At 38.7% G+C, this 144,179-nt stretch overlaps 5 protein-coding genes and 1 long non-coding RNA gene across 10 annotated transcripts in view; 2 read left to right on the top strand and 4 right to left on the bottom strand.

Moving 5' to 3' along the window:
• Positions 1 to 15,826, bottom strand: part of prkcea (protein kinase C, epsilon a) — a 47,305-nt gene extending 31,479 nt beyond the window's left edge. Inside the window, exons 1-2 of the mRNA XM_043254116.1 lie at positions 14,792 to 15,826; positions 3,828 to 3,891 (exon numbers count right to left, since the gene is read on the bottom strand). Coding sequence (XP_043110051.1) covers positions 3,828 to 3,891; positions 14,792 to 15,139 — 412 coding nt within the window. The 5' untranslated portion in view covers positions 15,140 to 15,826. The remainder of the gene's footprint in view (positions 1 to 3,827; positions 3,892 to 14,791) is intronic.
• Positions 15,827 to 26,460: 10,634 nt separating this feature from the next.
• six2b (SIX homeobox 2b) lies at positions 26,461 to 28,721 on the top strand. The gene is made up of 2 exons (XM_043253246.1): positions 26,461 to 27,404; positions 28,147 to 28,721. The coding sequence occupies exons 1-2, from the start codon at positions 26,845 to 26,847 to the stop codon at positions 28,457 to 28,459; spliced, it is 873 nt and encodes a 290-aa protein (XP_043109181.1). The 5' UTR covers positions 26,461 to 26,844; the 3' UTR covers positions 28,460 to 28,721.
• A 4,526-nt stretch (positions 28,722 to 33,247) lies between these two features.
• six3b (SIX homeobox 3b) lies at positions 33,248 to 35,762 on the bottom strand. The gene is made up of 2 exons (XM_043253278.1): positions 34,941 to 35,762; positions 33,248 to 34,111 (listed from the first exon to the last, which is right to left on the bottom strand). Exons 1-2 carry the CDS (start codon positions 35,630 to 35,632, stop codon positions 33,922 to 33,924), a joined length of 882 nt encoding a protein of 293 aa, XP_043109213.1. The 5' UTR covers positions 35,633 to 35,762; the 3' UTR covers positions 33,248 to 33,921.
• Positions 35,763 to 80,970: 45,208 nt separating this feature from the next.
• On the bottom strand, positions 80,971 to 104,389 carry ppm1bb (protein phosphatase, Mg2+/Mn2+ dependent, 1Bb). 5 transcript variants are annotated; one of them, XM_043253792.1, is made up of 7 exons: positions 104,132 to 104,210; positions 103,845 to 103,933; positions 90,289 to 91,134; positions 88,486 to 88,603; positions 87,871 to 87,982; positions 86,854 to 86,911; positions 84,003 to 86,176 (listed from the first exon to the last, which is right to left on the bottom strand). In XM_043253792.1, exons 3-7 carry the CDS (start codon positions 91,117 to 91,119, stop codon positions 85,868 to 85,870), a joined length of 1,428 nt encoding a protein of 475 aa, XP_043109727.1. In that variant the 5' UTR covers positions 91,120 to 91,134; positions 103,845 to 103,933; positions 104,132 to 104,210; the 3' UTR covers positions 84,003 to 85,867. The 5 variants fall into 5 exon arrangements, with proteins under 5 accessions (XP_043109729.1, XP_043109727.1, XP_043109726.1 ...); XM_043253794.1 differs by lacking the exon at positions 84,003 to 86,176 and adding an exon at positions 80,971 to 83,171 and having other exon boundaries at positions 103,845 to 104,380; XM_043253791.1 differs by having other exon boundaries at positions 103,845 to 104,389.
• A 10,733-nt stretch (positions 104,390 to 115,122) lies between these two features.
• LOC122355611 lies at positions 115,123 to 123,090 on the bottom strand. Its single transcript, XR_006252230.1, has 4 exons — positions 122,918 to 123,090; positions 119,968 to 121,613; positions 119,612 to 119,745; positions 115,123 to 115,491 (listed from the first exon to the last, which is right to left on the bottom strand). It is a non-coding gene; the product is annotated as an uncharacterized LOC122355611 (long non-coding RNA).
• An 84-nt stretch (positions 123,091 to 123,174) lies between these two features.
• Positions 123,175 to 126,595, top strand: zfp36l2 (zinc finger protein 36, C3H type-like 2). Its single transcript, XM_043254109.1, has 2 exons — positions 123,175 to 123,372; positions 124,131 to 126,595. The coding sequence occupies exons 1-2, from the start codon at positions 123,331 to 123,333 to the stop codon at positions 125,223 to 125,225; spliced, it is 1,137 nt and encodes a 378-aa protein (XP_043110044.1). The 5' UTR covers positions 123,175 to 123,330; the 3' UTR covers positions 125,226 to 126,595.
• The last annotated feature ends 17,584 nt before the right edge of the window (positions 126,596 to 144,179 follow it).

The following is a 144,179-nucleotide window of genomic DNA, read 5'->3' as shown; positions in this document are numbered from 1 at the left end:
GCCATCGCAGACAATGCAACAGTTTATGTTAAGGCCAATTCATACTAATTATAGGGATACAACGAATGTTTGGCAACCAGAATCATAAGGCTGAAAATAGCAAAAAAAAAGCTAAATTAGCAAAAAAAAAAAACAAACAATGACATGACGGCATCAAATAGAGGCATGCAATAAATTTAAAACAGTCTGAGAAAGACGCAAACATCTTAAACAGTTAAATAAACCGCATGCACAAACTGTGCCAGGGTTCAAAGTACAAGATCAAATTGTGATCTTTAATATTTTTTATGTTTTAAAAGAAGTCTCTTTTCAGCATGCCTGATTCAAGAAGAGTTTCACAAAAATAGCCCTAAAGATATTTTACTAATATCAAGTTAAATTTTTTGGTATAATTACTGCTAAATTAATTTAAAAAATCTGCTTTTAAATTGTTGTTTTGTAATAAATTTTTTTTTTCTTTAAAAAGCGAGTTTTAGCTATTTAATGCACGCAATAGTAAAAAAAAAAAAGTAAATGGGAAAAACGGTTCTTTATTTTGCCCAGTGTTTAATTTTGTTTGACTTGATCTTAGAATTTAATTTTATTTTGATGCATTCCTACTAATTACATTAACTATCAACACCACAACTGTAATAGCACAGAAAAAACTTTACTGACAGAATCTTAAAAAAAAAAAAGTCACCATCTGAAAAACGATAAAAACAAGAATGAATAAATTCTACTTAAAGGGCTGAAGTATTTAAAGTGGCAGATGATGTAACTGCAGTGCTAATAATAAACAGAAGGTTACAGTGCGTTACACTGGTCTCAATCGTCTCAACAACAACATAATAGCAACAATGCCTGGATCATGAAGTCAGACGTAAAAACAGTGCGACTCCGATTGGTTGAGAAATGAATTGATTCACAGGCTTTTGTGATTCCCTAAAAAAATGAACACTTGAGTAACTTCACTTGTCAAGTTGTTTGTTTTTGATACACTAAAAGAACCTGCTCGCAAGAGTCATTTGCTTGAGAGGAAAACTTCACCAGTCAAGCTGTTTGTTTTTGATTCACTAAATGTATCAGTTCACAAGAGTCATTTTCTGAAGAGTAAATCTTCACTGGCTCGAGCGGTTTGTTTATAACTGGCTCATAAGAGTCATTAGCCTTGTGTTCGGATTTCACTGGTCATGCTGTCCAAGAGTCATTCAGTCAGTGAATTAAACACAATTGGTCGTGCTGCATGTTCTATGCTGAGTGGCACAGTATTTGTAATATGCAGCGCTAGAACCATTTCCGGAAGCAAATATCACTCATCAGTACTTATATACTGACCAGATCTGTTTTTTGTTATTGTTGTTGGGATTTTCATGTGTGTGTCAAATCACGCAACCCAGGCAGGTCAGACGCAGCGGACTACTTTGGATCAATATGAAAGATCGACCAGAAACCAATAGTTGTGTGTGCATACAATCATAGCCAACAAGGCTTTGCTTAGGCCACTGGATACAAACTGGAGGGATGCTGAGCTCTCATTTATGCCCAGAGCAAAGTCGCACATTAGCACTAACTGGCTGTTTGCACGGAGACGCTAGAATTAAGTGATCTCCAGCCAAGCTCATCCTCAGTTTACTGACACCTCTGAAAAGAGGCCTGTGATTAACGCAACATCCAGACAACACAACTATTATTTAGACACAGTGCTTGTATGTCTGTTTGCGACTGTATGTGGATGTGCCTTTGTGTGGGCGCCGTGTAAGTTGTTTGTTGCCCCTTATATTTGTGTTAACGTACACATTTACAGGCCTATTATCACAGCTCATTGATGAATTAAACTAGAGTGTCAAAACACCAATAACACGTTAAATTAAAAGGAGACATGCGTTAGTGAACGCTAAAAATAACGTTGGGTCTTCATTTACTCACCCTTATGTCAATCCAAATCGTCAGGAGTTACTTTTTGTTAAAACTATTTTTCGTAAAAATAAAGCCCCAAAATGAAAAAAAAACATCTTAACAATAGCCCATATGACTCATTAGTTTTGTTCAAAGTTTTTTGAAAGCATTTGATAACTCCTACATATACAGATGCAGTCTTATAAAGGTTTCAAAAGGAGAACCTTTCAGTAAAAAGTAATCAGACTAAATAATTTATTAATCGTCTTAATAACATTTTTCCATAGATTCCATAGAAACCATAGATGAACCACAGTTAAAGTTTAAAAGTGTATAAATAGGGAAATGTTCATTATGGTGACTGTAAGCCTGATTTTTAGCTTCTGATACAAGCATTGCAATATCCAATACGCTGGCTGTAAGAACGTACATCCATCTTGCAGCTATGAGAGGCAGAAAAATTGGTCAGATTTTATTTTTGACTAGAAATAGAAGCCCAGAGGCATTATGAATATGACTTAAGCATCTTATTTGCCTTTTGATGTCACTGACGCCAAACCTTGCAACATGCGCTGATGAAATTCAATACACAGTTTTGAGTTGGTATGAGTACATTATATTTTAAGAATTTTTATTTTTGAGAGAAATGTGCCTTTAAAAAAAGAGACGGTTGTCTGAATTTTGTCTCTATTGTCTGAATTGTGATTGAATTGTTATTCAGTGAAGATTATCTGTCATGATCGTCTCTGCTAATGCATCCAGTCAGTTATAACGTGAGTGGGGAATTAAACAAAGCTGTTTCTGAATCAAATTCCAGCATTGCTGCTTTGAGTCCGCATCATTAGTTTAGCTCAGCTGAAGACAGGTATCTCCCAGCTCCAGCCTCAGGTCTGTGAGTGGGCTCTCAGAACATATGCTCGATACACACCCAGGAAAGAACAGCTTCAGCCCCCGCACGCACACACAGAAGTGTTAAGAGTGGGATTTCCCTAATGGACGCTGCTGCTTTCCACACACACACACACACACACACACACACACACACACACACACATCCTCTCACTCACAAGTATCTTGGTGCAGGCCTTTCTAATAAACTAATGATGCATCACAAAACCAAGAGGATTTCATGAATCTATCAAACGCCCACCATCAGGGCAGACAAACCAGTCCTCTGATCAGTAATATTCAGTTGTCAGGGTTTGCACATAACCACTGTTACATTTATTTATTTATTTTTTGTTTTAGTGACAGTTTTTCTATTTAGCATTTTTCTGAGATTTATACTGATTAAAATGGACAATGAAAAATGACATTTGGTTTAACATAAAATGTTTAAGATTTTGGGTTTGCATAAACATGGACATCATGTTATGATTTGTTTTGGTCAGACTTTATTTTAAGGTCCAATTTAAGATATTACAACCATTAACTGTACCTCAACAAGCTCCTAATTTGCAGTTTACTAATATTTAGTAAAATTAGATTATTAATGTAGAATATGGCCATCGTGCAGAATCTGTACTTTATAAAGAGACAATTAATAATGTTAATAATGGGCAGACAAGTTAAGATACTTATTCTAACTCTTATACCCCTATACTAAAGAGTTACCATTTATGCACCTAACACTGCATTTATTTGATCAACAGTAAAAAGATTAGGAACTAATAATAAAATTCTTAAAATATTTTTACTATATTTTAAAATGTAATCATTCCATTCTGCTGAACTGATGCTCAAGAAGTTGTATTATTTTCAAGAAAAAAAGTATTATCAATTAAAAAAAAAAAAAAAAAAGACATTTACACTACTTCACATTTTTGCAAAAAAAAAAATCATACTGACGCAGAGCTTTTGAATGTATAAAAAACATAACAGCTGACATCACACCCACTACATCTGTCTTTGCTTCTTGTGTTAATTTGCTATGGACTCAAGAGTCTCACCTTCACTGGAAGATCCTGTCAGATCGATGATGACGTACACTTTGCCCTCGGGCTCCAAGTCGATCTGTAGAGAGGAAACAGAGAGAAGCAACCAATCAGAAGAGAGCATCTCAGCACAAAAAGGGAGACAAAGTCACCCAGAAGCACATTATTCACTGACTTTGTGAAGGCGCTTCGTAAACATCTCGTTCAACATCACCTTCACTTTTATCAGCTGCTGTCAAAGTTCACGATCCCAGTAATAGATTCCCTCTGTGAATCTCCCTCTACAGGGATGGGCCCCTAACTTACTTCCTGCTCTCTGCCTCTTTTTGTTGTCTCTAAGGATGGAGGGTGGCAGAGAGTTGGCAGGGAAACTGCTTGGGTTTTATAATTCCTTTTAAAACAATTTCCTGCCAGTGCAGCACATCCCCGAGCGACCCACGCAGACCCCACGCGGGCCCGACGCCTAGCCGAGCTTCGACGCCCACTCGCCATCAGCTCGGCACCAGATCCACAATGTCAGGAAACCACTGCTTAATCTTATTATGCGGAGAGAGAGAGCGAGAACACGGGCCCCGCGGTGCATATGTGGAGGTGGATGGAGGTGTCGAAGAGAGAGATATCGAGCTGCATTCACAGAGCATCTCAAAATAGGAGGCCTGTTTTATTTTTCTCTTCACAGCGATCTAGATCATCGGGGACACGGCGGACCCGGTGCCAGATCAGCACTCCCGGTCTTAGCCTCTTCCTGAACACAGGAATTAGGACACAAGGAACGGCGCAAGCTCATCTGACCCGCTCTGCGGCAGAAACGACTTTGTTCGTCCGGGTTTCAGCCAGTTTCTGCCGCTTTGCCCTGAGTTTAACCTGCTCTCTCAGCTGGAAGGAGGGGGGGAAACAGATTTATTCCTTCCACTCCTGATGAAATCATCAAGTTTTGCTGTACTTTTGTAAATCGACCTTGCTGATTGAACATATCAGACTGGAAATTACAACCAAAAGTCGCTTCGAGATGAAAGTTGCGACTGCAGAGCTGCTGATGATGTCATCTGAAATGCTAACAGGGTGATGACATGTCTGTTATTCGGCCACGAGGCCCCTCCCCCCCACCCCCTCTCTTCCTGTGATGTCATGAGATTCCATTCAAACAGCAGCCTCCTTGAGTGTGTTTGTCTCAGAGGTGCAACGGCCACTAAATTTAGCCGAGGAAGGAAAGGCCACTGCGTGTGTATGTATGTGTGTGTGTGTGTGTGTGTGTGTGTGTGAACGTGCAAGGATGGAGCGGTGTGCTCTGGTCTCCCTGATGACACTCTCCAGGAAACCAGTATCATGCTTTGCTAAACAATGTTGGCAAGACTGCTTTGCTGCCCGTGTGTGTGAGTTCTTGAGCCTGTCCGGCCGTCGCCGGCTCGAAAGCTCTTTTTCAAAGCTGCTGTCATCATACAGGCCCAAGGACAACCTGCAGACGGCAGTCTAGTTATAGCCATTAGCACACACACACACACACACACACACACACACACAAACACACATACACTTTATTTTAAGGTGTCCTTGTTACAGTGGAATTCTATATTTAATTACTGAGTGATATTAATTAACTACATGTACTTACTATATAGTCAGGGTTAGGTTTAGGTGTTTGGGTTAGGCTTAATTGCATGTAATTATGCATATTTTGGGGGGTTTGAAATAGTAAGTTAATGTAACATGCAACAAGGACACCTTAAAATAAAGTGTATATATACACACACACACGCAGGGTGCAATTTGTGAAAAAAGCAGAGGGGGGATACCAGTACTGATGCAATGGCAAAAACTTTTATGTCTTTGGGTGCACAGATGAGCACAGAACACTAGAGTTGCAGCCTCAGAGGAGACAAGAGAACAATGGATTTATTGATTTATTTTCCGTATATTGCTGCTGCCACACATGTAACGTGATTTCTTACCGAGCTGTTTATCTTTACAGACATAACCAACTGTTTTTGTAACATGTGTTTAAAACGTAAACTTGAATGCGTATGAGAACTTAGTTTGGTACTCACATGCTGTGACAGCCGTTTTCTGTCCTTGTGATTTGGATGTATCCACTCAGAAAACCACTTATCAGAAGTTTAAACTCGTATGGTTTAAAATGCATGGTTTAAAATGATTTTGTCGCGATAAACATGATAATCAGAACCAATGTATTTTAGGTATCTCAGTATAACTGGGGCAAATAAGTCTGGATATGCAATTTTATGGCAGACTGAACTGTGAAAACTTAATGGGGCCTGAGATCTCCGATCACCGAAAATGCAGTTAGAGCATAGTACAATTCTATCCCTGTATCAGCATTATAACAAATACAAGTTTGAAATAGAACAGAATATTACGAATGTTTCTTTTTCATTTAAAGTTACTTCTGAAAAAAAATGAGCATATATAGACCTCAGACAGATGTACAGCAGCCTGTCAATCAAAGTCGATCTGTCCCTTTTGAATAATGTACAGCAACACTGCTGCAGAGTGTTAGATCATATTACTTGCAAAGAGAAACTTCCTGCATTGAACTTTTTCTGTGCTGTTTCTCTCTTCCTCATTTTGTAGCATCTCTGAGGCTTGCGCTGTTTTTTTTGCTCCCTTTTTTATAAAAAAATGAAATCTTATACGTACCACTGTAACTGACTGTACATATCTGTACATACCTAACTTTGCTTATACTTTGCTCATAAAATGTAATTTCAATTTAAACTATAATATACATATATATATATTTCATAATAATAATAATAATAATAATAATAATAATAATTAATAATTAAATAATAATAAGATGCATTTATTATGAGAACACTGCAGGATTAATTAAATATATACATTATTTTAATTAACAATATTTAAACAAAGAGGTGTAAACACATATACACACACACACATATATATTATGTGTGTAACAAAATACATTTTAATTAATACTAATAATTCATATAATAAAAATAATTACTATATATATATATATATATATATATATATATATATATATATATATATATATATATATTATATACTTAATGCAATATGAATATAAATACTTAAATACTTATAAAAACCTTACTACTTATTAATGAATATGCATTAATATTTCACAATAAAACTAAGATTTATACTTATATAATTTTGTTCTTTTTTGAGCACATCATTTGCAGTGCTTCATACCAAAAGTCTCTAACTCAAGTCAAAGCAATGACGTCAGACCTGCTTGGTTTGGTTCATGGCCTAAAATAATGAATTGAATACTTTTAAAGAATTAAATGGTAAACTACTAAGCTCTTGAAAATCCTGGGCAGCCACTGTAGCACTCCACGCACAAAAATCAATTATAACAGTGGATGCTACTGGGGTCAAACTAAAGGCATCATACGGATATCATGAGGACATAATGGGAGAGCAAAAGAGAAAAACGGAGAGAGAAGGGGAGAAAGGGAGGATAAAACCCAGAGATAAGCCATGGGACATAATCAGCTCCTCTTATGCAACACCCTGCAGCTCAACCTCGTCCACACCCACAGCTCAAGAGGCTCACTGCCTTACTGTCCCTCCCCTTAGAAAAGACATATCACATATGACATGTCTTTCTCAAAGACAGAAATGACACGACATGGAGAACAAACAGAAACTAGTAACCTTGCATTTGTCACCTCTCATATCTCAGTATATCTCAAAGCGTGCACAGATATGCCAAAGTCCTCAATAGACTGACCTCAAACATTTCTCAAATTCTAGATACAGATACTCTCACTTGTTTTCAATTTTTAGGGATCTTAGGAGCATCATCGGAGAGTATAATAAAGCACAAGCGTATTTTAAAAAAAAGATATCAATTCCAAAAAAAAACAATAATGTACTGTTTAAAGTTAAAACCGAAGTATCTGGACAGTTTCTACAACTTATCTGTGACGTAAGTGGAACATGTTGAATAGTTAATGTGATGAACTACACCTGTGGTAACTCTGCAAGGACACTTGTGAGAACTTGAGGAGAACTGACTTCATACATCCGCTAAAAATCACCTCAGATGACGCATGCGCATATGCAACTGTGGTGTGTATGCGGTAAGGCTATCGAGTACAACATGAGGAAAACAAACTCTTGCTCTGGTTACTGTCCTCCAGTGCCTGAACGTGCACCCCTCATTGGCCCTGAGTCTCTTGCTCGCCCTCTCTCTGTTCTAATCACCGCTGTGCAAACAGATACCCGCAAGCCACAGAAAACACATGCCGCTCACGCTCTCCCGAACACGCGTCTCCATGGAAAACTGCTTAGTGCTGCTCAACGGTTAAAAAAAACACCAGGATTCAGAAAATTTTGTCATCATTTAAAGTAATGGTTCAGCCTCAAATAAAAAAATATATATTTACTCACAACTCACATCGTTCCAAAACTGTATTTCTATGCTGAACACAAAGAAAACATTTTGAAGAACCGTTCAGTTGAAGAACAATTGTCGGTCCCCATTGACTTCCATAGTATGTTCAACGTAAGCAAGTTTTGAAACTGACAAGAGGTGGGTAAACGATGACAAAATGTTCATTTCTAGGTGAACTATTCCTTTAACACCCACTCATTCCAAAAACATCAACTATAGAGATTACTGTAATGATAAGCATCCTTACCAGTGCATAATAATGTTCTGTTTATAATAAGTGCATGTTGCCATTCTGTCGTCTGTGGCTTTAAATTCCTGAGCTCTTTAAAACATGATGGATGCTGATTGGCTGTAAATATTTTGAACGTTCATTAAAAAAAAATCTAAAAGCGATTCCAACAATATCATTCCTTTGTGCCATAATTTTAACCATTCTTATTCTTATTAGAAGAATGATTATTAAAACTTTACAATTAGAAGTATCATTGTAGAACATAAATGTTTTGTCCATTCAATATAAGTCACTGAAAAGTCATTAAGTGTTTTTATGGGAAAATAAACACTGTTTATTCTGTTGTGTTTCACAGAAAACATAGTCCTACAGGTTCAGAATTACATGAGGGTGCAGTAACTGATGACTGAATTTAAATTTCTTGGTAAACTATTACTTTAATATGACAAGAAGATGAATGTTATATGATGCACTGGGAAGACAGCTCATGCTAGATTTCCACCTTGTACATTCAGCACTAACGTTACAAGTGGAGGTGGTTGCGATTTATGGATCCGCGTCTCAGTACTAAATATAAAAAGTGATGCGTCAATCCCAGACCGAACAAAAAAGGCGGCCTGTTTCTTTAAAAATGAAAGAAGTGAAGCTGTGTTCAAGTAGTTCATTGCATTAAGCCGTTACTCCTATTAGGACTGTTGATTTGACAAGAGGATAGGGAACTGAGACTTCTCTGTAGGGATGCATGAAGAGAAAGAAATACTGAGATTGAAGACAGTCCTTGCTCTTGGGAAATCAAAAGTAGGTCCGGCAAGTTTTAAACACATGTGCCACTAATTTCTAAATGAATCTAAAGTCATGATTAAACACTGTGGAACACTTTCTTTTCCCTCCTCCTCAATTTCACCCTCTCCTCCTTTATACCCTCCTCATCCGTTTCTTACTCTCTCTAAGACAGTTTGAGCTCAGCAACGGTCCTCCTACGTCCATCTGTCAACAGCAGAGCCTCAGCATGGCGGCGGGGCGGCACGCACGGCTCCCATTCACACTCAAAATCACACACAAACGTGTCCATACGAGCACATTCAGCTCCATCAACGCACCGGCTCTGAGTGAAACCTTCAGAGCTCTATGAATTACTAATAAGACACCACACAGAGGCTAATTGTGCATAATTCATGATACAGACTAATAATGGGAGCCTTTGAAGGTCTGATTGGAATTCAGTTTGAATAAACACTAGGTCCTGAGAGGGCTTCACAGCTTTAATTTAGTAAATTGCGTAAAAAGAGACCAGACAAAATGAAAACAGCCGTCTGGAGATAAAACGCTCATGTAACTGTGGGCACAGGAACAGACTACAAGTATTTGTGTCTCAAACATCATGAGGTGAGAATTAGTTTGATTTAATCTCGGCATAAAGTGAGTGCACACACACATGTAAGGCAATAGCTGTGGTGCCTGGTGTGTGTGTGTGTGTGTGTGTGTGTGAGTGTGAACACACAGAGTGTGAAAAGGGTGCTGAGAGGATTCGAGTCTGTTGCCGACTCCTGCAGAGAAGATGACTGCAGATATGATGATGGTGATGATGGGAAATTCTGGCCCTACTCTGGGCCATATGAGCATTTGTTTAGGAAAAAAAAGTCATAAATCTGCACAGATTTAAACCTCCAACCCAATCCATAACACCCTTGTTCACCTTCCCTACCTTCACTAGATTACACACTTTCCAAACTCTCAGCCAAACCAGGAATGCTAAAAAGTTAGATTTTCTCAGTAGAAATGTAATATTGTGTTTCATTAGAAACATTAACTAGCATAATTTGCTGTTACAGTGTCTACGATTTATTAGAAAAATTATTAATATATATATATATATATATATATATATATATATCAGGATGATTTTTTTAAGATCTTTTGAAAGAAGCTGGAGAGTGAATTTATTTGATCAAAAGACAATGATATGTGAAATATTACTTCTCTATTTGAATATATTTTAAAATCGACCATGTGTTTCAATTAATTTCTTGATCAATTTAATGCATCCTTTCTGAATAAAAGTATTAATTTCTGCTAAAAAATAAATGAATACTGTTGACTTTTGAACAGCATTGGAGGACCATAAATGATGATGACCAAAAACTCAAAACACAATCTACGCCAGCACTGAAACCCATAAGGCTTCAAAGTTTTAAATATAAAAGAAAAATCAATCACAATCACATTTCCCACCACTTATTCCCATACTATATGAACATGCCAATGAATCTACAACAACAAGTCAGTCAAAAACCCATTAGCACTAGCTATAAAGCGAAGGTATTCACATATGTGGTGTATTATGCTGTGGAGGTGAGAGTACAAGTGTGTGTGAGTGTGTGTAACTGGGTCATGTAGATAGCAGTGCAGATCAGGCATATTTGCCAGAGTATCTCATATGTCACCTGTATTGTTCCCTTTCACTGTAAGCATGCTCGAAGTGCCCCAGGCGAGAGCTCAACGCAGCATGTGAAAGCTAGACAACTGGCGGTCACATACACAAATCTGCAAATCACACATACACACACAAAAATCTAGCTACCCAAGAGGTACAAATGAGGACAGATGCAATTAAATACAATAACAGAATGGCTCAACAAAAATATAAAGTACATTTCACCATGAAATTAATTGTACTGCTGGATGAACTTATCCTGCTTACCCACGATTCACCCTTCCCCCTCAAATCCTGAGATTTGAGAAGTGATGAAAAAGACTGTGAGCTGATGTGTGACAAACACCGGGCCAAAGGCATGACAAGAAGGTTTCTGTCTGTACAAGTCAGAACCTACATGTCACCACCTACGTCCTAAGAAATCCCTGATGGGTGAAGGAACTCAATCAACACCCAGCTTTGATGCGCTTTGGCTTGGCAAGAGGGTAAAATTGGGTTCCTGTGGCAACGGTATGCCAAAGAGGGGGGGCGGAGCTGGTCTTTCAGCCTCAGCCTGGCCTATTTGCGCAAATGGCCAAAGAGAAGTAAGGGCAGATGATGTCAATGTCCAGTAACCAGGAAGTATTGTATAGCTAGCACCAAGGTTTAAGAGGAGACAATGTAAAAGAGAGCTGCTGGGCATAAACCTGTAAAATACTGAGTGCAATCGATAACTGTAATGTAAGCTGTAATGCAGTGGAAAGACATTAAGGAAACTGCAGGCCTTTAAAGCTCATTATCTGCAACTAAAGCAACACTCCTAGTGAAATGTGTTTTAAGCATTTGGAGCTGGTTTGTAATGGACTGGATGTAATGTCAGGACCATAAATATCTGTGAATTTAACAAGGAGAGCTCGGACAACAAAATGGAAGGGAAGGAAACCCAGTAGAGAGAAGGTGAAGGAAGCAGAGGAACAGGAGGAGGACAATACGAGGAAGGAGAATGAATGAACCCAGAAAAGACAAGAGCGAGTGGCCACAAGTTCTCAGACCCCTCTTTCTCAGACTCTTTACAGATGACCCCCTCAGTAAAAGGCTGGTAATTGAAGGCAGAGATATCCCTACAGATAAGGACCACTTTCGCTGGTGATAATGGGATTGTTGCTAACTTTAGCTAAGGGTGTCGTGGATGATCTGTGCTGGGTCAGACATTCCATAAAGAGGCTGATGGAAGGCTTGTAAATTATTCAGTCCGTTCCTGCCTCACACAACAAAGACGGGTGGCAGTGTCTCAGTAGTGTCTGAGAACAAGCCAAAAGACCAGGCTCCAATTACCTCTTCCGCCAAACGCTACGCAGACAACCCCAACTAACCATTGGATTTGCATAAGGAGAAGATGCGAGTGCCCAAAAGTGGTGCAATTTCTGAAAACTTTGTTGCATCGGACCACAACATGCGGTTAGGGAACGATTACAGGCCAGAAACCCAATAGAGAAGTGGTAAAGCAACAAATATGACACAACAGCGTCTTCTTTAGGGTCTGAGGTCCTGATTGGTTACTTTTTCCACTAAACAGTGTTGTAACACTGCTGCTACTGTTTCTTTGTGGTTCTGTGTTTGTTTGTTGAAGTAGAGGAGGCTTTCTAAATTAGTAAGCAAGCTCTCCTTGTTCCAAGCAGAATAAAGCTCCACCTGTGTGGGTAACAGTGGGAGTCAATGTACGGATGAAGCTCATTGGATGTGTATTCACTCTGTGAAGAGCGTGGGTTTCTTGGGAGACGTCTGGCTCCAGCTTCTGCTTCTCAAATGACATGCCAAGAAACAACTGTCTTCCTAAAAATTAGTCTCTTTTGGTTTTTCAGGTACACTGTACCTCTATGCACCAATTTGAGATGACACTAAAAACTTTTCAGCACACATCTGACATCCCAAGGTTCATTATACCGGTTGTCTATTCTAATTACACCATGTATTCTAATAGAAACAATAATACTCCTACAAATGAAATATGACATTACAAGCCAGCAAAATTCTGAATTAAATAATTGACATCCTTTTAACTCATTAGTTGGAATTAGAACTGAATTGATCTTATTTTACAATGTTAATGCAATTCAAAGAAAGATTTTCTTACGTTCGTTTATAACGTATGATGAAAAATACATAATGAATAACTGTATTGTCTATTTATATGTCATTCCATCTATATGTTTAAAAAACCTCAAAGCAATTATTTTTTTACTTTATAAAAAAAGCAAACTGTTGATTTTATTAATTTGTGTAACAAGACATGGCAGATGAAGAGTGTACTTCTGTGCCTCTCTGGAAAATTAGACATACCAGAGCTTCCATGTCCGAAACATTGTTATCAAGCGTGTCTGTGGCAATGAAGTCTGACAAAACGCTCAGCACCAATTAAGTCAGATGCACTGGCCATGATTTACATATGGCAGAAACTGCCCTTTTTGTTGAACCGTACAAGCACTTGTGCATTCCAATGATCAAGTTAGCATGCGGAGACTAGCAATATTTGCTTAAGCAGTAAAATCAGTTTAGCAAACACCTGGGATGATCTGACCTGGGATAACTATTTACAACTTGGCAAATGCTTTCCTTTAGCCCACAGGTGGAATACAAGAGATGGCCGGAGAGACAAAGGGCTTAGGATGTGTTATGATTAGGCAGGTCGTCAAAGCCGTTATGAGGGAATGCAGAGATTAAATTGATTTCTTTCTCACTCTCTCGTCTGACACATTTACTGCGTGAGTTGCCAGTGACAGGAGGGGAAGATTGACCAATGCAGCGACATAATCGATATATGCTGACCTTTCCCTGGGTGTCTAACGACCAAACATACAAAGCACTCCCAACTGCAGCCCCTCAGCTGGGTGAAGATTATATAACAGACCAACTCATAATTCCAGGCATGATTAGAATGCTAAGTGAATCTCTGACTATTTTTCCATGACATTGAAACACATAACACAGTCCATTTTGAGACGACTGTAAAAATCATCACAAGTTTGTATGCGTGTTATATGCCCTTTAAAAACACACAATAGCATGCAATTGCTAACAATATTACAATCTATAATTTCTTTAGCAACATTCTCAAAAGAGAACAAAGAGCCGACAATATTAAAACTCTAATGTAAGCATCCCTTGTCCTTATTTGCCGTAAAAGGGCCTATTTCTACTGAGTGGACAAAAAAGTAAGGTGAGCGCAAAGGTGAAACACCTAGTTTCATATAGCTGTGCTGTTGTATACTATAATTATTAGAAAAAAAATGGTTGGATGTACGACAGGTTTTAAATTAGACATCTAACAAACTATGTGTCAAACTCGTTTTACAGCTTGCATAATTAAGCATTGATTATTTCCTTCTCTGTCATGGGAGCACTACATCTCATGAAGGCAATTTGCAAAATAGCTTGACTTGACGGAAATGGCAAATGTAAGTCTGGATTCAAGCAGCAGAACATGTTTTGTCGAGAAATGGGAAAGCCCCCAGAGCGTGAGAACCCACGAGGAAGGCTGGGAAACAAGAGGCTTTGCTGGGGAGAAGCCGAAACTGACCAGTCCTCATGTAAATTATGGCCTAGACAACAGATCAGTGGTTTTTAATTGTGCAAGACTACATTTTGGACGTCTCCACTGCAACTTGGGAGCAGCTATATGAGCTGATTATATAAATCAAGAGTAATAAATAAAGGTGGACATCCGTAATGTTACAGTGCTGGGCTACTTCAGGACCAGGACTGAGAACCACTGCACTAGATTACACCAGTATTTCTCAATTCTTTCTCAGCAGAAGTGCTCCATAACCTTGGATGGGAGAGAATAGTAAGACACCCACTTCTGAGGGGCCTCAAGGGGCCAGATTGAAGTGATTATGCAATGCCAATAAACTGTGAAATGAACATACCCAATCTTCAAAGTGCCTACTGCCATTCTGCAGCAGGTCTTCAAACTGTATAGTGCAGTTGGCCACAAAGTCATCATAGCCAATCGGTGCGTCGTGAAAGACAGACAGTTCAATTTTCTTCCCATCATAAACCTCTGTTACGAACTCATCGTTCCAAGTTGGGCTATTTGTCTTCTGCTTGGTAGAAGTTTGGCCCACACGAGAATCGTCCACGTTGAGGGCCATATATGTGTCCAAGAGGAAGGTCTGGGTCTTTGGTCCCACGGCATGCCGGAGCGACCATGCGGTAGGTTTCAGATCCAAAGCTTCGCAAACCTTGATCTTCAACACTCCATTAAAAACCACCATGGTGACGCTCAAGTGAGATGCAGCTGGCTTCTTTGCGAGAACAGACGGTTTCAAAAGCAGGTTTTGATTCAGGGAGTCGCTATACCCGTAGATGTCATCACGTCATCAGTGTACATGCACGTATAGATGGATGCTGTGATGATTTAATCCCCAAAACCGCTAGTCGGATCAACCTGATTCTTTCATTTGAGCGGAACAATCAAATAGGATGCAAAAACGCGATATGCAAAAACCAGAGGCTCCTGTTTTTGTTTACGATCCGTCTTCCCTCGTAATGGGAAGCATACGTAAACAAGCGAATTCCCTACGTCTGGAATAGCGCTGAGCAGAGGTGCGAGTCCAATAGGCAAAATATCGGCAATAACACAGAGTAAAATATCCCAAATGTGATGGTCTTCAGCGGGGCTTGTCTTGTACTATTCGTTTTCCAATAGGCGTTGAGTGGGAGAGGCGTTTGGGATTCCTCCTTCTCCCAGTCTGCTGACGAACCGCTCGGAGACTATTGCCATCCACTCGCCGAGATATTCAGCTGCTTCGCTTCTTTGTTGATCTGAGAAGGCGAAAGCGTTTGAGCTACACGCTCATGTTAGTCCTTTACGCTGCAGCCTTCCTCCCTGTTCGCCCTCTCTCTCTCTCTCTCTCTCCCTCTCTCTATCACTCACTCACTCACTCTCTCTCCCTCCCTGCGCTCGAGCGCCAGTTCAGGAAATGCGCAAAACACGTCAGATGATTTAAGCCGCGCCGCGTCCACTCTGCGCCGGATGGGGGAGCGTGTGTGTACAGACGGAGGAGCAGCAACGTGGGGAAACGGAGGGAGGCACCCGAGGGCTGGGTTACGAGAGTCTGTTGGGTTCATTAATGGACCAAATAAAGTCTACGGTGTGTCTGTAAAAGGAAGGGTTAATTTTAGTGCAAATAAAAGTAATTCAATTCTACTTTGGACGTGCTACAGAGCGTTTTTCCCATTGGACGTAATGTGCATAACTATAACGTTTCAGACACAATAGAGTTTCAGTTGTTAAATGTACAAAAATGTAAGCTAGCTACATGGGCGTTGTTCTATTGCTGCAGGCAGATTCTTACTAGAGTTATTGTAAAATTGGCCTAGGTATGACATAATATAAAATGTCAAAAAAGTCAGTTGTACCTTCTCTCTCTCACACACACACACACACACACACACACACACACACACTTCACTTGCATTCGCAAATTGTCACATGCTTCTTGACTTTGATAATAACTACATCTGGGATTTATTCCAAATCAAAACATTTCAGTTGCATATCTATCCCGGATAACGAAATTATAGGGAGGAACTGTATCACAAAGCAACAATTATTTGAAAGTACAGTTACTCATGTGGTCAGAATGTGGTTAATATAAGGCTACAAGAGAGGTTTGAAAATGGAAAATGATACTTATGTAATTTAGTGAACTCTAGCGGCGGAATACGGCGTTACACGTGTAGCGTCGCAGGAGTTATCGACGCAAGCTAAGCGGAAGCACAACGGCACGTTCAAGTTGACAAGTGGTGTGAAACTAAACAAACCAAACAATTTAAAAGGAATTTAAGGAACACTGAGGTATAATAAGAGATGGGACAGTATATCTGACTTATTTATCATCCTTGCAATGAGAACATTATTACAGTAGATGGCACTGTATGTTCAGGTTACAGTTTACCGAGCGAAACATCTTAAAGCCAAATTATAGGAAGCTTCGGTCTTCACGCGTACGTTAGGAAATGCGAAAAATGCTGGCTGAGAAAATCTATGTCTACCCATACGAAACAATGGTGCAAAATGTGTACTCTTTCAAAAGGTACGTCTTAGTACCAAGTTTTCCTTTTATGCATTATGCTTGCCAAAATTTAGTCAGAATAGCCTACTGGTAGCAAGCTACTTTTGGATGGCCTTCAACGGATAAAGCAAAAAATTGCGCACATTTACCACTTTTTAGTGTTACTTTACAACTCTTTCACAATGCCTCGCATTTATTTGAATAATTGTTTTTCGGGCCACTTATTGTGGTATAGTCATGGCACGTATCAACAAACTGTGGTTGAACTCCATCGGGTTGCGCGCTCTGCCCCAGGGGTGTCCAAGCCAGTGCCCTGCAGGTCCTCCAACTTGCATCAGAACACCTGCCTGGAAGTTTCTAGTATGCTTAGTAAGACCTTGATTAGCTAGTTCAGACGTGTTGATTGGAGCTCGAACACCTCTACTCTGCCCTATGAGGCTGCATTACCATTCCAGCCATGCAGGGGGTAGTGTTGCGTTTATTTAAGTTTACTGGGCTCCAGTCAACATTTTGACCCCAGAAAAAAAGTTTAAAAATGCCTATTTGTGTCTTATTGATTTGAACACAAATACACAGGCAAACGAATGATACCCTTCCCTGCTTGTTTACGACTTTCATGAACGTGGGAACATGCAATCATTTCCTTAAAAAAAGTTTCGATCTGCATGTTATACTTTTGATTGCTTTGATGTTTGTGCATTTCTCAAATTTTGCAGTGAATCAAACAGTCTGACAAAGCAATAGATACGATTATATATTTCAAACAATTCAAATGTTTCTGAACTATGCATTTCTACAACTTTTTTTGGAAACATACAACATATGTTTTTGGGAGCATAAAATCAGTCTAATTATTGAACCATCAAATATGAATTTATAATAACTGATTAAAAACAGGGGTGCAATTTTTTTTTACAGTACGTGAACTTACATGTACGTACTTATAGTATACCTAACTAAGAAAGTGCTAGCAATATAGGGTAACTACATAGAGAGATTTTAATATAACAAAGTCACAATACTCACTTTCTAATACGCAAATGTTCAAAGAGACAGAATCTTGCATTAATTATATTCTGCCATAATCCTACCCTGTCACACTGATTAGCACATGTTAGTGCACAATATGGAACTCCTGCTTTCTTCTGTTGTTTTGTTTTGGGTTTGTAACATATACTCCCTACGTATTCATGCAAAAGTAAAACTAATTTTATCCTGTGTTGCTGTGGGATCAATTTGTCCCAAAGTATTGAGTGTCCGATTGTAAATGAAAACACAAGGAATTAGTTTGATCAAAAGGAATTATTGTCTTTGAAAGCTTGATTAACATTTCGATCTGACAAGTTACATTACACCGGTCATGTTTAGGAGCATTAGCTCTGAAAGTTGACTGGCAAACGGGTTCTTATAATTCCAGCCGCAGACTTATTAAAAGGTGCAAGATCTTGCTCTTTAAAGCTCTCAAATAAAGTACGAGACCTCGGCTGGCATTAGTTCCTCTCTGCTTCAGGAACACAAAGGTGTATTGATTTGGTTAATTCCAACCATTGTGAGGGAAAGGTGGTCTCACTCGTGGATTCAGCTGCGCAGGGGTGTGTGGTCCTTTCACAGCGCTCTCCTTTCTCCTCCTCTCAGGTGAGCTAACCTGCTATCACAGGTGTCCGCTGTGGAAAGGTCAGGGGAACCCAAGGCAAAGAGAAAGGTCATGCACTTGGGTTACTCCACGCGTCCAATCAACTGAATGCAAATTCTTGCAATCATTATTAGATTATTGCAATTATTATCAGATTGCATTACAAAGCACTTTCTAAATCTGCATATATATAAAAAAAAGGCAGAAGCAATATTATAATATTATGTTATATATATTATGACAATATAACAATAACGTAACAATGTAATCATCAAAAAAATAAAAAAATGTGCACAAACCAGACATGTATTGTACCCTAGCAACTTTTGCCTGTTTATGGATTATGTTTTAGCCAAATCAAGTTGGTTTGAGGGGTGTGGGGCCATGTGGAGCCTGTAAGTTGATGTGCATGCCCTTAAGGGAAGTGTCATTTTCTGGATCAGAACAATGGTGGTATAACATTGCATTGTAACATTAGTGAGAGGATGTGCCTGCGGCATACACTGTAAACCTATACACCCCAAACTCTTCCAGTGAATTACTGAGGACTCATTTCAGTCCAACCGACTAAGCCAAAAATACCTTCTTTATGTGTTCATGGATGCAGGAGTGTATACTGCTATGGGCGTGTGTACCACTATACTAAATCCTGTCCTTTAAATGAATGTTTTAGTTGTGGTATTATGAGTGATATTGATAACAAATCTTTTGACTAGTTTTGCATATACTGTACAAGTCATCTCTTCTATCTAGTACAGTATATACATACACCAGTACGAAGAGTTCAGATACAAAAAGCCTATTAGTCTTAAGTTTTTGTAAATCAGCATTTCTTTCTGGTTAAGAAAGATATAATAAAACATATGTTTTTTATGTAAGTGCTGGTACTTCTCAATGGCTTGAGGCTGGGATTTAGTGCATTTGAAGTGAAAGTACTTGATGAACATATATCATGTGTGGAGAGCATTCAGTATCATTTTCGCATTTTGGTTTTTAATGCCTTTTGCATCTGTATATATATATATATATATATATATATATATATATATATATATATATATATATATATATATATATATATATATATGTATGTAGGTATACATTTAGTGAGTAATTTAGCGTAATGTTAATATGGTTATATTATTGCCTATATTATATTTATATTGTTATATTGTGAGTATCTTGTCTCACCAATGCTTGCATGTAATTAGACCTCTAAGTAAAGCAGCAGCCTCTCTGTCACAAACTAACACAACTATGAACCACGAGTTCAGCCATGCAAATGTATTTGCATTAAAAATCCCCGGCTAAGCAGGAAAATGAGAGGATGCATAGAGTGCATAATTATGCATTTTTGTAATTGTGCTAACATTCATTAAAAACATAGCTAACGAAAGTCTCGCTTTTATTTTAAAGTAGCATATGGGCAAATCTTACGGTTTACAGGGACATTGTCACGGTTGTGGTTTGGGGGAAAGAGCAAGTAAAATAAACTTAAACAGATTTAATCTCTAACAGGCAAAATAATAATATACAAACAGGCAGGCAGGCTTGCTAGTGTATGAATGAGAACTTAGTCCACTTTTATGTTCTCATGCTAATGTCGTTTGTTCATTTATAAACTAGTGATACTATTTTTAAAATAAGTTGAAATATGTAGACTATGTAGAATATGTTTTATCGAAAGCATGTACCACTAAATAACAACCTCGCAGCTCACAGCACCTTGTCTTCTGTTGCCCTATGGATGAAATTTACAGGCGAGAGTTTGATTATAGAATGCAGCTCTAAATAACCGAACTGTGTATGATTTGTTGTTATCATTCAAATACAGAAATTTTACTGCAACATTTTAAACAATGAATACCTAATTGTCAATCAGGACAGATTGACTATTTTAATTTACTCACCCTCGAACTTTCTGTTTGCTTTCCGTTCTATAGAAAGTAAATTGCTATTGTCGACATTCTTTAATATGAAAATCATACAACTCGAAGGTGAGTAACTGATGACAAACTTTTCATTTTTGGGGCGAACTATTCCAGTACGCCTTTACAGTAATTTACAACCATGTATCCAGTGACCTATAGTGACCTATTTTTAAATTAGTAAAAGTAGGAGTTTTTAAAACCCGTTTGCTCAAATAAAGGAGGGAACTGCATTCTGCTGCTGTGCAAAAGTAGCCTTGAGGAAACTCAGCGCCATTGACAATGAGCACACATATACAGAACGTATACAGAAACACACACACACACATGCGCCGCCCCAAACACAGTGTCAAATCCTGCCGTTGGTCCACTGGGAATAGCACAGGTTTAGAGTGTCAATATCAACCCAACCCTCCATTAACACTTTGTCATTAGCACACATTTAGACCTATCAGCACAGGCCTAACAACCTTGTTTAGACTTAGAAACTTCAAACATACACGCACAGCGACACGCATCGCATGCAGACCTAATCTTACACACCAAAGCTCCTTAACTGACAGACTCCAAAAACAGACCCCCGCTGCTGATTTATAAACCTTCGCGAAAAGGTTTGATGTAGCCGATTTTCGAATGCTGCTGGTATTTGAATTGGCCATTCGAGTGTCACGGCGGAAAGGTCAGACGGCACGAAAAGCGTCATGTCCAGGCTTCCTCAGAAGCCCTCTCTCTGCTTATACGTCAAATTGCTCCCATAACTTCGTGGTTAAATGTTTGACCCCCGTTTAGCACGGGGAACGGGGCTTGAGAGCAGGACAGCTGTCTTAGAACGGGTCAGATGACCCAGTCAACTGGACTGATTCCTGTCCCTGAGTCCCAAGATCTGCTTTCAGCCTCTGGCAGGCAGAAGACGAGTATGTAGTCAGAATGTTTTCCACATTGTAGAGAGTGTATGGTTTCACTGGCACGGTAGACGGTTACAAAATATTTACAGAACACTCTTCATAACACCAGAACAAGCAGAAGCTCTTTGAGAGTACGGTCACAAACAACAACAAGCATCACGGAGGAAGGCTGCGGTCACTTTAAACAGGTTATCTGTGAGCTTGACTGCTCCTTAACGGTCCAAAGAGACCGTTCCATTCCGCTTTATTCTAGTTAGTGTGCATGTTTTCTTGACAGCTGTACTGAAAGACAAAGCGTATGGTAATAATTTGTTGATTTTGGGCTCTGACTGCTCTTTTGAAATTTTAAACCGTTCATAAACAAACCTTGTATTTGTGGTCACGAAATATGTTTCCCGTAATCACTGTATGCAAAAGATCTATTGCTTGAATAATTTGACGGAATTATAGTGGGACGATGACAGTCACACAACACTGTTATACTCTATGGATTTTTGTACAACTGCACAATACCATTTATGGCTTGGAAAATTAATTATTCAGGCAAAAATTATATAATAATCATAAAATCAAAAAAATATAGTTTAAAACACATATGCCAACTTATAGAGTATACTCTTTGTGTTCATTTAATTTTTCATATGGTTTTGAAAATCTTTTATAGCCTACCACCTTCAAAAAAGGTTTAATGTTATGACTTTTTAATCACATGGATTTTTTTTTTTATTACAAAATATTGGAGTATTTATTAAAAACTCCACTTCTCTGATGACATGTACACTGGCGCTAGGGCTTGATAATAATGTTTCAGTCAAGTTTCAATTCCTCCCTTCCAGCAACTCATATAAAACAATCATAACATAAAGCAATCCAACCATCCAATCAATTCCCAAAGGATAAAATCAAGTCTACTTTTTAACTCGCTCAAGAAGCCACTTTACTCTGGTATACGTCACAATAGAGAAGAAAAGTCTATTGCAATTTCTAATTTTTAAAATAAAGATTACGCCAAGTGCTTAATATGGTTTCCTATCAAGAATTAATTTTTTTTGTGAGGCTTTTCCTTAATTATAATATCAGGGCAATTTTATCCCCTTAACAATTTTGTTGTTGTTTTTGAGCCCCATGTAAAAAAAAAAAAAGGAAATTTAAATCTAAATTAAAAGCATGCTCCTCCCGGAAGCAACCTATTCAAGGCTTTATTGAACTGTACGTATTTTTAATACATGAAATCGTAAACTGAAGTGTCAAGTCAGTGGACACTTTACAGCAATGCTTGCACAGTGCTCAATACCGCGCATATGGACGCATTCCTCAAATGTATATGAAACATTAGGGCAGCCACTTCCTGACCGGGCCACTCATCTGCTATAAGCCGACATTCCCAATAAAACACTTGGGAATGCCAAGGATCAGCTGTTAATAAGATCTGTGACAAAGTTAGATTTATATGTCACAGGTGTTTCAACACATTACACACCGTAACAGCATTACTCTAATTGCTACGGATTAGCAAATACACTTACACCAGAGATTATATCACCGAAACATATTTATACGCATTATATAATAATACACATAACAATGGGGTCGGGGCTAAATATCTTTAACGGCTTAGAAACAATAGTTTGAAAATAAGCAAGAAAACCTAAGAGCGAGTAAATGAGAGCGAGAAGTGAGAGAGAGAATGAAAGATAGTGCTTTGATTACAGTCTGAGAAGCATGTTCCTGCCCAGACACTGGTGGTGTCACTTCCCTATGCATGAACATTTAATCCCTCTGCCTGCCAGGAGGACAGAGGGCTGAAACTCGATCACCCAGGGGGCCAACACACAAGAGGACAAGAGAAGGAGAGTGAGAGAGAGAGAAAGAGAACAAGCACTGACATGATTTAGCATCTTAGATAATGGCGCAACACTCCGATTAACTGTGTTAAAGCTTGAAATGGTGCATGTGGTGGAACATCGCTATGTGCTGTCGTGTGAACGGAGTCCAATGTTACTTCTACCGAGTCGGGATCTTCTGCGAAAAAACGCTACCGGCACACCACTGTGAACTCCCTTCGCGTCAACGACCAGACGACACTGATGAAACTCGTAGCCCTACACGTCTTCTCTTTGCGCCCGCGCTCACGCAAACACACACACACAGCGCGCGCAGGCTAAAGCGCAGCCTCTCCCGGCGCTATCGGGTTTCGCGTCCCTCCTGAGAGGGAAGGTGAGCCAGCTTCATTAATCATTTAGAGTGTGCGCTGTGAGTGGAGGACAGTGTGATTGCCGGGTGTTGGGTGTCTCTGCTCATGGCCCCCTACACAACTGCCTTGATTTGAATAAAAAAGGCTTAGGCCACTGCATGGTCAGCAGCGGGCCTCCAGGAAAAAGCAACGCTGCCCAGCCGCGTGGGCAGATTAGCAAGACCTCTTTCTCGCTCATGGCCCATGAAACATTAGACAGGTGCAGGTGCGCGCAGAGAGCCGCTTGGATTGCCCGCGCTTCCTCGCTCCGTGCAGGTGGTGATGTGCATTTTCTTTGGATGCCAGATCATAGGGTGTGAAAAGTGTGCTGATTGATAAAAGATTACGGATTTATCAGTTTGGGAATGCCATAAAAATACCTTGATGGGGATGAATAAATGAGGACAAAACTTTAGTTTTTTGGCCGACACTATAGCTTTTGGAATATGACTAGGTTTAGTCCACCAAACAATTGTCAATGTACAATATGTCAACTTGTATGACTTTCTTTCTTCTGCAGAGCCCAAAAGAAGATTGCGAAAAACCTCCCCTATTCGCTTTCATTGTACTCACACAAACATTCTAAACATTCTTCATAATATCTTACTTTCTGTGTTCTGCAGAAGAAAAAAGTCATACAGGTTTGGAACGACATGATGGTGAGACCCATGACAGAAGTTTCATTTTTGACTTTTTATGATTCTATAAATTAAAAAATATCTTCATTTACTTATTTTCAAGACGTTCCAAACTTCAATGACTTCTTATTTCTATGGAACATAAAATAAATGTCTCAACCAAACCTATTTTCCATCAACATCCTTTAGCTAGGGATCCGTTCTGTCCATTGCACAGAATCTGTTATGGGGCCTCTCAAAATCCTGTTCAGTGTGGGGGACCATCATTCGGGCCCCTCTTAAACTCCGGGTCCTACGCACCTCTATTATGACAAAATTTTCATTTTTGGCTGAACTATTACTTTATGCAGGTATAGAGCACCAAACATGAAAGCATTTGTCATTATTCACTCAAAAAAGATCAGAACACACAATATAATTTTGTCCATATGCAGTCACTGTCATCCAGTTGTTTTAGACCCCATTTACTTTCATTGTCTGGACGAAATCATTACTACTTAATTCTAAATATTCTTCAGAGTATCTTATTTTGTGTTCATCAGAAGAAGTAAGCCACACAGGTATGGACAGGCATGATGGTGAGACACAAGTTTAGTATCTTTGGTGCACTATCATTTAGGAGAAACCAGCAATCATTGCGCAATAATTCATTCATTAAAGAGTAAGCCTTAAGGAACAGGCAAACATTCTCTCCATCATCTCCTCACTTCTCCATCATCAAGGTCAGAGGCTGGAGCCCCAGACAGCAGCCAAGCTCGGCTCACTGTCTCTGACGCATGGTTTAGAATGACACAGCAAAGCTAGCGCGGAGCAGCTCCCCTGAATAAAGAATGGTTTTCAAAATGGACTCGAACCGCCTCCCTCTGTCCCGCCGCGAGCTGCACATCCACCACCGGCCATCTCTGCTGCTGTGGCAGCCCTCAGGACGTCTCAGACTGGCCAACGGCTGCTCAGACACCTCCTCCCATTCGCTGGAAAATGATCCCAGCCATGTATAATCAATCAGGTCCTTTTACTGAAAACTCAACCCTTTACGTCTGCGTGCACGTGTGTGAGAATGAGCATGCGTGTCGGTCGGCTATTGAGATGGGTGTGGACTCTTTTTACAAAAAGACAAGTAAAATACGTAACACAATATCCCACAATGCAAACCTGAAACACGGCATGCAAATGTAAAGGTTCTTTGGGGGAAATACGCGACCGCTGTTTTTGAATATCATGCTTAATGATATTTCTGTTTTAAATATATAAGTAGGTTAACTTGAGCACAGCTAAGACGGTTGAATGTAACAACAACACAATGCATAAATACAGGTGAGGTGATATATGATTAGTCTTAGTTATAAGGACGCCTTTATTCTAACACTAATCTGTAGAATCTATAATGTAACATCAAAAACGTTCAAACAACTTTTTTATTTAGATGACAATTCTTTGCCGAACCTAAATAATTTTAAAGAATCAAAAAACAACATATATCTTCAAATATTCCATTTAATATTACAGTAATAGTTTGTAATGTAATAAAATATATTAGCCACCAGCGCGAAGCATGTTCAGTTTAAAGGACTAATATGTTTTGCTTTCATATGCAAACTAACATCAAAATATTTTCATGACTCGGTGAGGGCTGGCGCATACTGTATATGAGCTCACCATAAAAAAATAATTTACTAAATATCAGTGTCCCTCTGGAACCGAATGCTAGAATTACAATGTCCATATGAAAAAGTACGCTGGAGTCACGTTACATTCCAAAATAACTCGTCAGATACGCGACACCAGAGACTTCTCGTCACAAACATCAATCCAGCAAACCCCTGGTGCCCGCCATCCATCACTAACAAAACGATTCATTTAAAGCCACATTTCATTTATTTATAACGCATTTATGTTTCTCGCGCATTTAACTTCATTTAGATTCATCTGTATCAGTGCAAACGAGCGATGGTGATGTGCAACCACAGTGATCAAAAGGACATTTCCCCCCACAGAACTTTCTGTTAATGACAAACACGTTTCTCCCCCGTTTTGAGATTATAATACGGCAGTGTCTGTTTTTGGAGTGTGTTGCGCGCACTCCTTCCCCCGAGGTGTATGACATCCAAGTGCCACTATATCTCCAAGAGGCAGGGTCAGTTTCTGCGACGCAGCTTCTCTCTCCACACTTGCCCGTATGACTCCCCAGGAGGATGCGCTGGGCGTCCGTACACACCAGGCACTCTGTAAGAGATATGATAAACAGAGGGCGGGCTGATAGCTAAGGACAGTCTAGGAAAGAATCTATTGCGCGCGACGAGAGCGCGTAAGAATGAAATGATTAGCGCGTCACGATATTGCGGCTAAGTGATTGAGCGATGCAGGACACTGACTCAAACTGTTAGCTTTGCGTTTGTTTTGCTTTGGACCGTTTTTTAAAATCTTTTCATGGAAAATGCACGCCAAGAACTGAATTTGTTCAGTTGGGGGAGCCTCGTTGCTTGAGTTTCCAAAGTGGATATCGCATTAAAAACCAACGTTTAGACGCGCGCGCGCGGGAGACCGGGTGTCCTATTGCCTTGAACTATGTCTATGCCACCAACTTTTGGATTTACCCAGGAGCAGGTTGCCTGCGTCTGCGAGGTCCTTCAGCAAGGTGGGAGTATCGAACGTCTCGGGCGCTTTCTGTGGTCCTTACCTGCCTGCGAGCACCTCCACAAAAACGAGAGCGTATTGAAAGCGAAAGCCGTGGTGGCTTTCCACCGCGGCAACTTCAGGGAGCTCTACAAAGTATTAGAGAGCCACCAGTTCTCTCCGCACAACCACCCTAAACTGCAACAGCTCTGGCTCAAAGCTCACTACGTCGAAGCGGAGAAATTACGCGGTCGTCCTCTGGGCGCAGTAGGAAAGTACCGCGTACGCAGAAAGTTTCCGCTGCCTCGCACCATTTGGGATGGAGAGGAGACCAGCTACTGTTTTAAGGAGAAGAGCCGGTGTGTGCTTAAAGAGTGGTACACGCACAACCCGTACCCTTCTCCGAGGGAGAAGAGAGAACTGGCCGAGGCCACGGGCCTCACCACGACGCAGGTCAGCAACTGGTTCAAGAACAGGAGGCAGAGGGACCGCGCAGCAGAAGCAAAGGAAAGGTAGGAAGAACAGCATTACTCCCGAAACGTACTAGTTCCATCTGAAAAAAAAATACAAATAAAAAAAACATTTGCATTCGTACTTGGTAGAATAAAGACATTAATGATTTCTACGATAAATTATTATCGACTTTATTACACAAGAATCTAAGATTTAAAACAATTATGCATTATAACATAGCATATTACCGCATCGGCGCATTTAATAAATGCGTTTAATTTGAAGACGTTAGTGGCATAGAAATTGATGAGCGACGCTAAAATCACGAAATAACTAAAAGTAAAACTAAAAACAGAAGTGGTAATATTAGGCTGTTAATTGTAATACAATATGGATACATTTTGTGTAAACGTTTAATTTTAAGTGTCATCTCACTTAAACTGATCTGAGCCGAAGAAGGGTTTTACCTAAGATATGATTAATGCAAGATTGTTCCAACTGCATAAAATCAAGTTCATAATTATATATATATATATATATATATATATATATATATATATATATATATATATATATATATATATATATAGATAGATAGATAGATAGATAGATAGATAGATATAGGCCTAGCTTGAACCTTTTAAAGACCTAAAATGCCCTCCTAATGGAGAAAAATAAAAGTATCATATTTTATTTGCCTCATTTATTCATGCGCGGTCCAGGTGTTTGCATGTCCATCAGTAAGCTGCGGTTGTTGTTTTCGCTGGCCCGCTAATGAATTTGGACGATCTGCTCCAACAGGGAAAACGATGGCGCAAATCCAAACGGCCACAACCCGCTGACCTCTCACGTGAACGAAAACAAATCTCTGTGCGAGAGTTCAGAGGACGACAAATCCCCCGCGGCGACCCCGGATCACAGCTCCATGAGCCCAGCCATCCTCCTGCCCTCCAGCTCCGGCCTGCCTCCCCTGCACAGCTTCGCGCCTCCGCCCGGCCCCAGCGCCTCCATCCTCCCGGTCAGCGGCCCGGACGTTCAGAGCCACCACCACTTCTCCATGCACGACGGCCTCCTCAACTCCATGACGGCCAGCCTGGTCGAACTCGGATCATAAGAAATAAAACTCAGCATCTTTGACTCCCCCCCCACTCCCAGTTACTAGCTTCGTTATCATAGGCTACCAAACATTTTATTAGGCAAGCTTAGAGGACATTAGACAAAAAAAAAATAAAAATCCAAGAACTAGCCTACCAGATGGCGGGCCTACGTGAAAACCGTTTCCATAAGAATCCTGTAACAAATCGATGTAATCAAGGGATAGTTTTTGATATGTCTAGCTATAAAATGAACTAATAAAATATATATTTAATAACGTCGAAATGTGTGGTCTCCTTGAGCCTACGGGTCACTGCGTGCCAACTTTAATAGTTTCATCGAAAGCGACTCGGACAGAGTCTTCTGAAGAATTATTAGTGCAATCATTTCTAATACAAGTTGGCTATATTAGAAACGCGGTAGCATGAAAAAAAATTAAATAGCAGTCCTTTCGATTGCTTACTTTCTTTCATAACGCATGGAGCTTTGCCATGTCACACAAACCCTTTATTTAAAAGTCCATCTTCAGTTTATAACTGTATTATCTGGTAAAATGCAATATGCCCAAAAACATAGCACTCCGAAAATCCTTTTATGTTTATTCATAACAATATATTGTTTTTGTTTGTTTGTTTTTTATCATTTTCTAAATTCTTAATTGCTCTTTATAAATGTTGCTTCGGTAATTATTAGCCTACTCTCAGAGCGGTGGAAAAGGGTGAAAGGTGCAATTTCAGCACAAGCGCTATGAGATTACTAGCAATTCTATATATAACAAAATAGAATTCCGCTTTTTGCCTAACTTTCGTTTTGAACTTATTTTGTTCCTTTAAAAAATGGAAATTATGGTCGTATGCTGCCCTCTGTTGGTAACAGTATGTAGTTACAAGCGGTGGCCAATACCTGAACGGTTTCCCCCGATAAAGCTGAAGATCATTACTGAGATCGTTTCCAGTCGTTTTGGACCAAAAACAGTTCACAGAATCTCTTAGATTACAATTTGCATCTAGAAGGATGCATCGTTCACTCAAAAAATTAATGTAAGTGTTATATTAGACAGCAACTTCACTTTTGAAAATCATAATTCTCATGTTACAAAACCAGCATCCGTTCAAGGCTGAGCTATGAAATATGCAGTTTCTGGTGAAGAAAAGCTAGTTCTTGCATTTAAAACCTCTACACTGGACCATTGTAATGCAGTGTTGTCCGGCATCTTCAGTAAACAAGCTACAGATAATACAGCTGCTACCAGGTCAATAAAATATCATCATATTACCCCAGTTTTACAATCCCCTGGCTATTAAGTTTTGTATGAGTTACAAAATATTACTACTTACTTTTAAGGCCCTTAATGGTCTATCTGCTGCATACCTCCATCACGCGCTAAAGTAGCAAAACTCTGAACTCTAGGTAGTACCCAGGATGGCAAAGTCCACTTAAAAAAGGTAGAGCTTTTTCACATTTAGCTCTCAAATTCTGGAAAAGCTTTTGTGATAACGTTCAGGGTTCAGACGAACCCTCTCCGTTTAAATCTAGATTAAAGACACACCTCTTTAGCCAAGCATTTTCATAATAAATCCCATGACAGTGCACTTGGGTTATGCACATTATCATTTTTACTTGGTTGGAAGAGCAGTTATGTAAAATGCGTCTCCATTTGTCTCTGTTTCTGAGATAAGGAATCACAATATAAGCTTCAGTCTGGATCCAGCCCTTACAAAGATCTGAGATGACCAAACACCTAAGAAGAGACGACGCCTGAACACTGAAACAACATACAAAACTACCAAACCTTGCCATAAGTTTGAACACAGCACATAAGCATTGTTGTTAAGGGTCTGTCTGATTACATGCCACTAACTAACTGCATTTCACTGTACATTTCTGTCAAAAGGACATCAACTTGACTTAATCAACACCGGTGAGCCACTACTAGCGACTTTAAAACATAAACTTTCATTTTCCGTAAAGCCGCTTTGCAATTATATAATATACTATTATAACAAACTTTAATCGAGTTGAACACATCTGTGTTTTTATTAAATGAATTGATATGAATTTGGTAAAGATGTGCTTTTAGAAATATTAATATGAATAAATATTAAATATTAATTGGAGGCATTATTCAAACATTTTACTCGTGAAAGCAAACATGCATCATCTTTCTTGCTACTATTAGTGTCAAAGTGCCTGAGACGAAAGAGCAGAGACGAAAAGCCAACAAATCAGGGAGGATACAATATTTAAATATTTACACTATTAATATTATTAATATTTACTATTACACTATTAATATTTACACTGATATTATTTAAATACTATAATATTTTAAATGAAGCTATTTATTTTATAAAATATCTTAAAAGCAAATGAGAATAAAGCATGAGATAATATTATAATAAAGATATAATAAAAGGCCCACATCTTTCCATTACAATACATTCAATTAAATTAATAGGCTTCTCGACTTCGCTCATTTTACCCCACTATACCTGAAACTGCTTAATTAAAGTCATTTCTATGATTAAAGACCGTTATTTAAAGCGTGCATAGGCTATAACAAGTAGGTTTAAGAAATTCCACAGCGGAGATCGTTTTATCCAAAAGTCACCGCGTGATGGCGACACAAGCACACGAATAACATGTAAAATCTTCCTAATGCAAAAAGTTCATGACATTTGTCGCGCTTCCTGAAGCTTTACACTTCAGTCAGCCGGTCGCTTTCAGATTTAAACTCGAGTCAGTTGTTTTATTCGACAGCTTCGTCGCGCGTTTTAGCGTCATGGCTGCAGCGCGCGTGCATCTACGAGCGTGCGAGCGAGCAAACATTTAGGCCTTAAAAATATAAAAATATTACCACCATCCATTTTTTTTAAGTAATTCCAATGCTGTCACGAAGTAGTAACGTGAAATGTTTTATAAGAATCGGGATGCACTTTCGCCGAGCAGTAATGCGCGTCGAGGCCGCGATCCCATAAAGCGGCTCGCAGCACGTTCACTCGCATAAAAATAAAATGATAAAATATATATTTTGTTTTTTTAACCTCGATTTCTTGAGGTTCCTCAGTCGCGCGCGAAAAAAAAAATCTGTTTAAGGGCCTCGGTGCAGCGACGGGCTTTTAAGATCTTTAGGCAACACTTAAGATGAAGCTAGGTGGGTTGTGGTATGTAAATCTAGAATAAGTGATAATGACAAGGGCTACTTATGTTTTGCGGGCTTCCCGTCAGATACAGATCTAAACGGAAGTCGCTCGATCGGCGTACTGTTGCGTCCTCGGGCCAAAGAAACTTTTGTCGCAAAGCTTGTTTTGGTTGCTTGTTTAAAAACGCGTTAATTTGCACAGATTTATTATTCGAATTCGAATTGGCTATATTTTTTCCAGACTGGTTGATTTATGAACTGACTGTATTAATACGGGCCGTTTATCGCGTACCATACGCGTGTACTTAAGCTGCAGCGATCCCGTTTAGTCACACTGCATTTGCTTTACCATTAACATGTTAAGTTTAAACTTAAGTGTCGCCCTGAAATCGCAGTAAATTGAACTTCTGTTGCGCCAAAGAGGCGCGTCGCGTTTAGGTTATTTTATAGCGCGGCTCAATGCGGCACAATGAATCCAGGTCAAGGAGAACTGCCGCGTGAATAAACACGAATAAAAAGTTGTGCTCAGTTAAGCGATCAAATCAAAGGGGAGAACAGGGAACAGAAATCCTCTCACAGTAAACGACACACTCTTTTTCTTATATGGGACGCCATTAGGACACCGCAAACAAGCCGGCCTCTTGTTATTTAGCCTTATGGTGGTGGTAAGAGAGAAGACTGAAACTGAACGATGGCGTTATTAGACAGATAAATGGCGTTTTAAAAAGGAGGTGATTACAGTGAGACCTTTGAAATAACGTGGCACTGGTTTAATTCCACGTATAGGCGAGCATGTTTTTGATCACCTGCTTAACATAAGCCACTGCTGAATACTAAAAATTAAATAGAAGGATAAATTAAAATGAAATATTATTATTTTATTGCTTAGGCTATTTCAGCGCAGTAGTAGTAACAGTAATAGTAACGTGTTTCACCTGAGTTTATTTCTATACCGTAAAGACCAATTATTTAAAGGCGCGTTGACGGTCACCTAAGCTTTTACGACTCGTGAACAGTTTGCGTCTTTTGTCGTCAAACACTTAGGACCTCGATGACTTTTCTTTTCCCATTGTTTTTATTTTTATTTAATTTAGCTTTAAAAAAAAAAACTTTACAAACAATGCAATTTTAAAAAGAAAGCTACTCTAAGCTTTGTAATGTATTAATACATAATACATATTTTCTTTCGCCTGCATAATAGGTTATTACATTCGCCGGTTATTAAAAAAAAAAAAAGGATTTTTTTTTTTACTTATTTACGCATAGTCTCTATTTGTCTTTGCCAAAAGCATAAAACATTTATATCAATTATCAAAATTGTACAATATTGTAATATTTTATGTAAAAAAAAATACACATGCTATAAATGTGCACTGGCAAAAAGAAAGCCGTAATCTACTGTTCGTTTATTCAGATTTATAGGCTTATTTAATTAATTTATTTTAAACTAGTTTGCACCAATAAACACCAATAATAATTAAATAAATAAATAACGAAAGCAATAACAACTCATATTCGCCTCTCTTTTAGCTCAATTTTCAGACTAAATGCTTAAGACACTCCTAGAATAAAAATAAAAACGAAAGCAATATACAGAATAGCATTTCTATGTTTTACAAAATCCCACAACGTCGACTTATTAAATAAACAAATAATACTCTGATAGTCATTATATTAAATTATATTTATTTGCATAAAAGTGACCCATAACACTGTGTTTTCAGCGCCATTAACCCATTTACAGTATAAAAACGAGCAGAATGAATAAACACTTAAAATCTTCAAGCACTTAACAGACAGTTACTCACGCTTTATGGACACAACATAAAGAAATTTGCAGGAAAGAGAGTGGCGTAATTGCGATATCATACAAGCATATCTAGACAAGCCTAGACCTAAGGAAAACTTTTGAGTTAGACATGGACAATTCAATATAAATCTCGAGATAAAATTAGTATGAACATCTGCTGTCGAGTAAAAGACGAGGGGGGATAAAGGTGCTTTTGACTTCAACGATTGTCTGATAAACACAAAATAACAAAATCGTCTCTCCGGCTCACTCTTTTTCACCGAGCATCGAGTACTTTCTCAGACTCCACTTCATAAATGCCTTTTAGAAATGCAAAATATTCACAAATGAACATGCAAAATGGTCGCGGTAGGCCTCGGAAATGAAAGGAAAGGGCGTCAGTCCGTTGAAGCGCTGGAAAAACAGCATGCTTTTCTCCTTTTGTCGAACACAAGGTGGCAAAATGGCCGGCCCCCATGTTGCCCGCTATTTCTCGCAAGTTCATTTTCTCTGGGCAAAGAAAAATGTTCCGTATCTGTCTGACGGTGCATCATACGTCGAAATCAGAGTCACTGTCGGTAACTGAGAGGATGGTCCCGCCGTCGCCTCGTTCGTTCATACTGGAGACGCTGGTGGTGGGGCTGGCGGCCGCGCACGGGGACTCGGCCGAGCTGTGCGGCGTGCACCCGGACTCCGACATGGAGCGCAGGCCGCTCTGACCCAGGCCGTGGTGCTGAAGCCTGCAAACACATGCGTTCAGAAATCAGATTATTCATGCAATACAATACTCTGTAACTATATATGGACCGCACTGTGCGAATTCGACGGGTTACAGTGTCTCTAATAAAGTAAAATAAAATAAAAAGATCACACCAAAAAGAACAAAAGGCAATTTAGTTGATATTTATTTATATTTGTGTACAAGCTTATATTTTACACAAGCATCGTATCAAAATATAGCCTACGTTTGTTTATAATTATAAATAATGAGCTGTAGCCATATTTAATGACAAAGTTATGTGTTTGGTAAATTTATTTAGTGATTGAAGAAAACTATACGGCAATACGCTGCCGAGCATACTATTTTAATACACGGATATGTTGTTATAAATATGGGGTTATTTTTAATCGAATGATTAAAACAATTTAATTGTTTCTGGGAAAAAGTCAAATCAATTCATAACTGAACGGTAAATTGATTTGGCTGTTGTGCTGTCACGATTATTTTCCTGTTTGCGTAATTCGCTTAAAACCGCACGTTTATTCATTTTATATTCAAATCGAAAGACAAAACAGCGTGTTTTCTAAAGATTTAATCATTCGGGAAATCGCCTGCCATTTCAACGCCGCAAATGCGTAAGAAATGGTAAAACGCCTTTGTTGTTCGTGTTGCTGTTTTAAAATAATTAAAACACAATTGTTCGATTTCTTTCTATCAAGATCGAGCACATCGTGCAGACTGTGTGTCAGCATTTGCTGTTTTTCTTTTTTTTTTTTTTTTAATAAATTGACTTTTATCTACTCAATAATTTTTTCCTCTCAGTATTTAATTCAACCCATTAAACTGACCTGTTTTTGGCAGCTGCCGCTCTGTCCCTTTGCCTTCGATTTTTAAACCAATTGCCCACTTGAGTGGGAGTCAGTCCAGTGGCTTGTGCCAGTTCCCTTTTCTTGCTGGGATTGGGGTAAGGATCCTGAAGGTACCACTCCCTCAACAAGCCGCGAGTCCGTTCCTTGAAACAGTGCGTCTTCTGCTCGCCGTCCCAGATGGTCCGTGGCAAAGGGAACTTCTTGCGGACCCGGTATTTATCAACGGGTCCGAGGGGACGACCGCGCAGCTTCTCTGCCTCTTGGTAGTGCGCTTCGAGCCACATCGCTTGCAGCTTTCCGTGAGAGTCTTTGGTGAACTTGTGGTTTTCCAGGATGTGGTACAATTCACGGAAGCTTCCAGTGTGATACGCGACCACCGCTCGGGCTCGCTGGATCGACTCGTGCTTGTTGATGGCATCGCAGGCTCCCGGTGCCACGGGCAAGGACCAAAGAAAGCGTCCGAGTCTTTCGATGTCCCCGGTTTCCTCCAGCGTCTCGCACACGCTGGCCACCTGTTCCGCCGAGAAGTTCAGGGTGGGCAGCTGAAACATCGGTAAGTCCTCCGGGGATCTCGCTCGGGGAATGCTGCCCGCTAGAAGCAGAGGACGGTCCGCGAAATTGGGCAGGAAAAGATGTGAGGGATAAAGCTCTAAAGGAGACCTGAAAACCATGGAGTCGCCGGACTGAGACAAACAGACGGGAAAAGACGGCAAAACGGACGTCGTGTTTGCGCCGCTGCAGCTGCTGTGCCACCGAACGCGTAATATCTACCCTTAATCAACTTCGAGTGCAACGGTGAAACATTTTGTTTCGCTTTTCTATTGGTCTTCCTGGTGTCGTGCTGTGGTTGTCATGGCAGCCCTGCCAATCACTGTCAAGCTTGCCCGTCATTAGCCAGTGCGAGCTGCCCTTCTCCACGTTCGCTTCCAGCGCGGGGTTTTATCGGCGCTCCAATCAGAACTGGCCACTCACTGCGGGATGTTTTCAAGCAGGCGAATGGTGCGCCAGTTCACTCGACGGTAGGAGGATTAATAGGTGGAATATTGCTATATTACTGCAAGTATGCTTCCGCGCGTGGGTGTGAAAGTTTGCGAGCTAGCCAAGAGATAAATAACCAGCCGTTATTTAAACAAACATATATATATATATATATATATATATATATATATATATATATATATATATATATATATATATATATATATAATATTTTTTTTACATTAAGTTGAATGCATTTATTTTTATCAAAACGTGTTTTTATAGCATTATAAAAAGGCACGATAACATATTCGAATCGATCGCTCTTCAAAAACATCGTCACCTAGGCGGTAAAATTAAATGTTTATTTATTTTTTTATTTTACATTTGTCCGGTCTGATTCTTTAACGTTTAGACGCACGCTTTTATTAGCTCACAACATAATGCGTATTCCACGTAATTCCTATGAGTTATTTCGCCTCTTTTATCAGTTTAAAAAGCGAGATAAAATGTCAGTGGGAAACAAGATCGGCTTGTTAGGCCTGAGTCAAATAACATTCTTTCACAAGGCTTTTTGTTTGCACAAAGCGTGTAATTAATGCCACAAACAAGTTAATTCACTTGGCCTAATTGTCTGTTTATCCTGGGGCTTAGCGCTTAATGGCCTTCTCTCCAGTGGGCACACCACTACTGTCTTACATTAAAGATTAATGTGTACAGTTAAAAGGCAGCGATGTTTGCTGATTTATCATTAGCGATTAATTGGGTATTAGAATAAAAAAAAAGAAAAAGAAAGAAAACTCTTTGCTATAATAATATGCGCTAGGGGGAAAAAAAGGCATCGCTTCAAGGCAAGATTTAAACATTGTCTTTTCTAGGCTACAGGTGTTGGCATAATAATAACTGCAAACAAAAGCACTAATCTCGCGCCCCGTAGACAAGTAACGAGACGTCTTTGTTCACCAGGATTAGTTAATTGGTTGTATATCGTGATCACTGCAAATATGAACCTCTATTTACACACGAACCGAGCTCAAAAAAATCAACCAAAACGCTTTAAGAAGCACGTTTTGCAAAAAAAGAAATCTAACGTTTTAAAGCAGAAAGTGATTAAAAATACTACTACATTGCTATTACTGCTATTACGTGTTCTGTTATTATAACGTTTATACGCTTCATCGAATTATTGGGTGACATAAAGACAATTTGTAGGCTTGATCAACTGAAACGTGCATTTAATTGGTGTTATACGTCTGCTGACCGACTGCAGCTGAACTTTGAAATGACCTTGAAACGATACGGTCAAAGGGACGGCCACGTTCACCTCGCGTTAGGTCCACTTCCAGGCGCGCGCGTTAGCTCCGCAGTCAAAACCATTTATTAAAGTTACAGATAACAGGATACAAAATTAATCTGCGATTACTTTTGGATTTTCGTCGCCGGAGAAGTCTTAATAATCCACGGTAAAGCTTAAAGGCAGCTTATCAGGGCGGGATGGCTTAACAACGGTTACAAATCTGTTACGGAATAAACACGAAACGTAAATTTGCCAGATGAACTCGTTCTCGGCAAAATTGGTTTCGTTGGCGCGTAATTGTTCCCCGGGAACCGCAAGGCAAAGGCTGCCCACGGTATCCACGTGCAACAAGTCGCCCTTAACCTTCACCGACGCCGGGAGGAGTCAGATATTCTAGAAACATCTGCGGACGACGCTTTCCTTCCTGACTGGCAAACAAACAAACAAACAAACAAACATCCACAGTTTAACTAAGAACAATGCCGGCATTTAAACGCTAAAATATGTATAGCACACGCTTAATTATAATCTAGGCACCTGTTAGTTGAAATTTGTTACTTCAATAGACGCAGGGTTTTTGTGTTTTGTTTTGTTTTTTTTATCCAAAAGCCCTAATCAAATGAGCTGAGTATTCTTAATACCTCTGTCTGACAACTAACGGTCCTTGAAAGCCTCACAATTTATATATTACGCACGGACGATTAAAAATGCCGAGAAAGATCAAACATACAATTTTTGCGGGCTGTTAACACCGAGGAAGAATGTTTTAGATGGGATATCAAAATCGACAGGGATTATTTTAGATACCCCATGCATATTTAATTAAAGTCTGCAGCGTGTTAATACTCTCCCACAGAACAGATGTGGACCCATCTGAATGTTTGAATGTGACTTGCTTTGCTGGATGTGAAGACATTACCTGGGCACTGAATGAATCATTCATGTCGGACAGCTGTCTGCAGCCACCAACCATATTCATCAGTTCATATTTAAAATATTTATTGCATATAATTATAACTGCCCTGCTTGTTTTACCATCCAATCCCTTATTCTAAAGCGCACTATAGGCGCGTGCTAGACTGCTATATAAAGTCAAGACAAAAACGCCTTGAATTTATCAGAAACTACATTAGGCTGGAATTGAGCGAAGATAAAAACCCCAGTTTACAGTAAGTCTGAGATTAATCTGCCATTGTCATTGCACACTGATCCGTGTAGCATATGGCTCACACGCATGTAGTGTTTTAGCAAGAATGAGGTAAAATGATATTGAATAAATCCTCCTTGGTCAAAGCTATTCTATTAATCAAAGCTATTAATCCAAACCTCTCATCAGAAGTGACTACGATAATCTTATTTTGGTTAAAAATGCTTCCCTAGCCTGAACATGCCTGGCCGGGCCATTGCAAATGCAAATTGTGGCTGCCTACTTACAGAAACATAAGCTCATCCTGTCTGAAGTGAGATTTTCTGCAACAGTGGCCCATAAACCAGTGTTTAACAGTATTGTCATTGGGACAAGCTGCTTAATGGTACTGTGCAGTTTACCTTGATCCATGTGGCCAAGGTTCAGAGCATAATTTGTTTAATAGCGGTAATGGCCATATGACAATGGATTTCACCAGTGGTATTGTGTGTGCGTCAAGAGGTGTTTTTCCACGTTGAAATCTGTTTCTTAAATGGGAAAAAGGAAATGTCATGCAGTATTTTTTTTTATTATTATCTGCACCTGAAACTGAAGCTTCAGGCATCTTTATTGCTCATTCATGAGTAAGAGCCAAAAGCTTGCCTGTCCTTGCACTGCAGACCGTCTCTCTCTCTCTCTTTCACACTCGTTTCTGAATTCCTTCATTTCCTTAAAGTTTATCCTTAGCAGGAAGTCACAGGTCATCTACGTAAATTCGCATGCACTAAACAACACGTGCTGTTAAATTCTTCTACTTCATCCTCTTCTGTCATCAACAGCAAATTCATATTATCATATATCAAACTCCAGCAACTGCAGTATAAGCATTAACACTCTGTCTAAATTTGTATATATTAAATACATATAAATGTGTCTTTCACTCATCCTAATGTCTTTTCAAACATGTATGACTTGTTTTCTTATGTGGAACTTTTGAAAAAAGGACCAGAGCTTTTCAAGCTTCAAAAGGGCGTAAAAGCACCGTATGAGTTTTATAAAGTGTGATGTGTGAGGAGCAAATGCGAGTCTCTCAATTTTAAACCAAAATTTAAAGTCATTAGCCCCTGTAATCATAGTTTCTGAATTTTGCTGGCAAATCGGATCATTCAGTTGAATCATTCAGACAATTTTGTGAAATGAATCAACTGATTCACCGAACAGATGTGACTCAAAACGAAGATTTGTTCATGAATCGACAATCAGATTCCTACTGAGTAATGACAAGTCTGTTTGTTTCTTATTCAAAGCTAAAGTAGAAGAGCTGAAACACACAGCATGAGCAGTACTGACCACCTTTATGATGCTTGATTCTGTGTGTGTGTGTGTGTGTGTGTGTGTGTGTGTGTGTTTAAACCCATGCAAGTGCTCCCTTATTTAGATTATAATTTGAAATGTATGGCCAGAATATCATTTGTCCGTGTTACACAATAGAAAGCTACGAGGAAGAACTTGAGTAAATAATCACAACATTTTGATTTGTTATCATTTATAATTTTATATTATTATTATTATTATTATTATTATTGTATATTATGTTATTTATACTAAATATTCACCACACCGATTTTTTTAATTGTATGCATTTATTTATTTTACATAATAATATAGTTTGACTTTGTCCCATGACTTCTGATTGAGTGTTCTTTGCACGGAGAAGAAACCCGGCATGCTTCAAAAAGAAAAGGATGGAGAAAAATTGAGAGACACAAGCCTCAGATAGGGACTGAATGAATAAGAACTGAACTGGACAAGGCATTCAAGACAAAACTGGTGGATAATTGAGGTATGCAGTGGAATGCCAACATGAAGACTAATTGAGTGTGAAGAACAACCTCAGAGCTCAAGACTGATACGACAAAATATAAAATAAATTATCATAACAATAAAGAAAAACTGATAGGAGCGCATCCAACAGAGGTGGCAAATCAGCAGGGCGAGATTTAAAGGGTGTTAATGCCAATTTATGTTGGCAGCAGATGTCGTATTGCACAAAGCACTAAATCCATTCACGTCATGATTAAAGATGAGATGTTTACATGACTTCAGTAATGGACAGTATTTCAAAGAGCTTTCACAAAGCAGAGCTAATGCCATTCACTGCATCTAACTGCCTCTCTGTTAAACACAGACACTGTAGTTAAGCAAATATGTCCGCGCTTCGTTATAAGTCAATAATGTGCCTGACGTGCTGGGTCCACATATCGATGATCTCATAAACCACTCCTCAGGTGAAAAACCAGCAGGCTTGCTAATGCACAGTACACGCGTTTTCACGACGAGCGAAATTCCACAAGAGGTCAGCGTGCAGGCTTAAACCGGAAAGAGTTGAAACGCGTGTGCGGTCTGCGAGCTTCCACGTAAAGGAGTCCGAATACAGCGTCACGACGAGCTGAGAGGACACAGAGAGAGAGAGAGAGAGAGAGAGAGAGAGAGAGAGAACGAGCGCAATTAATTCTCAATTCGGCTAACACCGAGAGATCAGAGCAAGGGCTGGGCTCATTAAGCGTCACATGTGAAATTAAATGCTAAACAGTTGCTAAACGGCAAAAACATTCAATTCCACCTCGACAGGCAGTCCCCCTACGCGATTTCTTTGAAAGCGCAGCCCCCTCCTTCCACTTACCGATTCCTCCCACTTCAATTCGTGCGTCCGCTTCTCGTAATCAAATGACACGCGTGTTTTTTTATGGTGTTTAAGACAAGTGGTGCTTTACGACTCGTTCAATCTATAATCGCTTGTAATTAATCTTATGCAAGCTGATTAACATCCCCTTCAGTCTGATAAATCACGAAAGGTCAGAATTCAGTCGCAATTTTGGTCGTCAAGGAAGAGATACGGCACGTGGCTCTTTGATTCAGACTCACCGTTCAGACTCTGTTAAAATATGCATCGAAACGCCTGACAGGCCGCTCAATGTGTATTCCTGGAGAAGCCTCGAGACGGCGAGAGGACGACAGGCTCGGGTCGGGCAGGCCGGGGAAGTGCTGAGGGAAACCGCAGCCTGGATCTACATGGAAATGCACTCTTCAGACAAGCTGATTTTGGAGAGCTAAGGACAAACGCACCCCAATACCACAACCCCTGTCGCTCAGCCCCGTCCCGGGTCTCATGAAATAATGATAGGTCAAGGCCTGTCCCCATTCTACCTCAAAAGCAGACATAAAATTATGTCTTTAGTGAACATGATGCATCATGCTGCAGATGTAAAGACAGTCTCATAGTCTATTTGAGGACCTCCTCATGGAGTCTCGTCCGATTAACGGCGCATACGATAATCCTTCTGATTCCTCCTTGTGGGGTCTCTGAGGACAAGCTGAAGTGAGACTAAAGCCTGCAGAGTCAGGACAAAGGGGGTCTGCGATATACACAGCCTGGGGTGGAGATTGTGGGTTTAGCCCCTCATCTTCAGATCCAGGCATGCTGCGTAGATCAATATGGAATATGGAATGCTAACATAATCATTATGGCTTTTTACTTATGTATACTGAGGCCTCTCTGTGAAATCTTTCTCTGATCTTCTTACTCTTTCATACTCCGTCCTTTGTTGAAATGCAACGCTGAGGCCACTGAAGGTCAAGCTGTAGCCTAATGAGAGTCACACATGTGCTGACTTATTGTCACGAAAGAAGAAATGATTCATTATATTGATGATAATTATGCTGAGATAAGGGGAACCCGATGGCTTTTTTTAGTTTAGATCAGGAGTCTTCCAAATGTAGTTTTCAGACTGGCTTGTGTGCACTAAAGCCAAAAAACAATCAGTTGTATTGTAATATTACTGTAATATTATTTCCCATGTTGACAGTGTAAACTATTTTTTTTTGCTTAATGAAAAAATGAATGGTGCAGTAAATTGATCATAAAAATCTTTGTTCCTTTCAAATTTCTATTAATGAAGGAATCCTGAAATAAATGTATCAAGGTTTTTGCAAATATATGAATTATTTTCATTTGATGAATTCGTTTTTAACATTGATAATAGATTTTCAGCACCAAATCAGCATAATGATTGGATGAGTAATGGCTGCTGAAAATTCAACTTAATCGACTAAAAAACATTTTAAAATATATTCAAATAGAAAACATCATTTTAAACTGTAAAAATATTCACCATTATAAATGTTGACTGTATTGTTGCATTATTATTGTAATTTTAAAATAAATTCAGCCTTGGTGAGAATATGAGACTTTTAAAGAACGTAAACACCTAACCATAAATGTATGAATGGTGGTGTTAATATATATATAGAAACCCCACTAGCATTTGTTCTACTTAGATGTCCAATTTAGATAAATATTTTTTTCTTAATATTAAGAACCATGATTAATCTCATTATTAGTGTTCAGCAAACACAGTAAATCAGAAATTAAATAAAGCTCTCAAAATGTTACCTTTTATTGTTACCTGTTAGTCAACTTACATTGGGTTGTAACAAACAGAACATGGCATTATATGTTTGTAAAAGACGAGCAACAGGTCGGTGAGGAAAGGTTTAAAAAAGAAACATAGTCCCAAAACAGATTCAGGAGCCTGTATGATGTTGCTATAGGTGCTTGTCTAGCATCAGTAAACGGGATTGCAATGTTAATCAATTCTGACAGAGAAAACTGAACATTTTCATACCGACATAATAGTAAGATGAATCAAAATGTAATTGCAGAAGGACTATTAGTATATTTCTGAAGTATGTTGGACTGGTTGAGTAGGCAGGATTGGTATTTTATCTTTCCAAGAGTGATTTGTGATGGTCAAAGCATTCAAAACGCTTTGGGTGCTCTGTCATTTCTCTGTTTCTTCTGCTTTACCTGTGACAACTCTTTCCTTGCCACTCAGGGAGGTCAGAGGAAGCGGCACTGTCAGCGCTGCCGGCAGCCATAACGATAGGCCCGAAGAGAGAGAGAGAGGCAGAGCCATGAAAAATTCATCAGGACTCTGCATGGCGGGGGGAGGGCAGTGGCAAGACTGGTGAGGGGGTTTAATTTGCCCAGGGAAGAGCGTTGCCGTGTCCCGCGCTCCAGCGCCGCTGTAATTAAAGGGACGAGGCCTGCGGAAATTGGCTCGGACCCCGCTGTAGAGCACCGTCAACCCCGCCTGCCCGCGCTCTCGTCGGCCTATTCCAAAATCAATTATCTCCACGAAACAGCTGTAAGGCCCTCACCGCAGCCTCTTGCTCCTGAAGTGAGGAAGACATTTGAAATTCATTACCATATAAAGCAAAAGGTCCTTTACGTATTAAACAGCACTCGCCTTTTTATAAATTGTTTTCCCCCCTCAAGCCTGATGACAATTTGACCACTTTCAGCCTCCTGGTGTGAAAACCAAGCAGCGACGGTTGATTGCATCATTTATAAGGAAACAAAGAGAGGGAGGGGGCACGTCAACATTCAGATGTGAAGGCTGTCATCCGGTTTATCAGTTTCATACCACTTCTACGCTGTACAGTAGCGAAAAGTTTACTGACCTTGCTGCGCCAGAGAGCTCAACCTTCACATTGCGTTCCTCTGACAGATCCTCCGATAGCAGGAGACAGTTTTTTCATGCTGAGGAACCCGAATCCACTGCTATCCTGCCACATCTGAGTGTGAGCTTACATTGTAGAAAAACAAGTTGGAGAAATGACACAGAAGAGGCAGCAGAAGGGGAAAAGAGATGATATGAAATATTAAACTGCACAGCGAGGTTCTATCCGAAGCTAAAATAAAATAGGAAAACATCACATCGGTGTTCGCCTCTCACATTTTTATCCATCCCTCATGCAAGACACTTCAGAGTCTTTTAATTACCGCTTCTTACACCAGCTTCTAGGTCACCGTGTTCTGCTTGGCCGACGTAAATAATTCATCAGCAACCAACTGGGTACATTTCTGGACTGAAAAGAGCTGCTTGCCACACGTGTCTATTCTCCTGGATCATACCGGCACGGGCGTCTGCTCATCGCGGGCCAAACGCGGAGCAATGAACAGCCAGCAGTTTCAGTGAGAACATTGGCCATAGAGTGCAGTGTGAGGGAATTCACTGAGGGGTGTGCAATGTCAGGGAGTGACTCATCGTGTCTGACTATTCCAGGACAAAGAGACGATAACAGACGACTCACCGGGGAGCTGTCTTCTCCCACTATTCACAGTCCACCGCACTCTCTGTACTCTAAAGTTGGTCAGAGGGGGGAGAGAGTTCGAATCAGTGAATCACAATGTGTCACGGGGAAGTAGGGGAGGGGAGACGCGCAAGGGTGTGCTATATAAGTCTGTTGATGCCAAAAAGGGGCCGAGCTTGTCGGCGGTAAGCGACGTAAATACGAGGTGAGAATTCCACTATACTCCGGTGGGATGAGGATGATGCTGGTAGCGGGAATCAAGTACTTGCTCGTGTGGAAGGAAGGAGAGAGGTGTACGTGGTGCCCTTGAGACGGGGGAGATGTGCCGTGATGTCATGAGTGTCACTGTGTCAACGATCACACAACCTACCTGAATTATTCAGCTGCACCGAATGACATAAAAAAATAAATAAAAAAATAGAATACCTTACAGACATGACATAATGATAATACTCGGGATAAGAATCACAAAGAATGAAATGAGTCAGGTTCAGCTTCAGATTTGTGTTTCTATGATTCTTTTAGCACTTTTAAGAAAAAAATATATATATGACCCTGGACCACAAAACCATTTGTAATAACACAGGCATGTGTAGCAATGGCCAAAAACATTGTATGCCTCATATTATACATTTTTCTTTTATAGCAAAAAATCACAGTCCGTGAAGATATTTTGTAATGTTCTAGTTCCGTATGTTAAATCCGGATTATATTTATAAAATGTTACAGGCACAATGCGTCTTAACGCACATCGTGTAAACGGCTATCCAGTGATGTTTGTAGCTAATATGTTTTTGATTCACAAATCAGTAATTAGTTATGCTGTGCACAGATTAAAAAAAAGTGTAAAAACAAGTTTCACTCAGAAATTGTCAGCTTTGGTGGAAGAATGCAGAAGAAAGAATCACTCCTGGAATTTTTTGAAAATCTAAAATTCTGACCATATACAATACACACCGTTACTATTTGGGTTAAGTCTCTTTCAGCATGAGCCCTGTTCTTAGCCAGCTAGCGTAAACATATCAGCAGTCAACGCCCTGCAGCTGAGGCAAATAAGCCCCTGAATCAATTAGTCCTGAATGAGGCTCCTTTAGTAATGTTAATGATGCACTCATTGACCACAGTGTTATCTGTCCTGTTAGAGGGGTGGCCTGGAGCTCTTGCCTGCAGGTGCCCTCTTGCTAAAGGAGATAGAAGGGCACAGACTCAAATAAAACGCCCTAAGTGCATTATTGGCAACCCTGTGTGGCAAACTTTTCTAGAGTTATATCATTTCCTCAAGCGCCTATTCTCTGAGCATGGGAGGAAGGTGAATGAGGCAACTCACTGCCATTGTTTTGCAAGTTTGTGCATATGTTTGTTGGGCTCTTTTGTCCTGACTGAGAACCCTGAGAGCCCTTGAGAAAATCCTCCACAGATGGAGCAAGAATAACTTCCCAGACTTCGGTCCCATCATGCTTTGTGAGAGACAGCCAAAATACGTTTGTCACAGATACTTGAGACACACATCTTGTCTGCACACAAGGGCCATACAAGAACACCGGAGTCAGCAAGCCCTTTAACTAGACATCATTCATTTACCCGAGAATCCTTTATGGATTAAATGCATGTTTTGCCTTACGTTGGCACATAAACCACGAAAAGGTTATTGCAGAAACAAATCCTTTCCTTTCCAGCCCAGGATTAGTTCGTTTCTTTATTGGAACGTATTTACAAAAATACATAGTTCAGTGAATGGGTGCCAACAGAATAAGAGATCAGTGTAACATTGATGGATTTGTTTCTTACAAACATACAGCTTTTCACTTCACAAGGCATTCATTGATGCACTGAAGTTCTGTGGATTACGTTTCTTATTTAAACTCTCATTCTGACGGCACCCATTCACTGAAGAGGATCCACTGATGAACGAATGACGTAATGCTAAATTTCTCCAAACATCTAACTAGAGCCTTTGTATCTCCATGCAACGGAGACAATGTTGTCGGTGACATACTTTTCATGCTCCTGTATCTCAGGAAGGATTCAGAAAAATCTCTCCCTCGGTATCATGGTGCAGCATCTGATAACATTGCATTACAGCAGACAGCAGCCCATAAAAACACATAGATTATGTGCAATATTAATCAGATCGCATTAGCAAGTGATCTTTTGAGCTCTTGTAGTCTCTAATGGAGTTTCTATGTTCTTCAGCGACATTGATCAGGGCAAGTAGGATGAACGGTGGAGGGAAAGGTGATGAACATCCTAAATATCTTCCAGGAAGGTGCATTATTTGAAAATCTGGATAAAAGATATTTTCTTCTCATCGGTGGTGTATTTTGTCTACCAACGGCTTTAGATGTCAACAAAAGATTTCTCCAGCAACAGACTCCCTGAGGGCTGGTCTCACCTGGGTCTGCAGTGCAAGTGGAGCTGTTTATAAATAGTCAGGTATCCTGCCAGCTTTGACACATTCGCATAAAAGTTTCATTTGCAGAGAGAAGCTGAGGTGAAGGATGTTGTGGAAAGGATGATCTTCCTGGAGGCCAAGATCAAGTTTCTACGTAACACCAATTATTTATCTTGTTGTAATTTTTTTAAAAAGAAAAAAAAGAAATGATAACTCATTTCCAAATAGATGGGATCAAGGACAGCCGCCGTTCGTAAAGGCACGTTAAAGTAAAGCATTTGGAATGAAATGCAGAAAAGTAAGATTAGTATTTTTGCAAATGTACGAAGATTAAATATTCCGGGGAAAAAAATGTAATAATTATTGGATCTATAAAGCCATGTAGTCATACAGTGAAAGTTGACATTTTAAGATGCAAACATTATATAGCAAACAGTCATTTACTTGCACAATTGTTTAATGAGTTCTGAAGTAATGAATAATAATGTTCTTGAAATAATAATGATCTTCGCATCAATTTTATATTCTGCATGTGCTAATCTGCAATGTTTAATTTTTAAACATAAAAAAGTTATGACGTAATAAAACATGCAATAATGCTGTAATAAAGCTGTAAGAAGGTCTTGATAGCATGCTTTTCATAGGACTGGAAGAATAAATGTTGAAATCTAAGAATAAATAGAAGAATAAATGTTGAAATCGAGAGGTCATTTAAGGGACAAGACCTGTTTAGTGCTGTTACATTTGATATTAACTCTTTCCCCACCAAACACAGACCTTTCATGCATTCATGGGAAAACATTTATCTGCCAAACATGGAATTTTCTGTGTTTTCACTGTTATATGCTGGGGGCGCTATTATGTTTCTCCTGAATGATACTAGAAAGTGTTCAAAAATTCAATTCGGATAAAAAAACGCTGGCAGGGAAAGAGTTTAAAGAGTTTTTTTCACTCTTTACGTTCTTGTCATTGTCATCGTTCTCAATAGTAGTGTCAGTGGTTGGGTTGTGGATGCTAATCTAAACATTTGTTTATAAAAAGAAATGGACAAAAAAAAAATAGCTGAAAGATGTTTCAAAATTGACTTCTGAGCGAAAAATCGAAACTATTTTATATAGTCCCTGCAGAAAAGCTTAATGGCCTTCCTCACACAGCTGTTACGCAGAAGTGTATATCTATTATAAACAGTTAAGTGAGATGTCAATTCCAGCCGCACAAAGGTAATTCCTGCACCTCCCAATGAGAGCTGAAGAACAAGACAATAATGATATTACCAATTAGCCGCACACGTCAAATGTCAGCGTCATGTTTCGTCGCTTTGTTTGTACGGTGCTAATAATGGAAGCATCTGCTCACGGTGCATTTCAACCTAGGTCTTTATCTCCTGCCAACAGCAGACTGAGTGAACCGGCTCGGTCTACTCACTGCCTACATTCTATTGATTCTCCTAAAACCCTCAACAATGGTATTTGTATGCCGGTTTATTCTGTAGTAATGCAGATATGCCAGGCAGAATTAAAGTGGGCCAAACAAACGCGGCAGGCGCTGGCTAATTGTGCTGTGAGATTGTGTGTGTGTGTGTGTGTGTGTGTGTGAGAGAAACAAATGAGAGGTTCAATTTGATATAACCCGCAGCTTTTCCGTCAGGCATCTTGCTAAGTACTTTCAAGTCTTTGTGAGGAAATAATTGATTTGTGGATGTGCCTCCGGGTGTGTGTGAAAAACGTATTATGATATTTGTCGAATAATAGCAAATAATCACTCGCGGGGAGGGAGGGCTGGTTAATGGATTACTGACTAATGGAGAAAAAGTGATTGACAGTTGGGTCAAATTGACAAATCGTGTCCGTTTCATTACTGATTCCGCTGAGGTGTTATACGCGCTCAGTGATGCTGAATATTTATAGTCTCAGCTGCATTGAAAAATTGTGCGTGTTTACTTGAGCCTTCGAGAAATAAAATGTTTGGTCAGACTCTCTCCACACATACACACACACAAATTTTCTCCTAAGCCTTGCTTCTTCTTTTTTTCCCTCCAAACTAGCAGCAGCTCATTTCTGGAGTCATACCTACAGTAATGATGTTGAGTCTAATCTGAACAGGGAGACAGCAGAGAGGATATTGAACAGTGGAAAGGTTAATCACCACTGCCTGGTTAGCCAGGGAAGACAAGCTAATTCCTCCGAAAGGCAAATGGCACACAGCTCTATCGGAGTGCAGATAAGCAGTGTTAATACACAGGCAGAATGGGGACTCAAGGGCTGAGGCTCTGTTATCGGCCAGCCCTGAGACGGGGCGACCTGGAAACAGCCCAGCCCCTGCCCTGAGCACAAAAAAAACCCTCAGACAGCCTCTCAAGCAGAACTATCACGAAACCCTGACCCCCTAAAACCATCCCCCAGATCCGTCCGGACTCATTTAGGACACAGCTTCCACAAACCAGCGCAGAATCCGACCCCCAGTATTTCCCACCCAAGAGCAGACCCCCAAAACTAGCCTATTAGGAGACATAGCTAATTGGAAGATCAGGCAAAGGCATTAAAAGATAAGATACTCCGGCAGCTTGCCTGAAGTGTGGATCAGCACACCAATGGGAAGCCATCGGGTTTTGTGATGCAATCGGTGTGTGAATGCAGTCGGTTAACATTTATTTGAGTGTGTTTTATAAATTGATACTGTTTCAGTCTTTCCACTTCAAAATGTCCAATTTAATACAATGTGTCACATCCAGTTTCTTTGTAATTATTTGTGAAATGTATTAATAAACTATTATATATTAATAGCTTTATTATTATTAAAAAAAAAATTCTCTTGGAGATAAAATAAAATAAATTAAAAATAGGCAAAAATAAGTATATAAGCAAAAATGTATTAAAACAAATAATCATAACTGAAACTGAAATTAATAAATGATAAACATTATAAAGTTATTAGATACAAGTACATTAAATGAGATTAAAATAAGCACAAACAAACAATAAAAAATAATACATAATATAAACAAGTATAAATAATAATCACATTAAATTACATTTAAGTTATTAATAAAAATGTTTTATTACAATTAATAAACAATAAGTACCATTCCATAAAAATCTAAATTTAGTAAATTATATTTTGTTAAAAACAAACAAACTCACAGTACTGCAATTCTATAATAAGTAGGAAAACATAATAATGCAGTTCAATATTTTCCAAAAACATTTTAGAAATATTTATAATATTTTGGACAGTATAAATTCATACTTTACATCAATTCAAAAAAGCTTTTAAAAGATGCCTTTTTTGTATAAGGGATACTCTTGTATGTGGCTGATCATATTTGAAGGTTTATGGCATTTAAAAGATTCAAAACCCCTGCATTAATATGTGATTCTGCAGAATTCAAGGCTTACAATTAGCTGCAATCTCCGATTCTCCCGCTCTCCTCTTGAGGGAACACAAATACGCACATCGGAAACTCATCAGCCATTGTTTCTTAATGCGGTATGAAATCCCATTTTCTGGTAAATGCAAATTCCTAACCTGCCACAGGATAAGCCTGGTTTTACATGTAGCTCTTTCATTCAGCACGTTACGGTGTCACCGCGGAGGCAAACCCTGCACCCCTCCACCAAGTATCTGCTGAATGATGCTTTCGCCTTCCTTCGTAATAAAAAGTAGGCATATAAACATCACTTCATTATCAAGCAGCCACTTTGAGCAAAACTGAATATACTGAAGGATTATTAAATGGATTTTTCCTGTGGAACATAAGAGATGGAGAAGGTCAAATGATTGGAGGTTGGAGAGTAAAACAATAAGGAGTCAGGCGAGATTTTGAATAATGGATTAATATAAAATGAGTGGCTAATTAACATGATCTAGAAAATCTAAGTGAATGTGTTGAAGGCCAGACACTGCGTCTCAAAAGACCTCAACGTTTACTACTGATGAGAAAAATAGGTGCAGTTCACCCAAAAATGAAAGGTGTTCATGATTTAGTCACCCTACGTTTGATGCTGTTATTCTTTTCTGTATGGCACAAAAAGAAATTTAAAGAATCTTCATGCAGCTCTTTGCCAAGCCATTTCATAGCAACACGTCTTTTAGACTCAAAAAGGACCAAAAAAAGTGGTCCCTCTGACCTTTTCAGTGGACCATTATTTTGAAGCTCTGTAAACCGGATGTATCTGTCGTGAAACTTACCTATACGCCTTTCAAAGGGATCATCACGTGTCCTCTGAAGCAGATCCAAAGGTTTTTGTAACAAAAATATTTCTACTTTTCAAATTACCATTGAATAGAAAAGCTAGGAGAAATGTATAAAAAAACATTTTTATTTTTGGGTGAACTACTCCTTTAATGGGTTTCCATTTCTTTATTCATCAAAAAATCCTGAAAAACAAAACTATTTTCAATAAAAATGTAAAACAAGCACAACTGTTTTCAACATTTATAGTGAAGTAAAGTGAAGAAGTGAAGTGACTTGTGGCCAGGTATGGTGACCCATACTTTTTAATCTGTGCATTTAACCCATCCAAAGTGCACACACAAAGCAGTGTGTTTTAGAATGATTTTTGAATGATTTTACCAGAAGTAAATGTTCATGCCACACTACGTTCTCTCCTTAATTAGGGGAAGTAACTCCGGTATGTCATCGGCAGAGCTGTGCCGGGATGAGGAGGGGAGGTGTGGGATGTTTCACACAATTGCAGGGTCAATGAAGTTGTACTTCTCCCCTCTGAGCACCGCTAATTTGCTGGAGGAAGTGCTGACAGGACCTTTCTGTGCCATGTTTTCCTTTCACGGCTCCACCTCTCTTTTTCTAGCAGACCTCCCGTTACAGATCTGGAGTGGTGGGAATCCAAAGAGGCCACAGCGTAGAGAGAGAAGGCCACTGGTAATGATCCACTTCACATGGGCGTTTATGAGCTGGGCGGGGTTGGGGGGGAAAGGGAGAGAAAGGGGGAGAGCTGATTTTGGGACCCTGAGAAAGACGGGCTCGACAAAGCCTGCCGATGAAGAGCCACATTTAAGGGCATTCTCCTGCAGCGCGCCGGCCCCTCGCTGCAATGGGCCACTTAACACAAGAGCACCTCTCACCTGCCAGGCAAACACTGCAGCCTCACTGTTTACTACCAAGCCCACTCCGGACTCATCTGCCCCAATTTAGCCGCACCGAGGCGCTGCTAAATATTTGGCCCCCTCAAACAAAAGGGTAACAAATACACGGGGCACAAAGGAGGTATGAAGTAGGCATGAGTAATATGCAAACTCCACCACCGCGTGCTTGAAGCTCTGAACAATGCATGCGGTAAAAGCGAAGTCTGAAGTAAAGTGAGCAATGTGTGAATGCGTTTAAGCAAAAAGAAGCAGACAACAGGTTCATGTGTGGTCAGAGGAAGTAACTAAAACAAAGCTCGCCAGCGCTCTGATACACGCAAAATGCAAACAAAGACAAAAAGAAGCCATCTCCTTAAGATATTAAGAAATGCCTACTCCACCCTTTATCCTCGTCTCCAACCCAGCTCTTTTTACTATTTGGACAATGACTTCCTGCTTCCAAATTAACCACCATTCTGACCCAAGAGGCCCCTGTCTCTATTGAGTGGCCCTCTAAGCCCCCGAAAAGTTACCCCAATTTCCGCTTTGCTTTTGTGCTTGTGTTTGGTCAGACTGAAAAGCTCAGTTAGGCCATTGTTGCAGTGCGGGACAGAGGGAGAGAGGGACATTGTATAACATGATCTCCTTTAAGGTGGTTCTGATTGTTGGGAGCAGCATGGGTCTGAACCCCGAGGACAGAGCCCAGGATATGACCCGTAACTGTCCAAGCGGTAATGAGTACTTTCGTACAGGAAGCGGTTAAAACACACATCTCTGGCTCTCCGTTCGCCCCTTCACGTCACTGTTTAAGGAATCTGAAATCAAGTGCCTTTGTGTAAATCATAACACAATCAGTGACAATCCAATTGTGGAAGGTGTCACGCATACAATAATAAAGTTGGACTGATTGACTGATGGGGAATTTTACAGTTCATTATCCAATCAGGCGCCAGCGCCGTGATGGGTGCTTGTCACTCGGGGAACTCTCCTGGCGGGGGCAGATGTCACTCTGATGCTGTTAAGATGACAAGCGCCGGAGGACAGTGCGGAGAGACTGACATTTTCTCTTCCCTCCCTCCGATGAATGGAGCGACGAAAAGAAAAGGAAAAGCGAGCGGAACAAGAGGATGCTGCCGTGTGACAAGCTCCATTCTGGCATTTGAATTAAACCTCAGACGGAGGAAAATAAGACAAAGAAAATAACACGGTCTGACAGCGTTATCGTCGTGTTTATACTCCTCTAGTTAGATATACGCCGAGCGCTGGCAGAATGAAAGCATTACGGCTCTACATTATCCTACTACAGAAATGCTCTTATCTCTGTTCTGCCGCAGCGGAATTGAAGGGGGAAAATACGAGGATGAATCGAACGAGTAAAGGTGACAGGTGAAAGACGAGTAGGAGAACGCGTCCAATCTTTCATACCTGAACGCGTGCGAAAAAACCAAGCAGGTAAAACGAGAAAAGCAGGAAGAGAGGGAAAGCACAGAGCGATCTCTATCTACTCAGAATGAGGGCCCCATTAACTTGACCACATGCCCTTTGCAGACAAAGGCTGCAGCCCTCAACTCCTCCCATCCAATTATGTGTGATTAGGCTGAGTGTGCTGTGTCAAGATGGAGGGTAACAATAAAGACATGTCACTCTCTCTTTCGGGTCGCAATACCATTCCCGAGCTTGAAACGCTCATGTGCGCGCCACAGCGGTCCGCACACTCCGGGACGCAACGGTCATCTCCGTCACGCTTTTTGCGGTTACCATGGGTGCGCTGTTTAGCGGAGAGGGCCCTTGTGTTGATTCATTGGTGACTCAAACCGCAGAGCTGAATGATGTTTTCAGAGACGGCGAAGGAGGGGAGTGCGCTCAATTAGCAGCCTCGTTAGAGGTAGTGATTAGCGAGGTCTCGGCTCTGAGAGAGGCCCCCTGGGGCACGAGCGGGGCCACTGCCACTTCAGCGCCGTCACCGCAGGAACCCCCAGCGTGTCCCACAAACCCCAGATGATAACAGACAACTTTTGTTGTGCAACTGTTTCTGGTAATTATCAAGGCAAGGGCTGAAACGATACGCTGGCATTAGCGACAGAGAAAACAGTGCCGTCGTATCTTACTGAAGGGAAGAACGATTAGCCACCCGGGAAATTAGAGACTCGAAAATATCTATTTATCAGAAAAGAAAACACACAATGAGAGTTTAAAAGAGTTTGTGATGGCAAGAAAATGTGTGTGATTTGGAACCGCCATATAACTATGCTGGAAAAAAAAAACGGAAGAGGGGGGTTGGCAGAAAGCAGGGGGGAGGCATATTAAAATTCATGACTCTCTCCGCCAGCATTTGTATAAGAAAAAGATTAAGAGGGGCCCGGGTGGAGAAAGAAGCAGCATTATCAGCTTCTCTCCTGCACCGAGCAGCCCGTCTCTCTACACTGAGACTCGGGGGTTAAGAGGATAACTGCCCTTCTGCTGGACACCACAGCTGCTTCTGCACTCGTATCCTGCTCCACGCTCCAGACACATCACCTCTTTCCTTGAGGATATAGAGTATTCACTCAAGAATACGCATTCGCACAAAACAGACAGGAAAAACACCACCACCACTAAGTTAAAATGTCATGGATGTGACCTGCGCTCATAGTTTAAACAAAACAAAAACGAAATATTTTATTTGTGTATTTGTTTGTTTCACCATGAAGCCATTTCTTTGTTTTTAGTTGTATTTGTCTGTTTCAACGTGAACCGAGATATAAACTAAAACAAAACAAGTTTCAAACACTTCTTATTTATAATACGGAGGAATGAAATATGATTGAAAATTCATTCATTTTTGTTGCTGTTTTATGGCTAAATCAACGCAACATCAGTGTTCAGTCAATGTAGAAAATACTAATGACAGTTTATGAAGATTGATGCCCCCACAGTAAATAATTGGGGGTGTGAAATAGTGTTAATATGTGAGAATAAAATATAGTTTATGCGGAGTGAGCGGTCTTAAGGTCTGGTATTAGCGACCTCTGCAAAATGGAGCTGTTAGGCAATTCTCCAGAGACTGGTGAGAGGTGCTGCTCCATTATGTGTGCATGTATTCCCAAGGCAAACAGAATCAGCTCCCATCTTAACAGGCTCAGTATTGCTGCCTGCTCTGTCTGACAGCAGATAAGAGGAACGATTCAATCAGGGGCTAATCCTCACCTGCCCGTTCCAGACTGCATGGGTTCATCTGCATACTTCACCTCAGCATCCTGTCCGTGAGAGTCAAGTTTCCACTGTTTGAACATGAATGGGTGGAATGAATGAATAAATGAATGTATATGTGAGAACAGTGTTTAAGAAGAATCAGAAAATAAGAACACAAGTAAAAAAAAAAAAAAATATATATATATATATATATATATATATATATATATATATATATATATATAAAAGATGAAAGAAGCAAAAATGAAATATGCGTGTTTTTGTTTACGAAACATACAAACAGAAATAAACACGAAAACAAAACAAAGGTGCGACCGTATGACTAGCTGACCGTGGTATAACCTCGCCATAGCTACTCAAATCTGGAAAGACGTGAAGGTAACCTTACCAGGGTTTAATCCCAGGCTCTAATTGGAGTGAAACTCTACCTGTCTCCCTGATCCTGGGCTCAAATTGGAGGGTAACTCCACCTGACTTATTAATCCTGCATTCTAATTGGCTGGTAACCTTAGCTGGTGAACTAATGTGAATTTCTAAGTGCCACACATTGTGCCATGTGTCTCAAAAATGTCTATCAGAGCTCTGACTGACGGTATTCGATGTCACTCCATTCAAAGGTGATCATTTTCCCCACACTCTCTCACACCTTCACAAGTTCATACCTGTACTACATACTCTCTTCATTCTGTTAAGCCACTGATTTTTTTTGCCTGTGGGAGTAGATGCGTAGGTTTTTAAACGCGTTTTGTTTATGTCGTCTTTGAATATAAAAGGGTAAATAAAAGTCACCTTCAAGACAGTTTCTTTTTATTCTCTTAAGGGCAGGACTTCATTTTTGCAGCATGAGCACAAACAATTTTGACAACGGTAATTCTTTTATTGAGAATTACACACAAAAAATAAAAAATAGGCAAAAAATGTCAGTCTATAAAAGAAAATGTAAACTGTTCTGTTTTTATCTATAGCATATGTATGGCAGAAGCGATTTGGGTTCATAGATGTAAGTGTGATATTCAAGTGCTGGAGAGAGTGCTCTTGTCTCTCAGCAGAGATACAGACAGATAGAGACTGATAATTTTAAATAAAAAAACATGACATGATGACAGAGCAAAGAATTCCCACAGGCCAGTCCATCCCTGTTATAACAAATATAATAATAATAATAATAATAATAATATCAACAATAATTACCAACATCACCACTACATTTCTTTTTAAAAATTGATTTTATTAAAATTAAAAAAATTTTCTCCACAATCTATGTCCTGTTTTATTTTTGCATTTCTTTTTTTAATGGCTTTTTTCTCCGCATTGATTTTTTAAGTTGCACACTTTATTAGATTAAAAACAAAAATAAAATCCAAACCCACCCCCGAACCGATACATGCTTATTTTCTCTCTTTAAGAGGATCGGGCAAAGTGTTTAACATCTCAGGTTATGAAATTAAACGACTGTAAATTTGCCATGAAATTCGACCAACGTTATTGTGGCTGTTTTTAATTAGAGGGAGGCTTAAGGTTAACAAACAAAAATCCAAAAACAAAAACAGCTGTCTGGTGTGCCGCGCACATCTGTTTCCTGACCAAAGAGATTAGAGTCTTCACCAGGCGCTCGCATAAACAGCCGATACCTCACAGACTGTACCATAAACCCCAGCAATCGAAAAAAAACAATTCTTTTATGCCGGTCAAATTCATGCGACATGATAACAGATTGCTTCTCCATCAGACACACCCAGTGCAAATTTCCATGTGAATGTACAGTCAAAAACATAACGGATGTAATCATCGGCAGAAAAAAAACATACAGATTCAATTTGCGATCTTGATTTTCAAGTGCGAAAAATGAGAAATGAGCGAGGTAAATATGAACACGGCTTCTTCCTCTTCCTCTCTCTCTCTCTCCGGCTGCGTGTGCGCCTACCTCTAAAAAGGGTTACAAATGAGCGCCAGCCCCCAGAGAGTATTCAATTTGCTCCTTATTTTCTCAGACAAATGTGTCTCTTTATCAAAGTGAATAGTCCAACCCAGGAAAGATAAACAATAATCTCATTCAGCGCTTAATGTTTTCCCCTTGCACTGCACCCAACTCAGCCCTCTCTTATCTCACAGCCAGGGTGCCAAGGGTCCCGGCGTAGATTAGCCAAAGGCATCAGACAGATAAGGACCATAAATCCAAATTGCATATGAAAAATATTAAAGCATTATGATGTATTAATCTAGTCATTGCATTATTTATCTTAATCGTTGAGTGGCAGTGTGTGAGCCGCTCCGCGCAATGAGAGAGGACACCTCATCGTGTGATGGGTTTGAGAGGAATTACACCACCCCGTATCAAAGACCGCCGGCGGTATTCGTTCCCGGCAGCGTCCCGGGTGTTTCCAAACATATTAAACTACTGTACGTCGCATGCGAGGGGATGACAAGTTGAAGAGCACATCATTAAACGCATCTGTCCATCCGTACCCCCTCCTGACCTCGGCGGCCCCCCGTAACCAAGCGATCGGGCCCTCGTCTAAAGGGGGGATTCTCAGCAGGGCGGTGGAGGAACTGTCAGGTCATCTCTGATGTCTGCCACGCTGGCCGCACATCTCCCCATAATCTGCCCTAATCTCTCGCCCGCTCACCTAATCAGAGCAATGAAACCTGAGTGATCGGTCAGAACAATGGCCCGAGAAGAGCATTTGCTAAATTACTCAGCTAAAATCATATGGCGCAGCTTATTCAGACACTTATTCCAGTCAGTTATGTTACCAGTTGACGTTCTAAGCGATTAGGTGTTTATGGGTATGTGTGCTCTTCTGGAACTAATGGGGTTGACGGGGTTTTCTTCATTCACTTTCACTGAATGGATTCTAATCGTGCGATCTGCATTTCTGCCGCACCGTGAAGCTCTGCTTTGTTTACATCTCAACCATGACTTTGGCATTGTGTTTTAGTCCTTTCTCAAGCGTATCGGTGGACATGAATGATGCGAATGTTATATTTAATTTCAAATTGCAATCTCTTTGAAGGAATTTTCTGTGTTCGGCTCAAATCTACAGGACTTGTGGTTTAATGTTGATAAAAAATTTTTGGGATTTTTAAACTTTTTTAAGGTCATTTGACAGTTTTAGGCATTCGAGAGTGGTGAAATTGGATAAAAATGAGATAAAACTAAATATATTGGATATTGCATACAAATTGGATATTTTTACACTAAAATCAACACATACAGTTTGGTTTGTTTCGTGGATTTACTATTTAGCTTTTTGTTTTTGTGGACTGAGCATTGATTAATCCGTGTTAGGAAGGTTATTTTGAAAATGTACAAGATTGCAGATTTACCTATTTTAATAAAGTAGTGAAATTTTTATTTCTTTTACTTTCAGCACCTCTTTTACTTTAAGACCATTCTAATGTTAAATACAGATTCACGAGATATAGTTTAAAAGTCATGACAGGAAACGCTGACATTTAAAGAACAGAAAAATTAAATCTTAAAAATCTTAAATCAGAAAACTAATAAAAGATAATGCATACAAACCCATATAGGAAATAAAACCATTCTCAAATAAACATGTTGTATTCTAACTCATATTTTCGCATTGTCAATGTAATTTTGAAAAAAAAATCAATTAAATATGTGTTTGAAAATATTTAGATGTTGTACACTTTTGTTATTTGTTACCATTAACATTTCCATTAGTGACCGTAATTTAACAGATTACAGTTACCTTTATTTTGTAATTAATTTCAATTAATTTAACTAGTTACTAACTAACACTTGTTTTTAATACAAAGAATTTCGACTGAACCTGGAATATTTCTTTAAGGAATTTCCTCAACAACAACAACAAAAAAATAAACCAGCATTTTCTAGAGGCAGCTCGTGTGTCTAAAACTCGCTGGTATAGTTTTTCATTTTCACATGTTGGAGCACCACCACAACAGCAGGTTTTCACATTAAAGAAAGCAAAATGACTCGTCACGTCAGATGATCTAACCGTTGAAAAGATGGAAGGCACAAACAAGTGTGCGTGTACGAAGGGAACTATTTATTTCCTTCTGCTCGCTCCTCTTTCCTTTCGGCTCTGTGCGTAATCGTCACATTTCGCCACCGCCACCGCCGGTTCTTCCCTGACCGCTGATGCATGAAGATGTTTAAAACTATGAAATAACGCTGTCACATCAGACCAGAGGGGAATTGGCGTGATGCAATATCCTTTGTTACAGAGACCATCTGATAAGTGTCATTCTCGGGCGCTACAGGGGGGCAAAGATGCCCACCGGGCACCGACGGGGTGGCAGAAGTGCACTTCCCTAGTGGCCTTTGGCCAGCGTCACCACATGTGTCACATAATCACAGCGTCAAAACCGCGAGGCCTTTTCCTCGCAACAAACATTCCCAGGCCTCCCGTCAATCATTCCGTTTCTTATTTCAATCTGAACCTGGCTTACTCGAACCCATCGCAGTTCCTCGCTGAGTAAAGGGAATTTGAACATCACCCCTGAGCTCTCAGAGAGGAAGCTGTGATCACACTGCCGGGCTCTGATTAATAATCACTCGTTATTCACACTCACTACACTAAAATTACGCCTGGGGGAAACACTATTTCTGCCCACGGCAGGGTGCCCCGACCAGCCCCCCTTTAGCCAATCACGCTGCAAACTTACGGCCCCCTCGAACGACATGCTCCGACGGTGCTCCTAATCTGCAAAGACAACAATGGAGACTAATTACACGTTTACGTCTTCAATCTCTCCTCTGAGTGTAAATACATGACAAGGAGGGAGTGGAGGAAGAGGAGGAGCAGCGCTCAACAGTTCAAAGTCAAAAGCTCTCTGAAGGACACAATGAAACACTTAAACACAGATCCTCAAGTCCAACGTGTTTTTCCGCCTCCTCTCTCTGGCTCACTCATATTCAGCTCAGTGCAGCAGGACATATTCAGATGCTCCGATAGGATTGTTCATCTGGCTTGAACTGTATCTGTGTCGGCGAGGAAAAACCGTCACAAATCCTGACGATCTGCCGGCGCTTTTCTGTCCTTATGTTCTTTTTTTCTTACGTTCTAATCATTAAGTCACATCAGTCAATAGCTTTATTATCTGCTTGCCTGCGAGCCTCTATCTTGCTATCGCCCTGTAGAGTAATTGCATTGTGACAGGGGATGATGGGGACTGAAGAGCCTTTCATTTGCAGGTTAGCGTTTATCAGTCAGAGCCATCGCGCGGGGCTGTCACTCTGCCATCGGCTCGCTCGGCCTGTCTGATGTCCTTCACGTAACTTTGCACGACAGCAATTTTTTCATTTTGGCCTCTTTATCCTGGTGTTTGTAGAGGTGTGTGTTTGGCCACGAGACGGAATTCAAGAAGGATGGATTAACATCAGCACGATTTCTGACAGTTTTGCAGGTGCTGGTTTTTTTTATTTTTTTTTGTATGTGTCGCTAAAAAAATGTTAATTGACTATGCAAGGAGCTGAAATATAACGAATGCCAAGTCACTGATCAAATGTATCGCATTGCAAACATAGCAGAGTCTGAGAATAGAGGTGCATTTTTTCAGCAGGATACTGTTTTCTTTTTATTTTAAATGATATAAACGGCACCTCAATTTCAGCAAAAACTTGAATAAAGAAGTTTATGCAACTTAGTATTCAATCCGTGCATGAACTCCATAAGTTTGTCATAACCGATGACCTTGTTCTTCAGCAAGATTTGAGAGTATTCCAAAGAGCATCTCGTGGTTCAACAGAACGAAATCATAATGTTAACCTAGAAATAACGAAGAAGCTAAAATATTTCTCTCTAAACGAACTATGGAAGTCAATAGAGAACAGGAACTGTTTGGTTACCAACATTCTTCAGCCTTCTTTTAATAGACCTTAATAAGCCACTATAAAAACATGTATGTCATTAAAAAACAAAGTTATGGGAATTTTGATTAGTTAGTTTTTTTGCTTAATTATTGTATATAGTCTAGATATTTCCACCAGAGCACTGTAAATAAAATTTCACTTTGCACTGACATGCTTCTACGGGTCAGGCCGTCATTTATTTTCCTTGAAAAAAGAAAAATTGCCAACTGAAATCTAGAGTTTTCGCTCACTCTCATCTGGAATGGACTGAATGACCGTTACGTGTGCAGACACTCATAAAGACTGAGACATTCACTTTTTAATTCTCCAATCAATAGCTCTGACACAATCAGAGTCACAATTCTAGACGTCCCTCCTCTGCAAAATGTTGATCTGAGTGCCTCTGAATAGAAATCATTGATTTATGGTTTTCCTCTCCCATCACCGTGTCCTTCTTCCCCTAGTAAATCCTCTCCACATTCCACTCTCTCCTTTGTATTCATGCCCTTTAACTGTGTCCAGGTTCAAAAGAATTAACCTTGATTGGGATAATTGTGCCCAGGCCAAAGTGGATTGATTGTGTTTTATGAACCTGTTCTCTTCCTCTCAGTCTCCAGTCCCCCCTCCTTCCCTTCTCGTGTCTCCTTCGCTGACAATTTACCTCGCCCTTTCTAGCTGTCATCATCACAGCCAAGATTTCATCTTTGTCCTTTTCTATTCTTTTACCACGATTTGAACAATTCGGTGCCAAAGACTGTAAGACAGACATTGTGAGATTGCTATAGCGCAGGACTTTGCTTTTGTACAGGACATTCGGGACAAAGCCTGAGTGACAGCTATCTATTTGTCTTCAGCCTCTATGAAGAAATAACCATGTTACAAAAGCACAACACCACTCCAGGAGAGCTTTTCAGCAAAGGTTCATCTGAACAAACTGAATTTTTAGAGCAACAATGCTGGACTGACCTTCAGCTGGTACTATAGAAATGGGAATAGTAAAGAATTTACTGATTCTTGTTTCTCAATGGCTTAATCAAGGCTTTTTTTTAGCACTTTTAAAGCAAAAAATATTAGTGATTTAATAATAATAATAATAATAATAATAATAATAATAATAATAATAAATAAATGATCAAATGATTTCTTAAAAACATTTACAAAATGTGTCTTTTTTAGAGGCCAGAAAAAAACTAATAACTGCATTTTGTGCTATAGTAAACAACGACTAAAGAAAAAAAAGTGTTCGCCAAAATTGATAAAATACTAATGTAAAATGGATTTGTTTCTTTAAACAGATTTAAGCTGTGTGATTTACAGTAGTGTATAAAGTACCTGAAAGCCATACTCAAGTAAAAGTACAGATACCTTGCCAAAAAATTACTTTGACTTTTGAAAGAAATAAAAATGACCTTTATTCCATTAGCAACATAAGAAAACATTTCTGGAATCTGCAGATGTGTTTACACAGTTTAAGTATCTTGAGGAAACATGGGTGCGTTTAAACTACAGTTACAGATGCAGAAATAGGCCCAATGTTGTGTTTTTAACATAAAATATTGGATACTGATGTTTGAAAACATTTAAATCATGAAAAAAGTCGAAATGTGAAATTAAAACCACCATTAGGTGACAGCACGCGACTTAATGAGTCATTGAGATCTTTGTTTGGAACTATTTTTGTTGGCAAAATTGAGCAAAAACAAGCAATATTATGTCTAAAATTGCTTTACTGAACTGGTTTATAATAATTATTAAATGAGTTCATGCTAATATCTGCAGAAATATGGTACTCTTTGTGTGATATACAAAGATATAGCCTACTCATTATTACAACAACACTTATTATCGCAGACGATGCTGTATCCTACAGCTCAGAATCGACTTGAATGAGAAATCAAATCATCCGCGGTTGTGCTCGAACTTCTTTACATAAGCAAAGGTGTTTTTAGAAGGTTAACTTGCAAACGCCAGACCACTGATTCGTCAAAACCTGCTTTCTTGACGAATGTGTAACGAATGTGTTCCGAAAAAAAAAAAAAAAAAAAAAAAAAAAAAGTACGTAATTTAATTAGGAAATGTATTTAAGTAAAAGTAAAAGTTGGATGAAATATAAAAACTCAAATAAAGTACATATACTCCCAAAAATATTTAAGTATCGTTACTTCGTTACAATACACCAATGGTGATTCATTAAAAAAAGATTCATTTGTTCGGGAATCAATCGCTCTGCATGGATTCGATTCGCTAAAAAGAATCGGTTCAGAATCATTTGTCTGGGATTGGACATCGTCAGTTGGTGAATGGAAGAACATTTATTTATACAAAGTTATTATTTGATGAATTGGACTAACTAATTGCATTGTGAGTTTTGAATTTACTAAAAAAAGAATCCACACATGAGAGTCATTCGTTCAGCAATTTGACTAGGTGCACAGAAAATGTTTGATTTACTAAAAGAAATGATTCACAATAGTCAGCCATTCGGAAAATAAAATAATAATTGCTTTGTATGTTTTGAATTTACTGAAAATAAAACATTATTTGAGAACCAGACTATGCTATTTGTTTTGTATAAACTCGATTCAGTAAAAAAAACTAATTCATAAGTGTTTCTTTATGATTCGGACTTCTCTGGTTCACTAGATCTAGCTATCAATAGAATTTAAAAAGTAATTTTTTTCAGGTTTCGGGTTACACTAGTTGCATTGTATGTTTTAAAATCACAAAAAAGAGTTGACACAGAGTCATTCGGCTACTTGTTGCAACTGTTTGATTTACTAAAAGAACAGATTCATAGGAGTCAATTACTAACAAATTGGACAACATTGGAGGTGCTGCATATTTTGGATTCATTAAAGACAACAGATTCATAAGAGCAATTATTTCTCAAATCTGACTACACTAACATGTCTGAACTCACTAAAAAGAAGCAATGGTTGTGCTTGTGTTTGTATTTATAGCAGTTACAGTACTGCACAGCTGTTGAATAGACAATAAGTCATTCAGTTTCAGTGTTTATATTATTAATACTAATGTGACTTTTTTTTAAAAAAACTGAATCGATTCTGAATAAGAACAGGTTCTCGATTCCCTATCTTAATCAATACCCAATGCAGTCCACTCGACGGAGAAAGAAACATTCTCATAGCTTTCTCAACTTTCATACAGTTTGAGTCATGAGGGACAAAATAAGAATTTCCTCATGACGACACATGACAGACTGTGTGAGTGTGTGTATACCCATAAGTGGCTGGGCCACACTGAAAAGGAAAGGAAGCAGGCAGTCAATATCATAAGCGGCTTACAAGCAGGCGTCCACTGCTTCTCACAACAGATAGAGAGAGTCTTGTATAGCAGCCCTCTCTGTCAGCTCAAGATTAGTGGCAGCGAGAGGGATTTCATCACCTTTATTCAGAGCGGAAAAAGGAAGGGAAGATTGCTACTCTGGAAATGTGCATGCACAAACTACTGTAACCCCCTCCCTCCTCCTTTCTAAAAAAAAAAAAAAAAAAAAAAATTGCTCTATCCGTTCTCCACAGAGGCCCATGATTGCTCCACACTTCACTGGACTTGAGGGGCAAAGCCGGAAGGACAATAAGCCACAGCAGATACATTAAAGGCCCTCTAACACTGTCCAGGTTACTGACGGATGAGTTTCTGATAGCGGAGAGAGGGAACAGGTGAGGAGCTCCGCGCTGAATGTGTGCGATTACAGAACCTCATGAACCCGCACAAGCACACACAAAGCTCAGAGAGGTCTGTAGCGTCCCTGATTATGGAGGAGCTTTCGGCAGAGCAATATACAGTATCTGCAGCACGCCATATTCAAATGAGGGGTTTAATGGAGCAAAAAAATGGGTGGGAAGCGGTTAAGAAATAAATAAGCGATGCAGGTGTTGGTGAATGTAAATGAATTGAGGAAAAAAGTAAGCTGAGCTTCACTCAGCCAGTCTGCTTGGCAAAGCACATCCTTACATAGAGGTAGGCTAAAATCATTTCAGCTTCAATGAACTACCCCCACCCCCTCCCAAACCCCCTCCCTCCACGTCGCACACGCAACCTCTCAGAGGAGCCGAGGGGAGATCGTTCACATCAGCTTAGGTTAAGGTTTTTAAAGCTGTGCCGAGTGTCAGAGACCTCGGGTGCTCAGTCGACGAACATATCCAACGGTTCTCTCGGAGACGGGCCCATCTCCGCTTCCTACAGAGTCAAAGTGGACTTCACTTAACTTAATTTTACTAGTTGACCTACCAGACCTGCAAGGTTTGAATCAGAACGTCTCCGGGCACTCATTTAGCAGAGCTAATCTTCTTAAAAGGTCAGAGAAAGATTCGTTTCTGGAAGTATTTTGAGATGGCACAGTGCACATTCACTGACTGCCTGGAAAAAAACACGCTAAAGCAAATCAGCCGGCAGTGCAGCTGTACTCTCCTCTTCAAACATCACAGTAAACACATATTTTCAGTCATGTCTGACTTGACCTTGTCCAGATTTTTCTGAGCGCTGATGACTGCCTTTATGATCTAAAACTCTCTTTTTGTATGACAAAGCCAGCCTTTGCCTGACAGGGGAGGCAAAGATCAGAATATTGAAAGGAAATGTGTTACTCTAGTTGGACTCATCATGAATTGTCTCTCCCATTCTCTTGATCTTTTACATTCTCTACTGTTTCTTTCAGGTTAATTGCCTGTTAACCCTCCACTTACAGTAATTACTGGCCCCAATTACCATCTGACAGAAGCGCAGGGCGACTGGGAGAGAATATTATTTTTTTCCCCTTATTTTCAACTACTTTAGTCTAATATCTCTAGTTTGTACAGACATATACTTTTTAAATTAAATGAAAATTTTTAAGGAAGGGACATTCATCTGTTTCATACAAATATCTTTCGAACTGGAAAAAAAAAACCTTACAAGTCACTGTAATTACGTATTTCATTAAGATCAAAAGTTGCGGGAATAACGTTTATTCTTAAACGTAATCTTTTTAAAAAAAGACTTAAATGTTTCTTTGTCGAGGTTCCATAAAAACCTATTTTCTTTCTTTGAATCACATGAAAGGTCCCACACTGTAAATGTTTCAACAGGATTTTCATCAGCTATGCTACATTCTTAAAAAATAAAAGTTCAGCGCTACAAAAGAACCATTTTGGGTTCCCCAGAGAATCTAAAAAAACATTTTTCACCTCCGTTTTAATAATCTAACCTTTTTCTAAAAAAATTTTAAAAATAAATAACAGTAAAAATAATATTTTATGCAATAGAAAAAGTTCCATGGATGTTTAAGGTTCTTGCCAATAAAGAACCTTTATTTACTATATGCATACAAAAACTAATTTAGGTTTTCCAAAGCAGTTCTTAAAAGAACCATTTTTTATATTAGTGTAAAGAAGAATTTTAATAACCTGAATAACCTTTTTCCACTATAAAGAACCCTTTTATGGTACAGAAAGGTTCTGCGGATGCTTACGCAACCTTGATGACAATAAAGAACCCATATTTTTAATGACATTTATTGGTTCTTTGAGAATGTTTGACTAAAAGGTTCTCTGTGTTTAGTGCGTATAGCAGCACATACATCCTACAGTATACAGTCTGTATACGTTTTCAGAGCGATTTTCAATAAAGGTCATTGTATGTCAACAATTTTTAAAACAGGATATTGTAACACAGCACGAAATGAGCAGCCATGCACACTTATTTAACCTTGCTCCACGTAATGTTTTTACACAGTATAAGTGCAGAACACCAAACAAGAGCTGAAGAGTCAACGATTCATTTTTTTCAATAGTTAAAATGGATAACGAACAAGCGGCTACAAAAACACAACGGAATTCTGAGATAAACCCAAGTGCTCGGTTTGACATTAAATAGAACTTACAGAGGACATGATGTTTTAAATGAAAACATAACTGCTTTTTTGAATATTTTATCTGCAGAAATGATTTTGTGAGAGTGCTGAAATGGCTCCCAGGGACCCTCGAGCACTTTGCATTTTCCTGCCTTTTCTTTCCAGCTATTCCCCACAGACGCTTCCTCGTCACTGCCTGGCAGATCCAACATTCACAATTTTCCACCTCTCTACACCCCTAATTACAAGAGACACAATTGGCACAGAAACTTGCATGACTGTAAGTGTAGCTAACTTGCAGTGTAACAGTTGTCACTGATATAAGAAAGATGTCTTTAAACAACCGCAGAGTTTGGTGGCATACTGGGAAATGCCTCACAATAAGGTTCAACAGTTAATGCAGTAAATAACGTTGAACTTTTTTTCTTTTAAAAACATTTTATTTAATGTTTAATGTGTTAAGTGCATATATTTTTCACAAAACTAACTTTCATAGTGTTATGTTAATTAAAATACATGCACATATTAACCTCACTGCAAAGATTATTACCATAGATTAATAAATGTTTATTTATTATTAGATAAAGATTCCAAATTCACTGTGATATTAAACAATAGAACCTTACTGTAAAGTGTCAGTGGTTTGTATGTTAAAAAGTATTAAAAAGTCAATCATTTTGGCTTTGGGAGTCCCCAACAACAGGTTGTCATGCAATGCAAGGTCAAAAACAGCACTTTCACAGTCTAATAATATGTATTTATTTTAATCTTACATGCGCAAGGATTCGCTTGATTCATTTTTCAAACCTCTCCTTGTGACGCTAATCTGCAGTGATTGTTATAAAATGGTATAAAATGGTCTCATTTTGATTTGATCATGCCTATAATTTTTGCCGCTCCAAAAGCGGCACCCAGTGGCAAAGAGTTAATTAACATTTTCATTCAGACCAACAAGAAAAGACCAACAAGTGGGCGTGCAATATGCTAGACGTCAGCATGAAACGGCTTCGTTTTAAAAAGGACGCTTTCAATGATTCTGAGTCAACTATTTATTGTGAGAGACAATAGCTTTATACACAGCGCCCTTTCAGATTCAAAACTGTGCAGGATGTTTTCATTCAATTAGAGCTGCTTTACACGCTGCATTAAAGGTCACTTTCAAAAATCCATAATAGGGACACTTTAAGAATCACACATAACCCTAATTTCTCTTCACATTTTTCTCTAAAGTTAGAGCTAATTTGGCAGGCAAATACAGTATTAGAATAAAATAGAAATAAAATAGAGATGTCTTGTGTATGAACTTGGTTTGCAGAAGCCTTTTTTTTGGTATCAGTATATTGAAACTGTACTTTAAAAAGATGAGCGAAGAGAACAGAAAAGGATTCCTGGCACCATTTACAGCTATAAACGGTCAGAATTTCGCAAAGGCATTCAAAACAAGGTCGTGACAGCTGACACGCAAAAACACAGTCAGCTGTGGTTAACTCCTTTTCAACTTCATGAACTTATCACAGAACGACAGGACGCAACCTCTAAAATGTTCTCTCATGAAACATTCGCACACCTCGACCACAGGCTTACACAATTCGCGCGTTGTACCCGAATCAAACAAGCACGAGAACACCATTTCAGATCGGAATTTTATTCGCAACCCTTTTCCGCGATTTCACCGCTCCACATTTTCTCCCTTACATCTTTGATTTGGCTTCCTCGCCAAAACGCTCAGAGAACGGCCGTGTGCTCCACTCAAGGTTAATGGATCTGCAGCCGTACAGGTAATCTACGGAGAGAAAGACGACCTCTTTTATTATGAAAGGTTTATTGCTTCGCGGGATCCGACGTTGCCTTTTCGGTTCGCTCTATAACCGCTGGCATTCACCTTTTGGCCTATTGCGACATGCTGCTGCATGAAAGGACAGTGTCTTACGAAGTACACTGTTCAGCAGAGCCCGTTGCAATGAAAAGCCTGTCATCAAACGCTTTACATAGCTATTCTTTTTTTCCCCCTTTCCTGAGTATTTCTGATTTCAACATCTTTTTAACAAAAAGCATCATAATACTACGGTTACTACTTTATTCAGATTTTATACGGTGCAAAAGTCCACACGTTTCGAGGCATTCAGTAAGGCCGTGTTAGAAGCGACCGCATAAATATGCACATAGAAAGCACACACTCACACGGAGCACATGTGGAATATCTGCAATCAGCATCCAACTGTTCTGCATTCTCTCCCGCCCTGTTAAAAACGCAATTTCTCATGGAGTGGGGCATATGAAAAACAAACACACGCGTAAATCACTTCCACCAGTAAATTACCTGAGTCCCGATTGCATCTGACCTTTCACCCTGCTGTCAGTAGCCAATTACAACCGCACTCTGCGAATGCGGCGCAACCTTGGGATTGGGATGTCAAACGCAACTTCTTGAATTTAAATAGAGCTACGCAAAATCTCTGAGCGCTTGTCATTTCTCTCATCTCAAGGCTTGGGAATTGTTCACTATTTTGGTATGTGCTGTGAATCAGTGTATTATGTGGCAGTGAGTACTTCATGTTCAGTGCAGTAAAAAACAAAAACAAAAAAAAAACATGTATATACAATATACAACACTGTATATATAATATAATAATATATTATAATTATAATTACTATTTTATTCATACATTTTTAAAAAGCAAAACACATTTAAAGAAAATAAAAGTAGATGTATTAAGATAATAGGAATATTGAATTAAGATAATATGTCTTACATTTGAATTATTACATTATTTGCATAAATTATTTCCCTTTTGAGTGAAAACAAACCCTAAAGCTCAAATAGGAAACAAATTCTTAGTTAATCAACAGGACATTCTTGAAAATTTGCTTCAGGTAAATTAATAAAAATGAATTAAGTTTTTAGTAATTATTATTTATTGCAAAACAAGATATAAAATAATTATGTGTAATAACAGAAGATATATTAAAAAAATAGTTTTCTTCCGATATATATGATAGTCTATTTTTAATGAAAATATATTTTCTTTGGAAAAAAAAAGATTGAAATATTTTTCTTTAGTCATTTTTTTTGTCTTGTCTTTTTATTTGTTTTGTTTTGCTTAAAACATACTGAAAATAAGTAGAAAATAACTTACTGGTGATAGGAGAAGAACTTATAACAAGATATATATTTTCTGAAAATTATGTAAATTGATCGTGCTTTTAAAATTTGTATAGATTTTTACTAAGACACAATATCTAATTATATATGTGTAATAATAATATAAATATTATAATTATAATAATATAATATAAATATTCTTTTTGCACTACACGGTGCCAAAGTCAAGTAAATATTCAAAACATATAACTTTCTTATCCCAATTTCTTGTACTGTTTTGTCTTTTTGAGTGCAAACATGAAAATATTGTTACATTTATGTTCATAACAAGCATGTTATTAGTATTAGTATTATTATTACTACTATTATTATTTTTCACAAATTAGCTTCAAGTATATTGAACTTCTTTTGGCCAATTTTCAGATGTTCTCGCAGAAAAAAAATACTGATTAAAACCATTTTTGCATGTCGAATCTATCATCATATCTTCAAGCAGTCATTATCGTTTAAACAAAACAATTAAGATTCTTAACATCGCTATTCTTTGTCATTATCCATCTCTCAGTCTTTTTCACACACGCGCACACACACACACACACACACACACACACACACACTCTCCTCTGCAGTGCTAAAGTGCTGCATTAATCATCTTAAGTCTCTGGTCAATATGCAGGCGAAGAGCAAAGCGGCTCAGCTCTCTGCTTATTTAACGGCTCAGTGCTTTTCCACCTCTGTGGATTAGAGAAGAACGACCTGCATTTACACATTTATTCACTCCACAGAGACCTGCTCATCTTCCACTCTTCACTATCAGAGAGAGAGAGAGAGTGACCTCACCGGCCATCAACATACTGTGGAAAACACAGTGTTCTCCTGCTTGGCTGGCTGTGTGCATATGTGTGTATACTCCAGTGATACCGCTGGAGAACTCCATGGATTGAAACCACACAGTGGATTAAATTGCTGCGTTATGAAATTGCCCTAAAAGTGATAAGATGAACAGACACAAGGGGAACAGCCTTTAAACATAATGGCAGCTTGACAGACAGCGCAGCACTTAAATTTTAAGAGGCACTTAGGAGCAATAATTGAGTAATGTCTTCACACGCCGTCTTTTTGAAGGGACGCAACAGGCCCGTTGTAGCTTTGTCAGAACTGCAGAACTTTTTTTTTTGTGTCAAATAAAAAGTGACGGTCATTGTTTTTAATGCATTCTTCTTCTTTTTTTTTTTTTTTTGGTTCAACCCATCCCCGCTAATTGAAAAGTGCTTTTGAAACTTTTGGAAGTAACTGATTTAACAGTGCTAGGGTTCAGGTGGGTCTTCTCAACACCGGCGGCGAATTCAGGGCATATGCCAGGCCCGCATTTGACCCCGAGGGTCCAGTGCAATTCTAACCATCAGAAATGGGGCACGGAGGATGCTTGTTAGACGGCATGCTGGGCACAGCAGAGAGCCCCGGTCTGAATGGCGGGGTCAACGGCTGGGCCTGTTTCTTTATGACGGCCTGCTGAGGAGGGAGGAATGAATGGAGAGCAATGGAGGAAAGCGTGACACGCAGGAGCGAAAGAGGCCCAATAAGTGGTGCGTAGTGACAAGGGGGTCTCGTCAAAGGCCATTTCAGTTAACGGCCTCCCAAACTCACAATGCTTTCACAACTCGCACGGCCAAGTGAATGGGATTGACCAGCTGATAGGAGGTCATGCCGTAATTACGATCCAATTTTTTACCTGCAGTGCTCTTTATCTTCAGGTGGAACGTCGCTAGTGTAAAACGGCCCGCGTTGAATTGGAGATCTCCAAATTAAAACCCCATTACATGCATGTAATATTCAGAGGCTCTAATTCAGGCTTTTAAGAGGCCGCCCCGGATGCTCGCAGGATGCCCCGAAGCAAGAGCAATCTGTGCAGCAAGAACACCTGCTCAAAACGCTCCCAGAGTCTCCATACAGGGACTTGTTGTGCATGCAAAAGTGACGAGAGGAACCAACTCTGGTTTTTAATCTTCCAATGAGCCTCTTACCCTAATTTGGGCTGTTTTGGCTCACATCTGAAAGGCAAGCGATAATACAATAACCTAATGGGCGCTCGTTTACTACGATGACCTATATTAACATAGCAATGAGACTCTGTGACGGGCTCTTCCTGTAATGAGAAGCTGAGAATTTTGGGGAGAGCTTTGCTAAATCCCGTCCCATTACAATATGAAATTAATCACAAAAAGAGCAATTATATCAATATGCTCTTTTGTCATTAGAGAGGCCACACCTGCCACAAGCCGTCAGGGTGACCTGGGTAATGGCACACGGAATCGGACCAGTCCTCCATCACCAAAATTACGCGGGCTTGACCCCTGACAATGGGCAGCGACAATGCAAACGTAATCTCTTAATCCGCAATCCTGATTGGGAACACCTTTCAGTTATGATTGCATTATGATGGACAGCCGGCCATCATTAAGCTCGCAGAGAGAGTGCGAAGACATCGAAATACAAGAGAGCCGGGGAGTCATTTTCCTTATCCATCTATCCCAACCCGAGCTCCCTGGACCAATCAGAAACGATTAGAGAATTATATTGACATCCTTCCACCAACCAGGTCTGGTATCAGTGTTCTGAGCCTTACTCATACTGTCAAAATCACTGGCTGGAGCCAAGCACACCTTCCACTCCAATTAAGACCTGCATCCGATCATCAGAGCTCCATCCTTAATCTCATAATACCACACTCACACAGCACAGCTGCAGATAAGACCGCCACAGGTGTATCTGAGGGAAGAGGAGAGAGGAAAAGAAGGCGAGATGGAGATTTTAGAAGGTGACAAAGTTCAGGGATTAAAGCGAGAGAGAGAAGCGTTTCTGTCCGTGGAAGGGAGAGAAAGGTAACAGGTGGAATGGTGATGGGGGACCGAGGGAGGATGGAGCGGTTATAAATCCCCTCTTGAGTGCTGTGTGAACAGGTTGGAGAGTAAAGGGCTTCAGGTATTACTTTCGTATGCATTAATGATTACTCATCGGTCATCTGGTTGTTCACTAGTCCACCTCTGAGGGTTTCAGAAATGGCCAGCAAATATATAGAAAGAAACATCAGGTGACACGTTAAAAAAATTTAACATTTTAAAAAGACCTACAATACTACTAAATACTAGTAAAAATGACATATATATATATATATATATATATATATATATATATATATATATATATATATATATATATATCTGTATGTGGCAATATTCAACAGTACATGGTATGAATATGCCAAACATCTTTAGGAAGTCACATAAAGATCACGTTCCATGAAGATATTTAGTAAATTTCTTACCATACATATACCAAAACATAAGTTTTGATTAGCGACATGCATTTACCCCCCAAAATTGTTAAAACTGTAATAAATAATACAATATTAATAAGTGTTTTTTTTCCCTCTTTCCTTATCATAGTATTCAGTGAAGAGCAATGTTGTTTTGTACCCCATTGACTTACTGTGTAAGTTGCAGCCTTCTTCAAAATATCAGCAAAAAGAAAGTGTTCTGCAAAAGAAAGTAAGCCACGCTGGTTTGGAATGAGTACATGGTGACATAATGTTTATTTCTGCATAAACTGTCCCTCAAAACAAACGCACACTCCCTTGGCAATTCAGTAAGTATGCTTTGCGCCTCAGTCTTAAAGTAAACTTTCCTCTGCCCAGATTACTTTTGCTTTGAGTCATCTGCAAATGAGCTCGCAGCTAAAAGCCTGAATTAGAAGCTGTGAATGTTGCATGTTTACAAGTCACTTACAGGCAGGAGCTGTCAGGTTCTCGAAGACCACCAGAGGACCGCCGTGCAAACAGTGGAGACTGCTGCCACCCGCTGGTGACACCCGGCCTGCACTTCTGCCCGTTATTGGATTAAAACATTTCACTCCAGGATAAAGCACTCAGAGCCACAGATCAGCAAATGTTCCGATCATTGGGAAGCTTCACTAATATGATCCAGGTCGATAATCCCTGTGACGCCCACAGGCCATTGGTAAGTGCAATTAACACTGCTTGCTGTGGCCAATCCAATTGTGTAAATTGAGAAAAGGCCAGACAGAGACCGAGAGTAATCTTGCAGTGCTACTGTTCTCGTAGGACTAGATTACAGTTTTCACACAATTCAAAACTGAAACTGATGTGCAAGGGCCTCATTGCCTGTATTGGTCGTATTGGTTGTTCTAAAGGTAGGGGAGGACGGAGATCGTTGTAAGACTGCTACTTCAACCACTTAAATAAAAAGAGAAACGATAACAATAACAACACACGAGGTAAAGGGATTCATGTAATAGATGGCCATCACTCTCTCGAAGCTTTTGTGTGTAAATATAAAAGCCAAAAAAGTGAGGTAGAAAGAATTAGTTTCCTTTGTAATCATGTTATTACATGTTAATTGGCAGTAACATCTGTATGAACCAATTCTCATTCAATTTAGCCAAATTTAATTTAATTTGATGTACCACCGCTATAGTTTGTGTCGTCGAAGCTTGAAAGAAGCCTCTTACTCTCATCAAGGCTGCATTTATTTGATCAAAAATGCAGTAAAACAGTAATATTGTGAAATATTATTACAGTTTAAATAATTTAAGTAGATGTTTTTTTAACAACCATTAATCCAGTCTTCAGTATGACATGATCCTTCATAAATCATGTTGAAACAGTTTTAATGATACTTTTCATCGCTGAACAGAACATTCAGAAGAACTGCATTTACTTGAAACAGTCAGTTTTGGTCAGTTTAATCGCTGAATAAAATAGTAATAACTGACCCCAAAATATTGAACAGTAAAATACGTAATATTTCTCTGTATTCAAAAATAAATAAAAAAAACTGTATATTGTGAATTTTTTTTGGAACTTAAAATAACTTTTCTATTTTATAGTGTAATTTATTTGTGTGATGAAAGCTTAATTTTCAGCATCATTAATTCATTCTTTAGCGTCACATGATCTTTCAGAAATCCTTCTAATACGCCTGTTTTGCTAACAATATTGGAAAATTCAGCTTTTCTTTTTTTAGAAACTGTGCTGCTTCTTTAAGGATTCTTTGATGAATATAATGTTTATCTAAAACGTAAACATTTTCTAAAAAGTAATTAAAATAAAACGTTTTGTGGTGGTAACAAAATTTAAAGATGCATCGTATGAAGTAAACAGCACAAAAAGTTTTGCAACGATAAAAAAAAAAAAAAAAAAAATGTTTCAACCATCCCCGCTCGTCCATTCCGAGGCATCTCTCCTGGCAGAAGCGGCTCACAGTCATTCCCTCAGCCTCCTCATCACAGTCTCTCAATATGACACCCATGTCCTGCTGCTACCTTTCCCTCCATCCCATAAATAAGATATACAGCCTTGTCTCCACGCTCAGCTGTCATTGTCTAAATTCATACGGCTCACAGGAGACACTCAGCGCTGTGTTTCACAATGACCGCCCAAAGGAGCGCACATTGCGTCCAGATAATGCACATACACAATTGGGCAATGTGCATTATAGAAGTGGATTAAGAGCATTCACGGAAGTGGCCCAAGGGCACCTCCGAAATTAAACGCTTGGCTTGATCTGAATCAAAACTATTTTTATCTCTCCGACCTTGTGGTTCTTCTCCTTCGGCTGGCCGCGGGACGCCGGGGTCAAATGACTAACAGGTTGGCGAGCAAATCGGACGCAATGAAACTGTTGATCACCGGCTTTTGATTGGTTAGACAAAAGTACGCGACTACGAGACGGCAAACGAGTGCACCGGGCTTTAGCGTCTCCAAACACACGATGGAGGCGAAGTAAAAAAAAAAAAAAAGTGTGTGTGGATTTGTTGGGCCGGCCTCTGCGGTGATCTAGTGATAATCCACTCCTCTCAGCAGCAAATGAGGTACAAAGAGCGAAAGAGAGAGTGAACCGGAGAGAGGGTGGCCTCAAGCAGTGATTACTCTATTTAATTCAACATGGTTTCTGAGGCATGAAACATGCTCAGCCCATAAATGACTTCCTCCTCTTCTCTCCTGTCTTCTTCAGAGCCGGTCTAGCCTGCGGACCGAGGCTCCTGCACCTGATCGTATCTGCCTCTCTCTCCTCACTTACAAAAGAGAAGCCATAATATGGAGATAGATATTAGGAGCGCATTGGGTCTGGTTCCCCAGGCGAGAGAGCATCTGTGAAGAAGAATATAAATACATTTCACACAATAGCATGTTCACTGATACTATAGAGGGACTATGGCGTGGCTTTTTAAACTTCTTGAGGCAGAGGATCCTCAAATAACCCCTGTCTAAAATACAGACAACTATGAATTTTCAAGTAGACTTTTAAACGTATTCATGCTGTGTGATTTAAGAAAAAAAAAAAGAAAACTGTTGCTGGAGAAATCTTTTTTTTTTCATTATTAAAAATTATTTTTTTCAAATACTTGATTAACAATAAAGAACTTAAGAAATTACTATATTAAAGCAACAAAAAAAAAAAGTCATTAAACGTACAAATATGGAAAATGTGTAAATTATGTCTTTCTATAAAATAGGACAATAATGAAATAAACTTTATATAACAGTATAATAAAATTAGCATATTAAATTAGAATAATTGTAATAAGTTACATTAAGTGTATATATATATATATATATATATATATATATATATATATATATATATATATATATATATATATATATTGGACTTTAAATATTTGGTTAAATTTATCAAAATATTCAATATATTATAGTAAAAAAATTTATATATTCTATTAATTGTGTATGATAACATACATAAATGAAAAATACATAATGTAGAATCGTTGCACTTCAGGTGTTCGAGTTCGAGAACCTTTCTTGATTCCACCCTGCTTTCTTGTCCTATCAAACAAAACCCACACACACACACAATATATATATATATATATATATATATATATATATATATATATATATATATATATATATATATATATATATATACACACACACACACACACACTTACAAACATGCATCTTTTAATTTCTTGCAGGCCCCCTAGTGGTTCCCTGGGCCCCAATTCGACATCCCCTCTGCTACAGAACCACAGAGAACTACAGAAACATGCTGCGGAGAACTCCGGGACGTCGGTTACACAACATACAGCAGACGCATGTTACAGCACACATAGATTCTCACGCCCTATTAATTGCGAAAAAATTGCTGACAAGCCAGACGAGCCGAACAGAGACGCATGTGAATGGGCAGGCCTGTAATTGGAGCCTGGTGTACGTGAGCGGCTTATCCTACCCTTACAAACACACGGTCCTGCCCTGACCTCACAGGGGCTCCGAGGTGTCATGTTCTGATCCGCTCTCACCGGCATTCCTGCTCTTTTCACTTGACTTGACAGTGTTTTGTGGTGAATCGCATAATTAACACAGGGATCTACAGAATTCAGTGACTAAACATAATTACTTCTCCCCTCCTATCCTCTCTTAATTCCTTCCTGCGGCCAGGGGTTTCGGCCTGGCTGGACAAACACAATGGCCTGTCATGTCAGGACAGCTCCGGCTGGTGGGCCGGTGGCTGAGAGGGAGGGCGCATTCAGCTCCAATGGACGCCGCATGCTGAGACTCAGGGATATCCACTGACACAGAGGTGACAGCTCAGAGAGGGAGAAACAGAGAAAGACATAGCAGGGGAGCGGCGTAATTAACGTCACTCGACAAATACGGAGTCAGACGAGACTGAGAGAAAGTTTATCACACAAGCACGTCGGCCGCACAACACCTGCTGCTCGCGAGAGCTGCGATTTTTTGGAGGGCGACCTGCGAAAACGAACTCCACCGCGACACACCAAACGTCCCCCGAACAATGCGTCTGAGAATTTCGCAGAGCAACTGTGTCTCAACAGGTAGGGACAAATCCTGCAGGAATGAAGAAAAGGTGGGGAAGAATACACGCGGGTCGGTGAATGTGGTTAATTAGAGCTGAATTACCTGGCTCTCGGTCCCCTGCGCTGTCCTCTCATTTCCTCTGTAATCCCACCAATCGGGCGGCGATTAAGCTTCGGCCCCCAGGACGTACGGCTGTTCCTGCCCTGGGTGCATTCTTTCAACAGCTCATTTACTTCTGCAATGTAACTAGGCTTTGGAAAAGGGGGTAATCCCTAACACCCACCCTCCCGATCAACCGCTCAGACCCCCACTGCTAACTCTATACACCCATGAGCTGAGGGATTTTAGCAGGCCGTTACAATCCGTGATGCTAGTTTTATATACTGGGCGTTTTAAAGGGCTTCGGTAAACAACGCAGAGGCGAGATAAACGTTTAAGGGACTTTTTAGCTACACCGTGACACTGTAATGATGATCTGCTTGTTTTTCTGGAATTCAGCTGCTAGGAGTTTAAGAAGCATTTTTCGCAGCATTAAGGGCAGGTCACACACTTTTCAATTGTTTTTGATTGACAACACCAGCTTAAACGGATGCATTTATCTAGGACAAATGCAGGATATGTATATTTCCCCCCCTTTCCATTACCCCATATTTTGCATATTTAACGTAAAAGTGGTGTTCTCTGTGTGATTGGCTTGTTAGGCTGGCAAATCTCGTCGTAGAGCGTCATGCGATAGGGCTGATGAAACACACTTCCAGGCCCACATCTGGTTCAGTCAACTGAAAGGCATAGTTTGAATAAATAAATAAATACTAGTCGAGCCAGAAAGGTATAAGCGACATTTCACCAACTTTACAGGAGAGCCAAAACAAAAAAAACGTTATCATAGTTTGATCTGTGTGCGGATTTCGATTTTTTATAAAATATAAATTTGTACTCTCATGGATGACAGTACTTTTATATATTTATATTTCAGCAAAAAGTCACTTACCTTCTAGTTCTAACCCCATTTAGTCCAAAACATTTCAAACACATCAAACATTTCACTCATCAAAACATTTCTTAAATATAGACATCCATGTGTCTTTATTTATACACAGTACACACACATTATGTAAACGTATGGATGTGATTAATTGTTTGACTGAATTAATGGGGTCCTCATTGATTTACTATACAAACAAAACAGACAAAATACCTATCTTTAAGGTAAGCAAATGACAACACTTTCAACATGACCTATCCCTTTATCTCCATGTCTCCGATACTTCCTGCTTTGCTCCACACCAGGCATTTTACAACATTGTTATTTTTAACACACAGCCCCAACCAACAGGTGTTTAGACTGAACTAGCTTCCCCATAACCCCTTTCAGACAATTTAACCACCTTCCTTAATCTCCCAATCCACAAACCCGAGAGGCTGTGCGCAATCCAGTCAAGTTCCCCACTGCTTCAGCCTGAAGAGTGTGGATTACCTTAATCCACACGTTTGGCATCCCGATCCAAGGAAACAATACTGCGTAACCGTGCACTTTTTAGATGGGGGTGGGTCTACACTGGATCATTAAGGGGATTAGGACTTTGTCCTGGGAGACACTGCAATGAGGTACAGATGTAAAAAAAAAAAAAAAAAAAATAAAATTTCAGGACGTCTCTGCTGATGATTAGCAGAAAGGGTGAGAGGTGATGACCCCTCGTCTCCCTGCAGTCAGGTGAGGTGTAACGCACACTGTTCCTCATCTTTTCTCACTCCGTTCACAGACTACCAGAGTAAAGCGACACACATCCTCATAATGAAACAGGATCTTCTTGGTTTCAAAAAGGCAACTATTTTTCACTAAGAGGAAATACACTGCTGCCTCTAAAGCTAAACCACAGTTTCTTGTTCTTGTAATAAAATCAACAATTTTAATGACTTTGGGGAATGAAAAGACGCAAGACTTCCAAGAAAACAAAACTCTGGGAGAAAAAAAAAAAAAAAAAAAAAAAAAAAAAAAAAAAAAAAAAAAAAAAGTCCTCCTCAGTGGATCACCATGCTCTTATTCAGCACTCACATCTACTCTAATGAAAGTTTGACCCGTTTAATAAGTTATCACGCCCTCTTGTGCCAATCTACTGACATAACCACTCACACCTTGAGAACAGCGTTCAACACCATAATTGTACAATCCACTTTTTTTAACCTGATTGTTCCAGTCTCAATCATTTTTGCTCGATACTGCAAGATGAATTTTGTGCTTTTATCATAAAGGCACTGGCTTGCAGTGCAAAGTTTTTAGAGAGGAACTTCCCAGGTAAGCAGTTGGGTTTCAAAAGTAAAAAAATACCATATTTTCCGCATAGGGGAAATTAGTTCTACATTTATTAGCTTTTAAAACATAGAAAACAGGCTCACTGTGAGTTCTGAGGTGATTCGATGCCATCTACTTTTATTAAAGCCATCAGCCTGCATTTTGCTAAACATTTTGAAATTATTGTTCCCCAGCAGAATTCAATGTTAAAAAAAAAAAAGAAAATAACAGAAAAATTAACTACTATCCCATCCTTAAACTACTTTGATGTTTGTGTATACACACAACATACTAATTTTTTTGTGTTTTGTTTAAAAAAAAAAAAAAAACCCAGCAATGTTTTTTTAACCTAGTCAAAAAATATTTTTAAGAAACTTTTACTTCAGAGCAAAGTTTTATGATTTATTAACTCTTAAAAGAAGAAAAAAAAAAGTCACCACGGAATAAAACATACGGTTACCTGAAAAAAAAAAAAAAAAGTTACCTGATGGTTTATGTTTTGGTGAAGCCACAAACTGACTTTATTTTAATTTGCTGTTTGGCAAATCCTGGTGAAAAGACTACATTACCCATGAAAAAAAAAAAAAAAAAAAAAAATTCAGAGAATCGAGGACAAAATGAATGGAAAAAGTACTTCTTAAAACAAAAAGGGCACTGCTGCATTCTACGGCTACAAATGAATTGGAAGTCTCACACTTTCACAGAAATAGCTTCTGCGCTAAAACATGACAAAACAAACAAGTACTTTCATAAAAGTTCAAGACGTGAACCCTTCATTCCCTTTCAGAAATATCGTGAGGCAACATTTCAAACACAAGCAAGTCACCGTGTTAACATCAAACTTTAGCAATCCTTTATTGAGGAGAACAGATCATATTCACTGTTTGCTACTGAAACATCACAACATCATACTGGGGACGTTCATTACATGGGCTCGTCAGGTGGTTAGAGAGAATCAGAGAGAAAGAGGAAGGACATGAGAGCAAGAGAATTCAATCACACTCTCCAAAAAACACACGGGACAGTAGTTTCCCCCTCCGGCGAAACCCTCTCTTCTTAAGCCAACACACTTGGAATAAATAAAATACTTTGTCTCAATTATTCTATGCATCAATAATTGTTGATATACACAACGCAAATGAATGTCCTTGAGCACTCACCGCACAAAATATATATCTCTTTACCATCTCGGCTGGAATCTGACTCAATCTATTAGTCCTAAAATGAAGCTTTCCAGCATATGGCTACAAATTATGTGTACCAGAAGAGGGGAAAACTGCAAAAATATATATACATACATAAACAATCATCTCATAAAATTCAATTAAACACTCATTTAAAGCTACACACCAGAGCAGGTGAAGTCGATGAATAAACAACCAAAAAAAAAAAAAAAAAAAAAAAAGAGGAGGAAGAAAAGAAGGCCTCCAGAGCACGTCTGTGTCCGATGATCGCACAGCGCAGAAAAAAACCAAAAAGAAAACCTTGCATGTGAAGTACATGGAGCAAGAACGTGAATGCATACGATGAAGCTAATCAAACAATAAATGCACATATGAAAGTGTTACGCATGAGCATGTACAAATGGGTGCGTGAAGGTATATGTAATGTGTATCAGTGTGAATAAGGGGTACATTCATTCATAGCTAACTGTCCTGTAAGTACACCCCTTACAGCATGGTTCACCTTTTACAGGCACGGTTCAAAAACAATCCTACATTAAGGATTACCGAAAAAAACGAACAAAAAAAAAAAAAAAAATCAGAACCACTCATAATGAATATTCAAGTACCTATCAGCCAGTCTGAGGAGAGAGCGTCCCCTCCCACTCTTTCACTCCGCTGTTAAAGGAGAAAAAATATATATAGCTATATACACATACATATTTCTGCAGTTTCACTTTAGAAATACTCTACCTTCTCATAGTTTCTCTTTCATATAGTTTTTTTTTTTTTTTAGTATTTTTGTTTTCGTAATCAAATGTGAGTGCAATCAAACAATACCAATTACGCCATATAATCTGTAATAATAAAAAAAAGTTAAAAATGCCAAGTCAAAATGATAGAGGGGGAAACTATTTGAAACTCGACTATTTTGTTAGAGAAAACCACAAACCAGAAGGCAAGCTGAAGGGGAGAGCGGGGAACGAAGAGTGCTGCGAAAAAAAAGAGAAGGAGTATTTATGCACGTCTCCGAGGCGACTGCGAGGAAGTCGCCGCGACGAGCTCCTCCGAATTCATAGCAGGTTTGCAATAATCTCCCGCGGTCAAGATTCGAGTCTCAAGAGTACCCTAGGATTTTTTTTTCTTTCTTTTTTGCGTTTTCATGTTTAACAGCAAGCACCAAAATTAATGACACTAGAAGAAAGTTGCCTCTGCCCCGAAAGAGGAAAAAAATAAAAATTAAAAAATCCACAACAGATACGTTACATTTTTGCGGCTGCTGTCCAGCTGATGGGATAGAGCCCGTTAAGAGTCGCAGGGTTAAAGAAGAGGGCGGCAGAAACGGTGAACAAGAACTGAGATCATGCCTCCAAAAAAGCTGCACATGCGTGGTGGTGTGAAGGGTTTTTTTTTTTTTTTGAAGAGAGCCGCATCTGAACGAGGGTCCCTGTCCCTCTCAGAGCTCGCTGGCCCTGCGCTCCTCCAGTTTCAGAGTTCATGCCTCCAAATTAGCGTCCAGCAACTTCTGTGTAATGGACACAGATTCAGGAGGAAGGGGGGGTGGGGGTGGGATGAGTAAAAATAAATCTCTCTACCATATAATGCAGTTCTAAAAAAAAAAAAAAAAAAAAAAAAAACCCAAACACAAAAAAAACAAAAACAAATTTCTGTAGTTTTCTCATCATCTTTAAAAAACAAGCGTATGTATTCCCAGACTCGTCGTTTAACATTTCCTATGACGCTCTCCGAATTGAAACCAAAAAAAGTGTGTGAGCAAGGGTTTTCTTGTGTGAACTGAGGACATTCTCGTGTGGTTCAGAAGCCGTTGGCTGCTCGGGCTACCAGGGGTCGTCCAGGTCACCTCCGCTCTGTGACGGGGAGAAAACAAGAAAGGGAGAGAAATGAGCAAACAGAGAAACATTTTTTAAAGGGTAAAACACTTACTAGTGAGAGCCGGGGACGAGAAAGAAACGTGTGAGGATGTGAAAGACAAGAAAAGGAGACAAAAACAGAAGATTTCCTAATTTCCCAATTCCATGCAACACAAAACAAAGCATGGACTTGGTTTTAAATAAATGAAGTTTGGGATCAGTAAGATCATTAGGATTCATTTTGAAAAATATGGCACTAAGGATGCAATGTTGCTGTATTTTTGATCAAATAAGTGCAGTCTTTTATAAGCGACTTCTTATTCTCAACAATGGTTTTTCAAAAGCATCAAATACAGACCCCAAACTTTTAAACTGAACCTACAGGTGACTCAAATGTAGACAGTGGGCCAAAAACTAATAACATTAAAACAGCATGAAACCAAAACAGGAGAGGTTGCATTAATCCGTGTGTACCCCAAAAAGAGTTGACAAACAATACGCAATCAAAACATACAAAAGGGTGTGGGGAGGTTTTTTTTTTTGTTTTTGTTTTTTAAAAATCAAACAAAACTTGCATTTCCACCTGAAAAGGAAACTAATATTCCCCTGCTTTTAAACGATTAAGGCACATTTGAAGCTCACTTACCTCAAGCCTCAAACTTCCCCTAACAAGGCTCATGAGTAAGAACATAAGCCACGTCTGATTATGAAGGATAGTTAAGAACGAACAAGTTCTTACAAGAGCTATAAAAGGCACTTATGAGACTATCAGTATTCTGTGTGGTGTGTCATCTCAGATCTGATAATGAATGGGAGCAAAGACAGATATCAATAGTTGAATTTGATTTATTTTGAACTTCAGCGTGAAACAAATTAATACAAACCTTTGCCCAGGAAAAAAAATAATAATAATAATAAAAATCAAAACCCAAGGCAGCAAATACTGCTCTATGGACAATTAAGCTCTCTGATTCTGCTGAGCCTGTATATTAGTAACATTAGTTTAATATAACAATGGCAGCATTATGCATGCACTTACGCTAACTGTTAAGAGGATTATACAGTTTGTGTTATGCATTAACTTCCAAATCAACAGAGTAATCGGCTTCAAGTGGCTCGATAAATCAGCCAAAGAAAAAACAAAACCAAAGTAGTTTGGAACATCAGATATTTTTGCGATATGACAATCTGCATTAACAGAATTCAGCTCGCTTTCCACAAACTCGGGTATAAGATAAGAAGCCCTGTGCAAATACTGCAGTGTACAGACATTCATGAATGATCATTTAGCAGCGTTGCCTAATGTGTAGATTGCATTAAGTCCTTCTAAAAGGTAAAGCGGTCTGTATTGTCCCCTTTCAACGGGCGACTTTTACATTGGAAATGTAAAGCCACGGACTGATTTCGTCAGCACAACAGGCGAAAGAATTTTGCAAGAACAAATGATTGTGTGAGCTTCTGTAATCTCATACGGTCCGTGCTAATAAAGCCAGTGCATTTCCATTTTGTGCTTCTTCCTCAAGGACACACCTGGATAGTAGAGTTAACTGTGAACACTCAAAGAGCAGACACAGGACAATCATATTCGAGAGGTCAGCTCACATTATTAACCGTTATGAAAGAGATTTGAAGAGAGAGGAAGATACACACATAAACAGCATTGGAGTTCCCTTTTAAATGGTGAAAGAATCGCTTTTGATCAGTTAATCATCTCGCATTTCAAACATTTGATTCACACACACACACACGCGCGCACGCACACTACATAAAGAGCATAATAGAAGCTGTACCTGATGATTACTACAGTACGTTAATATCCTATAACTATGTTCAGCCACGAGACAACCCAAGATATAGAGTACACATGCATCGCATGGCACGAGAGCAAACTGTTGTTTATTCTTGGCATGGCCCAGATTGTCCACTTAAACCATTTTGATTTCAAATGTTTGACTACTTGCATGGGTATGAAATGGTGACGATCAAATCATTCAGGTGTAACAGGTTTTTGAAATCTCCTAAAAAGACAGATTAATCTTCATGTCATTCCAAACCTGTATGACTTACTTTTGCAGAATAACAAAGGAAAAAGATATTTTGAACAATGTGTTGATTGCACAAAGACTTTGTACAAACCAAAAAAATTTAATTAAAACACAAAAAGAGACTAAATAAAACAAATAAACCAAAAAAAAGAAGATAAAAACAAATCTTCCAAAATATATGTGTGTTCCGTAGAATAAAGCCATTTAAATCTGGAATGACATGAAGGTGAGAAGAAGACCATTTTCATGTCTAAGTGAACTCTCTCTTCAACACTTCATTAGATTACACCTCCATGTCTCATTTTAAATGCAGAGATATGAGAAAGTGCTTACTGCAGACAGAGCTGGGATATGCCAAGGTTAACCTCACTTGCAGTTGCAGAGCAGGTTTTTAGTGATAAGAATTATCCACAGAACTTCCTCTGTATGCGACTTCTACTGTTAAGAGAGCTCACAAAAAAAAAAAAAAACAAAACAACAACATCCACCCAAAGTGCTATTACAAATACATAAAGACAACCAAAAACCTGCACTGGAAGTGCTCTAAGGAGGAAGACTGCCAAAAGCAACCTAGCAATCTGGGCCAGAGAGCAGGTCTACAGAAAAGGGTTTGATAGCAGGGCTGGGTTTAGTGGGTACTAAATAGGGTCATGCAGTGGGGGCGCCAGAGAGCTCGTCCAGAGATTGTGACGTAGCAGCTTCATCCTGTCCCTCCTCAGAGGTGAGGGGTTCAGTGGCCGGGGACGGAGGGGGCGAGGGAGGTTCCTCCTTGGGGTCGGTCCGTGTGGTGGCGCCTGTCCCGCAGGACAGACGGTAAGTGGAGAGCGCCTGCTCCAGCACTTGGCGGTATTCGCCTCGGTGACTGAGCCGGAACTGTCGTAGCGCCTCCAGCAGGTGAGCGGCGGTGGAGCTGCCCTCTTCTTCCTCCTCACCGCCGGCCGCTCCTTCCTGGCTGTCCTGGTGCAAGACGCCAGTGTCAGTGGACAGAGCAGGTTAAGAGACCACGCTAAGAGCGGGCCACCTGCCCATGACCTTATACTGCCTTTTCATTCAGAAAGCAGCACGCTTGAAGAGCGATACATTTGTGGCGAATGTGTGTTCGTCTGTGTGTGCGCGCAAGGGTACAAAAGATGCAGGTGCTTGTCCACACGCGTCTCTTCTCACAAGTCTTAGAGCAATAAACTCGCTGAAGTAAGCATTACCAAGATGCGGACATACAAATACAAACCGTCACAGAGTGGCACAAGCACAGACGGACAAACAAAGCCAAGGCCTGCACAAAAAGCCTTGCATTTAAAATCTTAAATGCAGAGGCACTGCTTTTAAAGATAGTGGTGTTTGGATGTTTAATCTGCCCTATATATAAACCCATCTCTCAGAGTACCAGTTATGTTTCCCTAAGTAGGACATTTGCTAATCACTTGCTAAATGTATCACTCTCAAATGATCGAGGGACTAAATGTATGCATGAATGAGTCACCTAGACCTATATTAAATCTAAATATTTGCAGGTGTTGTGCATTAAAAGTACTGCAAGATGATGAGTAAATGGATGGACTTAAGTCTAAGCAAGAAGACTCAAGTGACCTTTGGTTCTGTTCTTATGAGATCAAAAAAAGCAAGGAAACACTCACCCCATCTTCTTCTCTGTGTGGGTTTAGCCTGTTGTAAACGGCCTCAATTACACTACGTCTGGATGAGAGAAGAGAGACCTATTAGACAGAACGCTGAAAACCCTACTGAAGATAATAGTCAGAAATGTTTATATGGTCCATAGCATAAACCACAAATGTGCATTTTTTTGCACATTACATAGAGGGATCGTAAAAAACTAAAAACATTAAGAATTACAATATCATTAGCTCTAGATTCCAATATATTGATATTTTAAGGTAGATATTTTTGCAATGAGAATGATTATTTTTGTCATAAATACAGATTTCATATGTTATCTACTCATTATATAGGATTATATAATTTTCCCCATTTTTTTTTACCAGTATGGTACATTCTCCAACCATTACTCAATATTTTTGGTTAATTTTAACAATATTTATATAATCCAGTATGTCTCATATTCTTATATGTATAGAATTATAACAAAATCATAAAAACTAAATTTTCGTTTAATAATATAATATTCTGGACTATACCAATAAATCCACAATTATTTTTGTGTTATGGCCGATATTTAAGATGGGGGTAATTAAAAGTCTATACAATTGTGTCTAAAAAGAAATGTGAAATTGTTTTGGCATCACAATATATGAATACCTTATATGAATAATAAAACATGCCTAAAAGTGGACAATAAGAAAATATACAGGCCTATAGGTCAGGATTACATAATCTGAACATAAAAAAGAATGAAAATTTGTATGCACTACTACATAACAAAAAAAAACAAAACTACACACCTCTGAAGTCCAGTGAATAATATCATTTATATTCAAAGAACAAATTAGCAACAACAGTTTTAAATAAATACTAAAAGAATCGCTTATTTTTAATCATGACCCAGATATCAGTATTACTCCATGTGTCTGCGGTTTACCAGCCCAAAAAGAATAGTAGAGCAACTACAAAATTCGCTCTTATTTGCTCGAATGAAGGACCACAAGGACAAATGTAACTTAATTTTGGAGCCCTACTTGCTAGCGAGACCACCTCCAGGTGGCAGGTTGGGGATGCTCTCAGGGCGAAGGTTGTGCATGACATGGCTTAGATCTGGGATGCCTTCCTCCCCTGACTTCTCCATGATCTCTGCAGAGAGACAATTATATTAAACATGTAGGGCAACAAACTGCTAATGGAAGCCTGGAGCGTTTCCTCCACTGTGACTGCTGCCGTGAAACCTTAGAACGATGTAGGCACAGGTTCAACCATCCCACTTATCGAGACAGTGTGAGAAAAATAATATCCAGCAAGAGAAAGAACGCCAAACAGGTTTCATCACAGCTGTCCTAACTACACGTCAAATGGAAAAACACTAGAACTGTTTTCAGAATTAATATATTCCCCATCCAGGAAAGATCCTACGAGCCTCTAGACAATTTAGAACATGCCAGAATGTTGAAAGAGAGGAACCAGAGGGAGAAGAAGACAACCGCAATCCAAACAGTGCTCACACAGAGCAATTTTAAACCACATGACTGGCACTTGAGGTTTGGTATTAGGACTTTTTGAATTACAAGATAGCCCTCTCCACCACACTGGATGTAGAAAAGCAGAAAACTTTAACAAATGAACAAAGTGGTGCCTCTTACCTTCCACACGAGCCTCCAGGAACTTGTCCAACTCAGCCTCTCTCTTAACAGCTTCCTCTGATACCTTCGGTGCATTGGGGAAACATACTAGAACAACACTCATGTTGTCACGGCTTCCCTGGTTAAAAAAAAAAGGGGATGCTACATTAAAAAAGGCAGTTCACTACACAAAAACCCAACCTGTCAGGCAAATGTTTATAACACCACACGCTTCTATTGTAAACCACTATAAATCTAGACCGCCTCCGATTTGGCCAATATTTACCTGGGATGGAAATTTGTGACATCTATTCATAGTTAGACACTAAGCAGACCTTCACAGAGGAAAAAAAAAATTCCAAGCAGAATGGGGGAAAAAAGCTCAGTTTCCAATGTATATATGAGCCATACATCATGAAAAAGCATGAAGAAGGCTACAGACTAATAACGGAAAGCCCTGACATCAACTTGAGCAAATCCATGCCAGATACAAGAGCTGTGACAACACTCACGAGGTCCCAGGCTCTGTCTGAGTTTTTTTGGAGGGTATTGGAGGGTTTGGATTGTTGAATGTCATGAGACCATCAGTGAACAACTTAAATTCAGAGTGGAAAAGGGGAGTGGGGATTGTTTTATAGAACCACAAGTTATATGCAGCAGGTCTGTCTAATGAGACTAGCAGGACTGTAACAATTACATGAAAACTTTTTACTTATAAGGCAGTGTTACCAACGCAAAACAGAAACTTAGAAGATACCCACTGGGACAAAAAACAAGATTAAAAAATAAATACATAAAAACAATAAATAAATTGACACAATGTTTGAGTTTTAATGCACACAGGAAATGCAGCACAAGCTGTCAAGTATAATGTAAAAGGTTGTAAACGGTTTCTTTTAATGAGTCAGTGGTTCAAAAATGAACAATATCTTATAAATATTATGAAACCAAAGTTTTAGCAGGCCTTAGTTTTGACACCTACTTCACAATTCTATTTAATTCAGTTTCATAAGAGTATGATTAAATGTTGATTATTCTGTGTGTAAAAATTAAATATATATCTTAACTGATGCTGTTAAAAATATACACAAAAGACAGTTGGTACTTCAATACTATAATACTGAAAGTTAAAATAATGATTTGTATAGATACGCTTAGATTGTATATTTTTTTATAATAATAAAGCTGTGATTACGTCTGGTCAAATGATTAATCGCATGCAAAATAGGTTTTTCTATGCATAATGTTAGTGTTTTTGTGTATATTATATAGCCTATACATAAATACATGCATTATATTTTTTGAATATACACACACATTTCTAGCTTTATATCCATATTATTTTAATATATAGACAACCCATTTTTCTAAAATAGATACATGAAAATATACAGCACACATTATGCAAACAAAAAAACGTATTTTGGACGCAAATAATCATTTAACAGTACTAGTTATGATTACATAATTATATTTCTACTTTATCTCTTTTTTTATTATACATGCTGAAATTGTGGTTGTCATACAAACTTGACCGATTTAAATAAAATACAGAAGAACAGTAATAAAAATTATGAATCTGTTATATTGTACATGTATTTAGAAAAATGGACAGAATTTGAAATGTGAAACTTTGTTCCTTTCTAAAGTAACAGAACAAAAAGTCTATAGCGATTTTTACAGCTATGTCCCGTTCGTGAAAAAATGAAAACATTTGGCTCCTAAATGTTATAAGCAACTAAATATTAATGAGGATGAGTAAATGATGACATTGTGTATGTTTTTTGGCTGAACTATGCCGAGACTTCTGCTGTGATCTCTCACCTTATGTAAACAGGTGTCCACCACAGAGTTGCAGACCTTCTCCAAGTCATCCCACACCTCTAGCCGAGAGCGCACAAAATCACACAGCTCCTCGTTGCTCATCACATCCCAGATGCCATCGCAGGCGAGCACCACGAACTCATCCTCTTCTGAAACGCGTGGGATTTCAAACACCTCGGGTTCCGGAGATACCAGCTGCTCGGTGGGGCCCTTCCCATCCACACACTTGTAGTCATAGTCCCCCAGGGCACGTGACACAGCAAGAGAACCATTCACCCTTTGGATCATCACAGAACCTCCTGCGTTCTGAATGCGCTCTTTTTCACGTGGGTTGCACGGCTTGTGATCTTGTGTGGAGAACCGTACCTGTCCCACGCGACTGAGTACGGCACGGGAGTCTCCGCAGTTGATGAAATAGAGGTGCTCGGGGGACACCAGCACGCCGACTGCCGTGGAGCCACTACGGTCCATGCCATTACGTAGGTCCGAGAAGTTGCGCATGTACTCGTCGATCTTCAGGAAACCAGAACGAATGCCGCTTTTAACGCCCTCCACCGAGTCGGGCCCTGAACGGAAGTCCTCGCTGCTGGTTATGATGTGCTCCAGCAGGTGTTTGGAGCAATAGTTGGCTACGCGGGACCCAGCGTGACCATCGTACACTGCGAAGAAGGACCAGTCGTCCAGACCGTGCGGTAGACCCACCACGGCCGTGTGAGCGTCCTCCATCTCTACCCTCCAGCCCTGCATGCTGCTCAGGCCAAAGCGTAGACCGTTGCCCGCTCCGTGAGCATTGTGTTTCTCTGTCTTCGGTTTGTCCAAGAAGGCCCCCATGGCTCAGGACACCGTCTGCAATAGAAAGAGGGATGCAAAGTTGCTTTACAATGAGAAAAAGCATACTGTATTAAAACAATAACAATGTGCAGTTTGAGAAGTTGAAGAGATGGATCACAGTCCCAAAAATGAAAAGTTCATGCCATTCCAAAACCATAAGGCTTTGATTAATCTTTAAAAGCACAAACTGAAATGAAACCATGTCCCTCCATTAAAAGACTGGGTGTCCAAAACTAAAAAGACTTCTTTTAATGAAATGTATATTTATTTTTTTCTAACCTTCTGGGACCTATTAAAGGGTTACTTCACCCAAAAACAAATTCTGTAATTAATTACTCACCCTGCCACTCTTTTAACAACATTAGAACTTGAATGATTAAGGCATTTTTGATCAATCCGAGAACTCTCAGACCCTCCGTAGACAGCAGCACAAATGCAATATTCCCACTTCCAGAAATTTAGTAAAAGTACATTTGTAAATTAGTCCACACGACATCAGTTGTTCAACTGTAATTTTACGAAGCTATGAGAATAGTTGTTGTGCGCAAAGAAAATAATTTATTGAAAAACTGTCCTCTGAGTTACTGTCTTCCTCTATTTTGGAGAGTACCCCAAAACGTAAATCAATGTAATCTTATTTTTTTATTTATTTATGATTTAGCACCATGCCAGCAACAATGGCTAAAGTCACTGCAAGATGAAACATCTCAATTGCACACACATATGCATACTTATATACACATATAAAAAATTTAAACGAGTGCAAATATACATGTAATAAACATATTATAAACAAAAGCAATAAGAAAAGTGCATGACAATCATCCCAGAAGAATTCTTTTTGAAAAGGTCCATTAATATATTTTCTGAATAAATAAAGTTGCTTAGTATTATTTAAACAATATTTAAACCTATTCAAATATGTTTTATACTAAAAAGATTTTTACACCTTTCACGAACAGGTTTCTCATCCCCCTTCAACAGATAAGAATGAGTGAGTCTTATGACCAATTCGACACCTCTTTTACACAACCTGATCATATTTGTAAACTGGTTACATTGATTACCTTCTGGGATAATCCCAAAAACACTGAAAGACGGAACTCGAGGGAGAGCAATTGTTAAACAACTAGATTTTATAAAATTATACTTGAAGCACTGATGTCGCACGGACTATTTTACCAATAACCTTGCTGTGTTTCCAGACCTGGGAACAATGTATATACATTGCTGTCTACAGAGGGTCTGAGAGCTCTCAGAATTTATCAAAAATATGAAAATAAGAAAGGGTATGGAACAACACAAAAAGGCAAGTAAATTAAAACATTTTTAAACAACAAAAACCATGTTATAACTGAATGTGCAACTGGTCATCAACAAACACTGGTTTTAATAGCATTATACAAACACACTTCAGCCCACCAGTACCGACAACAATGTTCTTTAGCATTACACAATTTCATCAGTCCTCTTTTGATCATAAAACCAGCATGTGTGTACAAATGTACAAGATGAGAATGAAGGCTGCGGAAGCCGCAAACGTCTGCTGAGTTACTGACAGATCCTGACGTGATCTAAAGGCTAGTGTAACAGCATATGCGAAGATAATAACAGACAAACTGTCAAAAGCTCATCAAAAAGGAACTCAGTATTTCAGTATTACAAGCCTTGGCAATTACGTTCATCAAGAAAACCGTGAACAAGAGCATTAGAAGACATCGGTCATAAATTACAGAGCAGGGAGTGAATAAAAAAAACAGGGTACATTGGAAAACATTCAGAATGATGCTAAATGAGAAATTCTGAGAAGTGGAATTTACTGATTTACTTCACTGGTTAACTTGACCTATATCATCATAACCTACAATACAAGGCACTAAAGAAGTAGTATTTGCTATAAATTGCATAATTTGTGGATGTGCAGCAAGGTGTGTCCCCCAAAGGCAGAACAGTAAAGATTGCTTTGAATCTGCTGGGGACAACAACAATTTTACAGATTTATAACCAATGGCTTCCTGCTTCAGCAGTACTGCCTAAACATAATGACAAAAGTGTTTACCACAGACCACTGTGTACAAGCAAAATGAGCTAAATTAAAAAAAAAAAAAAAAAATTTATTTGGCAGCAAAAGCTGAATTTTCAGCAGCCTTTACTCCAGTCTTTAGAGCCACAAAAGTTTCAGGATGTCAAAAAAAGCTTCTGGACAGGCTACGCAGACCGATGGGGTGTGTCCGAACGGTAACTCAAGCTCCTGCATCACCTTTCATCTCGAGTATCATCACTTCCATGAACCACGCTTGAAAAGAAAAACACAAACTGGTTTTGGCTCTCTTTACCTCATCCTCAGGACAAGCACGCATACAGACATCAAACACAAGAGTGTACCTCACAACTGCTGAATGCACGCAAAACGCTCTTTAAAAAGGAGCTTAGCAGAACTTACAAGGCCAGAGAAAAAAAAAATGTATTATTGATTACTACTAAGACAGAAGGCAAAATTTATTTTTCATGAGTCTGATTCCCGTTCTGAATGCAGGATTAGAAAGTGTGTAGCAGCTTTAAGCTGCTTTGGGCAAACCTCAACAGTAAGACCATTACATGACTCCAGGAATAGCCACTGAAATGTATTACAAGCCCAAATAAGCCATTAGACAAATGGAATGGGAGCCGCTTCGTAAGCTATGCGATCACCGCCTGGGACCTTGACCTAGCAAAGCCCAAAAAAAGCCAGTAGGCTACTAACCAACAGTAAGTCAAGGTTTGCCAACCGATATTACAAGCAGGGTCATGGGACAGGTCAAATTACAGTTTCTCTCATTCTCTTAACGCGTTCCTCTTTGCAGGTCTGTTTATGCTTTGTGAGAATGAGAACTGGCAGCAACAGCAGCGCCAAGATCCAGTGAAAGTTCCAGCATTCAGAGGATCATGGGCTCGTCCACACCAGAGCATGTGGCCTTCAGGGACAAAACTGGAGTTACCCAGAAGGGTGGTGCTCACAGCCAGCTTTTTTGCTCACTACTCCACACACGACAGGCATGGAAGGCATGTGACCAAAAAAGGCGGTTGGGAGCTGGAGAGTGTGTTAGTGTGTGTGGTTGGATGAGGGCACAGGTTGTTGTGCAGTGTCATGGCTCGGCTGGCCAGGCTGTCGGCTTGGCCAGTCCTCCCCCTCTGAGCACGGCTCTATTTATATCCCATCAAGCTCAGATTGGGTTACTTGCTTCTGAAAGTTGGCAGGGGCGAAGTGCTGCATCCTTATGGCTGTCATTCATGCGGGACTTCTTCCCAACATTCACGTTCAGACGTCCTTGTCAGATCCTCTTCTTTCCGAGGCCTTGAGGCTTGGATGATCTCTGTCAGGAGCAAATGGGCTGATCCATCATGCAGAGCTCGCTTTGATCAAACCCCGCCATTAGCATGGCAGATACGCTCGAGAGGAAGCTTTGTTAATGCTTGAGCTTCAAAACAAGCGCACAAGACCAGGTGCAGTAAACGCACAAACGTATCAGATCAAACGCTAATAAACAGGCACAACAGCAGGAAATGAGGGGGGTTTGGAAAGGTGGCTTGATGTGGACCTGAAAAAGGGAGGATTGAAACCGGACAGCAGAGTTAAGCTTTATTCCCTCACCACAAAGAGGCAAGATTAAACATGTGTATCTGCTACATCTTAAAGAAATCATTTTCAACTGAAATGTTGTTCACAGTAAAATGTTATGCACAGACACTAATGCATTAATCCTGCCCCGGAAGTGCTATGGATTGCACTTTATATTTAGGATTTATTTAGATCTGTAACCCAGTATAGGCCACTTTAAAAGAGGTTATATATTCATTCAGAGTGACTTTTTATAGATATATTGAATACACATCTTTTTAACTGGTTTATCAAAAATGCCTTCAAACTGTTATCCTGTGCACGTGGCTTGAGCAAGATCTGACTTTAAAACTTCAAAGATGCAAACATCTCCATATTATAGAAGCCTAAAGACTAAATAAGGCTTAAAAAAAACCAAAAAAAAGTACATTTCACATCGGAATTCGATCATAATAATGTTTCAAGACTTTTACATCAAAATACAATTTAGAAGTAAAAGGCAATTTTCTGGTCTGCAGAAGCAGGCGTTGATCATCTTAGGCGGAGGCAGCGTTTAGACCATAGACTGTATAAAAAAAAATAAATAGATGACGCAATTCCACTTCCTTCATTCCTTTAATTATTTAGCTTGTTTCACGTACCATTAGATTACACGGAGAGTGCGGGTTTATGAACTATACTATAGCCAGTCACCTGGGGGCGATTGATATGCGACGGCTTCACTTTTAGACTCGTGAAGCATACCGGGTTTAGATATACTACCTCTACTACTACATTATAAATTGGTACATTCCAAAACCTGTCTTTTAAGCAGACTGGATTCAATTGAACCATTTTTAGTCTAACAAGAACATTGCGTTTTGAAACTCACAGTATGTTTTTATAGCCCAATGATCTTGTATAGAAAGACCACAGCATTCCAATCCATGAAAATAATTGACACAAATGAACTGATTCTTTTAATGAAGGTTTCAAAAACAAAAGTTTAAAAATCAGTCTAGAGAATGCTTCACAAAATGAATTCACCAAATCGTTCAAAGTGGTTACTGAATCAACATAGGCATCACTTTTAGTGATGTCTACTCTACAATGAAGTTGTGTACTTTTAGAGTTGAGTAATCTATGGTTTCAATGTGATTCCAACAACTCGGAGTGGCACAAAATAAAAAACACAGATTTTAATCTGTCTACTAAAGACTTATTAAAACTAAAATCTGTTTATTGGTTGTGTACACAACAGCATACTTTTGCATATTAAATAAATACGTATATGTACAAATAATTAAAAAAATGCAAACAGAATTATGCTGGAAATGCTTCAGTTCACAATATGGATCCATAGGGAAAACTACTGTTACATTAACTGTGTAAACCAAGAACTCCAAAGAGAAGCATGTCCAAACAGGAGACACACAATTCTCTGCTGTAGCAACACTTTGTGAAGGATTAAGATGTCGAAAACGTTTTAGTGATGTATTCCGAACCGGGGGGGATGGTATTCTTTCTTAGCCTAATTAGACAGTGTATGAACAAGTACATGGACATCTTAAAAAGGTCTAAATTGATGTCATAACCCCCAAGCTTGTTGAGGCACAATTATGACTTCCACCCCCTTTTTTCTTTATAAGACTCCATTCTAAAAATAAAGTAAACACTGTGGCGTCACCAAGCAACTCCAGTGCTGCGCTCTAAACAGGGGGCTTAGCTTCATTCAGTGACCTAGCTGCAAGCTCTGCATCTTCTTGGGACATGAGATGACCTCCACGCATTTCCGTTTTAGCTCAGCATAAAGAAACCAGGCTTTGAGCTTAGCCTCTGGTATAAAGTCAGCTACTGATAGGATTCTGTATAAACCTCTCAGCTTTCTGTTATGATAGACAATGCTTTGTTGAATAGTAGACTTCTGATTTATGGTGTCTCGACATTACACATTAGTTAGTACTCTAATTATTTATATACATATATATATATTTTTACATAGTTACGCTTGTTCGCCTAACTAAAACTTAAAAATAACCAAAATAAAGTTGACAATAGTCACAGTATACATCAGTTACAAAGAATTATCATGTCTATCATTTTCCATCGAAAATACAACTTAAGCATCAGAGGGACTTTGTGTTAGGAGCTCTTGAAACGCATTAAATATTATATTTATTTGTGTTCTGAAGATTAACGGAGATGTAACAGGTTTGGGTGAGTAATTAATGACAACTTTAATTCGAGGACACTATCCCTTTAAAATGTTATTATAGTTTTATCATCAAACATCGATCAGAAACCAGATTTTAAACAAACCTAATAATGAATGAATGAATGAGTATTAAAAGTCAACCTGAAACTAAATTTTAGACAATTTCAAGTGAAAACAATCAACATACGGTCATCTTTGTTTGGGAAAACTACTGAAATTCAATCACTACAACAGGGATCCACAAAATCTGGAAATTTGCGTGAGGACCATACTGATCAACAGAAAGTTGTGTGATTTTCAAGAAATTCGGTGTGAGCTGTTCTTCAAATATTGCTACATTATTAAAAATACACAAATATTTTACTAATGCGAGTACACTTTTAACAGGACAGCATGAGAAAAAAACATACTATACTAATGGTCTTAAATCAATGAATGACTATGATGCACTATGTATTTTTGGGCAGATTATATAGTCAAGTCACTTACGTCCTCATTTGCTTCTCAAGTCAGAGAATACATTGAACAGGCTCTAAAAGAGGTTCACAGATTGCGCACGAGAGGTGCTCCTGTGGTTTAAGTGCTACAGAACATCCAGATCATACAGCGTCAGGGCACTCCCTTAGCTAAAGGAAGATGTGTTGCATCAACAAGGCACCAAAACAAAAGAAGAGCAACGAGGCCCTGTATGGAGAGAGCTATATCTGTCCAGCTAGCCTCAGCTGAGTAAACACAGAGTTTGGAGAACGACAACCAACCCCTCTTCTATCACTCACACCATATGTGGCCTCTGCTCTTCTGGAGGCAGGATGAAAGATGCGACGGCGGGTTCCTCTCCCCATGCACACATGTAAAGCGCAGAAGAGCTCTCACATCTACTGTACGAATTATCCACCCCCTCACAGACTCACTGTAACTCCCACACCGCCCTATCACAGTTGGAACAGCAAACTCTCGCCATCTTTCCCTTCGAAACTGTTGTCACTGGCCAGTCATTCGTATCAAAACCACACGGCGAAACCTGAAGCACAGGCCTGTACAGTAAAAACGGAGCCAAAATACATTGTATCAGTGTAAGAGGGAAGTGGATTTTGGCAGGCTTACACAACCACTGAGGGTGTGAGCTGACAGTCTGCTCGCTAAAAGGTCTAAAAGGTCCGTGAGAGGAGAATGAGAGACAGCAGAGAGCAAAAAAAAGAAAAGAAAGGAAAGTTCAAAATTAATGACATTTTGCTAACTGAAACTCTTTCGTGCAAAGCACTGCAGAACTAGAGACAGAATCCTGATTTTACTTGAAATCTTCTGTAAGGCTCAAGAGCAGAGCATCATCTTCTGGGAATCGCTGGTCTCCGCAGGAGCAGCAGTTGCCATCACAGCATGTGAACTAAAAAGTATCTAGCGGTATATGCAATACCGCGTCCTGCTGATGTTACAACAAGGCTTCTTCTATTCAAGTAGGAGACATTTGAGCTAAAGTTCAATGCAAACTGTGCACCCGTGAGTCAAAAAACATTCAAGCCGTGATATTCTCTGTCCCAAAATGACAATACTCAAAGCAGAATTTCAATTTTTCTTTTGCAATTGCACATTCGCTACATGTGCTTTTCATTTTTATTGTTTTCACTGACCTCGGTACCGTTAGTCTCACGTAGAAAGATTTCTGACAATTGGCATAAGACAAGCTCACATTCACTCCTGCGCAGAAGCCAATCAGATTTGTAGCAGCGAGTTCTTGCAATTTTTGTGTGCAATATGCATCAGACGATCTGTGGGCGTGGCGCCTGAGGGTTAGACTACAGTAACATCAGAAACAGAAACTTAACGGCAGTGCGATAGATTAAATAATACACTGCTTCTTTAAGACAGTCACTAAAATGGTTTTGATATTAGCCACAAACTGCGAGCCAAGTGATCCAAAGCAAGTGAAGTAAGTGCCTTTGGTGACTTTATGACGTGAACGAATACTTTTGATAAGTGCTCGGAGGAAGAAAACACGACATGCCCAAATTTCCTCAAAACCCTGCACCTTGTGAATCTTTCAAACACACTCGCAGCAGACGCTTGTTTCCGTCTCGCCACAATGATGGTGCTCAGGCACGCAAAGGAGAAGTACTTATGTTAACCAAATAGTTTGCTGGGGGAAAAAAAAAAAAGACAACGTGAACAAAAAAAGACAGACAACTTTGTGCAGTTAGGAAAAAAAAAAAAAAAAGAAATTTTGTTGCACGACAGATGAATCTATTTAAGATCCTCATAAAGGAGTCTGTAAGACGCCATCGCAAAAACATCCAATACCAGTGGTGCATCCCTTCTGTCGGAGCACAGACTACTTTCAACAAAAGTGTATAGTCAACATTTCATCAGAACACTTATGAATATTAGTACTGTTAAGGAACATTTTTTATCAAAAAGTTTTATCCACAAAATATGACTTATGAACAAATTTTATGGTAAAAAGAAATTTAGACAGCTTAAACTAACTGAAAAAAAAAATTCTAGAGTTGTTAGGATTGTTGTTGTTTTTTTCATAATGTTGCATAATTTTATATTAGGAGTAGTTAGTATATCTCCCAACCCTAACTGCTGCGTGGTTGTAAATTTCAAGCAAATCCATCATGGAGGTGATTACTCGTGTAATTAATGATTAAAAGGTTCACGCTTTAATGAAGATGAAGAATTCTTGTCTTATATATGTACCAAGCGATACTTTTTTTTTTAATGGCAGAGATTAATGGAATACCTTGCAGAAAAGTAAAATATTCTGTCTTTTTTTACTTCTCTGTGGAAGACAAAGATATTTTGAAGATCGGCAATCAAACCGGTGAACTTTGTATGCATAAAAACGAAGTTAGTTAATTATTCGGGATTGGAATGGGTGACCAAACGTTTCATCAGTTGTTTTAAATTGTTGTGAACAATCCGAGCTATTGTGAAGGGACAGTATTTTAGTAACTTGCATAAATTCTGAATCGAGATCTAATGAAAACTGTCCATACAGCTGGTATCATTCAGTCAACCACGCAAGCCTGCAGTTACAGCACTTTATATACCACCTACTTAAGACAAAGCAGAACTGCTACTTTCAATAAACGTATCATCAACTGGAATATCCCCTGTAGTAGCATTGTTATGAAACCAAACAACTGCATAAGAAAGGATCATTGATTTCAAATATGGTTGGGCTACTTAACATCCATTAGTGAATTTACAATCGTTGCATATCAAAGACAAGGTGCCTGAATGTGCTTTTTATAGCTACCTGAGCTATTGCTTTTACTGATACACCCATAAAGCCAACTCAGAAATATTCCACAATCTCTGCCTATCAAAACACAGCTGGCAGATTCCATTAAGATGCAAAGCAACAGACCTACTAGTCATGTAAAATATAACCATGTATCCTTATGTTGCAGATTAAAAACATTGACAAATATTTGTGTCTTATTTAAAGCCAAATTAACACCAATGAATAGTACAATTTTGGTTAAAATGACTTAATACATAATTGTTAGAAAAAAATTATTTGAGGATGGTAAGTTTCTCTTTTTAAACATTCATGCTACCCATTTAAATGTTATTTATTCCTATGACGGTAATTCAGAATTTTTATCAATCATTTTACCAGTGCTAAAGAATTTTGTTTTTATCATCAATGAAAACAGTTGCTGCTTAAAGGGGTCACATGATGATGCTAAAAATAGAACATTTTGCGTCTTTGGTTTAATGTGATGCATTTTACATGATTTAAGGTTCAAAACCATTATTTTCCACACACCGCACATTACTGTTGTTATCCGCTCTGCCTTTCTTAAATGCGTCAATTTTTACAAAGCTCATTGTTCTGAAAAGCGAGGTGCGCTCTCATTGGCCAGCTGTCCGGTGCATTGTGATTGGTTGAGTACCTCAAGCATGTGACAGAAATGTTACAATCCCTAAGACCTGTTCACACAAGGAATGATAACTATAAAAGATAAAAGATATTACAGTTCACACCAGCAGACCATATTGTCTGTTCATTATAAGCGCATGGGCATCTATCGCCTTAAATTCTCCAGCTCATTTTAGCAAGATGGATTCCGATTGGCTGTCAATGTTTGTTTCATTCAGCTGTTAAAAAAAAAAAAATTAAAGTCTGAAAGTGATTCCAACAACATAATTTCTCTGTGCCTTTATCATTAAAGCTGTGGTATGGACTCTGCTATTCTTGAATACTGAGAAAGATTTTTTTAAATAATAGGCAACAACACTACGGCACAAATAAAATGTATGCCTCCTGTCCAAATGTTTACGCAAAGGAATTGTTATCCTCCACTTCCAACACAGTGCTGTAGATATGTGGGGGCATATTAAATGAGGTGGATGAGTCAACTTTTACAAAAATCTCTTTGGGTTTGACACTTTTCTTGTGTCATATCTGTGATACTTTTCCAAGATTGTGCGATATAGGCAATGATCAAAAGAACAGCAACTTTTTTAGTATTCTAAAAGTTTTTACTATTTGTGTTTATCAACTTAAACGAAAAAAAAAGAAATTTTTGAATGGTAGTGTATTTATAAGCCAGGCCTAACTAAAGCTTCACGTCAGACGTTTAGCACAAACACACGCGTCACGCCCTCTCACACACCCACAAACAGGGAAGTGGTCAGGAAGGAGTTAATCCTGAGTCATTCTGAACACCACCCTGCCAAACCCATAAAACACACAAATACTCTCAGAGTATAGGAAACATCTTCCATGTATTCACACTGATGTGGTCCTCACACACCACCTATACGGGCCTCTTGACATTAATCCCTTGACATTAGTCTGTGAGCTAAAGAGCTGGTTCAGCGGTGACAGCATGATGACAGCGAGAATAGGGTGATCTAAAGGACCTGATTGTGATCATACGCATATTAAGAGCATACCAAGAAAATTAAGAGCACTACCTGTGATTATCATTACGATGATGGCTATTTAAACACTATTTTAAATGATAATCTACATAATACACTCATTCCAACCATCATTGAGGACTACACCTAAAAGGTGTATGCAACAATCCTTGGCTGTTAAACATCTTTTTCCTACACTTCCGTCATGTAATGACGCCAACCATAATAAACTCAAACCACTTAAAGTGAAAGATCCTCCAAAAGGGAAAATTATGTCACCATTTACTAACCCTCATGGCGTTTTAAACCCGTACGACTTAGTTTGTGTTTACAGAAAACAAAAGACTATATTTTAAAGAACTGTTTTTGCCCACACAATGAAAGTCAATAGCGTGCAAAATGACACCAGACTCTATTGATTTTTATCGCATGGACAGTTCCTCGAAATCACACAGGTTTGTAAAGATATAAAAGGCAAGTAAACGAAATGACTTATTCTCACTAACATCCACAAGTGTGCAGCCTCAGTGCCCAAATATTTTCCCACAGTGCTCGCCATTACAAGAGATCTGCATGGCAATCTTGTGCTTCGCTTTCTGCCAATACTTCTGTGCCTGTCACAGATCTGGACGGACTTTAAGGAAGCCACTGAGCAAACAAAGAGGTCCCCTCATCTGCTTTTATTACACTGTCAATCCCCCAACCTCCCCACTCGTGCAAATCCATCCTTTAGCAATCAGCATCAGATGAACAACTGCAAGATCAGCACTCTCTGAATAGCAGGCTGGGTCAAAGTTTCACAGTGTTCAATCACGATAAAGAAAAGAGCGTTCACTGCTGTCGTCATTTGGTCATGTCTACAGTCTACAACCGTACCGATTGGGTTAACAAACGATGACCAATGCCCTTTATCTACAGTTATAATCAGACCTCTAATCTCTCTGCGGATGAACTTAGTATCAAAGTTTGAGTTACTCCAACATAACATTCCTTACTGTCACTTTTAAACGATTTAACGTATACTTGTTGAACACAATCATTTAAAAATAAGCGCCGACAAACTTTTGAGTATCTGTGCACACAATCTGAACATTTTAAACAAATTTATGACTGAATTTCACTAGGCATTAGTCTAAAGAAAAGCTGTCCTAGACAAGATATATAACACCACTACATAACACATTTGGAAGTATCCACAATACTTAAACATGTAAAGATTTGCTGCACTATTTGAAATGTGAAGTACGATTTTGAACTCATTACTTTCACTGCATCAGAAAGACAACTATGAGTACAGAGTAACAGAAGCGCACAAGAGGTTAACTAAACTTTTAACTATTATGAAGGACTTCAAATTTATACTCACCAGCGTTAGTTTTTGCTACTCCTAATGTCACTTAGCAGACATCTTACAACACTTTACGTGAAGTATGCATCGCATTAAAACAAAAAAATCAGCTGCACAAATAATATAAATCAATAATATAAGTTGGGAGGCCTTACAAGAGCTGACCTCATCGACACAATGTCATGATGAATCTCAGGCCGTCCTTTCAAACACCTAGTAAGGCAAAATTAGCCAACTATGGTAACCATGAAACCAAAGCTAAATGCAAGCCGGCACAGTGTAGGTTAAAAGGACAAATGAAGCGTCAAATGCGAGTGAGAAAAGCTTCAAACATGTCAGAGAAACAGAAGGAGAGCTGACAGTAGCCGAGGTGATTACATAATGCACTGAATTCTTACTAACAGTGAGGACGAGCCGATGGGATTATTTCTGACGCGCGCTTGTTTGTCTGTCGCTGCTACCGGACAAACAAACGCAATAAAACTCGGAACCTACGAACAATAACAAGTACTGTGTTTCTTTGTCGTATCCAACCGGAAAGTGGGCGGTAATGTCAGTCTAATATCGTTATAGTCGCGCTTGTGTGTCAGCTCGCTCGTTACACAACAAGCCTCATACTTAGCAATGAAATCACGCGCAGACTCGCGCTGGTTAGCTTAGCATGAGCTCTCGTCGAGCAAACCCCGAGGCCCACACGTCCCCGTACTTACATTTCCAGATATACTGCGGATGTCAGCGCTCGTTTCCACTTCGGTCTCTCGGTTGCGGGTATTTTCGGAGTCGATAAGCTTGTCGCTTCCTTTAAAAACAAACAATCAGGGTGACTTCACGTGAGAAGCGATCATTCCGTTTACGGTGATTCTCTGCTTTGATAGCGTGAATTTTTGCGCATGTTTGACGCCAACGCAGATGTCCCTGAACAAATCTGTCGACTTATTGACTAAATCTCTCTAAGTTTCGTATCAGTATGGGATCATGGTGTGGGATAAATCATTACATAGATCCGAATAATCAGCTTCTGTAGGGAGGCCAAGATATCCTTCGGTTCAGAGTCTTGTGCGTCTTGATAGAGGGGAGGGATACTTTTTTCAAGTGGCTCGACGATTGGCCAAAACTGTACTAGGCGTGTTTGCTAATTGGATTATTTTGCTGACAGCTAAGACTACAGATGGCCAATCCCACGATTTGATTGGCTTTCGTCTTGTCATTTTACAATCGTGACGCTTGAACAGTAGTTTACGTTAAGCAGAGAACTCATCGCTAGTTTGTCATGCTGAGAGTTTCCATCCATTTCGATGGTTGAGGCGATGTGTTTTTAATTACAGTAATAAGCCAACATTAGCTTAGTAATTTAACAGTCGGTTAGTAATATGTAATAAATATTTAATTATTATGGTATGGTATTTTTTATTATATATATATATATATATATATATATATATATATATATATATATATATATATATATATATATATATATATATATATATATATATATAATTTAACAGTTGTTTAGTAATATGTAATAAATATTTAATTATTATGGTATTATTTTTATTATATATATATATATATATATATATATATATATATATATAAATATATATATTATATATATATATATATATATATATATATATATATATATATATATATATATATATATATATATATAATAATATATTATATATAATATATAATTTTTTTTTTGTTAACTTAACTTAATAAAAAGTCTTTATTACCATTTTCCCAATAGTGTATAATACAAATGTTTTGTTTGATTGTTTGTTTGTTTTCACATGAAAATTGAAAAATAAATAAATTATTATTATAAATAAATTATTATATATATATATTTGTTGATTGTTTCTTTATAATGTAGTATAAGACAAATGTATGAGTAAAACAAATGTAGCTGTTAGTTGTTATAGGAAGTAAAGCACAATATATGCATTTGTTGTTGTTGTTGTTGTTGTTGTTAATTAAAAACAGTAAAAAACAAAGTCTCTGACTTGAAATACAAAATCAAAATAAACAATCCTCCTCACATAGCATTTTTTTCTAGGTGTATAGAGAAAAAATGTTGACCAAATAGGTCTAAAGATATCTACGTTCCCTTTTGGTGAAGCACAGATTCTCTGAAATGGAAGCATTTTGAAGATCTTCTCAAACAAATCAAAGAGGGTTTATTCTTGGTCCAACTAAGTAAAATGTATTTTTGGACAATAAAAAGCAGCTTTTGAGCTAAATGAATACCATATTGTGCAAGTGTCAGATTGCTGTACGTCAGTCCTATAATGAAGAACCATGAGTCCAAGGTATAACCGAATACAGTGTCCAATTTCCTTTTGATCTTGCCCCAGAACCCATGCCTTGTCTTTCAACCTTCCTGAAACACTTCTGCCTCGTGCTTCAGCTGGACGCACCAGCTGAACCGTTCACTTCTCTCTCTAACACGTCTGCATTAAATTGTGGTTAACCAACCAAAGACACAGAAACACAGATGCCTTTGTGTCCTGAGATTTATATGGTTAACAGTAGTAGGTGTCCCTATGCTTTTTTATGAATCTTTTATCGAGTTTTTTTTTTTTTAAGTACAGACCACCATCGGTTGCTTGACAGCACCATCAAGTGGCAGCCGTTTTAACTGCAAAGAGATTTTTTCCTCAGTATTTTTGTCATTTTATTTATTTATTTATGTCTAAACGTACATTCAAGATGCTTTAACTTGAGAAGCTAAATATCTTGAAAATACAATGAGATACAGGAAGAAAAAATTGTGCTTCGGTGGTTTTTGCTCTTTGTCAAAACCGTTGAGTTCCCCCAAAAACCTTCATATTTGCTCTCAAAACTTTTGTGATGGAAAGAAAATTACTTTGTGAGGGGAATAAATAAGTCCTAAGCTGATGAAAAGTTTATCTGAGGTAAAACACAACACATTGTTCCTCCCATCTCATATTTTTTCGGTCACCCTGTGCTGTAGGGCAGGGGTATCAAACTCCAGCCCTGATTAAACACACCTCAACCAGCTAAAGAAGGTCTTCAGGGTTGCTTCCAAGCAGGTGTTTTGGAGCTGGTTGGAGCTACACTTTGCAGGACAGTGGCCCTCAGAAGCAGAGTTTACTTTCTCCCCCAATGCCAGACTTTTTTCTTGTCTCAAGCTTGAATCACTTTTTTTTCTGAAGCAAGGCTTGTAATCTTTAATAATTTTGCATTTAGGTATTTGTACTGGAAAACAAAGAAAAACCCCAGGCGGGCTTTACAAAGGAAAATAAACAAACCCCTGTCGTATCTATAAGTCAAAAATGATGCAACAAACTATTTACTAGCAGCTGGTAAAAGCTGAGTGAACACTTCGACACCCCCCACTCTCTCAAGGAAGTGCAGCTCTGAGGCAGAGTTAGATTATTATTACTGGTGACATCATGCATCTGTTGCTGACTGGACAGTTTTGCCTGGAAGCAACATCATGTTTAAATATTTGTGAATGTCTGCATTAATGCATCTAGTATGCATGATTAATTATGCATTACCCTGTGTGTGTGTGTGTGTGTGTGTGTGTGTGTGTGTGTGTGTGTACTCATGGTGTGATGATGTATACAAGCAGTCAAATCATTTTCTGACTTTATGTCATTATGAACAAATAGTGTTCTATACTGCAAAAAGCTATATTTTTACTGGAGCATGTTTTACAAGAAAATATTACTTCATTTTTTTCCATTCAAAATGTAACTTTTAAAGCAATGGTGAATCCAAAAAAAGCATTTATTAAACACTCTCCAACCATCCAAAACATTTGTTTTGTTTGTTTCTTATTCGGAACAGATTATTTGGTTTCTTATTTCTTATTTGGTCAAACACTTGCTCACCAAATGGATTTTCTGGAGCGGATGGGTGCCGTTGAAATAAAGACGGCCTCACACTACCGGAGTTTTAAAATCCTAACCGATTATGAAATCTGGTTGCATCACACACATAAGGAGAATCTTCGCAGATGATCTTCCCTCAAACATGCACACGCGACAAGATTTCAACATAGTGGCGCATCAGAATATTACTGTGATTATTATGCTAGAAGCAGCGCCCTACGTGATCTTACGCAGTAGATTGTCATATTTCAGTGACGTTTACGTTAGCTAGCGTGCTAGCAGCTAGGTGATTTCACTCCAGCACTTCTCTTGGTTGTGATTTTTCTCTGGAGGAGAAAATCGGGGCTAAGTCGGGCTAAGAACCCTGTAGCGTGATCCAAGCTTAAGAGTCCAAACAGATATTAATATCCTGTGATGTGAAAAATGTTCATAAGAAACAAACACATCAACAAGGCAGGTTTTTAAACGGGTTGAAATTGGAAATTGGAACTTGAAATCTCAGTGATGGATTTTATTTTTTTTTTTATAAACGCACCGCTTTTTGCTTCACAAGACAGTATCGATGGACAGGTACAATGTGGAAAACCTATGGAGTATTTTTCTCACGACACCCAGAGGATCCATTAGTGAACAAGTAGTGCTATAAAAGTTAAGCAAACGTTCATCAAATGTGCATTTCGGGTCGAGCTATTGTTTGTGAAATTAATAAGCAATATCTGTGCGAAAACTGTTTCTACGCCAATTTTTTTTTCAGTGTTTCGCCAGCGATACTTCACACACTCCATCTGACCCTTACTTTTCCTTCATGGTCTGATGTAATTCTCTGTGAATTTTGAACGCTTTGAGGGGATTCACTTCACATTAAGCACACTGTCCACACAGCGTTAAATATTGAGCGCGAGTGTCGTTTGTTTTATAATTTCTCTTGCCACAGGTGCTGTTAGCGACCTCGAGAGGTAACTGAATTTTGATGAGCTGTCAAATGAGTGAACAAAGCAGGCCGGAGGCTTCAGTCAGGCGGGCTGGTTTATTTCATCACTTGTGACACAGAGCATGAACACAGATAGTCAACGCTCCCCGGCCTGCCTTTGTTTCTGGCCACATCCGAACGTTTTCTGCCAGGACAGGCTGTTTCCTTCAAGCTCTTGCATGCCTCGTCCTTGTGAAAGCCTCTTTCTCATTCACCCTTGTGCCATATCTTCTCTACACCGCGGCCAAACCGAGAAGGAAATTGCTTGTTTGTGACGGGAAGAAAACAGAAAACTTGATTCAGGGGTTTAAAGGTCCGGGTCAGTGTACTTTCCTCTAACGCGTGAGGATGAATGGATGGCAGTCTGTTGAGATACAGAAGGGGCATGTTCTGTAGTACTCCGTGTTCTTAATTCGCATACCCCCCCCCCTCAAACGTTTTAGCGGCCCAACCGAGTATAAAAGCAAATTCATCTTTTATTCAGCGCGGGTTGAATATTCAGACTGCGAGACGTTAAAGCAGTGGAGGTCAGTGTTTGGCGGGCTTCTCTCTCCCCGAAGTACTAAAACAAGGTTTGAACCAGGGTTCACGGAAGCACATTAAAATGTTTTGCATTCTGAACAAGATGCGGACCAAAGCCACAGCCTATAGACCCTGCTGCATATGCATTAGGCTCTGTGCGACAAAAGCTCAGGGCTCTTATTCATCACCCCGTGGACTGTCTTCAGGCGAGGCCCTCGGTGTGAAGGCCTTGTTCTCGGGTGTGCTGGTGGGGCCCAGACGCACTTAATGGTGTGAATCAGTGGACCAGTGATGTGATGAGCGTATGGTTGATCTCACTCCTTACCCTTTGGCTTCTCCTTGAAGCGTGTACGATGAACATATTTTGCCCTTGAATATTGATGGAACAATTAACAGTTAGTCTGTCTGTCGTCATTAAAACTGGTATGAAACAGTCAAAAATAAGTAACTGAAGAGATAAAGAGGAATGTAATGCTCTGTGCAGCCATTTTGTTCTATTTCTATTCATTACGAAATAAACATTTTAATTCAGTAAAAACTCTGTTTGTTTGTTAAGCCTTTTGATTGATATTTTATATTTAAAAAGTGCAAATGTGTTTTTTTTGGAGTATCATATTCAATACATCACGCTTGTATGTGTCATATATACATCTGTAATATCCAATTTGGTACAGATGTTGATATATCATAAATATGTATATAAATAATTTTTTGCATTTAAATTAGTGTTGTCAAACAATTCATTGTGGTTAATCACTGCAAAATAAACATTTTTGTATACTATGTGTTTTGTGTCTATTTATTATGTATATGAATTAATTAATATATTATGAAAACAAAAGCTTTTATTTTTGATTGCAATTAATCGTTGACAGGACAACACTAGTATATTTACGTCAGCCGTCACTAGATCTTTCAATTGCCTAACATGTCACAGTAATATAAGACTTAGATTATTTATGGTCAAAGCTCTGTAGTTTTTACTGTGAAGCTTAAACTTTAAAAATGAATTTATAAATAAATAAATAAAATGACTGATAATCAATAGACCTAAATGGCATAAGGTACAAGTATAAAATTAAATGTTGATTTTAATGCACTTTGAAGTAACAATTTTAACTTGGTGGTAACATATTCATGCATGTGTAGCACTGTGCCCGATGCTGCTGTCTTAAATATACTTAAAAGCATGCACATGTGTCACCAGCGAAGCAAGCCTTTGCTCCACAGGGGGGTCTGTGCGGGCTTACCCAGCCTAATTATGATCTTGGCCCACCCTGGCACCCACCACCCGCCTGCTGCCTTCATTTTCCAGCCCACCCTGAAAGTCCTATAGCTCACATTCTGGAATTACGCCTCCAAGAAAAGTACAGTAAGGTTTTGGTATAGGTACATTGCGCAATTTAGCTTAATTAACAATTAAAATCATGTAACCATGTAAGAGTAACATTTACAATTATTCATTCCCTTTTTACATTTCTAGCTGTAGCTGATTTTAGCTTTAGTTTCCCCTAATAAATGTTATTAAATAGTGTGTAAATACATTTTAGACAGATTCTATGAAGAGATATGAAAATTTGTAATGTCATACCTGCAAACAAACCTTTGGTCCAAAACAAGCTGTGCTCCACTACACCGTAGAAACATTAAGTCTGCATTTTTTTTTTCCCACTCAGGCACTTATTATTTGTTTGCATTTTATTTTACAAGTCACATTTTAGGATTTTAAATGCTTTGAGAAAGGTCCCAAATCTGGGTCTGCACCTCAGGCTTGACAAACAACATTTTCTGAAGGTCAGGGACCTCCTTTCACCGATCATTAGCTGAAAACCCAGCCTTTAATGCGTTCTCTAGTCTAAGTCAACCACTTATTTAGTGTAATGGGATGTAAAGGCCTATTTGTTTTCATGTTTTCCCCCAGACAGTTTTTGGTTCACTTCCACCCCCTGCAGGAATATGTCTGAATAGCAACCATTATTGAAAATGGTCTGAAGATTTAAACTGACACGAGCGCGTCTAGTATTTTAGCAGTGCATCAATCATATTCATTTAAGTGATAACACACCCAGCTCTGCCATCATTTCATCTTCGTGTGGGTCCCAAACGAAAAATACATCCGTAAACATCTTTATTTAGCGGGTAAATTGTCGCACAGTGTATTTAGTCGTTTCTTTCTGCTCGGCGGTCTTAACACTTCTGCGACTCAGGCAGTAATGGGAAAGTGTTTGGAGCGTTTCACACAGTCGTGGCGTTCTCAGGCGGCGCGGCCATTAGGCTGGCCGCCGACCAGCAGACCCGTCACCCTCGTTTAACGTGCCTCACTGGCCGTGTTTGTGCGCAGACTCCGCGATGGGCATTTCTGAAGAGGAGTCCGGGCTGAAGCGGCGTGCGAACCCGCGGTGCCGAGGGTTAACAGCGCCTGCGCCCGTTCCGCCACCTCCAGACGTCGGGAACGCGCACCGTCACCCGCTCAGCTCGGAGGGTCGCCTACGGAGCGCCGGACGCCGCTCTTTGACAATGTCAGCGCCGGTTTAAATGAAATTCCGCGTGCGCTAATTGAGTGATCTCTAACCATCCACTCAAACCACCTGGGCAGAGCTCCAGCGCCTCCGTTCGTCTTCCTCGGCGGTGGAGCTCGGGCATGTCCTACTTTACCGTTTAATGACCCTCTGACGGAGCAGGACCGAGCCAAACTGCCAAACAAAAGCGAGAGCTTTAAAACCCAGCGTGACCCAGATGATGCCCCCCCCCTCCCTCTGTGCCCGCTTTCATTGTTCTGACAGGAGAAAGAAGCCGGGTTTCATTTGCATAACAAATGGGAATGAAACAGCACGAGAGTGTGCCGCTCCTCACCGTGAAACAGTGCCTGTTACAGCAGCATGCAAATGATCTCCATCATAATCTCATCATCATTCAAGGATTCGCTTCAGTTGATGGGAACTACGTAAACACATACACTTTCAAATTTGATATGAGAAATTATCCATATGCTCATATATATATATATATATATACAGTGTTGGCCAAGATTATTAGAACAAGTTGCCAGTTGGATTTAGTCTGTGTCAGTTTGTTCTGTAACTTCTGTTTCTTCATGTTATTCCAGACAGACTGGATGATGATGAATGATGAGATCAGAAATAACTGACTTAAAACCATTTTTACCTGGCGAAATTACAACAACCGTTACAACAATTGATACCACCATCGTATAAACACACACACACACACACACACACACAGACACAGTGACTAAATGCATATAGTACGCCAAATAAAAATGAAAACTCGTGATATTGATACGCAAAAATCGACTTCGGAGTATGTATGACACGCAGATGTTTGGCGTGCATATAATACGCAGTTTTTGCGTGCATATGAAACATGATACGCATAACCCACGACCCCAATCATCGCGTAGCATAAACACGCCAAAGTCTTTTACTGCGTATCTATATCTGTATCTTATATTTATTTGGCGAAGTATTTTTACGCACATTCAAGAAATCGGGTCGATTAAATGGCAGTGTGCGGTTTTAGTGTCATCTATTGATTCTCGTTCTAAATATGGCAGAAAATATTTGAACATGAATTGACATTTAGTGGGTCTTCTACTAAACAGTACTCTTCTGTAAATGGTAAAAATGCATGATAATTGTTCGCTCAGATATGAAATCAATTTAAACAGGACACATTTTAATGTACAGAAGACAAACAAACAAAACGCTGTTAAACCTTTATTGTTCCGATGCTTGAAAACCCTTTTTCATACATGCATATCATTCTAATTTAACCTAAATGTAGACTGGAGCTCTAGTCACGTCTTTGTCAGAGACACAATTTCTGGTGCAAGATGGCAAGGTTAAACGTCTCCTCGGCTCTATTTGGTTGCCAGGCAGTGGTCAAAAACATGCCCGACAACGGCTATTCAGAAGTAGCCCAGATATTAGGGCTCAGGATGAGATGTTTTGTCAGATCGGGGCCTTTTATTTGATATGAATTATGTTTCTTGCAGGCCTCATAGCATGTAGTCAGACGGGTCAGTTAAAGAGAGATCCTTCCTTTCATCTGGGCAGGAGACTAATTAAGCACACCAAACACTATTTATTTTGAAACCCATATTTATAATTGAAACTCATATTTGAATGGTGCTGACACAGACTTTTTCTTCCTCATTAGCGGAGTTTAATTGTTGCACAGCATTTAGGTGGTTTTTGTGTGCATGTGTGGGCTTTAGATCCTCACAGACAATGTGCAAGAGCCGGGATTACAGTCGTGTCACGCCAAGATTATTCTCCTTGCCTTATCCTTGCAGAAATATGATTATTATTGTCATTGTCATTTTGTGTTATTCCTGTTTATAGCGCGATTAAGTCCAGTCTTATTAATGAAAAACTCATCGGATGTCAGCTCCTGCTCACGCAGGATAAGAAAATGTTTATGAGACAGAGGGCAAAGCTGGGAAAGGTCCCTGAGAGATTTGCCGTGTTTAAATACGAGCCAGGCCTGAATAATTTTGTCTGCATGGATCAGAGATTCAAGTTTACAAGATAAGCTATCATGGCCGTCTCAGGACAGGCTTGAACAGACGAGAGCAGCCTCACACTTCTGCAGACCGGTTATAGAGTTTATAGTTTATATGTAATTTTTTTCATGCAAAGTGTGTGTTTATACATGCTTGAATGTGCATTATATATATGTTATTGTATACGGTAAATGTTTTAATCTAGTTTATAATTTAATAATCTTAATAATTTATATATTATCAATTTGTATATATATATATATATATATATATATATATATATATATATATATATATATATATATTCTATGATAATGTAATATTGTTATTTTTTGATTAATCGTTATTGTATGTATAATACTTTCTGTACACACACACAAACACACACACACACACACACACACACACACACACACACACACACACACACACACACACACACACACACTTTGTGGTTGTTCCTGAAACCAGTGTGATGTTTTTATTTACATGTGGTACAGATTTAAAGTTTAATTTGAGCGACAACAGCATCGTTGCAGGATTCTTAATTTGCACCGGTTTAATTTGTAAAGTGCCAGCGATTCCCATGATCCTCATCTCTTGAGGTTCTCATCTCTGATTGCTCAAACCCTGATTTGGCCCCTTCTTATGAGAATATCAGACCCTCTGCTATAAAAAGACACTGGCGGCATTATCGTCTTATAAAACGGATTCAGAAACAAATTAAAAATTGTCATGTCTAATCTTCTTTGACCAAAAGTACCAAGTGCAAGTGGTACATGTTCTTAAATCTGTGGCCTGATCCAAGTTGTTTACAGCACTAAGCCTCAGGAGGGATCTGGTTGCTCATAAATCTGGGGCTCTGATTATGTCGCAGCGGAGACAGACACAAAGCCACACTCTCATTTTCAATGCCTTCTGACCAGGAGACATACATTTAGGTCAGATATATAGCCAGTTTGCCCTTGCATGTATAACGTTATATAATGCGCATATACAGTTCGGAAACTACTCTAAAAAGTCTGTAAGAGCACAAAAAATATAGCTCAATGTATACTGTATGATTTTATTTTTTTTTCATATTTATTTTCAAAGGTGTTTTAATAATAGTTTAATGCTGCAATGCAGAACATTAGTGGATAAAGTCCCTTGTAACGAGCTGTCAGTACTTTTTCTATTATTTGTTTTTATTAGTTTCGTTTTTAAAAGGAGATCATATCTTTTCTCTTCAATGTTTTATATAGTTTTGATGCTTTATAAGTACTCGCGCAATGACTACTGAAGAAACCCGAAGTCTAAAAATCGAGGTCAAAAAGCATAAGAAATATTGCATGGCCCGTACAAATCCAATGTTTGCATAATAACTTGGCATCTAAGAAGTGTTCATCTGATCAGTTTTGAAGGCAGAATAGATTCAGTGCAGTTGGTTATGTCAATGAAAATGATACATTTACAGGTAACCTATTTTGAAATTAAAGTATTGTATTTCTCATTATCTTTACTTGCATTACGAGTATTATAAAGCTGTCTGTCATACTTGGCTGACTGTCAAGCATAGTATTAAGTGCAAAAGGATGAATTGTTTTATCACTATAAATGCAAATAATATGTGCAGATAATTTTTTTTCTGGTGTTAATACAAAGCATCCAGAAAATCATTTTGTCTTCATTTTGTATATGGTATCTATAAGCATTATGTATGTTTGTATAAGTGCACAAATATGACTTAGTAATGCATAGTAGTAATATATATATATATATATATATATATATATATATATATATATATATATATATATATATATATATAATAAAAAAAATAAAACAACAACATCTAAATAATTAATAATTAAAATGATAGAAATATCTTCAGAAGTCATATTTAAAATATTCTGTTCATTCAAAAGATCTAAAAGTAATTATTGTCTTTAAATGAGCAGATATTGTTCTTTTTTTTTTTTTTTAATGGATGAGCTTAATTTTTCAAATGGTTTTAACAGACATGGCGTCTTAATTCAAAATTCATTTAATATGCGGGTGGGCACGCTGCATATGTGCGCTCGCTTGCATGTGTTTTCATGTATCTACATACGGAAGCCATGTTAAGCATCCCCATTTTAATTAGTGGACAGGATAAACATACATGTTTGACACACAATGCACCCCAGCTCTGCTCTTTTTTTTTTTTTAAATGCTGTGAGGAAGCAGCTGAACTGAGCAGCGCAGGGGCTTAGCGACCGATTACAGAGATTGCTGGTGCCATCCAGAGCCCGCTGGAGCACACGAGTCAAGTGGCCTGGCAGCAGGACGAGAATTTTTTTCTTGGGATTGTGTGGAATTATACCGAGTATTAATTCAGGTCCCTGCAGGATTCTGTGGGAGGCGACGGTTGGCCTGTCGTTACAGCAATGATAAGGATAAGGAGCAGCTGCTGATGCTCAGTTCAGAAACCAGATTAATCTGCTGAGACTCTGTATTAAAAAAATAAGGCACAGAGCAAGTTTGATTGAGACTTACGCTTAGGGGAAAAATTGAGGGATCTGGATGTTACACGTAAGGGGGAGTGGGGGAGGAGGGCTGTTAAGATGGGATGAATCCAGAGCACTGGATATATCTCTAGTTTCATCATAAAAAAACACTCCCTAATCTATATTTGAGATGTACTGGATCTTTATCTGGGAAAGATTATTCTTTCCATATTTAACTTAAATAACACATTGTATATGGTTTTGTAGTGTTCCCCTTAAGCGGCTTGGCAACTGCTTAGATGAGGAATGTGTTACTGCAGCAAGCTCTACTTATATTTAGAACATGGCAAAATGGCATGATAAGAACGAAACTTTATTTCGTGTGTGAAATTCTGAAATTCTGTTAATATATATATATATATATATATATATATATATATAATTTTGAACGCAATCTCGGTTAATTAAAGAACGTTTTGGGTACAAAACAAGTTTTTGGGGCAATGTTCGTAACCGTCAGACCAATAAATACAAAAAAATGTAAAGAAAATCATACAAATGTTAAACCCAAAAATGAAAACTAGTTTAAATGTTACTCAGGTTATCCAAGATGTAGATGAGTTTGTTTCTTTACTAAAAACACGTTTTGATAAACTCACCATTGCATCGCTTGTTCAGCAGTGAATCGTATGCAGCGAACGGGTGATAAAACCATCACTACATTCACTTGTTTACTTATTTTTGTGGCTGCAAATGTCATTGTGCCTGAAACAGGAGAGAAACGTGCACTGATCAAGCACAGTTTACAAGAGAAACCAGTCCAAATCAGTGCTAAACAAACACGTTGGTGGATTTTCACAGTTAAAAGAAGCATCATAGTATGGCCAGAAATTACAGTTTACAATTAAAATCGGAAAGGTGAATTTATCACAAACACACAGATTTCCACTTTACAGGATGTAAATTGACAAACTAGACGTGTGTGGATTGCTTGTGAATTATTGTGATTTTTTTCCTTTAGTTCCTGTTTGGTCTCTCATTCTGACGGCACCCATTCAATGCAAGCGATGTAATGCTGAATTTCCCAAAACCTGTTCAGATGAAGAAACAAACTCATGTACATCTCGGTGACCTGAGAGTGAGCACAATTTAAGCCGAACGTTTGGAAAAAGCGCTAGTTATATATTAAATTTTACAACATCATCACAATGACAGAGCGCAACAGCATAAACCTAAAATGACTGTAAAAAAGCTTTTTTTTTGAGAAGCAAGTCACAATTACTTCTTTTGTGGTAATCAACATTATACTACAAATGATGTCAGTTGAACCTGGACTATTTCTTTCAGCTCGGTTGGGTGAAACCCCACCTCCCCACCCACCCCCACACACACATAAATAAGCGTACAGACCAAACACACATAAACGCGTCACAATTTTCCGCGCACCACCATCCCCTCGCGCAGCTATGAATATTGAAGTGAAATACTAATAACAACATGTTTGCACTGTTGCGACTGCTCGGTCTCAATTATTTACTAGTGGACCCTTAATGTGACCGTGTCTGGCTACAGACCAGCGCACAGCCTTTCCCTCAGTCAGCTCCACTCTGCCATGTCACCTTGACCGTGTCACTACAGCTTAGGCGCAGACGGGGGTCAGAGTTCACTCTGCCAGGTTGCGTGAGTTAACGAGGAGGTGAGGTCCAATCAAGCATGAGACAGCTTTTCACTTCCTGTGTCCGTTACCAGCTCCTGCGCCCCGCGCATTAATCCACTCAGCAGCAGTAATGCACCGAATCAAAGTTTTATGCGCCGAATAGTCAGCAAATAGTCACTGCTTTTAAGGCACAAATAAGGCCAGGGTAAGCAGTTGTGTGAACGTGGTGTGCTTGGCTTTTATACTCTTTTTAACTGTTTGCTTATTCATAATCATTATGAATAAAATTTTAATTCTGAGACCATTTGGAATTTGCTTTTGGAGTTTCGCTTTTAAACCTAGTAATTAAAAACAGTAACAGTAGCACAACAAACTATATAATTATATATCATTATTATTATTGTAAATGGCATTCATTAATATTAGCATTATTTTATAATTTATCATTTTAAAATAATATATTTTTATTATAATTACTCTTACACTCTTACATTATAATTATTCCTTTTGTTAATGTAATATTTCAGATTTGTCACTAGTTCAAGATAATAGCAGTAGGTTATGATTTCAAACATTTTAAAGCAAAGAACATTATTATTATTGTAATTATCCAATAGTATTACCTTTTTAATACTTATTTTGTATTTATTTAATATTTCAGATTCTGCACTACTTTGAAGGAAATACATTTTTTAAAATTAAAACAATCGCATATTATGAATTATAGTAAATAATGTATAATTGATTCACATAAAATTTCTGCAAGTATTGCAGATTTAACACTATTTGTAAGTTACAGTGTTTTAGGATTTAAAAAGAATTAAAATAAAGAAAACGACTAAATTATTAAATATTATTAATATTAAATATTATTGCATTTCTGTTTATAAATATTTATGTGACCTTGACCATATGAACCAAATTGTACAGACCAATCACAAGATATTATTCTCAAATCATGTTCAGCGTGATCATCAGGTTTGCGGAGTTTGTCATTAAAGCAGAAGAAAGCATAAAGCAAATATTAAAGAACACAGAAAATGTTCCCATAAGTTTTTTTTTTTTTTTTACGTCTCACTCTACTGTGAATACTGAAATGTGGCCATGACAAAGTATTGCCATTTTGATGTAAAATATGGCCATACTGCCCTCTAGTGAACTGTATAGTATTGACATGCAGAGAAATCAGAATCAAAGATGTAATAACTTGATTAAAAAAGATAATAAATTCAGAATCTACCGGTAATATTGACTATGCCTGAAGGTAACATGTAGCTGCAGACAGACATTAACTCTTCATATTATTACATTACAGTACCACAAAGCTTTATTAACTGGTATATAGTCATTAAATTAATCTTCAAAGTCAAAGGTTTAAATACAATGTGTGTTACCAAAATATGAGGGATCAGTACAAAATGCATGTTATTGTTTAAGTGCTGACCTTTTAAGATATTTCACATAATAGATGTTTGCATACTATATAGTCCACGGGAGAAAATGATACTTGAATTTATAAAAAATTACCCTGTTCAAAAGTTTACACACCCTTGATTCATGTCTTGTTTTGTTTTTAACCTGAACGATCTATAGCTGTGTTTTTATTGATTTATTTTAATTAATCAATTTATTTATTTATGTATTTGAGGTTTTTTTTGTTTTTGTCCTAAACAGTTAAACTGGCCGCCGTTCTTCAGAAAAATCCTTCAGCATCCACAAATTCTCCAACCTTTTATGTATTTGAACCCAACAATGACTACGATTCTGAGACATTTTCACACTGAGGACAACTGAGGGACTCGTATGCTATTACAGAAGGTTCAAAGAAACCAAAAATAATAATTACATTTGAATATCACAGTAAATGTAACATACAATGTTCTCTAGGAAACAAGTAAGTATCTTCCGTAGCCTCTGAAGGTGCTAAATGAGAAAAAAAGAAGAAAAAGAAAAATGTACGCTTCTTCATTCTGTTCTAAAGTTTTCATCCCCTGGCTCTTAATGCGTTGTGTTTTCGCTTAAAGCATCAGTCAGTGATTGAACCTTCTGCAATAGAGGCATACGAGTCCTTCAGCCGTCTTCACCGTGAAAAAATAAATCTCTAAATCATACAGTCATTTTTCAAAAGGGTTTAAATACACAAAAATTATTTGTAGTACTTGAAGGACTTTTCTGAAGTTCAGGACAAGCAACGGACTCATGAACAACTATCACTAAACAAAACAAACAAAAACAGTCGAGTAACAACACAGTATTTCTATAAATTCAACTTTTATTTATTTATTTTTTGCGGACTACGACATGTAAACAAGAAATTATGCGAAATACCTTACTCAGTTCCATACTAAATGAAACAACATGCATATTATATGGTCCCTCTTATTTATTTCCGAAAGGCATGTAAACATTTGACTTCAAATATAGATTATGTATGTAACGTCACTCATTTTTAATAAAAGTACGTACTTTTCTAGAATGTGGAAGGAAGTGCCTTGAGTTTTATTTGATCAGCAGGGGGCGGTGTAGTTCCAGCCATGACATCCATCCGTTTCCAAACCAAACTTGTTCCATGAAGAGCTGCAGGGATACCGGAAGAACGTCTAATACAGGCGGGAAAACACCTCGGATGAAAAGCCTATCTAAGACAGGTCAGGCTGAAATAACAATTTTATCAGTGACCATAAATACCTGCTAATTAGTTTTCTAATTATATCTCACAAATAATAATACACAAAATAGCGATTTTATCACGTGACTGCAATGTAATCAAATCATGCTACAACAAGGACGGCCCTCAAGCGTTTAGGTTTAGAAGCGGTTACCTTGATTGCCAGTTAAATGATGTGCAAACAGAGCGTCTGTTTTCTCATGTCTCTTGTTGATGTATCCAGGGAACAGCTCGGAGCTGGGCACGCTTTGGGGTGTGGTGACGGCGTCTTCGATGGGGATGTCCAGGGCACCTCCTTCAGGCTGGTGTAATGAAAGGCTGCCGGGCTGTGGCTAGGCCAATAGGGCACACTGAAGCCCAGAATACCAGCTCTGTGGCATGACGAGGAGGGATGGAAAGCGCCAGTTTAGAGTGACTACATAAATGTCATCTGAAAACACGGTTGGGTGCAGAAATATATTAGAATAAAGTGGCAAAATTGGCTAAAACGCTAATAAAAATATATAACGATTGAAAAAAAAAAGTAAATGATATTTTACACCTTTTTAACATTGCTTTAAAAGAAAATGTCTTCATATTTACCATAAAATGACATGAGGTCTGACTAAAAGAAAATGTAAAAAAAAAAACAAAAAAAAAAACTGTCAAGTGATAACATACTTTTGTTGGGATGCATTTTCCTTGTTGAACATTTTCTCATTTATTATTTAAAACTCATACAATTGACATGAAATCTGGCTAAAAGTAAAAATTCATAAAATGGTATAATATAAATGGTCCTAGAAAATAAAATGACATTCAAAATTGTTAATGTGTTTTATTCTTTGTGTTCATTATTTAGCGGTTCATTATTTCAGTATTTTCATATTTACCACGAACTAGGAAATCTAAACTAAATTCAATAAAATTCTAGTATTTTTTTTATTATTCTTTATTAACTATTATTTAAAATGGAAATTTAGTGGGAAAACAATTGTATAAAATGCTAATTAAAAATCTCTTTCTTCTTTTTTTCCTATTCTTTGTTAAATATTTCCTTATTTATGATTTAAACATTTTCCTATTTACTATAAATTTGGCTACGAAGTACCTTAAATGAACCTTAAGGTCAACGTAAGCAAAAAAAAAAAAAAAAAAAAGTCTAAAAAAGAATATTGCCACAGAGGAGACGCCTCTGACGATAATAACACATAGGAGCAAGCTGTGCTTAGTAGCAAGCGAGCGGCGCAGACCGACCCAAACCGGTCTCATCTCCGTCAGGCCCTGGGTGCTGCAGCAGATGGAAGCTGGGGTTAAATTCAGCTCTGGGTGTAACCGTACATAAACAAGCAGAGCAGACCTCAAACATGGCTTCTGGATGCTCTACGGCCTGCAGGGAAGATCCCGGGGCGCAGAAGCAAAGGCCCAAACCTGACACGGCTTTCGTGAGACATCAATGGTCCGCATTCAGCGAAGAACATGATACGCGCAACACGGACCTCCAGCAGACTCCAGCAGAAGCATCTTCAAACAGTCGGTGTGTGACAACGTTACAGACAAAGAAAGAATGTTCAACATTACCATGTGTTGTGGAGAAGAAGACGAGAAGCGTTCCCTTATGGGCTGTCCTCTCTACCTAGCGGTTGCCTTGGACACACATTGTGGACATCACAAAGGAGCCAGTGTACAGTCCTGTGCAGACGCCTTGGCAGCCGCTCTGGCCATAGTAGCGATGTTCCCTCTCTGTGCAATGATGTAATGTTTTGGAATGATCGGAGCAGCTCAGCGAGGACTGGAGTCGGTGTAATGGATGAGTGGTTTCTGTGGACAGAGTTTTGTTTGAGAGTTTTCTTCTTCTTTTTATTTTTTCGGTGGGTTGATTCAGTTGTCCATCACGGACCACGGCAGATCTAAGGCTTGCACTTTGCGTGTAATTTAGAGCTCTAAATTGAGGGTTCGTAGCCAAGAACTGCATCTGCTATGATTAGTGCTCTTCCACTTTACCATCCACTATGAGCAGTTAATCTTTAGTTTATATGCACAAAAGGAGATGGCCCTGTAACTCATGTAACGTATTACATAATGCACGGGTCTAATCGTTTTACATTTGGGATGCCAGTGTGGTGAGGACTGCTTAGAGAAACTGCCAATTTAAAGTGATGGGAATTTCACATGGGCTGAACTTAAATAGCCTCAGAAAGGATCCCACAAACACGGTTTGCGCTAGGCAGCTCTTCTTTCCGTGAGTCGATGAGTACAGTGTGGAAACAAATAATGTTTTCGCTCAATGAAATTATGACGCATGCATTTGACCAATTGGCCAGTTTGCACAAACACGTGATAATAACAAGAAGTGTTGAACGGCAAATCAGCATATTAGAATGATTTCAGAAGAATCGTGTGACACTGAAGGTAACAACTAGCCAGCTTTTACAGTAATAAATTGAATTTTAAAATATTGACAAAAATTTGTGCTCTCAAACGATTAATCGCATCCAAAATTATTTTTTGTTTACACAATATATGTATGTGTACTGTATATACATATGTGTGTGTGTGTGTGCGCGTGTGTGCATACAACTCCACAGTACACACACACGTTATGTACACAAAAACTTTTGTATGCAATTAATTGTGAATCTGAAAACTTACTATTTTATTTATGAATATTGTTTTTATATATATATTATATGAATATTATATTTTTATATATATATATATATATATATATATAGCATCAGAGAATGAGCCTTAGGCTATAAAAATTCTAAAATTGAACACTTTTATTTAGTTAATTCGTTATCTAGCTAGTTGGTTGGTTAAAGGCTTTTCACATAAACAGAATTAATAATCTACTTAAAAAATTGAAGAAAAAAAACCCCATCATAATGTAAAATCGCACTTCAACACAGAGGGCGCTGTAGAGGCTGCACGATCTGAAGTCCATGTGTCAGAGACATCCTTTCAAAAATGTGCAGGGCTGAGTTTCTACGGAACCATTAAGAACCACTAGGTAATGAACAAAAATCCCTACACAACGATATGCAGTCAGTGGTGCGTTATTCATAGGAAGTAGCTTAGACACTGTTTAAAAACAACCTTAAATGAAGAATTCAGCTACATACTGTCTTTCAGGGAACTAGATGAGCTGCAGAGGAGAATCGAATTTCAAGCACCTGAGTTGAATTTATGTAGTGCCGATTGTCTCGAGGCAGACAGCGCGCACAGCTCCCCTAAAGTCTGGAGGGGAGACCTACCGAAATCACGTGACGGGAAGGGCGGGGCTACAAGCAGCGCACTGTTGAAACTTCGTCGAGCTCCGCCCTTCAACAGCTGCAACGCATTTATACACATGTGCAAACTTTGTCCATGTACGACACTCCCCAAAACCTGCGCGGCTCAACTCCAAAGAACTCCAGCGCCTTTCCAACTCCGTTTGAAGAGGCAAACCCCGTTCAGCCGTGGATTTCTCTGAGTACACAAGGATCTTTCTCGGTCCGAAAACTTTTTCCCCCTGAGCTGGAACTCAATAGTGAAAATGTCCGCTTCGGTGCTGTCTTCCATATATGATTTCGACAGGGTAAGAGTTTATATTTGACTTATTCACTTCTGGTTTTTTTTTTTCACCCTTCAGCTTATTTTAGTATTTTTTTGTTATCTTTGTTTCCTCGATTTGTCCTCGCTGGCAAACTTGTAACACGAGAGCTCTGTGTTTACTCACTAGTCTTCTGGAGCTCATAATAACGCGGTTTTGGGAGACTGGCAAACTTGAGGTTGTTTTAAACGGGGTTTTTGCGTTATTTTTTCCACAAACGTTGAAACAATATCCACATATATGCATGTTACAGATTAAAGTTGATTTTGAAATCAATTTCTTGGTCTCAAGCTGTCATGTATAAGAAAGGCTGTTGTGACAAACGCACCACAGTAGTGATATAAGCTGTAACTTCAACTTAAAACCTTTATTTTAGGTTTTATGAACGAATATGTGAGACATAACGTGCCACATAACACTTTTAATTTTTTACATCTTTTATTTCAAATACATAGAACAACATACAATCTTAACCTCACGTAGCAAATAAAACGGCAACCATAGAAATGCATGGGGTTTGTCTTGTAATATTTATTTATTTTTAAGTTAGTACACATTTGAAACATACACAGCTTCCATCATTAATAATGATCATTTGATTTAGTCATTCTGACAGGGTGATGGTCATGTAAAATAGTTTATAATAAAATGTAATTCCTGTTTTTTAATTGTTGCTTAAACTAATGGTTCTACCTCTTAAACCTACTTGAAATCCATGCTAAGAAAGTTTGTTTTTATTTTAGGAAAAAGTCCCAAATTCAAACGCAATCTATCTCCACAATATGCTGGAAAAGAGGAATGTCGGGGTCCCGCTTGCTGCTTCCAACAGCAACAGGCCTTTTGGTTATTTCAGGAGTAACTCAACAAACCACATGGACTTCAACATGAGCAACAGGCTCCAGATCGGTTTCGAAAGCTCGACACCTGCCTTCATGAATAAAGAAAACAAGTACCGAGACCGTGCGTTCAGTGACACGGGGGAACGCAGTCAACAACTACAGGAAATCCTTCAACAAAAGCCCGGCTCTCAGATCAACTCGACCCGCTACAAAACTGAACTTTGCAGGCCTTTTGAGGAAAACGGTTCATGCAAGTACGGGGAGAAGTGCCAGTTCGCTCACGGCTATCACGAACTGAGAAACCTGTCCCGCCACCCGAAGTACAAGACCGAGCCGTGTCGCACATTCCACACTATTGGTTTCTGCCCATACGGCCCTCGCTGCCACTTCATTCACAACGCAGATGAGCGGAGAGCTGCTACGAGTAACGCTCAACCGAGGCTCAGCAGGGAGATCGGTGTCCTGGAAGAGAAAGAGTCGTCGAACCCGTTCCTGAGACCGAGGGAAAGACCAAAGCTGCACCACAGCCAGAGCTTCTCCGGCTTCTCCAGCTCCTGCAGCAACGAGTCCGCTTTGATTGACAACCCAACATCTCGCACGCCCCCGCCGCTCCCCTGCACGCTCACTCCCAGTTCTCCCTGTCTGAATGCGTTCCCGTTCCCCGATCAGGATCTTAAAGCTTTTCTTGCCCCCATCATCCCTCAAACCCACAGTTCCTTTACCCATCAGAGCAGCGGTGGCTTGTACAGCAACATCCAGACCAACGCTTGCCCCCCATCGCCACCTTTCAAAATGAGCCACTTGCCCTCCATGCATCCACTCTCAGAGTCTCCAGTGTTCGATTCTCCACCGAGCCCACCAGATTCCCTCTCAGACCGCGAAGGGTACCTGAGCGGCTCTTGCTGTTCCTCCGGCACAATCAGCGGTTCGGAGTCACCCAGTATGGACGCAAATAGACGTTTGCCAATCTTCAGCAGGCTGTCGATTTCAGACGATTGACTTGCTATTATTCTTATAGCCTTTTATCCAAGTAGTGCCAACATGAGTTTCAGGTCAAATATCAGTCTCAGCCGTTGGTTATCTCTAAGTGTTTGTCTCATGATTGAGATCTGATTATATTTCTTCTTTTCTCATTTTTCCTTACCAAGATGATGGCTTCAGCAGTCTAGAAAAAGGCATATGTAGAAGTAACTATCTTGGGAAAACATTCCATAAATTTGGAAGTGGTGTGAGAGCACAAGAACTGGGACTCATAAGCTGGTCATGGAATGTCACTGCAGATATTTTTTTTTTTTTTTATAATTGTGTGGTATCATTGCATTTTTGCCTCATGCTTTGAAATCTATTTAACTTATTTATTGTCATGTGAAAGTATAGCCTTCAAGGATAAATTGAGTCCATATGGTATTTATCAAATCTAAAGCAATACACTTATATTCCTGTTTAAGTTGTGATCGCCAATATTAATCTGGAAACCATTGGGTTCGTCTCACAATAATATATTTTTGTTAACTTGTTTATTTTACTGTAAATAAGTAATTTAAGATTGTATGCTATTTATTTCAATTTTGTTTACTGTGTGTGTGTGTGTGTGTATATATATAAAAAAAAAAAAAAGTGGGAGCGCCTGATGAGGTCACTCTGTGATTTCTTGTACAGGAGGGAGGGAAGTGTCAGAGGATCTATGGGCATTTGTAGAATGTAGCCTGTCTTATGATGTCTTTATGGCCGTAAAGAACTAACTGACTTCACACCTACGAGTATGACTTTCTTTTTTTTTTTTTTTTTTTTTTTTTTTTTTTTTTATACCAACGATAATAACAACCAAAAAAAGTGTCCATTTGCACACAGTTGCGTGACGATTGCGGTCTAGTGCCAGAGAATGTAGCACTCTCCTATCTAGAGGTTAATAACTAGCTAATACGTGTCTGCTGGGGTTGAAGATCCCACATAGTTTAACCTAATAAAGCAGTTGCTTTGGTGTATATTTAAAGCCAGTTGAATTGAATGTAGCTCATAGATCAAGATGCCTTTTTTTGTTTTTATGGTGAATGAGATGCTATTTCAATGTTTATTTTTCTACTTTTAGACCATTTGAACGCACCATTCCTAATGAAAGACACTCTGCCTTTCAACTGTGCTTCTCTAGACATGCTGACTGGGGATATTAAGTTTCGTAGTTGGTTAATAACTATTACTTTAACTTTTTAGAGGAAGTAAAGCAACACTGAATGTAATAAACGAACGTCAGCTGGAGATGGAGTATGTATTCAAAGTGTGCAGAGTAAACTTGTACTGTATGTTGTTGTTTTTTTTAATATATATATATATTTTCCATAGAACTTCTAATAAAGGCATTTTTGAACAAGTTCTGTATGTTTTAAGGGTTTTTTTATTCCACGGTGGAAATAAGAGTTGCTTAATTCCCAGCACAGGGCTTATTCATGCAGTGTCCTGTAAATTATTGTCTACTCTATTCTAGTCTGTTTTCCCGCCCTCCTGCTTTTCTTTCAGGGACAAATAGCTACTTCAATGCCCTAGCGTTTGGTCTCTCCTGACAGAACGTTCAATAGAGGCCTGCTTTGTGTGAATGGCAGAAAGTGAAGTATGAGGGAGGTGTGGTGGTGGTCTTATGGGGAGGAAACTTTTTAGACCCTCCTTTTTAGAAAAGCAACAATGTCCCTGGAGCATATAGTGGAATCTTTAATGGAATTATTTTTTGGTTTATACAGATGGGTTCGCTATCATATAAAAACAGCCTACGGAGTCTCCTGCAGTTGAAATTCTCAGTACTTATAAGAAATGTAATTAGGAAAACACAGGCAGACATGTGTATCAGTGTTAAGGGTCTGCTCGTGAAGATAAGGCGCTTTGCAAATATTTACATACTAAGAACTTCTTAGACAACCCTGTTTAACTTGGAGTGTTTGTAATGTATGGCCTCTCACAAGCATATGTACGATAAGGTTGATAAACGGTCAAATGCTTATATGCGAAGCTATGTTTGAATGTATCTGGATCCACTGTGCGCGTGTGTGAGAGTAGCGGGGGTCCTTTGCGTGTCAGTGTGCGTGTGCAAAAGAAAGGTTGTCAGCCATTAATGAACCACATCTCACAAAAGCAGGAAACCACTCTGTGAGCTGATTAGGGACTCTTGGGAGCAGAGCTGTTCCTCTTGGATATTTTCCACTACACCCCTCTTTTGTGATTTATGTGAAGTAGGCTTCAGGCTCTGGGCCATTTTTCAGATATGCATGCATACACTTTGTCAAACTTTGAGTCACAGTGAGTTATGTTCTTTGACAGCCTTTACAAAAGCTAAAATTATCAGGATTTAAAGTACTCCATGTTCTCATGTAATAAGATAATTGTTTAATTAGATTTTATTATTAAATTGTACTATTGAAAATTTTATATAAAATGGATGTAATTATGTAATATATAGTGCTGGGCGATAATTAATCGCATCCAAAATGACTTTTGGAATGATTTTGTACACACGCACATATGTATATATATATATATATGTGTGTGTGTGTGTGTGTTTCTTGTTAATAAATATACAGTTCACACACATATATTATGTACACAAAAACTGCAAAATGCACTAGCACTAGCAATATAACATAACCCCCACTACTTATTATACAATGATTTGACACAAATGCTTATAAAGAGGTCATACGTTACAAACCCTATAAATGTGTCTTGAAGAAAATTGTATATAATAATCATTAATTATTAATAGTATGTCACATTGTGTGTCTCCTAATCTATTGATCTATCTATCTACTAATTATCTCTCTATCTATCTATGTATCTATCTATCTATCTATCTATCTATATATCTATATACTGTATATATATCTATACATGTATACATATATATACACAGACATATACATACATACATATTATACATATAGTAAAACATGAAATACAATCATGCTAAAAAGTTTATCATAGTCTCTTTTGGGTGTGGCTGTTTTTAGCCCTTAGTCTGAAATTTTGAAGAACAGGATTGTTGCATTGAGGGATCGAGGACAGGCTCCGCTTTGGCTCAGGCTTATCTGCAACAACTAAGCACCTGTGACAAACAAACCAACTGGCCTGTGCCTTTCCTGTTTTGTTGTCAGAAATGTGTGCTTGGTGCAAGTTTCAGTGCCTCCATGCACAAGGCAAGGAAGTTCCACCCTCCTCCTCCTCTTCCTCAAGTGCTGGAGTCTAAAAAGCGCTAAGTGAACACTTCCTTCCTTGAGCAAACAGTCCTATACTCATAACCCCATGTGTTCTGCCTCTGCGGTAGCTGTATTGTCTTAAGCGTTATCTGAGAGCAACCGAGGGAAAGCCAACACAATATAGTTCAGTGAGTCATAAGAAAAGTTAGAGCACATCACATCCATAAACACGAATTCAGAGGGGTGTGGCGGCTAAGAGTTTACTGGCCTGATAAGGCTATCGGCCTGCTTGATTTAGTTTCCTCCAAGATGGGCTGGATTCCAGTGGAGCTATTGATGCTTGGATTGAGACAAACTCCACCATATGGACTCAAGGGGACGGGAAGTCTCTACAGTGGATGGATTCACTGGCATAATAGAATCAGGGACACAGAAATAAACCGCCGAGCATGATGAATCTGCCGTGTCACACAGTGCCCACAGTGCAAAACAATGAATTCAAAGAGCACTTAAAGAGCAACGCACTCAGTAGGGGTCTAAACTAAAGGAAATGAGAGGCCCATCTGGGACTTGAATCAGAATACTACAGCACAGAACAATGGCACAACCTGTTCACTCAACAGAATTCATGTGGTGATGTTTGCTTGCTATGGAAGCCTGTTTCCCCCTATCGAGAGACTGCTTCTTGCAGTTGCGGCTTTGTATGAAACAGTGTGACAAATCTTTTAAATGTTGGTCCATATCTTACAAAAACAACTTTGTTTCTTGAAAATAAGACCATTTTAAGTGTAAAAATTATATTTCTCACAGTTGCAACCTTACATACATTTCTTACTCCAAATATCTCCAAGTCTTTTTTGTGACCGCAAAATTATTTTGAGCACTATATATTTTGTCTTTAAAATTGAGACGCTGCTTTGTTTCTCAAAGCTTCGTTTCTTACTTTGCATTTCACAACTGTAACCTCATTTCTTAAAATTGAGACTATTCCTCACATTTTTTACTTTATGCCACACAGATTCAACTTTCTCAATATTAAAAGAATAGTTCAACCGAAAATTATAATGCTGTCACTAATCACTCACGTTCATGTCGTTCCAAACCCATAATATTCGTTCATCTAAAAAAAACAGATTAAGATTTTTGATGAAATCCAAGAGCTTTCTGACCCTGCGACACAACTACCATGTTCAAGGCCCAAAAGACCCTTTTAAAACAGTTGTTAAGAATAAGATATTGTTGAATAAAATCATTATTTTTGCACACAAAAAGTATTTTCTAAAAAGATATTTCTTGTTTTAATCTACATTTAATGAATTTTCACTCTTACTTTCCAATATTTATTTTCAGTTACACCTATTAGTCGCTTATTAGCATGCTCATTACTAGAAAATTATCCATTTATTAGTACTAATTAAGCACATATTAATGTCTTATTTTACATGACTTTATTCTACATCCATAATCCTACCCAATTTAACAACTACCTTACAAACAGTTAATAAGCAGCAAATTTATTGAGGGAAAAATCATAGTCAATAGTTACCAATTCTAAAGTGTTGTTTTCCTAGGTAGAATTTGACTTCCACTGTGTGCAGATGTGAAGTGACTTAAAACTTGTCAACTTAATACATTCTTATTGTGCCGTAAAGATCGATTTGAAGTCATGCTCTCATTAACACTTATTTTCACAACATCAGTTTAAATGTACTTATCTTTAATGAAGCACTAAAGCCCCCTGTCTAAGTCTATGATGTTGACTCATACAGTGAATAAGCCACTTTTGTGATCCACTGCTATCCTGGCTGTTAAATAGGTCAAGCACACACACATTAACATACAGTTTGCTGTGTTAGAGACTACAGTGACGTCATGAAGCGTACACGAAACTGACCTTGAGCGCAAGGCTGATGAGAAAGAATAGCCTTTCTGTTTCTCCTGACTAGAATTGGGATGTTCACGTGTAATCATTACCCAACTACTTCTATGGGTTAAATAAAGACCAAAAAGATCCAAAAATCCAAATTTGTGTTTAATAACAAGTAACTACAAGCAACTGTAACAATAACAGAACAGCAACTCCGGAATTACTTTCAGAGCGATTTTCTAGTTGATGAATAATAAAAGCATTGATAGCCAATCAGAATCCCTCCTTTTTGGTTTTAATCAGCATTACACATATTTTTCATGTAGAAGGCAAACCCAGAATGCGCTGCAAAAAAAGTGTTTTTTCTGACTAAAATATTCAGCTGTCGTAAAGATGTTGGAAACATTACAACCTAAGGGAAATATATTTTCAAAGGGCCAAGAAATACATTTCCAGTCTTGATAAATTTAAACAATGAAAAAAGTAAATAAGTTACTAAACATTGGTCTTATTTACATGTTAATTGTTAGTTTCATGTGATATTTGAGTCATATTTGTATATTTTTCATTAGGCGGGCGGTGAGGTAGGTCACTATGTTTTGGAGCCAAGCTAAAGTTAAAGGCAGCTTTGGTTGAACTCAGACATGACTAATTATTATTTTGTCAGGTAACTGACAAGGTGAAAATACTTGCTTGACAGTCACATACCAACCACAGTCAAGAGCGATGGACACATTCTGAATTTCAGAAGACGTTCGTCTGCATGTACACCCAGGCATCTGTCAACAGACAAAAAAATGTAACTCAGAGAATAGACTCTCTCTCTCAACTCTTGAACAATAAGATACAGTCACCATGTGAAGGCCACAGCACTGGCCGCAGCCTTTTGCAACACTTCGGTGGTAAAAACCATCAGAGAGATCCAAAGACACTGAGTCTGGACCACTCCACAGATGTTTATTTGAATCCGCATTCAGACTTCATTCAGATACTTCTTCCATCTTTTCTGTGTTTCATGTTTACAAAACTCTGAGGCTGTTTGGATGTTCTTCTGGACTTGTGCTGCATGTGCGCTTCATTTTTCGCATACTCCAGGGACTGGAAAGAAACCTAACACCACACAGTCATCGCACTGTGACTTGGCTCTCACAAATCAACAGACAGGCATGAGACGGCTAGAGGACGACTGGGCTCGGAGCGAATATCAGAGCATATAAACAATTTCCTGTCTGACTCACAATCTGGGACTTTGCTCCTCGAGGAAAATAGGACCAACCACTTTTACAGCACTTTGAGTTGATTGCATATAAAAACTAACGTCAAACAGATAAGACTCTCCTATAAAAATCATATCTAGGCAATGACACCCTGTGATTAATTTATGGATCAGGGAAATTTTTTATATTTTTGTCCTCTGTTTTTGTCTGGATTAAATGTGCATTCCTTGTCATTGTTGCCTTTGGCTTGCTAGTTGTAAAATATATCAATATTAATATTAAGTATTGATTTAATGGCACTAACACTAAATAATTATTCTATTGTGTACACTGGAGCTGCTTTAGCTAAATCAAATTCATTCGTATTTGACAAAATCTGCAACAACAGTCATTGAACTAAACTGAATCAACATTTAAATTATGCCATTGGTATTATCATTAATTCTGTCACTTTCATACTCTGCTTTAAAATTATATCAAAATTAGGCCAACTTATCTTGACTTGATATTATGGTTACCATTTAGGGTTCCTCACATGACATTTTGAAGGATCCAATACTGGAGAACCACAGAAAAGTTTTGATGCGTATATATGAAATACCATAACTAAATATACATTAGTAAAACCCTCAAGACATCTATCTATTAGTCAATATTAGTCAGTCATGAAGCTCACCTGTGCTGCACACACACGCACACACACACACACACACACACACACTTCAGCCCCGAAGGAGAAAATGACATATGAGTATGTCTGCATGTAATCCATAGCTACCTACAGCTAAAGCTAAACATTTTACCTATCTTCACCTTGAATAATTCTGTATTCTAGAGGCTTACAAGGAGTCTTGTTGTAATCTGGATGGATCTCAAACCACACATAGATAAACATAAAATGAAAACACACTGAAGTTTCCAGGGTAAACCACTAGTCACTAGAAAAAGGAAAAGTACTTTAAGGAACTGACACTAAATAAGCTGGCTATGTGGATGTGCACTGTATTCAAGAAATCAGAGTTTATAAAATCACATTTATGTCCCAGGGATTGATCTTTATACTAACATCTGCTTTTATCTTTCCTATGTAAAACATTGCATGTGTAGTACCTTTTGCATTCCACAAAGCCTTATAACAAAAATTAAATAAAAAAAGGAAAGAAAGAAAATCATCAGTTAAAATGTCAGCAGTTAATTTAGAATATAGCATACATTTCCAGAAAATCCAGACACTTTTGGATTGCTGATCAATTTCTTCACTTGTTTTTACAAGACCATCTCATAATATCTCTTTCGCTTGATAAACGTTGTGAGGCTAGACTGACAAGCTTTTGCTTTATCTTCATTGCAGGACCATAAAATGGCAAAACAGCTCTGCGTAAGTGCAGGTTTTACACACTCTGGGATTTAGCATGAAGATTAGCATGAACTAGCATCAAGCTCTGTTTTAGAGGTGACATTTAAAGGAATAGTTCACCCAAAAATGAAAATTCTGTCATTATTTACTCACCCTCGAACAGTTCCAAACCTGTATGAATTTCTTTGTTCTCCCGAACACAAAGGAAGATAATGAAAAATAAAAGATTGTAACCAGGCTGTTTTGGGGCACCATTGACTCCCATAGTAGGAAAAAAAAATACTATGGATGTCAATGGTGACCCAAAACAGCCTGGTTACAAACTTTTTTCAATATCTTTGTGTTTGGCAGAACAAAGAAATTCATTCAGTTACTTGAGGGTGAGTATATGGTGACAGAATTTTCACTTTTGGGTGAACTATTCCTTTAAGTGTTTTTAAAAGACAAACGTTGCAACATGGAGTGTTGGTTTTCCAGGTATGCCTGGTAGTTTAAGCTGTGTAACCTTATACCCCTCTGTAAACCCATGATTAATGGTTGACCATGAGATAATGCAATTGTAAACCTTTGCAGGTCAACAGCTCAATTGTGGCTGTAACTCTGTGAACATGGGCACGTCCTCTTGCTGTACATACATCCACGTGCTGTCTATCATATGTTTAAAAAATGAATGACAAATCATTAGCAGACAAATGACATATGATGTCTCAGCAATTCAAACAATTTTTGGATTGCTACTTTTCTTCAGAAGGAATAGAAAAAATACCAAGGTAACATCTGTTTTGAAAGAATCTGAATCTATTTGACGTCAGAGTTCAGTTTGTTTGATTGATGTGCAAATTATTTCTCAAACTTGGGTGCGTGCTGGTGAACCACACCTGAGTTCCTTTGAAAAGTACGCTTCATATGAACTCTGTAACGGTGATGCAATCTGGCCTAACAGAAGTGAAAAACTATTCATGTAACTATGTCATTTGCATCTCTGCATTCTCCATCAGTTTTAAGTTTAATTTGTTTGCTATTGCTGCTTGTCTGCAAATACATTACATGCAGAGGAGCTCACATTCTTCACATTTCTTATAAAGCAAGGGTGGACTCAAACTTGGATTTAGACCAAGGTCAAGCGATCTTGACCAAAACACTCAAAAAGATGGTACACTAAAAAGAGTTTATTTTATAGTTTATTGAGCAAAAACACAGTTTTGTGCAATATCATACAGTGATGCTTGCTACTGTAATAATCTTGCACAGGAAACAACACTAAACCTCTTAAATAGTAGATTCAATCCTATTATAATATCAGCAAAGACTTTCCTCACAGATCTGTGATCACCTTTGGTTTAATTAAAGCTATGCTATTTCTCTTTTCTATGATTACTATTATGACAAAGAAATATTTAGGAGAATAGTGGTTCAGCAAAGCAGGGAGGTGTATACCATTCAGAAATTAATTATGAATGCCTTTTAATTTGCTATTCGATTCATGAAATGCAGGATGCAGAATTGTAAGACAAATGTGAGTGTAAATAAGTAAAAATTCAAAATTCAAGTTAAAATGAATCAGAAATTCGAAGAAAAGACAAACACTGAATGCTGGTTTGACAATGCTTAAATGTTTCCAGATAGATAGATAGATGTTTACCAGTCGCTTCATAACCTTGCATGCCCTCAGCTTGTCTACATTTCTCGTTCTATTTTTACATCTAAGGCTCTCTGTGTCTGTTCACACTCGTTCTGATATTCTATCTCTGTACCTGTGTCTCTTGCAGTATAAAATCTGTACGATAAAATGAGAGGTCAGCTACAGACCACCACAAAATGACCATACACATGATCATTGTTTGAGTCAGGAGACTTGTGGTCAGAGTGCTGACGAGGCATAAAAAAAAAAAAAACTCCACAAGATAAGCACTAATCAGGAGAAGCTGACATGAACCACAGATTTGAGTGCCTCTGTGTGATCAGAACTGGCCTGGCCTGCAGACTTAGCATCATCACTGATGGACTGAGAGGAAGTGTAAACTCCCTTGAGAATCTGTGTGGTGGTCTGATGAAAATATTTGCGTATCATGACCCTTGGGGCAGCGTGGCAGAGGCCTCCTCCAGCTCTAAATTGATGTAGGGGAACAGTACCGTTCCTCTCCAAGAGGTGCCTTACCATCTGGACTTCTGCGAGAAGCTCCCATTACTCAACTCTCCTGCGTAATTTCAGGAGCTGTGCAATTACTGCGGTGAACCACTTCAGGCCACCTGCTCGAGGGGCTTCTCAGCAGAATGCCACCACATCATTTCTCACACAACTGATAGTAATCCATGAAGACATTTGCGCACAAGAGAACTGATTAAAAAGTTTTTTTCCTCGATTATGACCCTAATAAATAAATCATTTTCACAAAGTATGTATCAAAACGGTCTTTGGATTTGTTTTAAACATTGAACAAAATCTTTTTGTTTTAGTTAAAATTCACTCCTAGAAATGCTAATAGAAGTGTCTGATGTGGATAAATCACTGTGATATGAGGTAGCGCTTTAGAATTCTGTTCTGTCTTTAATGAATAACTAGTAACTAATAAGAAAATGGTGAGGGAACAAAATCAAGTAGTGTTATTTAAAAATTAAGTGTGCTTTTTGCACCACTAGTGGTATCAGACCACCTCGCAAGTCGGTTTGTTTGAAACCTTTTTTACCCCAATTTTTTCAGTTCTGTTGAATTGTCATAAAAATTTATCATAATAAGTACTACTTTATACTGTTCTGTACTGAATACTGTTCTGAATACTGTTTAGAATACCGTTCTGTCATTAATTATTACACAGGAACAACTGAGTAATGCAATGATGCAAAACACTCTAGTAACTATTAACAAATTAGCTTTTTTCCATATCTTCCATTATCTTTATGATTAACTACTATATACAGCTTCATAATTCACGTGAATAATGCGATGCATATAATTAATTTTAATATAATTAATTCAAAAATTAAGATCCTGGTAACTGGAGTAATGACTCCAGTTGTCACCAAATCCACCGGAAGGAATTACGATAATAGATTTTTAAAAAAAAGTTCACAATGCCTACTATGATTTTAACTTTAGAATACTGATCCAAATAATTACAATAATACTTGACTCATAACTCATAACTATCAAATACTTTACAAACCATCAAAAGCTTACAATGATTACAGTTATTGTCCAAATAATTAGTTATTACTAGAAGGTTACCATCACATTCCCAGAATTAATTATACATTTTACATTATTCGCAATATTATGAACCTGTATATAGTAGTTCTTCATAGTTATTTGGGAGTAATAATAGGGAACTACCACTACTACTAGTAGTAATATTGCATTATCCAGTTGTTCCTGTGTAGTTATTAGGTAATGACAGAACAGCAAGTGTTACTTTTTAATGTGTAAATGATATTAATATTTACAATGTGTATGACACTCTCAGCAAAAATTGTTCATCTTTTTCTACAGGTTACAAACATACAGCAATTCAGTTTGATAATCTATTGGTGTAAAAAGCATATTTAATTTTTAAAGAACTCTACTTGAATTAGTCCTCTTCACCTTTCTAGTGTTTAATCTGTCATGCTAACATGGGTTCGCTAGCGTGTGTGTGAAAGTAGGGGAGAGGTCATCTGGGATCTGTGTTCTCGTCCCTCTATCTGGGTTACACTGTCAACACTTGACATGTGCCGTACAACACGGACTTGAGAACCTCTCGAAAGCCTGAAGAACAAGAGCAGTGAGTGGACCAGTCTTGTCAGTTTCAATGTAATGTTAATTTATAAAGCAAAGTACATATAGACAGAATGTATATCCTCTCAGCAGACGAGGATGTAACCGCACATTTAAGACCCGGGAGATCAAATGTAATATAATTCAAGGATAAACCACAGAAAAGGCAGTATCGGTTAACCGCTATTCTGAGTATTGGAGGGGAACGTGTCCCTCTCGATGTCTATGGTCCTTACAGCCCTGTCAGCATACTAAGCTAGAGTTAAAATCCCATGTTGTGTTCAGCTCTGGGGATTTTCAAGGGTAACTCTTAGAAAAGTGTCTGGTCCTCCTGAGCTCTTGTGATAGAATGAGTAAAGAACAGTGTACTGTATGGGGCTTTTCTCCTGGGGGTGGAGGAGAGGAGGGGGGCACACTTTCAAAGAGTCCAATACAGACATCTGCAATCTGTCGCTTCAAGCAAACTTAGCCCCTCGACCTTCTTTTCAAGCAGGAACCACTGCCAATGAGGAGGAAGAAAACCCAATCATGAATTCCCAGCGCTTGGCAGCCACCACATTCAGCATCTCCCTGTGTCTTTTGTGCTTGGTCTGAAAAAGGTTTCTTTTTTCTTTCCTCTTTCAAGCTTAAAGGCCTTCCCTCTCTTTTCTGTCTTTCTGAGCGAGGGCCTAGAGGAGTCATGGGTGCGGTAATGAACTGCATGACAAAACTGTCATTAACATTTCCAGTGAATGCGCTCCCTGACGGAATTAAGATCTCAGGTCGCGGATCTCCACGTCCATTCTCCCTGGCTGGGATAGTGAGCTGCAGAAGCTATAATGTGCCTTTTTTTTTTTTTTTTTTTTGGAAAAAAGAGTGTAGACAAGTCATTTATTATATATAGATATAACCATTCTGTCATCATTTGTTCACCGTTGTGTTCCAAACATGTATGACTTTCATTTTACGAGTTTTTTCGAGGTATTTATGAGTTTTTTCGAGGTATATCATATAATGGTTAGTATAATGAAAGCTCTAAAAGTAACAAAAAGTATAATTAAGGATGTAGAATATGGTCATGCAGAACATATGTCAACAGTCAATATGTTAATAATAGGTGAGCTAATAGTAAGAATCGGTCCATATACTAAAGTGATACTAAAAATTCAAACCTGTCTCCAAATATACCTACTTACCTATTAGGCAGAAAAACAGTATGTGAAAAGTCAAAATATTCATGAAATAGTAAGGAAAAAGGTACAAGCTGATCTACTACTAGAGATCAGAGAAGTGTGTATCTGATGAATACTTTACTATGTGGCCACAGGAGACGGTGGCAGTAAAGTTATGCAATTATGCAGTTATATAACCATATGTATGTACAATGTATAAACATTTACTTAAATTTTCACAAAAAAATTTGCACCACTGTTCAAGAAGTTTATAAGATATATAGCGGTGTCCTGATTTGTACCTTTTTAATATATATTATTTAATCCACTAATTAAATTCACAAAATTGTTTAATGATTCATCCACCAACCGAAATAATTAGATTTTCAGGTATAACTCCTTGATTCACAGACTGTCAGTGATAACGATAAATTTTTATAGCAAGACTTTATAAGACACATGGACCGCTTTTACAATACATTCATGACTGAAAGCTTTAGTTCTCATGTATTTAATAAAATATATTTTGTGTTATACTAGCGTTATACTCTTTTGCGTTGTACAGTTATATTCATGTCAAGTTAGATGAAAACAAGTCTCACTTTAAACCAACTGTAAGGTGGTTCTTTGTAAACATTGCACACAAACTCTATGTCAACCACTCATTTGATTAAAATCTCCATTCACTCAGTAACGGGCACACCAGCGGCCCACAATGCCAATGTGCACTAGGCCTTGGCAATGAAGCCTCATGGGACTGTCCTTGAATGTCCCACAGGCTGTCATGGAGACAGACATGCGGGTATTTACAGCCCGCTTTCTCTTGCCTCCTGTCCCATCTCCTGCTGTCCAGTCTGGGGTGGGGGTGGACGGTCAAGGCTTTTGTGGTCTGCATTCTGGGTTTATTTTCCCCTCATTGCTGCTGTCTGCGTTGTGAATCTCATTTGGAGGTTTATAGAGATTGACCAGGCAGGAGGTGTGCGGGTTTGTTGGCCTCTTTTACAAGGCCCATCTGGACAGGTCTCCAGCCCAATAAAGCATCAAAAGCAGCCTGGTATAAATCCACCATCATGAGGTCCCCTGGTCTGCAGCAGGTGTGTGGTTAACATGCCATTGCTATGTCCAAGTGAACATGACAGTGCATCAATGGACACTCAGCTGAACACAATCAGACTGGTGAGATGAAATTACTTTTGATCAAATGCGATCATTTTCCTTAAGCATGATGCATGGTTAAACAAGAGTCAAGTATGAGCTGTAAAACACCAAAATATGTGAAGTATCCTAACTCTCATAATTTTTGCTTCTCCCAAGTGGTGTCAAGAAGTCACAATAATAAAGATGTACAAGCTCAGAGTAAAACAGGTTCACCCAAGATCAACATGTTTGAACATGCAATCTATTTGAGCTTAAACGCTCTATCAACGTCATGTATGGGTGCTATAAGGATCATTGATATGGATGTGAACAACACTCTCAGAAATAAAGTTAAAAGCTGTCACTGGGGTGTTACCTTCTTTCAAAAGGTACAATCTTGTACCTAAAGGTTCAATTTTGGTACCTTAAAGGTACATATTAGTACTTAAAGTGTACATAATTTAACCTTATAGGTACAAAAATGTACCTTTTGAAAAGGTGACGGCTTTGTACCATTATTTCTGAGAGTTGTCTGAGAATGTCAGTAACTTAAAACATTTATTTGAGGTGTGAAGATGTGTCATGATGAGCGATATAAATGATATAAAACACAAAGATGAATTCAGCATATACTAGACGCCAATAAATCTGAGTAATTTTATAGACTTCATTATTGTGTTTAATTTATAACCCAGTAAAGGCATTAAAATATACAAAATGACAAGACCTAAGATTTGAAAGCAACATATGGATCGCTGGGGTAAAATTTCCATCTCTTGAGTGCAGTCTATCACTGTAGACCTAGAGAATGTTCTCTGTCTGAACATGATGAAGAAAGACTCCCAGAGGGGAACTCTAACTCAGTAAAACTCGACCAAGAAGAACACTGGAGTTTACGAGAGAGCTACAAGAAACTTCATTGAGGATAGCAGAACAAAGTGGCTCATCAATTTCTGCACTTGGCAACTCTGTCTTCCTACACCGTCTCCACCACCACGGTGAACAACTGCCACCATATCTTTGACGTATCTCTACGTGACGTTCCTGCAACAAACAATCACAGGATTCTGAAGATCGAAGGGGTTGATCTTCTGAGCTGCCCTGCAACAGCTGAGATTGGCTGGAATTGGAATGACATGCAGTATGTAGAAAGAGATCTACAACTGATCCTAAAGCAACAGGCATGCCCACACCTGTTTTTAACAGTCACACCACTCCAACCAGCTGAGACTTGCCCCTCACAAACAGACACAAATAAAAATCTCACAGTGTTGACATGAGATAATGTAAGTTCCGTGATGGTGAAAGAAAAAAAAAACACTTGTGTAATTGCTTCTTGACTGTGAACAGTAACACACAAACCGGTCAAACAGGACAGACACTTGTATCATCAATTAGCAGTGATATTATACATGTATGTGTGATTGTCTATGACAGGTGCTCATAATGTGAAGTCCATGTTTGTGGTGTGAAGTCTAATGAAGCATTGTGATCTTATCTATCTATATATATATATATATATATATATATATATATATATATATATATATATATATATATATATATATATATATGAACTATATGAATAGTGTAATTTAACAACTTCTTTCAAATATGTTCATCACTATCACATTTATTTAAATCTGCAGTATGTACGTTTTGCCTATTTTTTTGCCCTCTTTGTTAGAAAACTTGGTATTGCAGCACCTTGCAGAATTATTTCCTATGTGTGGGTTGTACTGCAGATGAATCTACAGCGCGGATGAATCTAATGTTATGAAGTGAATGTGTAGCTGTAGGTCTGCCACACTTTGATCTGACCAACTGAAAAAAAACATTACAATTAACCGTGCTACCAATGGTAATTAAATCAAACGTTCGTATCACATGAAACCATGCAAATTATTATTATTGTACTTTATTCTCAAATTACTTCTCAAATTTTGACTGAATAATTCTTTGTGGATGAAAAATGTTTTGTTTATTGCGTCGCTGTAAAGAACCTAGATGTAGAATATGGTCATGCAGAATATGCTTTACAAATATTGACAAACAGCCAATATGGCAATAATAGGCATGATAATAAGCAACTTTATTAGTGAGAATTGGTTACCAAAATATCTATATAGTAGTATTTTATAACTTGTTATAATTGTTTAGGATGGTAATAAGTGGTCAGGGGATAAAAAATATCTAATACTTAAATTTAATTTTTGATGCTGTTTCTGTCCATAATGTACATTTCAGCATATATTCAAGTGTCAAAATGTGTGAATGTTATATACAAATACCTACTGATAATCTAATACCTAATGAATAAATCATTTCTACTATGTTCCACTGTAGATCTAAAAAGAAAGAAAATAATAAAATGAAATAAACATCCTGTATAGGTTTTGGATGACAAAATGGTGAGCAAATGATAACAGAGGTTTCATTTTTTATTTAACTCTCCCTTAACGTTGACCAGCAGTTCTACATTAGGTGTGTATGATCACACATGCTCAAAACCCTTAATACAGGGATGTGTCATCCCATTCTCCTGATTAATAAGGAAAGCTGCTTATCGTCTCACTCTTAAGGTTTAATAATGCATATGTCAAATGCACGATATAAACCACCAAGACATACCATCTATTACTATTACTACTACTGTGGAAATGACGATTGTGGTACCTGAATAGAAGAAAAAAAAAAAGAATAAAACCAATTCTCCCCCTTCTCCTCTTCTTCTCTCACTCATGTGAACACAAGTCCTTACAATATTTCTCTGAAAAGGCTTTGCAGTGATTAAAACCCCTTTTCCGCTGGGTCCCCCAAGTTGAAGATAAAGGTGCATTCTGGGAACAATGATCTAGTGGAATGTAGCCCCAAACCCCTGCATGCTCCACTCTCTCCTCTAATAGAGAAAAGAGCTCCCAAAGACGCTTTTGATGTCCAGTCTTATGCAGACAAACAGCTGCACAGCTCTTATGAAAGCCTTTTGCTTTCGCTAAAAGACAGAGAGCCTGCGAGGAACACTGGCGGAAAGATGAATACGGGTCTGAATTGCTTCTTAAATAAAGAGGAAAAAGAGATCGGCGCTAGCATGCAAACCTAGCTGCCCAGAACATGGATAAAGCATACGGCCATAAAGAGTGTGAGAAATCAATTTGCTTTCTAAGGAGCTCTTTGTAAACAGGAACATTGTGCTCATTTTGCTACGCTGGTGGCGGAATAGACTTTTCTTTTGTAAATTGAACAGCTTTAGTATACAATAGCTGGAGGGGGAAAAAAACAGCATGAATTCTATCCATTGATTTAGGTTTAGGCCTAATGTGTTGATGCAGCAGAATAAAACCATGTTTAGGTGTCAGGAGAGCTCTGTGTTTAGTTTTCCTTCCCCCTCGCTCCTACCGCTTCACTGTCGGCCCCTCCTATGACCTCCTATTCCTCTGCGTCCCTTGAGTCGGTTACATAACTTATTTCCACTGACCTGCCCTCGTCTTTTCCTGTGCACACACACACACACACACACAGTGCTCTAACATATTTCTTCTGGATAATTCAGCTGGAGATTAGCGAGGCTCTGGGTCAAACCCTCCCCTGCCTGGATTGCATATGTGGGTCTTTTCAGAGGTCTGGACTTCATCTTTTTCTCCTTGGTGTCCCGCACACGAGGTATCAAGCTTGCAAACCTCCCTACGTCTGCCTGTGTTCTAAAGCCTGTCAGTTTAATGCATTATAGTGTCAAGAATGAACTCTTGAAAACAAAGACGAAGGTAAAAAGATAGAAAGCTCTTTATATTCGACGGTTTGACATTGATGGGGGCAGTAACCTTTTTTGGATGATAAAGTAGGAAATCCAGATGTGTGACCTCTGAGCACCTTTAGGTTATTTATTGCACCTCGTCTATAAACACATATTTTAGTATGCATCTAACTACTTATTAGGATTCAGATTATGTGATTGATACCTTACCCGTATTTTTTAAGATATTTCTGGAGCTCACTCTCTGGTTTTTCTCTGCTTCTTCCCCCTATGGTGTTTTCTGATGTCCACTGAAGGATCTCAAGAGGGGAGAATGCGTCATGGGCTGGTTATTAAATCCCATTTTGAAATAATATTTATGAGAGGGGGCGTTTATATGGCCTACGACATCAGAGGCAGAGGAGGGAGTTGGGTCAGGGGAGAGGAGATCTTCCTGAGATGGGATACATCTGGAGAGAATATTATCCAGCCCTTGCCTTTTGCCACATCCATATATGTAAAGATACAGCTGTGAGCACATATAAATGTAGCCATACTTTGCTTCTGTATTTCTCTGAAGATTAACTAATTCATTCTGATACCCTGCTTTCGTTAAATAGCGTTGAGTATGCATACAAATTTTCTCATTGTATTCAGATTCACAAGCTTTTGATTCAATTGTAATTTGTATTCAGTTTGACTTCAATTCATTATTTTTTTCTTTTACAGTTGGTTACTTATTAAACAAACCATTTCTTGGATTTTTAGACTTTAGTATTTTTTACATTACAGCATTTGCTATCACTGGAGTATGGAAATACTGATAATTATGCAGTAATTTGGCAACTATTAATCACTAAAACGGCCAAATTATTTGCTTATAAATTGTGACTACACTTATTGCATGCATGTTCTCTGTGAGAACAGCTCAATAGAAAGATACGATTTAACTGTCATTATTTTGCAATGCATTCAATTCTAACTGCAAATCTGAGACTTCTTATTCATGTGAGAAAGCAATCAAACTGAAAAGTCAATATTTTTACCCAACAGTGTGTGATATATTTTCATGTTTATATACATTCAGCATTACTGCAAATCTAATCAAGCAAAAGTATTTGTCAAAGATACTGCTGAAATATTTCTTTAATGATACCAAACCATAACATCTAGGAAAAGCATCGGCAGAATGGTTCCTCACTGCAGCTGTCCATATGTCCTTCATCACTACAGCTCGGACCAAAAATAACTCTCGATTTACAAAAGCTGAAAGTCAGAGACAGAGATCGCCACACATGGTACAAGTTAGCACGGTTTACAATATTCTATTACCCCCACACAACTTCTCTCCAAACAAGTCAGATTGATTTTTCATGGAGAAGATTATGAGTAACTCACTCAGTATGTGCTTTATTTATAAACCCATGGGAGCCATCTTATGGAAACTATTTTCCAGCGTGGGCTTTGCCAGTTCTGTGGCACAGGGCCTGGGCATAAAAGAGAAATTTTCTTTTTATGCTGATCTGTCATCAGGTTTGTTGTGTCTGGTGTACTAATTAAGGTCT

The sequence above is a fragment of the Puntigrus tetrazona genome, chromosome 12 (assembly GCF_018831695.1).
Source record: "Puntigrus tetrazona isolate hp1 chromosome 12, ASM1883169v1, whole genome shotgun sequence".
NCBI classification, from domain to species: domain Eukaryota; kingdom Metazoa; phylum Chordata; class Actinopteri; order Cypriniformes; family Cyprinidae; genus Puntigrus; species Puntigrus tetrazona.
The sequence above is the reverse complement of the archived record's forward strand: the minus strand, read 5'-3'. Positions and strand labels throughout refer to the sequence as shown.

Bases quoted from the DNA above. Each gene is read 5' to 3' on its own strand.
- six2b (XM_043253246.1), top strand. From the start codon at position 26,845: ATGTCTATGCCACCAACTTTTGGATTTACCCAGGAGCAGGTTGCCTGC. The intron at 27,405-28,146 runs GTAGGAAGAACA...CTGCTCCAACAG, and splicing joins GCAGCAGAAGCAAAGGAAAG to GGAAAACGATGGCGCAAATC.
- six3b (XM_043253278.1), bottom strand. From the start codon at position 35,632: ATGGTTTTCAGGTCTCCTTTAGAGCTTTATCCCTCACATCTTTTCCTG. The intron at 34,112-34,940 runs GTCAGTTTAATG...ATGTGTTTGCAG, and splicing joins GCGGCAGCTGCCAAAAACAG to GCTTCAGCACCACGGCCTGG.
- ppm1bb (XM_043253791.1), bottom strand. From the start codon at position 91,119: ATGGGGGCCTTCTTGGACAAACCGAAGACAGAGAAACACAATGCTCAC. The intron at 86,912-87,870 runs GTAGGGCTCCAA...TCTCTCATCCAG, and splicing joins GGAGGTGGTCTCGCTAGCAA to ACGTAGTGTAATTGAGGCCG. The intron at 86,177-86,853 runs GTGAGTGTTTCC...GTCTTGCACCAG, and splicing joins CACACAGAGAAGAAGATGGG to GACAGCCAGGAAGGAGCGGC.
- zfp36l2 (XM_043254109.1), top strand. From the start codon at position 123,331: ATGTCCGCTTCGGTGCTGTCTTCCATATATGATTTCGACAGG. The intron at 123,373-124,130 runs GTAAGAGTTTAT...TTTTTATTTTAG, and splicing joins CCATATATGATTTCGACAGG to GAAAAAGTCCCAAATTCAAA.